At 43.0% G+C, this 132,260-nt stretch overlaps 8 protein-coding genes, 1 long non-coding RNA gene and 1 pseudogene across 15 annotated transcripts; 5 read left to right on the top strand and 5 right to left on the bottom strand.

Moving 5' to 3' along the window:
• Nucleotides 1-3,945: 3,945 nt before the first annotated feature.
• LOC115166919 (huntingtin-interacting protein K-like) lies at nucleotides 3,946-5,287 on the top strand. Its single transcript, XM_029720848.1, has 4 exons — nucleotides 3,946-4,145; nucleotides 4,516-4,571; nucleotides 4,665-4,716; nucleotides 4,970-5,287. The coding sequence occupies exons 1-4, from the start codon at nucleotides 3,984-3,986 to the stop codon at nucleotides 5,063-5,065; spliced, it is 366 nt and encodes a 121-aa protein (XP_029576708.1). The 5' UTR covers nucleotides 3,946-3,983; the 3' UTR covers nucleotides 5,066-5,287.
• A 4-nt stretch (nucleotides 5,288-5,291) lies between these two features.
• LOC115166918 (microfibrillar-associated protein 1) lies at nucleotides 5,292-9,610 on the bottom strand. The gene is made up of 8 exons (XM_029720846.1): nucleotides 9,432-9,610; nucleotides 8,860-9,076; nucleotides 8,426-8,570; nucleotides 8,039-8,232; nucleotides 7,420-7,689; nucleotides 6,600-6,759; nucleotides 6,237-6,326; nucleotides 5,292-5,838 (listed from the first exon to the last, which is right to left on the bottom strand). The coding sequence occupies exons 1-8, from the start codon at nucleotides 9,511-9,513 to the stop codon at nucleotides 5,659-5,661; spliced, it is 1,338 nt and encodes a 445-aa protein (XP_029576706.1). The 5' UTR covers nucleotides 9,514-9,610; the 3' UTR covers nucleotides 5,292-5,658.
• Nucleotides 9,611-29,123: 19,513 nt separating this feature from the next.
• Nucleotides 29,124-31,442, bottom strand: LOC115166916 (guanosine-3',5'-bis(diphosphate) 3'-pyrophosphohydrolase MESH1). Of its 2 annotated transcripts, none has more exons than XM_029720843.1 (4): nucleotides 31,211-31,442; nucleotides 31,030-31,085; nucleotides 30,459-30,699; nucleotides 29,124-30,213 (listed from the first exon to the last, which is right to left on the bottom strand). In XM_029720843.1, the coding sequence occupies exons 1-4, from the start codon at nucleotides 31,320-31,322 to the stop codon at nucleotides 30,083-30,085; spliced, it is 540 nt and encodes a 179-aa protein (XP_029576703.1). In that variant the 5' UTR covers nucleotides 31,323-31,442; the 3' UTR covers nucleotides 29,124-30,082. The 2 variants fall into 2 exon arrangements, with proteins under 2 accessions (XP_029576703.1, XP_029576702.1); XM_029720842.1 differs by having other exon boundaries at nucleotides 29,124-30,206; nucleotides 31,211-31,441.
• Nucleotides 31,443-49,741: 18,299 nt separating this feature from the next.
• LOC115167473 (lithostathine-1-beta-like) lies at nucleotides 49,742-50,065 on the top strand. The gene has a single exon (XM_029721906.1). The coding sequence runs from the start codon at nucleotides 49,742-49,744 to the stop codon at nucleotides 50,063-50,065; it is 324 nt and encodes a 107-aa protein (XP_029577766.1).
• A 20,154-nt stretch (nucleotides 50,066-70,219) lies between these two features.
• LOC115166915 (guanosine-3',5'-bis(diphosphate) 3'-pyrophosphohydrolase MESH1-like) lies at nucleotides 70,220-73,701 on the bottom strand. Its single transcript, XM_029720841.1, has 4 exons — nucleotides 73,512-73,701; nucleotides 72,769-72,824; nucleotides 72,311-72,551; nucleotides 70,220-71,301 (listed from the first exon to the last, which is right to left on the bottom strand). The coding sequence occupies exons 1-4, from the start codon at nucleotides 73,621-73,623 to the stop codon at nucleotides 71,171-71,173; spliced, it is 540 nt and encodes a 179-aa protein (XP_029576701.1). The 5' UTR covers nucleotides 73,624-73,701; the 3' UTR covers nucleotides 70,220-71,170.
• A 10,321-nt stretch (nucleotides 73,702-84,022) lies between these two features.
• LOC115166914 (uncharacterized) lies at nucleotides 84,023-85,232 on the bottom strand. The gene is made up of 2 exons (XR_003870387.1): nucleotides 85,012-85,232; nucleotides 84,023-84,920 (listed from the first exon to the last, which is right to left on the bottom strand). It is a non-coding gene; the product is annotated as an uncharacterized LOC115166914 (long non-coding RNA).
• Nucleotides 85,233-86,055: 823 nt separating this feature from the next.
• Nucleotides 86,056-96,570, top strand: LOC115166912 (vacuolar protein sorting-associated protein 33B). Of its 2 annotated transcripts, none has more exons than XM_029720834.1 (24): nucleotides 86,056-86,094; nucleotides 87,123-87,267; nucleotides 87,578-87,658; nucleotides 87,788-87,849; nucleotides 88,345-88,394; nucleotides 89,035-89,102; nucleotides 89,198-89,243; nucleotides 89,330-89,424; nucleotides 89,649-89,753; nucleotides 90,086-90,176; nucleotides 90,413-90,490; nucleotides 90,710-90,783; nucleotides 90,886-90,972; nucleotides 91,231-91,321; nucleotides 91,901-91,975; nucleotides 92,087-92,151; nucleotides 92,668-92,722; nucleotides 92,828-92,874; nucleotides 93,272-93,404; nucleotides 94,317-94,390; nucleotides 95,266-95,367; nucleotides 95,469-95,544; nucleotides 95,690-95,809; nucleotides 96,196-96,570. In XM_029720834.1, the coding sequence occupies exons 2-24, from the start codon at nucleotides 87,172-87,174 to the stop codon at nucleotides 96,273-96,275; spliced, it is 1,851 nt and encodes a 616-aa protein (XP_029576694.1). In that variant the 5' UTR covers nucleotides 86,056-86,094; nucleotides 87,123-87,171; the 3' UTR covers nucleotides 96,276-96,570. The 2 variants fall into 2 exon arrangements, with proteins under 2 accessions (XP_029576694.1, XP_029576693.1); XM_029720833.1 differs by having other exon boundaries at nucleotides 95,687-95,809.
• Nucleotides 96,571-96,698: 128 nt separating this feature from the next.
• LOC115166913 (protein regulator of cytokinesis 1-like) lies at nucleotides 96,699-112,466 on the top strand. 5 transcript variants are annotated; one of them, XM_029720837.1, is made up of 15 exons: nucleotides 96,700-96,946; nucleotides 97,505-97,637; nucleotides 100,639-100,761; nucleotides 102,172-102,405; nucleotides 102,889-103,059; nucleotides 103,418-103,567; nucleotides 104,013-104,160; nucleotides 104,404-104,540; nucleotides 108,505-108,600; nucleotides 108,776-108,922; nucleotides 109,181-109,291; nucleotides 109,542-109,655; nucleotides 110,917-111,028; nucleotides 111,237-111,277; nucleotides 111,905-112,466. In XM_029720837.1, exons 1-15 carry the CDS (start codon nucleotides 96,936-96,938, stop codon nucleotides 111,974-111,976), a joined length of 1,800 nt encoding a protein of 599 aa, XP_029576697.1. In that variant the 5' UTR covers nucleotides 96,700-96,935; the 3' UTR covers nucleotides 111,977-112,466. The 5 variants fall into 5 exon arrangements, with proteins under 5 accessions (XP_029576698.1, XP_029576697.1, XP_029576695.1 ...); XM_029720835.1 differs by having other exon boundaries at nucleotides 110,917-111,105; XM_029720838.1 differs by lacking the exon at nucleotides 109,542-109,655 and having other exon boundaries at nucleotides 96,699-96,946; nucleotides 110,917-111,105.
• A 5,394-nt stretch (nucleotides 112,467-117,860) lies between these two features.
• LOC115167471 (uncharacterized protein HI_0077-like) lies at nucleotides 117,861-126,750 on the top strand (annotated as a pseudogene).
• Nucleotides 126,751-126,853: 103 nt separating this feature from the next.
• Nucleotides 126,854-131,216, bottom strand: LOC115166911 (methionyl-tRNA formyltransferase, mitochondrial-like). The gene is made up of 9 exons (XM_029720832.1): nucleotides 130,575-131,216; nucleotides 130,181-130,378; nucleotides 129,711-129,833; nucleotides 128,826-128,928; nucleotides 128,505-128,580; nucleotides 128,251-128,342; nucleotides 127,955-128,033; nucleotides 127,678-127,751; nucleotides 126,854-127,474 (listed from the first exon to the last, which is right to left on the bottom strand). Exons 1-9 carry the CDS (start codon nucleotides 130,832-130,834, stop codon nucleotides 127,277-127,279), a joined length of 1,203 nt encoding a protein of 400 aa, XP_029576692.1. The 5' UTR covers nucleotides 130,835-131,216; the 3' UTR covers nucleotides 126,854-127,276.
• Between the last annotated feature and the right edge of the window lie 1,044 nt (nucleotides 131,217-132,260).

Below are 132,260 nucleotides of genomic sequence, written 5' to 3'. Positions count from 1 at the left end.
TGTTTCAATGATTTTTTTCCCATTTGTTGCATAATACGACCCGGGTTTTACTCTCGAGGGTCGGTCAGGGCGGCCCACCACTGTCGCCCTTGGTACTACCCAGCATTCCTGGGGGCCCTTTCACTGACAGATAATTGCTGTTGCCTCGTGGGAGAGGAGACACTGCCAAAGCGAGCAGACAAAAGCAAATTAGAGGAGCCAAAACGACGCTTGAGTGAAAGCATTCCATCTATGGTTTCAATAGGCCTTTTGGAAGAACGGTTGGATCAAGTCCAAGCACGTTTTCCAAGAAACACAGTTGACTGTAGTTTTTTTTGTGTGTAAAAAATAAAACATCTTATGATTCTTTAGAGCCCAGTTATTTAGAGATATGTCTGAAGTGTAAGAATGTATAAACATTGTAGTCTTACTGTCCATTGAGAGTGATGAGACACAGAACTAAAACGATGACCCAGAGAGAGTCAAGCCTCACATGTCAGTCAGAGGATTCCCATGCCAACCCATGGCAACACAATTTATCCATTCATCAACAGTGACATAACTGATTGAGTGTGCATAACAGTCCATTTTCCAGTTTACGTTCTCTGGATTACACAGAAACTGCCGATTACGGCAAACGTCCTACACGTAATCTACACCACAATCCCAAACATTTTTGAAAGGATGAAACATAATATTTCTGCTTCACAGGTTGGGGGATTGAAAACAGTATTTGATTGCCTTTTTTATGTGGCTCAGCAACCCATGAGTGCAAAGTTCAAACGAGCAGTTTAATGAATTGAGGATTTTTTAAATGAGACTTTCTATCAAAAATAATATACAGTATAGGCCTATGTGACATAAATTGTATAACAGTAAAATGGGCCATTTCACTCTAAAGAATCATATCAATATGATCACAGTGTACTGCCTGCCTGCCAGCCGGTATCTGTGGGTTGGTTGTTCAGTCTGTTTGTCAATCCATAGCATACTGTAACTGTATATGTCTAGGTCAACAGTAACTATTACAGATCAAGAAGTGGATCATAGTGAGGTGTTGATGAACTACTGAACATGGCCAGGAGCTAAATTGGGTGAGAAGGAAGGCAGTCAGTGGGACAAACTCCACCAGGCTGGGGAAGGGAAGGGGGGTGACACAATAAGACATTCTATTCATTCCATTGTGTTTACCAGGATGGTAATGTCTGAAACCCCATTCACTGTTTCTCAGGCTGGGAATGCGATCCATAAAAACTATAGAATTTGATAGAATTCATAAAGTATTCTTTGTTATTGAATTTTAGGTAGATAGTCTAATCTCATCCATTTTGAAGGCAGTCCCACCAGAGTTGGATTCAATTCCATTTAAATGAAATAAATTCAGGAAATAAACTTTAACTACATTGACTGAATTTAAATGGAATTGACCCCAACACCAGTCCCACCACTTGCAAAAGCCCAAGCTCACTCCCTGAATGCTTCGTTCTGAGTTCATCAGTCTCTCACCTGAGTACAGAGACAGAGACACAACATTACTTCCCAGACTGGTGCAGCAGGCACTGAGGTGGGCGAAGAAGCTCCAGGTCCACCGGATCTCTACGATCAATCATAAAGCAGGATGTAAGGGGTACCGGGACAGCAGTACAGAGTTAACAAGCCCGTAAACACTCAAGTTTAGGATGTGCATATCACCCTCCTGTTTTTCATCCCACACATCTCCCCCAACAGACAGGCATAGATGATCTACAAGGCAAACACCCTGAGAGGGAGAGCCAGTCAAAGAGATGTTGGCTTCAGATGTGATCAGGGAAGGTTTCTCTACTTTTTAGGCTTAAGCTGATTAAAATAAATTGGATTGATTGGTAAGTGTAGTGTAGTGTACAGGAGGCGGGAAAACTATTGTGGGGGGGATCAAGAGAGAAAAGTAGGAGGTTGGCCAGGTTGTTGGGACTCCGAGTATTAAAGTACTGTAAACCTCTTATGCAAGACAGAAATAGGCCTAGGTGTGCGGAGTACCCTTTAATCCAACCTCATGCAGTCTACACATCAACCTATCCAGTCAGAATATAATTTGGCATTTGGCCCATCTGGCCAAGTGACACTTGGAAGTTGGATATCACATTTTTTTTAAGAGAGTGAACTGGATCTTAAAGTAACTGTCCTGAGAAAATCTCACTTTTGAAAGTTAATACTTTGTTAACTCATACCCTAATAATGTTTTGACTCATCTTATACTCGTATTTGTGGCCAAAGCATAAATTGGAGAAAAAACACTTAAAAACCCCAATCTCAAACTTGTCTCTCAAACAGACCAATTAAAAAATGCTTGCTATTTCCTCATAGAGTGGGGTGGCAGGTAGCCTAGTGGTTAGAGTGTTGAACTAGTAACCGAAAGGTTGCAAGATCAAATCCCTGAGCTGACAGGGTAAAAATCTGTTGTTCTGCCCCTGAACAAGTTAACCCACTGTTCCTAGGCTGTCATTTAAAATAAGAATTTGTTCTTAACTAACTTGCCTAGTTAAATAAAGAGTATAATGTCATACAGCTGGCCAATCAGCAGTCTACTCTCATGAATATCTTTAATGACCGGTATACACCCATACCATTACGTTGTTGGGGTACACCCACACCATTACGTTGTTGTGGTACACCCACACCATTACGTTGTTGGGGTACACCCACACCATTACGTTGTTGTGGTACACCCACACCATTACGTTGTTGGGGTACACCCACACCATTACGTTGTTGGGGTACACCCACACCATTACGTTGTTGGGGTACACCCACACCATTACGTTGTTGGGGTACACCCACACCATTACGTTGTTGTGGTACACCCACACCATTACGTTGTTGTGGTACACCCACACCATTACGTTGTTGGGGTACACCCACACCATTACGTTGTTGGGGTACACCCACACCATTGCGTTGTTGTGGTACACCCACACCATTGCGTTGTTGTGGTACACCCACACCATTACGTTGTTGTGGTACACCCACACCATTACGTTGTTGTGGTACACCCACACCATTACGTTGTTGGGGTACACCCACACCATTACGTTGTTGGGGTACACCCACACCATTACGTTGTTGGGGTACACCCACACCATTACGTTGTTGGGGTACACCCACACCATTACGCTGTTGGGGTACACCCACACCATTACGTTGTTGTGGTACACCCACACCATTACGTTGTTGGGGTACACCCACACCATTACGCTGTTGGGGTACACCCACACCATTACGTTGTTGTGGTACACCCACACCATTACGTTGTTGTGGTACACCCACACCATTACGTTGTTGTGGTACACCCACACCATTCCAACACAGAAAAGCTGATTTTTTTACATACTTAATTACAATTTTGAGAAGGAAAACCATTTCCTCTTATTGTAATTAATTATCGGCCATATATCATAGAAATCTGGAAACTTACAAATTCGTAATTGCATGGCATTTCTTTTTTCCCAGGATATCACCTTGCACACTTTTCGGGGACCAGTTTTGGCTGGTGATGAATTACTGGCTGTATCACCAAGGATATCAAGAAATGTTTCTTGCATGGTAAATTAAATGTTTGCCTGGCATGCTAGAATATGCATAATTTGTAGTAATATTAGTATAATTACTATAAGATGATTTAGAATAAAGATTTAGTTAATCTAATTGTATATGAAGTTAACAAAATATACATGAAAACTGAATATCAATATAAAATATTTTAATTTTTGCTTACCAGCTGATAATGGATTGCGGTTTACCTATAGCGCTATCTGGTATCCTTGGGACGTCCCTACCCTATAACCCCAACTCTTACATAACCCTAACCTTAACCTTTTTGTAAACTGCAATGAGGGTATGAAAGTCCCAAGGACTTGGTTAGCGCTCACACTGGAAACAATGTGACATCGGTGCTTCTTAATTTGCCTTCCGATAGGTTAGTAAACGAATAACCACTCTCTTTTCGTTCCGGCTTTACAGGAGCAAACATGGCGGCAGAGGGAGATGTGGATTTGGACCTGGAAGCTGAGGAGAACTGCACTGGAAAACCAGCAGAAAAGCCTCGGAAACATGATAGTGGGGCTGCCGATTTGGAGAGAGTCACCGATTATGCCGAGGAGAAGGAAATATCAAGCTCCGATCTTGAAACGGTGAGGCTGGGCCAAGCACGCGAGTGACGATGGGTAGCTAGCTTATGCTAACAACGGGACTAACCGGCGTACAGTGAAGAGTGGAAACATATTTGCACAAACCATGTGTTGTGAAAATGTTACCGTAATCAACTCACAAACGCGTCATTTCACGTTGGCACGTGCTGTTTATCCAAGTCAGCCCTGAACAGAATAGGCGCTGTACATCCCAGGACAGGGTAGAGCTTCTGTCTATTCAGCAAACGTTAGCCTATGGCTGCTTGTATGTTTTTCTGCCTTGCATAATTCTCTTCAAACCTGTTTTGGGAGTTCTAGTTACTGACTCGTTAGTGCTGTCATACCAATATGATCCCTGCATGTCCTGTTTCAGGCTATGTCAGTGATTGGAGACAGGAGATCAAGAGAACAGAAAGCTAAACAAGATAGGTGAGTCACTTCCTTTGTCAGATTTTCATTCAACAACCATTGATCTGCCAATGAATGAGTACACTAATGACTTGTCTGGGGTTATGATTTCAGGGAAAAGGAACTGGCTAAAGTCACTATCAAGAAAGAGGATGTAGAACTCATTGTAAGTATCCCCCCAGACATGTTTCTTGTTTAAGTGTCAGGGTCACAACCCTCATCTAAAATTAAATGGTCTTTTGCATCACAAAAGCATTTAATCAAATGAGTCCTCTGGAACTCTAGTCATCCATATTCTACTAGGGGAGTTACTAGAAACTCTGCTTCAGAGATACATTCACAGACCGTCTGAAGTGTTCTATCAATACAACTACCCATTCTGATTATTCTAATGTCCTGCCTCAACTGGCTTTCCACAGATAGGCGAGATGGAGATCTCCCGAGGAGTGGCCGAGCGCAGTCTGAGAGAACACATGGGCAACGTGGTAGAGGCTCTGATTGACCTGTCAAACTGACCAGGAGCAACTGATCCTAGAGCAGCTTTATGCAGCAGCATTGGACACTGGACTGCTTCCTAGCCTGACCGTATTCACTGACTCCATTTCATAGCTCAAATCAGACATGTTGTCACTGAAATAAAATGTTGCATTTCTCTTTGTATATTCAACAATACTTCAAAATGGATTACTTTTGCAAGCACCTGTTATTGATTTATAATAAATGTGGAATGAAAAAAACCAATGGATGAAAATGTTATGTTTTAATCACGTACGCTTTGTATCCAAGTTAGAAGAAATTAACAGATGTCAGATCAATGGTGATAAAACAAAATAGCTGCACAACTTTGAAAATGTACAAAATTACATCAATATGCCTCCATGAAGCATCCACACATTATCAGGGCATAGCCCTAAACCCAGGGCCTTGCTCAAGGGGTTGGTGCATTCAGGATATTGCAGGTAAATGTATGGCCATAGAACATACTTCAGTGAAGTGTAGTTAATTTCCATCTGCAACATTCTAAAACGTTTCATCCCACTGAACACACCCCAAGCTTGTTAAACAGTCTTGACTATACTGAAGTCTCTCTCCCCCTCCAAACTTAGATTCAGGTCTTCCTCTTTTGCACTGTTGGCCGGTCAAACACGTCTCTCACTCCTGCAGCCTTCTGCTTAAAGAACTTGCTGTTCTGAGCGCTCTCCTGAGCCCAGGCTGAGTCAAACGATGTGGTGTCCTGGTCCACCAGGTGGGTGTACTTAGTGCGTCCGGAGCGACCAAAGTTCTTGACCTGGAATTAAATGAGGGGGTTGTTAAAGATGAACTATCTGGATGTTTATTTGCCAATTGTTGACATCACATTTTGGATTGATTGTTGGCTGTATGGCTCATATAATTGTATAATTTCTTGTCATGAAACCACACACATCCTTAATTTGAGGTAATGTCTGGATAATATCTGTCCATTTAGGAGAACATTGTCTCAAGAGCAGCTCCAGAACAAAACATTCTGTACAGCCACTATAATTGAAAGAAATTCATTTCAACAGGGGTTGCCAATACACTAGGTTCAAAAACAGTCTGAATTTTCTGTTTACATCGATAGTGTACATTTATAATAAACGGGGAATACATGTGCTACAAAAGTAGGATGTGTGCTACGTGATGTTTGAAAGAAGTCCAGCTGACCTGCATGACTTTGGGGAGGATGGTTTTGTTGAAGTGGTCCTCCAGAGTGGGGGCACTGAAGTCTCTCTTGAACACATTCTCCTCTTCGTCCTGGAAACAGATCACATTCAGCATTCAGCCAACATCAAAGACAAGACGAGCTATGAATATTCTATAACAGTGCACACACTGCTTATAAGAATCACTCAAACAACAATCTAACACACGTAGTGGTTAACAAACGTGGGACAGTTCACTCCTATACTTACACTTTCTCCTACAATTCTAACAATCCCTCATCAGCAACATATGGTGTGTTTCTAATAAGAATGCACTGTTCAATACAGTGCATTCTCTGAACCCCAGTGTCTACAGAAAACTCACCATGAAGAAGGCTCCTCTGTGGTAGTACTTCTGGAGGAACTTGTATTTGCCCTTTGAGGCCTTGTTTGTGATCTGTTTGCCATTATTCCGCAGCTCGGCCCTGCGCTCCTCCTCGGTGAGGCTGTGGAACCTCTCAATCTCAGACTTCTCTTTCTCCATTCTGGAAAATCCAACAAGGCAAGTGGGTTACATGGACAGCAAAGGCCCGGACTTCCCTGTAGCTCAGTTGGTAGAGCATGGTGTTTGTAACACCAGGGTTGTGGGTTCGATTCCCACGGGGGGCCAGCACAGAAAAAAAATGTATGAAATGTATGCATTCACTACTGTAAGTCGCTCTGGACAAGAGCGTCTGCTAAATGCCTAAAATGTAAAATGTAACATAACTAACTCTGGACCAGTAATTATTAACATGGTTCAAAACACTTAAAGTGTACAGATCATTCATACAGATAATCAAATAATATAAAACAAAGACACTAGTCTTTTTTACTTTGAGAGGGAACACCAGCTTTCAATGGTTAAGTGAATCAATGCACTATGTGAAGTATTTCTGATGTCTACTTCCATTGTCATCCAAGACCGTCTTAATATGTTCCTCTCTTATGCATTTGCCTGTAAATTGTTTTGAATGGTTTAAAGTGCTGCACAATTAAATGTACCACCGTGGGGCACTTTAGGGCACACTGTAGCAAAATGTTTCAAAATTGAAAACGAGTGATTCTTATAGGACAAGTTAAGATAGTACTTGCCCGTTTCAGATCTATATTCATTTAGTGCCTAGTGAACACCATGGTTCATGTTTAAGTCCGATTGTACTCACGCTTCACGGGCCTCCCGGTCCCTCTTGATGCGCTTTAGCTCCCGGACCTTCCACGCCTCGTACTCCTCCTCCTCATTCTCCCCGTCCGTGTCCAGGGAGTCGAGAGCGGCCAGAGTGCGGCGGTTCTCCTCAAACTCCTTCTTGGCCTCCTCCTCCACGATCTTCAGGGTGTAGCGCCGCCGCTCCTCCACCTGCTTCTTGGCCTCCGCCTCCAGCTCCCGCTGTTTGAGCTCGTCCGCCTCGCGCTCTGCCACTGTTACTCGGTCCTTCCTGATGAGACACACATCAAAATCCAATTTTCTCACTCGGGACACAAACGCTGCAACACAATCCATTTGTTGTGAACATACTCTGTTCATATGATAACAGGACAGCAGGTATACACAAACTGATGCATGCAGTAAAAAACAGCATAAGAGCTGATAAGTTTTGCACTGGCTTTTAAATTATTCCTTATTATTCATTATTCATCAGCCAATTTGGCCATTTTGAATTGTCTAATCCCAAGCCCACAATAAAAGTGTCCCTTAGAGAAATAAAGTTATTACATTCTATGAAATAAGTCATATTAAGCCCTGATAATGGTTCAGGAGTGATCTTGGATGGCAGGACTCCTTACTTGCGGATGAAGACTGGTTTTAGCCGCGGCTCGGCCTCGTCTTCACTGTCCGTGTACTCCTCGTACTCTGACTCCGACTCCTCCTTCTCCGCGCCCGAATTCCCTTCTTCCTCCACCTCCATGATCTCCGGCATGTCCTCGTTCTTCCGCTCCTGCGCTCGCTGGCGCATCATCGCTCGCCGCCTCTCGATTTCCTACACCCAAAACAAAGTCAATGTGTTACATACAGGGTATCTTGTATACCATTCCATGTTAAACACCTGGGACCGTATTCACAAAGCATCTCAGAGTATGAGTGCTGTTCTAAGATCAGTTTTGTCTTTTAAATCTTAATAAATAAAAGGGGTGCCTGATCCAGCTTTCCAAGAAGATCCTTGTGCCACTCACCTCATCATCCACTTCTTCCTCTTCCTCCTCCTCTTCGTCACTGCTCTCTTCGGGTGCTCTCTCCGGATGCCAGGTTCCCTCGTCGGAGTCTTCACTGCTCTCTGCAACCACCTCCGGCTCTGCGATCTGTCTGTGTCTTGCCAACCTGAGAGAGAGAAAGAAACATTTCCAATCATCACAGCACTCAACATCCAGTAGGGCTAATAGTTAGGCCTAAATGGTTTAGAGATCAAAGCCCAATAAAAATCAGTCAGTCATTCATAGTATTCAAATTCCTGATAACCCACAATATGTGCAGAATATTTTTAACAACCCCTCACCCAACTATGGGTGACCACTGACAAAAACAGTTCAGCTCATTGAAGCTGGGACCCATCACAACCAACACAGGATCCCACTGGTTTACAAGATGAACTGATGAGAATTATCTTCACCTCTCCTCCGCATCCTCAGAGACGCGGTTTAACAGACGCTTGAGACGCGGGTCAGACACCACCTCTTCCTCCATCTCCATCTCAGGCTCGGCATCCTTTGCCTTTTTTATAAACTGGAAGTCCTCCTCCTCCTCGTCAGAGGAGTCCATGGGAGCATAGTCGGGACGTTTACCCGACACATAGCGCTTCACCTTCACCTTCTCCATCGAAATCTCACCTGGGAAGGGGAGTAGGGGAGCACACTTGGTTACCATGAACTGTCCATTATCATAGATGGCTCTATTTACTCTGTTACATGTGGTGAGGTTAAGTTGTATATACTGTCGTTTTGGTTTTGTGATGGGTTGAAACATGAGTAAGGGCATGAATTGTGTTTTTATATCTACTGTAGCCGCAGACAAAACTTTTGTCCATACAATTAAGGAAATGCAGCGTGACATTAACTAGCTAAGTTATAAAAAATGGTGTACTTGGATGGCTAGATAGCTATCTATTGCTACCATGAAATCGGCTCTCACCTAGTCCAGGATAGCTTGCCCTAGCTAACGTTGGCTACAGGCTACAAAACTCACCTTTCTCATTTCGAATCGGCACAGCACCAGCCGTGGACTGGATCGGCGGTTGCTTCATGTTGAGGGCGTCCCGTCCAGACATGACTGCCCGATCAACAATATCAATATATAAACAAAAAATGAAATCAACTTCTAGATAGCAAAACAAACCCGTCGTTTATTTTCTCGACCACCACAGGAAATACTCTAACAGTACCGGAAATCATTCTTCTTCTTTGGGATTTGGTTGGCGGGTCGCATCCAACTTTTAAGGTGCATACACTGCCACCTACTTTACTGGAGTGTGAGGCCAGTCACGGCCTACCTATATTATATTACATTATATTCATTATTCCTGTTCCTCTAAGAAAGTGAAATAGAGCCCTAGACACCACTTTCCTCCGTCCACTACAGCAACCCAGCCAGCATCTAACCCTTTCACTCAATCTCTCCCTATCTACGTCATACAGTCCACAAAATAGAAACACCTGCACCACCGTTTCCTCCACTAAACACTCATCACACATACCTGTTTCATGTCTCTCTATCGTCCACAACGTGGCATTCAAACCCAAACTGTAATCTACTCCACACAACTTCCTCTGTCCTACATCCCATACTTCCCAGCAGCATACCACCCTGCATCCCACTACTGGCTTGCTTCTGAAGCTAAGCAGGGTTGGTCCTGGTCAGTCCCTGGATGGGAGACCAGATGCTGCTGGAAGTGGTGTTGGAGGGCCAGTAGGAGGCACTCTTTCCTCTGGTCTAAAAAATTAAAAATATCCCACTGCCCCAGGGCAGTGATTGGGGACTTTGCCCTGTGTAGGGTGCTGTCTTTCAGATGGGATGTTAAATGGGTGTCCAGACTCTCTGAGGTCATTAAAGATTCCATGTCACTTATTGTAGGGGTGTTAACCCTGGTGTCCTGGTTAAATTCCCAATCTGGCCCTCAAACCATCATGGTTGCCTAATAATCCCCAGTTTCCAATTGGCTCATTCATCCCTCTCCCCTGTAACTATTCTCCCAGGTCATTGCTGCAAATGAGAATGTGTTCTCAGTCAACTTACGTGGTAAAATAATGGATAAATAAATCTTCCTTTCCTGACCGGTGCATGCTGTAAAATTGTCTACTAGCATCACACTCCCTTTGCCAAAGATCAAGGACTTGACTTCCCTGCAGCCCAGTGGGACCTGAATATCTACCCCCTCTCTCCTCACAGCACTCTTAGCCACCACATCTGCCTTCTCATTACCCCTCCACACCCACATGGGTTGGAATGCAGCAAACGCTTACCACCATTCCCATCCTCTCCAATCCAATAACAGCACCATCATCTCCACAAACAAGCCTCCCCTATCCGACCTGCCCGTCTTCACACTACTCAAACTGCAGGCAGATCACCACAGAGTGTTTTCACCTCCTCCACCCATCTTAAACCTATAATCATGGCCATCAACTCGGCCGCATACACTGACACATAATCAGTTAAACACTTACATATTCTAACATTGAAATCTGGGATATACACCTCTGCCCCACCCTACCACTGACTGGATCATATGAACCATCTGTATATATCCTTAAAAAACAAATAAAACCAATTATCTATATATCTCTCCACACACCATCTCACATCCTCACCCCATTCTCTCCTACCCTCAATTATGTCCACATCTACTCTTGGTTTCGGAAAAAGCCACGGAGGAACGTTACCCGATGCAATTGCTATCCCTATCTCGCTCGCCCCCAGTCCATATTCTACCACCTTCTGCCTGATTGTCCACCCGTACGCCCTCTGCTTACCCAATCCTTGCTCCCAGCATTCCCCAGTTGTCGTGAACGCAGGATGTCCTTTCAACCTTGTCCAGTACGCAAGTTTGTCCCACCTTGTCAGGGTGGCAGGTAGTCTAGTGGTTAAAGCGTTGGGCCAATAACTGAAAGGTTGCTGGCTCGAATTCCCATGCTGACAAGGTAAAAATCTGTCGTTCTGCCCCTGAACAAGGCAGTTAACCCACTGTTCCCTGGTAGGCTGTCATTGTAAAATAAGAATTTGTTCTTAACTGACTTGCCTAGTTAAATAAAGGTTACATTAAAAAAATCCTCAGTGGCAGTTCCACACTATCCACCTGCAATGCCTCAAAAGGTGGTGTCCTGAAGGCACACACACACACACACACACAATCTTAGGACTTTTGACTGTATCCTATCCAGGCGTTGTAGTGCCGTTTTGGCTGCCGATCCATATACAAGGCACCCATAATCCAAAGATGACCTGATCAATGCCTGGTATATATACAACATGTGCAGCAAATATACATTGTCTATCTGACCCCCAATCATATCCTGCCGCTGCAATATGCTCATCATGTCTCTTCCACGAAAGACTCTCATCAAACCACATACCTAAATACTTAAACTCAGACACCCTACCTATACCCTGACTATAAAGCAGGACTTGGCCCCAGACATCCTAAACCCCCATGTTAGAGACCAATCTTCCAAAATTCCCACAGGTTCTTGCATCTTCCTCATCACATATTTCACATTCCCACCTCTCTTCCATACAGCCCCATCATCAGCATACAAGGCCACACACACTCCCTGTCCCACCTTCTTAAATATGTCATCTATCATCAGGATGACCGGAAATAGTTTTCTACCTGTGGAACATTTATGGTCACAATGGTTCCTTCTTCTTCTATGATATATTGACTTTGGCACAATTTAGTGTACATCTCACCACCTACTGTGTGGGATGGAAACAGGATTCCCAAAAAACAAAACAAACGACCAAACTACACCAAAAACATTATATATACAGTACCAGTCAAAAGTTCGAACACACCTACTCTTTATTTTTACTATTTTGTACATTGCAGAATAATAGTCAAGACATCAAAACTATGAAATAACACAAATGGAATCATCTAGTAACCAAAAAAGTGTTAAACAAATCAAAATATATGTTATATTTAAGATTCTTCAAAGTAGCCACCCTTTGCCTTGATGACAGCTTTACACACTCTTGGCATTCTTTCAATGTCTTCACTATTATTCTACAATGTAGAAAATAGTCAAAATAAAGAAAAACCCTTGAATGAGTAGGTGTGTCCAAACTTTAGTATATACAGTACCAGTCAAAACTAAATCAAATAACTTTTCTGTTAAAAAAAACAACACAGATCTGAGCCCTACATAGGCTCACGATGAGCCTGGAAGGGCGGGCCGTCTTCTGGCGCCAGTACGGCCTTGCAAGTATTCAGATGTAAAATCCTTAAGTCACAAACACTTTTCTTCTGCTGCCACAATAATGTCCAGTTTCTTTGACTTCTTTGAGACTTCAGCCATACAGTTTATAACTGTGGCAATGAATTCCACAAAATCCAAATTTTTAACACACAGGTTATCTTTTGACTGACAACAAACAATTACTACAGGCTGTGGTGCGTCCACTACCATATCTTCAACTCTTTGAATCGCCTCCGCATAGGAGATTCGATTGACCGCTCTAACTTTTGCCACCTCAATCTCCTTCACCCTTACATGGCACTCCAGGAACTCGGGATCATGATCCCCACCAGAATTGAAATACCGTCGTCCTTCTACACACCGCTCTTCAGTATATTATCCAAGATGGCGTAGCAGTCAGACGTCTTTGTCCTGTCGTGTCCCTTGTATATATCTTTTTACATCTTTTTCTTCGCATATCTTTTAAAAATATTTTCCTAAACCTCAACTTCTAAATACTCTCCTGCAACCCGCCTCACCCAATGTGGCGTGGATCTGTTTTTTCTAAAGTATTTCTATTTACTTTGGATCTGGAATCCCTCAACTGAAGCTAGCCAGCTAACTACCTACCAGCTATCAGTCAGCAAACCATTGCTAGCGGTCATCAGCTGACCTTTAGCTCGGAAAGCTCTCGCCAGTTCGAACAACGTGACTCAAACCAGAGCATAACGGACCTATTATTATTTATTTATTTTTCCCCCCATATCCCCGGATTCCTACCACAGACTCTGAACATTTTCATCTGGATCTTCGCAACTAGCTAACCGCAATCCCGGGTGACTACTCCTGGCTAGCATTTTCAACCCGTAGCAAGCACCAATTAGCCTGAAGCTAGCCCGGCCAGGGCTCCTGTGCTACCACCGAAGCCCACTCCTGGGCTACAATATCCGGACCCCTTCTACTGCTGGTATGGGGCACGGAACCTCGCCGATCCTCTACGACTGGAATACCGACATAATCTGCCCGAGGATTCCAACAGGCCCCTCAGGCGCAATGTCCGCTGAAGGCCCGGCCTATTAGCTTCCTAGAGCTACTTGGAACCCTACTAATTCCACGACTGGTCTATCGACGTCACCGCACGTAGAGGCAAAAACAGACTTACCCCATCGCAACGTCCCCCAAAGGATAACTTGCTAGCACCGGTCTGTTAACTGCTAACTGCTAGCCCCGGTCTGCCAACTGCTTGCTTGCTAACCCGGTTTGCTAAATGCTAGCTTGCCAGCCCCAGTCTGCTAACTGCTAGCTTGTGTAGCCCCGGCCTACTAACTGTTAGCTTGTTAGCATCGGCCTGCTAACTGTCTGAATCGCCGTGTCCCCAGTCAGCCCAACCACTCGCTGGACCCATATGTTCACTTGGCTACGCATGCCTCTCTCTAATACCAATATGGCTCAATCTCACACAAATGATCAATGAACCTACCAGGTACAACCCCAAATCTGTAAACACGAGCACCCTCATAGATGTCATCCTAATTAACTCGCCCTCCAAATACACCTCTGCTGTTTTCAATCAAGATCTCAGCGATCACTGCCTCATTGCCTGCATCCGTAATGGGTCTGCAACCAAACGACAACCCCTCATCACTGTCAAACGCTCCCTAAAACACTTCTGCGAGCAGGCCTTTGTAATCGACCTGGCCGGGGTATCCTGGAATGACATTGACCTCATCCCGTCAGTAGATGATGCCTGGCTATTCTTTAAAAGTGCCTTCCTCACCATCTTAAATATGCATGCCCCACTGAAAAAATGTACAACTAGGAATAGATATAGTCCTTGGTTCACTCCAGACCTGTCTGCCCTTGACCAGCACAAAAACATCCCGTGGCGTTCTGCATTAGCATCGAATAGCCCCCGTAATATGCAACTTTTCAGGGAAGTTAGGAACAAATATACACAGGCAGTTAGAAAAGCTAAGGCTAGCTTTTTCAAACAGAAATTTGCATCCTGTAGTACTAACTCAAAAAAGTTCTGGGACACTGTAAAGTCCATGGAGAATAAGAGCACCTCCTCCCAGCTGCCCACTGCTCTGAGGCTAGGAAACACTGTTACCACCGATAAATCCACTATAATTGAGAATTTCAATAAGCATTTCTCCACAGCAACCCGCCAATGCCCCCACCATTTCTCCTTCACCCAAATCCAGATAGTTGATGTTCTGAAAGAGCGGCAAAATCTGGACCCATACAAATCAGCCGGGCTAGACAATCTGGACCCTCTCTTTCTAAAATTATCTGCCGAAATTGTTGCAACCCTTATTACTAGCCTGTTCAACCTCTCTTTCGTATCATCTGAGATTCCCAAAGATTGGAAAGCTGCCGTGGTCATCCCCCTCTTCAAAGGGGGTGACACTCTAGACCCAAACTGCTACAGACCTATATCTATCCTACCCTGTCTTGTGGCCTCAAACTGCTCTTAAACGCAAGTAAAACTAAATGCATGCTATTCAATCGATCACTGCCCGCACCTGCCCGCCCGTACAGCATCACTACTCTGGACGGCTCTGACTTAGAATACGTAGACAACTCCAATCCAAAATTAAATCTAGAATCGGCTTCCTATATCGCAACAAAGCTGCCAAACATACCCTCGTAAAACTGACCATCCTACCGATCCTCGACTTCGGTGATGTCATCTATAAAATAGCCTCCAACACTCTACTCAACAAACTGGATGCAGTCTATCACAGTGCCATCCGTTTTGTCACCAAAGCCCCATACACTACCCACCATTGCGACCTGTACGCTCTTGTTGGTTGGCCCTCGCTTCATACTCATCGCCAAACCCACTGGCTACAGGTAATCTACAAGTCTCTGCTAGGTAAAGCTCCGCCTTATCTCAGCTCACTGGTCACCATAGCAGCACCCACTCGTAGCACGCGCTCCAGCAGGTATATCTCACTGGTCACCCCAAAGCCAATTCCTCCTTTGGTTGTCTTTCCTTCCAGTTCTCTGCTGCCAATGACTGGAACGAACTGCAAAAATCTCTGAAGCTGGAGACTCATACCTCCCTCACTAGTTTTAAGCACCAGCTGTCAGAGCAGGTCACAGATCACTGCACCTGTACATAGCCCATCTGTAAACAGCCCATCTTTCTACCTACCTCATCCCCATACTGTATTTATTTATTTGTCTTGCTCCTTTGCACCCCAGTATCTCTACTTGCACATTCATCTTCTGCACATCTACCATTCCAGTGTTTAATTGCTATATTGTAATTACTTCGCCACCATGGCCTATTTATTGCCTTAACTTACCTCATTTTCACTCATTGTATATAGACTTTTTGTTTTCTTTTGTTCTACTGTATTATTGACTGTATGTTTTGTTTATTCCATGTGTAACTCCGTGTTGTTGTATGTGTCGAATTGCTATGCTTTATCTTGGCCAGGTCGCAGTTGCAAATGAGAACTTGTTCTCAACTAGCCTACCTGGTTAAATAAAGGTGAAATATATATATATTTTTAAATACTCTGTCCGTCTGTACACACTTGAAACATGAAGGAGTTTGAGGATGAAAGCTCTTACAGAATATCTTACATAACCAAGCTTCACATGCGTAGGTACTGTAGGTTATTCAGAAATACAAAGTTATTCAGAAATACAATTCATCTCAAGGTCAATCTGATAGACTCCACTTTTCCCAGCGCATACTTCACAATTTTCAACACATCAAACAGGTCTCCCACATCTGCATCCTTACTCAACAAACGCATCCCAACAAGAAACTATTAATTATCGTTGATACATGTATCCTCCACTCTAATTGTAAAAATGCAGCTAGCAGGAGCCCGTCTGAGCGGTCAGCAGTGAATGCCCTTACCCGCTAGAACTTAATGCTGATAAAATTGGTTCTGATTCGCTACAGGCTGTCCGGCAAAAACAGCACGGATGCTTCTCAGTCCAGGAGGTTTATTCATCTTCATCACTACCACATACAGTTGAAGTCAGAAGTTTACATACACTTAGGTTGGAGACATTAAAACTCGTTTTTCAACCACTCCACAAATGTATTGTTAAATAGTTTTGGCAAGTCGGTAAGGACATCTACTTTGTGCATGACACAAGTCATTTTTCCAACAATTGTTTACAGATAGACTATTTCACTTATTTCACTTGTGATACCCACTGTATCACAATTCCAGTGGGTCAGAAGTTTACATACTCTAAGTTGACTGTGCCTCTAAACAGCTTGGAAAATTCCAGAAAATGATGTCACGGCTTTAGAAGCTTCTGAAAGGCTAATTGACATAATTTGAGTCAATTGGAGGTATGCCTGTGGATGTATTGCAAGGCCTACCTTTAAACTCTCTGCTTCTTTGCTTGACATCATGGGAAAATCAAAAGAAATCAGCCAAGACCTCAGAAATAAATTTGTCTGGTTCATCCTTGGGAGCAATTGCCAAATGCCTGAAAGTACCACATTCATCTGTACAAACAATAGTACGCAAGTATAAACACCATGGGACCACGCAGCCGTCATACCGCTCAGGAAGGAGACGCGTTCTGTCTCTTAGAGATGAACGTACTTTGGTGCGAAAAGTGCAAATCAATCCCAGAACAACAGCAAAGGGCATTGTGAAGATGCTGGAGGAAACAGGTACAAAAGTATCTATATCCACAGTAAAACAAGTCCTATATCGACATAACCTGAAAGGCCGCTCAGCAAGGAAGAAGCCACTGCTCCAAAACCTCCATAAAAAAGCCAGACAACGGTTTGCAACTGCACATGGGGACAAAGATCATACTTTTTGGAGAAATGTCCTCTGGTCTGATGAAACAAACATAACTGTTTGGCAATAATGACCATCGTTATTTTTGGAGGAAAAAGGGGGAAGCTTGCAAGCCGAAAAACACCATCCCAACCATGAAGCACGGGGGTGGCAGCATCATGTTGTGGGGGTGCTTTGCTGCAGGAGGGACTGGTGCACTTCACAAAATAGATGGCATCATGAGGCAGGAAAATGATGTGGATATATTGAAGCAACATCTCAAGACATCAGTCAGGAAGTTAAAGCTTGGTCGCAAATGGGTCTTCCAAATGGACAATGACCCCAAGCATACTTCCAAAGTTGTGGCAAAATGGCTTAAGGACAACAAAGTCAAGGTATTGGAGTGGCCATCACAAAGCCCTGACCTCAATCCTATAGAAAATTTGTGGACAGAACTGAAAAAGTGTGTGCGAGCAAGGAGGCCTACAAACCTGACTAAGTTACACCAGCTCTGTCAGGAGGAATGGGCCAAAATTCACCTAACTTATTGTGGGAAGCTTGTGGAAGGCTATCCGAAACGTTTGACCCAAGTTAAACAATTTAAAGGCAAAGCTACCAAACACTAATTGAGTGTATGTAAACTTCTGACCCACTGGGAATGTGATGAAAGAAATAAAAGCTGAAATAAATAATTCTCTCCGCTATTATTCTGACATTTCAAATTCTTAAAATAAAGTGGTGATCCTAACTAACCTAAGTCAGGGAATTTTTACTAGGATTAAATGTCAGGAATTGTGAAAAACTGAGTTTAAATGTATTTGGCTAAGGTGTATGTAAACTTCCGACTTCAACTGTATACTTTTAACACACACACTCTTCAGTTACTTAGAAATCTACTGGTGTTTTTCTTGGTTGCACTCACAATGTTCTTAAGAGTAAACTGTAAACTTGGTCACCGGTCAAACTTGTGTCTTCTTCTTGCGACGTCGACCAAACCCTAAGCTAGAATGGGCGGGTGCAGTGTCCACATCTGTGTCTAAGCCAACTGACTGGCCATAAACCGAAGGGCTGTGATTGACAGCTGAGATATCCACCCTTTTTGTTCTACTTTTTGACACTACTGTTGTCCATTCAGGACATTCATCTTCACCAACTTGGCTCAACACGCTGTTTGATTCAAGCATCCACTTTCGCCATCTCTCAATGGCCCACAATGGCTTTTACAGCTGCCCCTGGATTTCAGATGGAAATCCAAACAACTTGGAAAAGGTCGCAATGGGGGCTTAGTTCTTAAGCGCCTAGTCCTGTATGGAAGGACAGGCAGGGCAAAGGAGCAGAGCAGTGAAGGGACCTACTGTGCATTTGGCCGAACTAGAAGGGCAGCTTATTACTACTGTCACTTTAGAGGACCATGAGGGACTGTAGGGTGCCGACAAGGGGATTATGGACCGCCCAATGAAGAAGGTGCATGGAGACGCAGGGACAGTCCTGGGCCACACCCATGGAATACCACGGGTGTGGCAGAGGATCCTCTGACTCAGCTGTTGCAGGGCAGCTCGGGCCCATCTTTGAACGCTGAGTATGGTCTACTGCGGCGGAGGAATGTTGCACACTGGCCACAACTGTCGAGGATCATCAGGGATCTGGATGTAGGGGCCCCAGAGACGAGGTCAGGTGGTCTCCCACATTGGCAGGGCTTTGAGCTGTCCAAGGCAGGAGGCGAGCGGCCCCACAGCTTTAGAGACAGCAATCCCCCCGGGTCAGGGAACAGTGTGTCCCCCAAGTAATGGGGCTGAACCTATCAGTGCATGAAACTCAGGGTCTGACAGGGCAGGGGACTTTTAGTCTACTACTAAGACTGACGACTGCAAGCCAGTTATGGTGGGAGTCTGCAGAACTAGCTGAGCAGGGAACTTATAGCCTAGTGCTAGTTTAGGCGACTGGTTGCAGACTAAGGCTGGGGGCTGCGAACTGGCTAGAGGCAGGGACTGCACACTTAGTGGGGCAGAGAACCTATAGCCTGTCGGAGCAGTAGACTGAGGTCCGACTAGAGCTGGAGACAGCAAAACTAGAATGGCTGAAGGCTGGGAGCGCAGTGCTGATTAATTTGCACCTGAAAGGGAGAACGACTCTGAACCTGAGAGGGAGAAAAACTCTGGACCGGACAGGGAAACTGACTCTGGAACTGCCAGGGAAACTAACACTGGACCTGCCAGGGAAACTGACTCCGGACCTGCCATGGAAACTGTCTCTGGAACTGAGAGGGAAAATGACTCTGGGCCTGCCAGGAGAAATGACTGAAGGCTAGGAGAGCAATAGTGCTCAGGGCTTACTGGAAAGATTGGTACCTTTGAGCCTGGCGGGGAAGGAGCCTGATGACCCACCTGGGCTAGGGACTGAGGGCCGACTCATGCTGGAGACAGCAGACCTAGTGCAGCCGGAGACTGAGGACCTAGTGCTAGGGACTGAGGGCAGACGAGGGTTGAGAACCCAGCACAGATAACTTGTGGCTTAGCAGGGCAGGAGGCTCTAAGCCTGGTGGGCCAGGGTACGGCAGACTGAATATGTCTGGAGACAGCAAGCTAGTGCAGCAAACTCTGGGCCTAGTAGGCCCTAAACCAGGCGGGCTAGGCACCTGTCTCACAGCTAAGGCAGGGGGCTGTGATCTGAGCAGAGCAGAAGACTGCAGACCTGCAGACAGGCCAGCGACTGTGGGGCCTAGCTGGGTAGGATACCTAGGGCCTGGCAGAACAACAAACTTAGGGGCTACCAGTACAGGGAACTGTGGACCTAGAACAACAGAGGACTGGGGGACTAGCAGTATGATAGGAGTCCAGGAACCTAAGTCAGAACAGTGTGAACCTACAACCAGGGCCAGAGACTGAAGGCCAGGTACAGATAGAAACTGAAAGCCTACCAAGGAGGCAGGATAGACTGGACCAACCGGGAAGGTAGGGAACTCTAGACTTACTTGAGAGTCAGGATACCTACACCCTACCAGGGAGGCAGGCAACTGGACAAGTAGACCAGGGGGGACATCAGGGGTGACTTCGGCTAGGTCACCCGGGGTGATGTCTGGCAGGTCCCCTGAAGCGTTGCCTGGAGGTAGCAGGACCCTCTGGGCTGGAACTAGCACGGTGTTAGCAGGCGGGGCTGGAGAGGCCCCAACTTCCTGGCTGCACTTGACATCTGCAATAGCTGCAGGCTGTGGCTCCATCCTAGGAGTAGGTGAAAAATTCACAGCCTGCTTGGGCTCTGGGCCCGAAACAGGGAGGGGCTCCTGAGGGAGAGCAGGTGGAATCTTTGTGGCTGAAGGTTCCAGGGTAACAGACAGTTCAACCTCGGGCACCCCAGTGTCTGCCTCGACCAGCAAGGTGTCCCCACTGGGAAGAGAGGACAACTCCGCAACGGCAGCCAGAACAATGGCAGCCAGGATAGTAGAGGCGGTACCGGTGCTCCTGCGGCTGTGACTCAGGCCAGGCCAGAAGGGCCTAGAGTACGCCCTCCTGATCTCTTGCTGCTCATGACACAGGTACTCATATTCCCTCAGCAGCTCCCAACAGTGGTCATTCCCTGACCACTGAGGAGGCCTGGTCGACTGTAGGAAGAGAGGTACGTAAAGGCCTTGCAGCTCATCTTCCTCTGAGAAGCGACGGCTTTGTGTGTGTGTTGTGGGTGGTGACAGCAGCCCCAACGGCGTACTTTTGTATCTTCTTCTTGCGACATCAACCAAACACTAAGCTAGAATGGGCAGCTGCAGTGTCCACATGCGTGTCCAAACCCACTAATTATCCAAACCCGAAGTGTTGTGATTGACAGCTGAGATGGAGAGATATCCACCCTAAAGGGTGAGGAAAGTCACACACACAGGCATGATCTTTTTTACATCAATTTTAGACTATTTTCTTTTTGTTCTACTTTTCGACATTACTGTTGTTCAGTATCCATTCAGGATATTAATCTTCACTAACTTTGCTCAACGAGCTGCTTGAATCAAACTCAGCACCCACCTCCGCCATCTTTAGATCGCCACAATGGTTCCTACGTTGCTTCCAATAAAATAATAATCTCTTTACATCTTTGATTGGTTGACTTCTCATGTAAATTCATTTGAGGACAACTATCATTTGTATGGGATACAAACAAAAAATCTATTGCATTACTTTGAACAGTTACTGGTAATTGTAATGCAGTAATCCACCTGGTCCACTCGTTCAAAATGCATACAAAGGAATCCCAAAAGTTACCAATAAACTTCATCCAAACAAGTCAAACAACGTTTCTAATCAATCCTCAGGTACGCTAATATGTAAAGAAACGATAACATTTAAGATGGAGAGTAGTGTGTTCAATACTGGAGATAAATAACGAAGTGCCTGCCCTCATCCACGCGCCACAAGACTACAGTCAAAATGAGAGCCACCTTGAAAAACTACAAATTCTAGCTCATTTAAAAAAAAACAAGCCTGAAACCCTTTCTAAAGACTGTTGACATCTAGTGGAAGCCATAGGAACTGCAATCTGGGAGGATTTCCTTTGAATTTCCCATAGACAAGCATTTTCAATGAGTGGTGACCTCAACAACAAAGAAATTCCAGATGGATTTTCTTCAGGTTTTCGCCTGACATATCAGTTCTGTTATACTCACAGACATTATTTTAACAGTTTTATAAACTTCAGAGTGTTTTCTATCCAATACTACCATGCATATATCCTAGCTTCTGGGCCTGAGTAACAGGCAGTTTACTTTGGGCACGTCAGTCATCCGAACTTCCGAATACTGCCCCCTAGACCTAAGAAGTTAACATGTTGTTTTTGAATTACGATGTGAATCATGTGTTCGAAGGGGAAATTACCAGTTCCCTGGGGCCCTGGTCTTTGGGTAAATAAACAAATGTATTTTGTTCAGTCTGCATATAGAAGGAAAACATATATGTTAATGAGGGTTGACAGTTATTCCAAATGGATTGTGATATGTGTATTGCGGATTTCATTAAATGGATTGTGATATGTGTATTGCTGATTTTGTTTTTGTGTTTGTTTCGATACAAATTTCACCAGATTGGGTCTGCTGGAGTGTTGGGATTCCCCATGGGTTAGGGTGCTACCTCCCTGATCTGGTAACTCTTCCGAGAGGTCACCAGTAAAATAAGGGAGTATGAACTAAGTTGGAAAATGGTTTCAACAGTAACAGTATGCTGTTATGATCTTTGACATTTGTCGTAGAGATAATGTAATTAAGAAAATTGGGAATGTAATAATTTGTCATATAGTCAATGCTTGTCTGTATTTCATGAATCAGAAATGAATTGAACTAAACTGTTGTTCTGATCTGTCCTCTCTTGAGGTTATCATGGAAGGTGAACGTCAGATCGTGTCTTAATGCATGGTAGGAATAGTTTGACCACAAACAGTGAGTGTGAACCTCAAAACCCTTCCTAACCGGCTGAAGAAAGAGCAACAAAGGTGTTCAATGCGACAGTGACTTTTAACACTCCTATCTGAGTTTGAGTAATTAACCTGGGTACTGGCGGTAGGAGTGCGCCATGAGTCCTGAGACCGCGGCTGTGGAGTGAGCATGGAGAGAGATAACATTCAAACTTCTCTCATGCTCCTGGTGTACTGGTGGGAGAAATGGACCAGGCAGAATGGTGGTAGCGGCTCAGGTGAGAGACTTGTGTACGTGGGAAAAACTGATTACCTTATATTGAAATCGGGACATTACCAAGGGCCATCAAAGGTGACAGGCAAGAATTACATGTGCCGTTGGGAAGATGAACTGTAATGCTATCAGAAGAAGACACGCTAGAATGATAAGTGCCGGGAGAAGGGTGGGGTGGTCAACCGTGCCCGTAATTATTTAATTGGGGGGTGGTATTGAGGAAGGTCTACACACTGCAAACAATTTAGACTAAGATGCATTGCGATACTGATCTTTCATTACCATGCCACTCGAGACAGGAAAACAGGGACAAAGGGGGGTTGTAATGAGAAGAGTTATTACCAGCAATAAAAGGTCCCGTTTATAACTGTACATTCTAACCGGGATGATGTGTGCTAGGTTGAGAAGATGGAATTTGAGCTATAGACTCAAAGTAAAGCACTAAGGGCTATCACTCTAAATTTGGGTTGGATAATTTATAAAATGTTTTAGTTATGATTCGGATAGAGCGAGAGAGAGTTGCTCTCAAACAGTGAGGGGTGGGGGCACTGCTCAAATTTATTGGGCCTAGGGAGGCTCTAGAAACCTTATCTTTAAGTGTTCTCCGACAGGGAGGTTGTTGGAGAACTCACTAGATAATAGCTTGGGTCAACCATGAAGTTTTTTGTTTTACCATGTCATCAGATTTTTCGCATCAAGGGGGGTGTGAAATTATTAAAACATGTATTTTCTATTTTCCCTGTTTAAGTCAATATTTTTTAGGTTTCGTGGAACATAAGAGTGATCATTGTTCCAGAGGAGGGACTGAGGTATATTGACTAATTGATTTGAGAATGTTTTAGTATGTTTAGAACTTTAGAAGTGCATTAGGAGCAGTGACCGTTGTGTTATGGGTTAAATGTAATGATATATGTGCAAATGTATCTATAGCAGGAGGTGAGGTACACATAAGGCTGTTAAGTGGGATGGAATGTGACTGGGGTGGAGATCTGTGAGGGCTCATAAATGAAGGTTGTGGTTATAGTCGCCGGGAAGGATACCACTTAGTGGATATTGTTACAGGAGATAGCTTGTAGGAGAACGAGGACAGCTAACTGTGCACAATATAGGGACTATTATGAAGTTAAATTGAACGTTACACATACCCAGATCATGGTGAAAGTAGTAGAGATAGTGTTGGCATTTCAGACACTATTGTCAACTTTCAAGAAACCTGTGACTCAGAGTTTTGTTAGGTTGGATATTCTTCCAACGTCATTAATCTCTTTCCCATTTATAACAGCCAGCGAACACTTGGCAGATTCCATGAATTATCAAATCAAATGTATTTATATAGCCCTTCTTACATCAGCTGATATCTCAAAGTGCTGTACAGAAACCCAGCCTAAAACCCCAAACAGCAAGCAATGCAGGTGTAGAAGCACGGTGGCTAGGAAAAACTCCCTAGAAAGGCCAAAACCCAGGAAGAAACCTAGAGAGGAACCAGGCTATGAGGGGTGGCCAGTCCTCTTCTGGCTGTGCCGGGTGGAGATTATAACAGAACATGGGCAAGATGTTCAAATGTTCATAAATGACCAGCATGGTCAAATAATAATAATCACAGTTGTCGAGGGTGCAACAAGTCAGCACCTCAAGAGTAAATGTCAGTTGTCTTTTCATAGCCGATCATTGAGAGTATCTCTACCGCTCCTGCTGTCTCTAGAGAGTTGAAAACAGCAGGTCTGGGACAGATAGCACGTCTGGTGAACAGGTCAGGGTTCCATAGCCGCAGGCAGAACAGTTGAAACTGGAGCAGCAGCACGGCCAGGTGGACTGGAGACAGCAAGGAGTCATCATGCCAGGTAGTCCTGAGGCATGGTCCTAGGGCTCAGGTCCTCTGAGAGAGAGCGAGAAAGAAAGAAAGAAAGAAAGAAAGAGAGAAATAGAGAATTAGAGAGAGCATACTTAAATTCACACAGGACACCAGATAAGACAGGAGAAATACTCCAGATGAAACAGACTGACCCTAGCCCCCCGGCACATAAACTACTGCAGCATAAATAGTGGAGGCTGAGACGGGGGGGTCAGGAGACACTGTGGCCCCATCCGATGATACCCCCGGACAGGGCCAAACAGGCAGGATATAACCCCACCCACTTTGCCAAAGCACAGCCCCCACACCACTAGAGGGATAACTTCAACCACCAACTTACCATCCTGAGACAAAGCCGAGTATAGCCCACAAAGATCTCCGCCACGGCACAACCCAAGGGGGGGCGCCAACCCAGACAGGAAGACCACGTCAGTGACTCAACCCACTCAGGTGACGCACCCCTCCTAAGGACGGCATAGAAGAACACCAGTAAGCCAGTGACTCAGCCCCTGTAATTGGGTTAGAGGCAGAGAATCCCAGTGGAGAGAGGGGAACCGGCCAGGCAGAGACAGCAAGGGCGGTTCGTTGCTCCAGAGCCTTTCCGTTCACCTTCACACTCCTGGGCCAGACTATACTTAATCATAGGACCTACTGAAGAGATAAGTCTTCAGTAAAGACTTAAAGGTTGAGACCGAGTCTGCGTCTCTCACATGTGTAGGCAGACCATTCCATAAAAATTCTAGCTCTATAGGAGAAAGCCCTGCCTCCAGCTGTTTGCTTAGAAATTCTTTGGACAGTAAGGAGGCCTGCGTCTTGTGACCGTAGCGCACGTGTAGGTATGTACGGCAGGACCAAATCGGAAAGATAGGTAGGAGCATACCCATGTAATGCTTTGTAGGTTAGCAGTAAAACCTTGAAATCAGCCCTTGCCTTAACAGGAAGCCAGTGTAGGGAGGCTAGCACTGGAGTAATATGATAAAACAAAAATTGGTTCTAGTCAGGATTCTAGCAGCCATATTTCGCACTAACTGAAGTTTGTTTAGTGCTTTATCCGGGTAGCCGGAAAGTAGAGCATTGCAGTAGTCCAACCTAGAAGTAACAAAAGCATGGATTCATTTTTCTGCATCATTTGCGGACAGAAAGTTTCTGATTTTTGCAATGTTACGTAGATGGAAAAAAGCTGTCCTTGAAACAGTCTTGATATGTTCTTCAAAAGAGAGATCAGGGTCCAGAGTAACGCCGAGGTCCTTCACAGTTTTATTTGAGACGACTGTACAACCATCAAGATTAATTGTGAGATTCAACAGAAGATCTCTTTGTTTCTTGGGACCTAGAACAAGCATCTCTGTTTTGTCCGAGTTTAAAAGTAGAAAGTTTGCAGCCATCCACTTCCTTATGTCTGAAACACAGGCTTCTAGCGAGGGCAATTTTGGGTTTTCACCATGTTTCATTGAAATGTACAGCTGTGTATCATCCGCATAGCAGTGAAATTTAACATTATGTTTTCGAATGACATCCCCAAGAGGTAAAATATATAGTGAAAACAATAGTGGTCCTAAAATGGAACCTTGAGGAACACCGAAATTTACAGTTGATTTGTCAGAGGACAAACCATTCACAGAGACAAACTGATATCTTTCCGTCAGATAAGATCTAAACCAGGCCAGAACTTGTCCGTGTAGACCAATTTGGGTTTCCAATCTCTCCAAGAGAATGTGGTGATCGATGGTATCAAAAGCAGCATGAAGATCTAGGAGCACGAGGACAGATGCAGAGCCTCGGTCTGACGCTATTAAAAGGTAATTTACCACCTTCACAAATGCAGTCTCAGTGCTATGATGGGGTCGAAAACCAGACTGAAGCCTTTCGTATACATTGTTTGTCTTCAGGAAGGCAGTGAGTTGCTGTGCAACAGCTTTATTCTCAGTAGTTATTCTCACGGCAGGCACTGTAGGGACAGTAATTAAAGGCTATAGTAACAGCATGGAATTAGACTACGGTGGAAATGAGGGAGTTTGAGGTATGCGTCATGGGCAGTGTCAGTAGTAGTAGGGGTTACCTTAGTAGTATTGTTGGGATATCATTTTATGAGGACTCATGCCACATGGCTTGGTAGAGGGTAACTGGGAGACTGATGAAAGTACTAGGGGCTGTTATTCACATGTCACAAATGAGTGATCTGGCCATAAGGGGAGAGTCTATGTTGTCCTGTTGTCAGGAAATGACCCATGCGTTGCAGTGTGTATATTCCAAGGTGGAAGTGGCACATGAGTAGCAGGAGATAACCGAGGGCACTGGCTGAATTCTGGAGATTGAGTGTACATCAAGAGACACGTTGGTCTGGTCCACACACAAATACTATTTATAGCACCTGCAGCGGTAAAGATCGTCATGTCTCTCCTCGGTGGGTGCATAGTTCTCACGTGAAGTGAGGTCCAGCTGCATAATGGGTGAGCTTGAAGACACCATGACAGAGGAAGCGGAGCTAAAGAGAGAAAGAGTAGATTCCACTGTAGACATGCAGATGGGTTGGGTCTGGGAGCTACTTTAACCACCATAGTTGGGTTGGGTTAGTTGCTTTATTGGTTAATGCATCATATGAAAGGATAGATGTTGGGGTAATTGTACACTGGACAACATTCTGAAGGTATTGATGTGAAAGCATATACAGTGCTGAGTTACCTCAAGAGGATGTAGCGTTGATTAGGGATACGCACTTGCCTACCAGGTGACGTGCCTATCAGGTGGCAAGGGAGGAGATGGGGAACAAAGTAAAAATGACATGGCTTGGGAACACCTCTCGGAGCCTGTGGCCAGAAAGGGGAAGACTGGGTGAAAGCATGAGGAGGCTTTTTAGGGCTTTCATTTTTGCCAAACTCAGCAGAAAAGTATCCTGGAGGCATAGTCAGGCGAAGAGACAGTGGGAATTGTCATGTTACCAGACTTTGGCTTTTCATGCATATATAATTATGCATAGCTTACCACATTGTTAATACTGTTATGTTTTATTATCATTGTCCATCTATAAATAATTTCAAAGTTTATGTAATGTTGAACAGTATGGAGTTACATGTTCAAAACGGGGGACTGATGGATTCTGGGTTCTAACTCCTAAACAGGGTTAATTATCACGTATCCTATTGAAATATTGAGTGCTATGGTTTAGAGGGTTTACACCAGAAGTTAATGGTTATCTGTAGGAGGAAGGTATATGGTGGGTGCAATTAAGCTTGGAATGTACTGAGTGTAGGGAAAACAATCATATGTGGTAGGCATTGATAAGGGGAAAGTCATGGATTAGTGATGAAGGGGGTGGAGGTCAGGTCACGCTAAGGGAGAAGCAAAAGTGTACTGCCTGTATCACTTAGTTTCCTGCTTAGCAATGAAGATACATATTTAGTGAGGAGGAGACTCCACCCAAAGTGGGGTACATATACCACCACTATAGTAACCATGTCTTTGTCGATTCAGCTGTTCAATACTTTGGGAAGAATACACTTGGTTTAAGCTTTCATAGTGTCTGTTGAGTTCTTACTCTGATAGATTCTAATTAACAGAAAAGGTCATATACAGTAGCCTGAAACATTCAGATGAAGGATAGACCTACCTAGCTACAGATTGTTTTATTTCACCTTTATTTAACCAGGTAGGCAAGTTGAGAACAAGTTCTCATTTACAATTGCGACCTGGCCAAGATAAAGCAAAGCAGTTCGACACATACAACAACACAGTTACACATGGAGTAAAACAAAAAAATACAGTCAATAATACAGTAGAAAAATAAGTCTATGTACAATGTGAGCAAATGAGGTGAGATAAGGGAGGTAAAGGCAAAAAAAAGTCCATGGTGGCAAAGTAAATACAATATAGCAAGTAAAACACTGGAATGGTAGATTTGTAGTAGAAGAAAGTACAAAGTAGAAAGAGATAATGGGGCGCAAAGGAGCAAAATAAAAATAAATACAGTAGGGGAAGAGGTAATTGTTTGGGCTAAATTATAGATGGGCTATGTACAGGTGCAGTGATCTGTGAGCTGCTCTGACAGCTGGTGCTTAAAGCTAGTATTGTATACCAGATAATGTAATATAACCAAAGATTTTTGATATCCATTACTGGGCATTACAGGTTTGCCTATACAAAACATTGCCAAGTTAGTTGAAAAGTCCATGGCATTGGCGATACGATCTTTGTTCTCAATTCGGGAGAAATGTGTATCTTATCAAGTGTCTGTGTTCAGTTATAGGTGGCTCTCCAAAAACCACAGAATATTCAGAAAGACAGTAAAATCTACACTTTGCACCGAGTGAGGAGTTCCCTCGCCATTTTAGCTGCCAGACATCTTGTATTTCCCAACATCTTTGCAGGAACTAGTCATTTCTATGCGACGCGGCCACATATATATACACATGACAGCTGACAGCACATCACACAGTGTGACAAAAAATAAAAAAGATCCACACATGCAAGAGGCATTTCTCACTTGAAACAAAACGTGTATTTTACTCTTTCTAAATATATTCTGGTTTTTGGAGAAGCACCTGCAACTGGACACAGACATTTTAAGGTACACATGTCTTCCCGAATCAAGAACAAAGAAAGTAGAAGCAAGAACAGGTTAGTGGAAAAATTGCTTCGGACCCATTCTACTAGCAAAATTTATAATGGCTACTATGGAATAATTTACATATCACCATTTTAATGTATAGCTAATTTTATCCCTAAACCCCTACATTTATATACTTACAAAAATAACACACAAAACAAATCTATACAAAAATATATTTTAGTTCAGTGTGACATGACAGAGTAATTACAGGTTCTGCCTCACCATTAAATATTATTATTTAACAATTTTCACCATTACGAGTGCATAGCATTCCTTTGTTCAATACAGCTAGAACTCAAGGTGACATTGTTGGTTTTCTTATAGGAACACACAATGTATACAAATTACTGTGCTTAAAATTAAGAATCAAATCATCCATAAAAATAAATCCAAAGTGGGACTTTTTCCTTGTGAGAGCTAAGAGTATATAAAAGTATATTCCATGGAGAAGCTAACAAAGACAATTCGCTTAAAGTCTTACTCTTTACAAAAGTGTGCATCGAGAGTTGCTCTGTTGTGCCACCCTGTGTCAGAAGTAGAGGGGTGTCAAAGTTCAACCCCCCTCTGCTTGAAGAGCTCCTCTAGGTGTCTCTCCAGTGCTGGGTTGGTCCCCCTCAGTCCTCTCACTACCTGGGCTGACCACACAAAGTACTCCTGAACACGCTCTGCCGTCCAACCTGGCAACCACAACACAGAAAAAATATATGATATGGGATGGGGGTAAAGAGAGGGACAGTCAGACAACCGGAGAGGGAAGCAAGTGAAGAGAAGCAACGAGCCAGAGAGAGCCAGAGAGAGAGAGAAAAGAGTAGTATCCTGATAGGCTAGACAAACTGATACCCTATGACATTTGCCTAGTCAGTTGGTTGGATCAAGAGGCTGAATAAAGACAGACAGACAGAAAGCACGTTAGAGAGAGAAACAATCACCTGTTGGCGTGCAGCGGTTGATGTCCCTCAGGTTGTATAGTTTGTCAGCCAGTTTGACCAGTTTGGCCTGGTGGCTGGCATGAGGTGCATACTCCACCTGCTGACGCTTTGTCTCCTCCTTGGACAGTGCCTTGTCGTCTGTCACTTCCTGAACGATTCGAGCCACCGTTTGCCCAAAGACGGCCTGTAGCTCTCCTATGCTGGTGTCAGTGTCCTCCACTGTGTCATGGAGCAAAGCTGCCTGAGGACAGTTGGAAAATACAAAAATATCAGTGAAATACCAGTCATTCCTGTTAACAAACTCTGGCTAACACAAACTCAAGAAATGTTGAACGTTTTAATGAGCTTAACATTGTAATGATACATCAGTCAATGGGCAAAGTCATAAACCCCACCTGAATCTAAAATGTATCTTCTTCAAACCTTAACCAAACTGCTAACACTATGCCTAACACTTACCTGAAACACATTTTTATTTTAATTTTTTTTTATATGGACAGTTTTGACTTTGTGGCTGTGCGATTTTGTGAAAAGCATTATTTTGAGTCTGTCTGATACGCAAAACACTTACTTGCAAAACTTCAATGTCTGTGATCCCACCTTCATGGCTCAGGATCCTTGCCACTCCTGCAAAATTATAAACACGGCAAATGTAAATGCAGATATTCACGCAATGAAGTCCGAGTGGAGAGATAGTTATTGCTAAGGACCTATCTAGCTGGATAGCTGTTAGATTGTTGTCATAACTGTACCTATTGGGTGCGTGATATATGGAGTTTGTTCCGCGTCTTTACGTCGTTGATTGCGGTGCTTTTCAGCAGCGAAGTTGACAGTCTCCAACAAAATGACCGAATCTGAACTCATGCTGCAAAAGTAGTTATTGACACAATACAGACAGTATATTAACGTTTGATTACAGTTTATCAAACTCGCACATCTCAGTGATGTCAGCGTCGCTGCCTTCTCTGCCTTCTCTTTAAGGGCGCGTTCCTCCAGGGAGAGGCTATACCGACACGCCTGTTGTCCAAAATGACGACGTATATCGCCAGCCTGGTCTCATACACTAGACGTAACATAGCAAACGTAAATCTGGTACGCCATACTAGTATGACATGTTATGATTTGTATGACTACATAAGATAGACGGTTAATGTTAGCTAGCAGGTCCACCGAGGCCAAGGCTAGTGCCCTATAAAATCTGCAGTATGGAGAATTACGTCTTTTACTTTCAGTTTTGTACACCAGCTTCAAACAGCTGAAAATACAACATTTGTGGTTATGGAAAATATAGCGGTTTAGAGGGTACAATTACTCTCTACAATCTACTTGCTTGTTTTGTAAATTGAAATTAGGTGAACTATTAGAATTTTAGCAACCATGAAATGGAAGAGCATTTCTGCATAGTACATCTTTAAGTATCAAAAGTAAAAGTATAAATAATTTCATATTCCTTATATTAAGCAAACCAGAAGGCACGATTTTCGTGTTTTTTTATTTACGACTAGCTAGGGGAACACTCCAAGACTCATCATTTACAAACGAAGCATTTGAGTTTAGTGAGTCCGCCAGATCAGAAGCAGTACGGATGACCAGGGATGTTCTCTTGATAAGTGCATGAATTGGGCAATATCCTGCTAAGCATTTGAAATTTAACGAGTACTTTTGGGTGTCAGGGAAACTTTAGGGAGTAAAAAGTACATTCTATGTAGTGGAGCAAAAGTAAAAGTTGTCAAACATATAAATAGTAAAGTACAAATAACCCCAAAAACTACTTAAGTATTACTTTAAAGTATTTTTACTTAAGTAATTTACATCACATGTGCCCTACAAAAAAACTGCTAAACAACAGCCTCTAGATAGCTGCACACTAGAAAAATAAAAGGTAACTACACCCAAATTCTCAAACATTTCCCATACTTTAAAAGTGTTTTTAAAATGTTTGTTTATTTCACCTTAATTTAACCAGGTAAGCCAGTTGAGAACAAGTTCTCATTTACAACTGCGACCTGACCAAGATAAAGCAAAGCAGTTCGACACATACAACAACACAGTTACACATGGAGTAAAACAAAAAAAATACAGTCAATAATACAATAATACAAGCGTACAGTCAATAACACAACAGAAAAAAATAAAGTCTATATACAGTGTGTGCAAATGGCGTGAGAAGGTAAGGCAATATATAGGCCATAGTAGCGAAGTAATTACAATTTAGCAACTTAACACTGGAGAGAAAGATGAGCAGATGATGATGTGCAAGTACAAATACTGGTATCCAAAAGAGCAGAAAAGTAAATAAAAACGATATGGGGATGAGGTAGGTAGATTGGGTGGGCTATTGACAGATGGGCTATGTACAGCTGCAGCGATGGGTTAGCTGCTCAGATAGCTGATGTTTTAAAATATATATATATTTCACCTTTATTTAACCAGGTAGGCAAGTTGAGAACAAGTTCTCATTTACAATTGCGACCTGGCCAAGATAAAGCAAAGCAGTTCGACACATACAACAACACAGAGTTACACATTGAGTAAAACAAACATACAGTCAATAATACAGTAGAAAAATAAGTCTATGTACAATGTGAGCAAATGAGGTGAGATAAGGGAGGTAAAGGCAAAAAAGGCCATGGTGGCAAAGTAAATACTATATAGCAAGTAAAACACTGGAATGGTAGATTTGTAGTGAAAGAAAGTGCAAAGTAGAAATAGAAATAATGGGATACAAAGGAGCTAAATAAATAAATAAATACAGTAGGGGAAGAGGTAGTTGTTTAGGCTAAATTATAGATGGGCTATGTACAGGTGCAGTGATCTGTGAGCTGCTCTGACAGCTGGTGCTTAAAGCTAGTGAGGGAGATAAGTGTTTCCAGTTTCAGAGATTTTTGTAGTTTGTTCCAGTCATTGGCAGCAGAGAACTGGAAGGAGAGACGGCCAAAGGAGGAATTGGCTTTGGGGGTGACCAGAGAGATATACCTGCTGGAGCGCGTGCTACAGGTGGGTGCTGCTATGGTGACCAGTGAGCTGAGATAAGGGGGGAATTTACCTAGCAGGGTCTTGTAGATGACCTGGAGCCAGTGGGTTTGGCGACGAGTATGAAGTGAGGGCCAGCCAACGAGAGCGTACAGGTCGCAGTGGTGGGTAGTATATGGGGCTTTGGTGACAAAACGGATGGCACTGTGATAGACTGCATCCAGTTTATTGAGTAGGGTATTGGAGGCTATTTTGTAAATGACATTGCCGAAGTCGAGGATCGGTAGGATGGTCAGTTTTACGAGGGTATGTTTGGCAGCATGAGCGGAGGATGCTTTGTTGCGAAATAGGAAGCCGATTCTAGATTTCACTTTGGATTGGAGATGTTTGATGTGAGTCTGGAAGGAGAGTTTACAGTCTAACCAGACACCTAAGTATTTGTAGTTGTCCACAAATTCTAAGTCAGAACCGAGGATAGGAAACTCTGTCACCACCGATAAATCCAGATTGTCTAGCCCGGCTGATTTGTAGGGGTCCAGATTTTGCAGCTCTTTCAGAACATCAGCTGACTGGATTTGGGAAAAGGAGAAATGGGGAAGGCTTGGACGAGTAGCTGTGGGGGGTGCAGTGCTGTTGACCGGGGTAGGGGTAGCCAGGTGGAAAGCATGGCCAGCTGTAGAAAAATGCTTATTGAAATTCTCAATTATAGTGGATTTATCGGTGGTGACAGAGTTTCCTATCCTCAGTGCAGTGGGCAGCTGGGAGGAGGTGTTCTTATTCTCCATGGACTTTACAGTGTCCCAGAACTTTTTTGAGTTTGTGTTGCAGGAAGCAAATATCTGCTTGAAAAAGCTAGCCTTGGCTTTTCTAACTGCCTGTGTATATTGGTTTCTGACTTCCCTGAAAAGTTGCATATCACGGGGGCTGTTCGATGCTAATGCAGAACGCCACAGGATGTTTTTGTGTTGGTTAAGGGCAGTCAGGTCTGGAGAGAACCAAGGGCTATATCTGTTCCTGGTTCTAAATTTCTTGAATGGGGCATGCTTATTTAAGATGGTGAGGAAGGCATTTAAAACAATAACCAGGTATCCTCTACTGACGGGATGAGGTCAATATCCTTCCAGGATACCCGGGCCAGGTCGATTAGAAAGGCTTGCTCGCTGAAGTGTTTCAGGGAGCGTTTGACAGTGATGAGTGGAGGTCGTTTGACCGCTGACCCATTAGGGATGCAGGCAATGAGGCAGTGATCGCTGAGATCTTGGTTGTAAACAGCAGAGGTGTATTTAGAGGGCAAGTTGGTTAGGATGATATCTATGAGGGTGCCCGTGTTTACGGCTTTGGGGTTGTACCTGGTAGGTTCATTGATAATTTGTGAGATCGAGGGCATCAAGCTTAGATTGTTGGATGCCTGGGGTGTTAAGCATGTCCCAGTTTAGGTCACCTAGCAGCACAAGCTCTGAAGATAGATGGGGGGCAATCAGTTCACATATGGTGTCCAGAGCACAGCTAGGGGCAGAGGCTGGTCTATAGCAGGCGGCAACGGTGAGAGACTTGTTTTTAGAGAGGTGGATTTTTAAAAGTAGAAGTTCAAATTGTTTAGGTACAGACCTGAATAGTAGGACAAAACTCTGCAGGCTATCTCTGCAGTAGATTGCAACACCGCCCCCTTTGGCCATTATATCTTGTCTGAAAATGTTGTAGTTAGGGATGACGATTTCAAAGTTTTTGGTGGTCTTCCTAAGCCAGGATTCAGACACAGCTAGGACATCCGGGTTGGCAGAGTGTGCTAAAGCAGTGAATAAAACAAACTTAGGGAGGAGGCTTCTAATGTTAACATGCATGAAACCAAGGCTATTACAGTTACAGAAGTCATCAAAAGAGAGCGCCTGGGGAATAGGAGTGGAGCTAGGCATTGCAGGGCCTGGATTCACCTCTACATCACCAGAGTAACAGAGGAGGAGTAGGATAAGGGTAAGGCTAAAAGCTATGAGAATTGGTCGTCTATGACGTCCGGAATAGAGAGTAAAAGAGCAGGTTTCTGGGGGCGATAAAATAGCTTCAAGGTATAATGTACAGACAAAGGTATGGTAGGATGTGAATACAGTGGAGGTAAACTTAGGCATTAAGTGATGATGAGAGAGATATTGTCTCTAGAAACATCATTGTAACCAGGTGATGTCATAGCATGTGTGGATGGTGGAACTGAAAGGTTGGGTAAGGTATAATGAGCAGGGCTAGAGGCTCTACAGTGAAATAAGCCAATAAACACTAACCAGAACAGCAATGGACAAGGCATATTGACATTAACGAGAGGCACGCTTAGCCGAGTGATCATAAGGGTCCAGTGAGATTCAGACAGCTCGCCGGGCCATAGGTAGCAAGCTGGCAGAAGATGGAGGGAGCTCTGTTTTTAGCCACCTCGTGCATTTCCGTCTGTAGATTAGTGGGGTTCCGTGTGGTAGAGGGGACCAATCCAATTGGCAAAAAAGTTAAAGTTAGAGTGGCCCAAGAAAATTGTCCGATAGACCTATTCAGATAACAGCTGATAAGACAGCTAACGATTAGCGGGCCGCAGATGGGCGTTCAGGTTACGTCGCGACGGAGGGGCCAGTTGGATAACTCCCTCGGGCAGATAACGTCGGTAGTCCAGTCGTGAAGGCCCGGTGGGGCTCCGCATCGGCAGTAAAACAGGTCCGGATAGGTGATTGTAGCCCAGGAGTGTCTGATGGAACTCTTCAGCTGGCTAACTCCGGAATAATTGATGTTTGCTCTGGGACCGACATTAGCCAATAGTCACTCGGATAGCAGCTAGCTAGCTGCAAGTTCCAGGTGTAAATGTCCAGAGCTTGCAATAGAAATCCGGGGATATGGAGAGAAAAATAGGTTCGGTATGCTCTGGTCTGCTTCGTGTTGTGCAAAACTGCCGATAGCTATTTGAGCTAAGGGATAGCTGATGACCGCCAACCGTGGTTAGCTGAATACTAACGCTAGCTTCTGGCTAGCTTCTGTTGTGGATTTCAGATTTGAGGTGAATAATACTTTTTTTTTCATTGGTGAGGCGAGTTGCAGGAGAGTGCTTTGAAGTTTAGTTTTTAGAAAAAATATATATAAAAAGATATGTGAAGAAAATAAGTAAATATATATATACACGGGACATGACAAGACGAGGACGAAAGACGTCTGACTGCTATGCCATCTTGGAGAGATCAGATCAGTTTAAAGTTAGTGAGGGAAATATAAGTCTCCAGCTTCAGCGATTTTTGCAATTCGTTCCAGTCATTGGCAGCAGAGAACTGGAAGGAAAGGCGGCCAAAGAAGGTGTTGGCTTTGGGGATGACCAGTGAGATATACCTGCTGGAGCGCATCCTACGGGTGGGCGTTGTTATCGTGACCAGTGAGCTGAGATAAGGCGGAGCTTTACCTAGCATAGACTTATAGATGACCTGGAGCCAGTGGGTCTGGCGACAAATATGTAGCGAGGGCCAGCTGACTAGAGCATACAGGTCGGAGTGGTGGGTGGTATAAAGGGCTTTGTTGACAAAACAGATGGCACTGTGATAGACTGCATCCAGTTTGCTGAGTAGAGTATTGGAAGCTATTTTGTAAATGACATCGCCGAAGTCGAGGATCGGTAGGATGGTCAGTTTTACGAGAGTATGTTTGGCGGCATGAGTGAAGGGGGTCTATAACAGGTGGCAACAGTGAGAGACTTATTTCTGGAGAGATTAATTTTTAAAATTAGAAGCTCAAGCTGTTTGGGCATAGACCTGGAAAGTATGACAGAACTTTGCAGGCTATCTCTGGAGTAGATTGCACCTCCTCCCCCTTTGGCAGTTCTATCTTGACGGAAAAGGTTGTAGTTGGGTATGGAAATCTCATAATTTTTGGTGGCCTTCCTAAGCCAGGATTCAGACACGGCAAGGACATCAGGGTTGGTGGAGTGTGCTAAAGCAGTGAGTAAAACAAACTTAGGGAGGAGGCTTCTGATGTAAACATGCATGAAACCAAGGCTTTTTTGGTTACAGAAGTCAACAGATGAGAGTGCCTGGGGACACGCAGGGCCTGGGTTAACCTCCACATCACCCGAGGAACAGAGGAGGAGTAGGATGAGGGTACGGCTAAAGGGTATCAAAACTGGTCGTCCAGTGCGTTGGGGACAGAGAATAAAAGGAGCAGATTTCTGGCCGTGGTAGAATAGATTCAGTGATCTCTTGATCTGGTTTAGGCATTGTTGTGGACTTAACATCAAACTTAGTTGTTTTCTATTTTAAAAAAGTGTTATTTGTAGAGTGAAAATCAGAAAAAAACAGGGAACACGGAAACCTGGAAAAACAAAACAAAGAAAACATAATTTTGGAAAAAAACAACGGAATCTGGCTAAAAATGTAAACAGATTTTATAGGGCCCAACATGGCCTAGTGACTCACTGGACCCAGGCCGTGGAGTTGGAAGCACAAAACTATTTTGCCACACCAGGTAAACACTGGGAAAAATCCCAAATGGAAATTCAACATTGGTCTGGCCCCAAATCAGGGTAGGTCCACCAAGGCCATGGCCCAGTCTTGGAGGTGGAAACACGAAAGGTAGCATTTGTCGGCTTAACACTGGAGTCAAATGTGAAAATGAAAATGTGCCAATATGAGCCCCTAAACCCAACTTTGCAACACTTCATCACTTTAGTTAGCCCATTCATGTGGCAGTTGGGGCATAAGAACTGAGCAGTGTCAGGGTTAAATACCAGAACAGATATAGGTACTGGTTCAGGAAGGCACAGGTGATAGCTGGGAACTGTTTACCTGAATCACATTTCCTTATATTTGTTCTGGTATTTAACCCTGACGCTGCTCGCTCCTAATGTCCCACCTGCTAAACAGAGAATCTGTGAGGCTTCAAGGATGACTTTCTGGGACAATTCAAGGATAACTTTAGAAAAGGGTCAAGTCTGTTTGTATTGAGATCGGATGATTCATTTAGGAGAAATTTAGCAGAATGACGGCCAAGTTTAATCTTGCTCCATCTTCTCCCTCTGCCTTGCCACTGCACTTCCTCTCATCATCAAATTTGGTAGAATGGAAGCCCTTAGTGGACTTTTCAGGTTTTTCTCCAATCTAGGTTTCCCCTTTCACCTAAGGGGAAGTGGGACTCTTCAGGCTGCAATGGCTTACATGGCACCTTCCACTTAACACCTCACAAAGCAACTGTTCTGATTATGCAGAGGTTGTTGACACTTCTCTTTCTAAGTCCTAAGAATCACCCTGGGTAATGCAAACACAATTACCAAAAATATAACTAGTGCTTAAAAGAAAAACTGGAGTGCAGTGCTGCTGTGGAAAACCCCTAGGCCTAACAATAGTGAATTGCAAAGACACGTGTAGTGACATTGCATAAAAAACACATACCGTGTCTGAAATGCATTGTCACGGTGATGGAGGAGTCATTAGAATTCACATGATAATGCATGGTAAATACAGTGATGATAATGGCAGGAAATACTACACTATGATTTGTATCAGGAGTAGGCTGGCCAGCACGAAGGCCTACAGTATACACCCATGACCTGAAAGACTGCATTCTTGGCAGTTGAAACAAATCAGCCTATAAATATTTGCTCTCAAGTTTCAGTAAAGGGGTTGTGAAGGAGTGGCCTTGACTAGAGAGACATTCCTTTTAAAGTATTTATTCCAAGTATTTATAGAGCAAGTTGTGTTTGTGTAGGTCATTATTTAATCCAGTCATTTACCAGCCACTGGGCACACCAGGTAATTTCAACGTGGACAATTGGGTAATATTTGTTTGAGACATAGATCAATGAGATTACAAACTATATTCACCCAGTCAAAAAGACAGTCAACAGTTAGTTGAATATCCAACGTTTTATCACTATACTTTCAAACATCTAAAAGCACAACCAAATTCCACTAGAAAAACATTTTAGGGTTTAGTTTTCACCCAATTGTCTATCACTGCACTTTAAACCATTCAAAAGCACAGCAACATTCAAATGGGGAATACAATGTCAGATATTCTGTTTATTTATACAACAGATGAATGTGTTATCACTGTGATTTATCTAATAGCAGAACCACATTTATTTTACCAGGCAAGTCAGTTTAGAACAAATTCTTATTTACAATGATGGCCTACCCCTGCCAAACCCTAACCAGGATGATGCTAGGCCATTTGTGCACCGCCCTACGGGACTCCCAATCACGGCTGGTTGTGATACAGCCTGGAATTGAACCAGGGTCTGTAGTGACGCCTCTAGCACTGAGATGCAGTGCCTTAGACGGCTGCGCCACCCGGATTGCAGTTTAGATTACATTAAAAGTACATGGTGCAAGTGATCAATGCCGTTCGAGATTCTGCACAGATTATTACAGCAATCTCCACAGACCTGCAATGACCTATGCATGAACACTTTATATGATTACATAAGAAGAAATAGTTACATTAACCTCAAAATTTGGCCATGGATGTGTTACTCATTTTAAGGTTGAATGTTACATCAGTTTGTAAAATAGCCTTAATGATGGTGTTGGAGTTGTGCGCTGCCACTCAGTTGTGGGTAAACAGGGAGTACAGGAGGGGACTGAGAACGCACCCCTAAGAGGCCCCTGTGTTGAGGGTCAGCATGGCAGATGTGTTGTTGACTCATAGCTCAATAACCCAGCATCAATAACCCAACAACCCAACTAAGTGACCCAACTGGCTGTGTCAAAATAACATAACTTGTATTCTATCCAATACTTATCCAAATTGGATTGTTTTAACCCAGCATTCTTAGAGTGTAGCCAGGCAAGAATAGGCCTACCAGTCCCAGAGACCCCGTAATGCTGATTGTAACCCTAAACCCCTACATTCGTATAAAAAAAAATAGATGACACATACACACAATAAATCAATAAATAAAATGTATTTTTCATTCAGTGTGTCATTATAGAGTAGTTACCGGTTCCGCATCACCATTAAATGCATATTTATTTTTTAACAAGTAACCATTTTCATCTTTACAAATGCATGGCATTGCTTTATTCAATACAGTGAGATAACTCAAGGTGACATATTCATGGTTTGCCAGTTCTACAAACAAAATGTATACAAAGTACTGCTGAATAAAATCACTTACTAAAATAAATCTAATTAAGTGGGCCTTTTCCTTGTGAGAGTTAAGAGTATAGAAGTATATTCCATGGAGAAGCCATCTAACATAAATACAATACGCTCAAAGTCTTCAAATAGACTCTTTACAAAAGTGTGCGTCAACAGTTGCTCAGTTGTGTCAACCTGTGTTAAAAGAAGAGAGGTGTCAAACCTCTGTTGGAAGCGCTCATCTAGGTGTCCCTCTAGTGCTGGGTTGGTCCCCCTCAGTCCTCTCATCACCTGCACTGCCCACACAATGTACTCCTAAACACGCTCTGCCATCGAACCTGGCAACCACAACACGGAATAAATATAAGATATGGGGGGTAGGTAAAGATAGGGACAGTCAGACAACCAGAGAGGGAAGCAATCAAGTGAAGAGAAGCAAAGAGCCAGATAGAGAGAGAGATAAAGTAAGAGATGTCAGTTTATTGTGTAGTATGACATGCTATGCCATTTGACTGCAGTTCAGTTGGTTGGATCAAGATGGCTGAATAAAGACAGAGACAGACACATAAAGAGACAGACAGATGTAGAGAATGCGAGGGAGAGGGAGAGAAATAAGAGAGAGAGAGAGAGAGAGAGAGAGAGAGAGAAACAGTCAGGGTGTCTACCCATGTGACCAATGGCCCACCTCTTGGCTGCAGCCATCCTATTTCCCAAGTCAACATAGCCTTTGAATGACCAAAACATCACCCATAATATTATTTTGCTATTAAAAGGCTCAGAATTGAAGAAAATGTACCTTTTCTCTCATCTCCAAATATCAGGAAGCCTGAAAGAACAGGTTGAGTGGGCGGGGATCTTATATTCATGAGCAAATATGTTTGTAGAACTGGCAAATCATCAGTATGCTGAATTGAATGAAGCAATGCTATGCATCATTTGGTAATTGTAAAAATTGTAACTTTTTTCAGGTTTTTTTTCTCCAATGTGGATGCAGAACCTGAACTACTATATAACAACACACTGAACGAAAAATACATTTTATTAATTGATTTGTGTGTATGTGTCATATATTGTATATTGACCTGGCTCCAGGTCATCTACAAGACCCTGCTAGGTAAATTCCCCCCTTATCTCAGCTCACTGGTCACCATAGCAGCACCCACCTGTAGCACGCGCTCCAGCAGGTATATCTCTCTGGTCACCCCCAAAGCCAATTCCTCCTTTGGCTGTCTCTCCTTTCAGTTCTCTGCTGCCAATGACTGGAACGAACTACAAAAATCTCGGAACTGGAAACACTTATCTTCCTCACTAGCTTTAAGCACCAGCTGTCAGAGCAGCTCACAGATCACTGCACCTGTACATAGCCCATCTATAATTTAGCCTAAACAACTACCTCTTCCCCTACTGTATTTATTTATTTATTTTGCTCCTTTGCTCCCCATTATTTCTATTTCTACTTTGCACTTTCTTTCACTACAAATCTACCATTCCAGTGTTTTACTTGCTATATTGTATTTACTTTGCCACCATGGCCTTTATTGCCTTTACCTCCCTTATCTCACCTCATTTGCTCACATTGTATATAGATTTATTTTTCTACTGTATTATTGACTGTATGTTTGTTTTACTCCATGTGTAACTCTGTGTTGTTGTGTGTCGAACTGCTTTGCTTTATCTTGGCCAGGTCGCAATTGTAAATGAGAACTTGTTCTCAACTTGCCTACCTGGTTAAATAAAGGTGAAATAAAAAATAAAATAAATAAAAAATAAAAAATAGCGAACGACTGGGTTATTTGTAGCTCCAGAGCTAACAACTATTCAGAATGAGAATATAGTAAATGTACTGTTGATTAGACTATTGTTGCTATAGTAATTAATGGTATAATGGTTTATGATAACTACTGATATAGTTAATTCAAGGGTTTATCTATATCCAACCCTTAATGGTGCCCCTCAGATTTATTCGGATAGGATAACCCAATTAAGCAAATAAATCACATCAATGAATTATTACTTTCCAGTTGAAAGATGCCTAATGCCCTGATGAGAGGAAGAGTTGGGAAAAGTGATAAGCACACTAGGCTACATACAGTGATGCCCAAGACCAGCTTATCTTAAGTTGAGACAATATTATTTTCCCCTCCCCCAATACAATCTAGACTCCATTGTCCCCAAGTACACAGTTATTTTCTAAGAAGTAGATATGGAATTAGCCGATGCCAATGAGATACATGGACACTGAAAAAAAAAAAAAATATATATATAGCATGTACTGTATGTCAATAATTGTCAGTAATTGTTATATGGATGTGTGTGTGTGTGTGGGTGCGTGTGCATGTGTGTGTGTGTGTGTGTGTGTGTGTTTGTGTGGGTGAAAGGGTGAATGTGTGTGTATGCGCTTGGCTTGGGTGTGGTAAAGGAGGGAGAATTGGGAGGGGTGGTGGAGAGTGTGGTTGCTAATTTCTGTATTACCAAATGAGGAGAGACAAACTTCACACACACCAGTCAGAATTTATACTTAAACTACAATTTTAATTATAAGAGCTTTACATTAGCAGTTGACTTTCAACGATTCACCATTTCTAATGACCCGTTGAGAGTGTTGAACACAATGACTACTGAGATCTTTATAGCAAGATCCACCCCCTTTTGACATGACAAACCACAGATAGTTTGGAACGGTTCACAAAGAAAGACTGTTTACTTTAGAGAGGAGTATCCACAGCTAGATAACATTCGCTATAAATTATTGTTCAGTTTGATTCCTAATGACGAGGTTCTAATCTCGTCCCTGGTACTTCATAGAACAAAAACACCATTTCATCCAATGGCATATATCAATTGTCAACTCTAGATACTCCCATCTCAAGCAAACCCCCTCTTGACCCCACTCCTGGACAGGCTCACTGGGGGGAGTGAGCCTCTAGGCCATATACTATCACAGGATAAGTGCGAGATCTAAGAGACCATGGTCCCAGACACTGCCATAAACCTCCTCACAATAAAGAAAAGGAGGGAGTGACTTGCTCACAGACATTGTGGAGACAAGTCATTGGTTCCCCATTAATCACGCCATCCCTTCACATGGTTTAAGAATAGGTAAAGAGACATTCACATATGAAGACAATATTTCATTCTGTCCTTCTCTCTTGCTGATATTCTGCATAGCAAAAGAGACAAGTAAAAGACAAGTCTGACAAGTCTGACCTCTCCCTTCTCTGGGCCCCAAGTGACTGAGCCCCAGCTAAGGGAAACGTGCAACTGAAACATACCAGAGTCCAAAGGACACTTTCTAATGACAAGTATCTCACACAAGCATATTATACTAATAAAACATCTTCATTATCTATGTTACCCAACTAGTTCTGATTCATCCCCCACAAGAGCGATGGATTTGGTTTGGGAGAGAGAGAAGGAAGGACCTAATCATACAGGATAATAAAGGATAATAAATAAATAAAATATGAAACTTGCAAAAAGAGTTCTGGACCGATTAGGAAAGGATGTCGAATCCTTTTTATTCCTTGTCTGTCATAATAACTAAGATTCAATTGTGGTTATTGGTGAGAATGGAAGGGTGTTTTAACCAGGGGACTGGGATGGGGTGACTGGGAGGGCATCAGACACTTCTCTGAGGTGTACGTTGGGCATCCACTCATTTCAGTCTTTCGGTGGAGCTACTCTTCCCAAGTAGACCCCCACCAGCCACTATACTTTAATGTAATTTATAAGGTAACACAAACCGGCCACAGTACATAAGTGGCAGTCTTTCTCCAATGTATAGTACATATCAAACAGGGTTTATTAAAAATACACTAATAAACAAATACAAGAACATGTTTCAGTTTAATACAATACACTAATAACCAAGATATAGATTCATCAAAAATGTTGATGCCGAAAAGGCTTTCCACCGTCTCGAATGGACTTTTCTATTCAAAACTTTGGAAGCTTTGAACTTCCAGCTGAAATAATACATTTTCTAAAAATATTATATAAATGTCCTAAAGCAAAAATGTACACAATTAAAACATCATCTGATGAAATTGCTTTAGAAAGGGGCACAAGACAGGGATATCCCCTCTCCCCTTCCTGTTTGCACTGGCAATTGAACCTCTTGCAGAGTAATTAGAAAGGACACAAATGTAACAGGTATCAGTATTGGTAAACATTAATATAAACTAACTTATTTGCAGATGATCTCCTGAAATACAGTGCATTCAGAAAGTATTCAGACCCTTTGACTTTTTCTACATTTTGATAAGTTACAGCCTTATTCTAAAATGGATTAAATAGTTGTTTCCTTCCACATCAATCTACATACAATGCCCCATAATGACAAAGCAAAAACATGTTTTTAGAAATGTTAGACATTCCTTCTCATATTTATTGGTGCACCTAGCAACATAACAACAAAATAAATAGCAGAACATCTCTTTGAAAGAGCACAACTTCTCATTGATAACCTGTCATGTACCATGAAATGTGTCTGAAATAGGGAAAATATTTACTAAGTATTTACTTTGTTTAGAGTTACAAAAAAAGTAATCCAAAATGCGTTTGAAGGAAACATATCAAATTACAATTTATTTAAAGTGGGGTACAGAGGTAGGAGGAAGGTACAGAAGGAGGACGAGAGCAACAGAGGGGGAGGAAGGTACAGAAGGAGGGAGAGAGATACAGAGGGGGGAGGTAGGTAAAGAAGGAGGGATAGAGAGACAGAGGTAGGAGGAAGGTACAGAAGGAGGGATAGAGAGACAGAGGTAGGAGGAAGGTACAGGAGGAGGGATAGAGAGACAGAGGTAGGAAGAAGGTACAGAAGGAGATAGAGAGACAGAGGTAGGAGGAAGGTACAGAAGGAGGGATTGAGAGACAGAGGTAGGAGGAAGGTACAGGAGGAGGGATAGAGAGACAGAGGGGGAGGAAGGTACAGGAGGAGGGATAGAGAGACAGAGGTAGGAGGAAGGTAAAGAAGGAGGGATAGAGAGACAGAGGTAGGAGGAAGGTACAGGAGGAGGGATAGAGAGACAGAGGTAGGAGGAAGGTACAGAAGGAGGGATTGAGAGACAGAGGTAGGAGGAAGGTACAGAAGGAGGGATAGAGAGACAGAGGTAGGAGGAAGGTACAGAAGGAGGGAGAGAGATACAGAGGTAGGAGGAAGGTACAGGAGGAGGGATAGAGAGACAGAGGTAGGAGGAAGGTACAGGAGGAGGGATAGAGAGACAGAGGTAGGAGGATGGTACAGGAGGAGGATAGAGAGACAGAGGGGGGAGGAAGGTACAGAAGGAGGGATAGAGAGACAGAGGTAGGAGGAAGGTACAGGAGGAGGGATAGAGAGACAGAGGTAGGAGGAAGGTACAGGAGGAGGGATAGAGAGACAGAGGTAGGAGGAAGGTACAGGAGGAGGGATAGAGAGACAGAGGTAGGAGGAAGGTACAGGAGGAGGGAGAGAGATACAGAGGTAGGAGGAAGGTACAGGAGGAGGGATAGAGAGACAGAGGTAGGAGGAAGGTACAGGAGGAGGGATAGAGAGACAGAGGTAGGAGGAAGGTACAGGAGGAGGGATAGAGAGACAGAGGTAAGAGGAAGTTACAGGAGGAGGGAGAGAGATACAGAGGGGGGAGGTAGGTACAGAAGGGGGAGAAACAGACAGATGGTGAAATACTGTATATTAACTTAGCTAACTATATCTGGTACAATGTATCTGATTTCAGCTTCTGTGCAAATTTTGTAAATTATTTTATTAAAAAAATATACTGCTCAAAAAAATAAAGGGAACACTTAAACAACATAATGTAACTCCAAGTCAATCACACTTCTGTGAAATCAAACTGTCCACTTAGGAAGCAACACTGATTGACAATAAATTTCACATGCTGTTGTGCAAATGGAATAGACAACAGTTGGAAATTATAGGCAATTAGCAAGACACCCCCAATAAAGGAGTGGTTCGGCAGGTGGTGACCACAGACCACTTCTCAGTTCTTATGCTTCCTGGCTGATGTTTTGGTCACTTTTGAATGCTGGCGGTGCTTTCACTCTAGTGGTAGCATGAGACAGAGTCTACAACCCACACAAGTGGCTCAGGTAGTGCAGCTCATCCAGGATGGCACATCAATGCGAGCTGTGGCAAGAAGGTTTGCTGTGTCTGTCAGCGTAGCGTCCAGAGCATGGAGGCGCTACCAGGAGACAGGCCAGTACATCAGGAGACGTGGAGGAGGCCGTAGGAGGGCAACAACCCAGCAGCAGGACCGCTACCTCCACCTTTGTGCAAGGAGGAGCAGGAGGAGCACTGCCAGAGCCCTGCAAAATGACCTCCAGCAGGCCACAAATGTGCATGTGTCTGCTCAAACGGTCAGAAACAGACTCCATGAGGGTGGTATGAGGGCCCGACGTCCACAGGTGGGGGTTGTGCTTACAGCCCAACACCGTGCAGGACGTTTGGCATTTGCCAGAGAACACCAAGATTGGCAAATTCGCCACTGGCGCCATGTGCTCTTCACAGATGAAGCAGGTTCACACTGAGCACGTGACAGACGTGACAGAGTCTGGAGACGCCGTGGAGAACGTTCTGCTGCCTGCAACATCCTCCAGCATGACCGGTTTGGCGGTGGGTCAGTCATGTTGTGGGGTGGCATTTCTTTGGGGGGCCGCACAGCCCTCCATGTGCTCGCCAGAGGTAGCCTGACTGCCATTAGGTAACGAGATGAGATCCTCAGACCCCTTGTGAGACCATTTGCTGGTGCGGTTGGCCCTAGGTTCCTCCTAATGCAAGATAATGCTAGACCTCATGTGGCTGGAGTGTGTCAGCAGTTCCTGCAAGAGGAAGGCATTGATGCTATGGACTGGCCCGCCCGTTCCCCAGACCTGAATCCAATTGAGCACATCTGGGACATCATGTCTCGCTCCATCCACCAATGCCACGTTGCACCACAGACTGTCCAGGAGTTGGTGGATGCTTTAGTCCAGGTCTGGGAGGAGATCCCTCAGGAGACCATCCGCCACCTCATCAGGAGCATGCCCAGGCGTTGTAGGGAGGTCATTCAGGCACGTGGAGGCCACACACACTACTGAGCCTCATTTTGACTTGTTTTAAGGACATTACATCAAAGTTGGATCAGCCTGTAGTGTGGTTTTCCACTTTAATTTTGAGTGTGACTCCAAATCCAGACCTCCATGGGTTGATAAATTGGATTTCCATTGATTATTTTTGTGTGATTTTGTTGTCAGCACATTCAACTATGTAAAGAAAAAAGTTTTTAATAAGATTATTTCTTTCATTCAGATCTAGGATGTGTTGTTTAAGTGCTCCCTTTATTTTTTTGAGCAGTGTATATATGTTTCATCTGACAGTTGTGTCCAGTAGTAGTCATTGTAACGCCCACAAGCACTGTGGAATGTGGTCTGTGTAAAATAATGGGCTGGACCAAAGATGATATTCTTAACACTAAAACAAATTTGTACGTTATCCCCTAAACCGGGCATTCATCTACTAAATTCCATAGGTTGTAATTATAATTACACATTTACAAACAGTATATTTTACCTCCACCACGAACACCCATGTCATTCAAACAGTGCTCTTGAATATCAGCATAATGTAACGTTCGTCGCCTGGTGACGAGGAAGCGGACCAAAACGCAGCTGGGAGCGAACACATGTTTATTCTTTACACTGAATTAAACACGTACACAAAATCAAGAAAATGCCGATACGTTACTTGCTCAAAAACAAAGAGACAACACCCCACAAACAGCGTGGGGGAAAGAGGAACTTAAATGTGATCCCAATCAGAGACAACTAGCGACAGCTGTCTCTGATTGGGAATCGACAGAACCCAACATAGAAATCACCCACATAGATCTAACACAAGGCTATAACGCTAACATAGACAACAAACCAAGGAAAAATACCCAACATGACACACCCTGACCCAAAATACCCGAGTTCACCTGGTCAGGGCGTGACACATAAAGACAGATATAAAAACAAATGTAGTTAAAGATGCAGGAAATAAGTTATTTGGAGCGTTTTGCAGGTGCAGTGGACTTCTGATAGAACCTGTGAGAGGATATAGGTAACAGAAGGTAGGTGTAAAGTAATTCATAATATCCCAGCAACATTACTAATTCAAATATTTGACTAACTCCCACTACCACTAGTATTACTGCTACAAAGTAAGATATTTAGCCAGAAAGGACACCCAAATACAACCAAACAATATTTACAGTGTTCACACCCCTTTACAATTTCCAAATGTTGTTGTATTACAAAGTGGGATTAAATTGATTTTATTGTTATTTGTTTTTTTATCAACGACGTACACAAAATACAACGACGTACACAAAATACTCTGTAATGTCAAAGTGAAGAAAAATTCTAACATTTTCAAAAATGTATGAAAAATAAAACACTAATATATTGTATCTTGATTAGATACTGTAAGTTTTCAACCCCCTGAATCAATAGTGTTATTTTTATGTAGTGTGTGTAAAGGGCCCTTACTATATTGTCTTTCCCTGAATCCACTTTATTTACCTCCTCCTCATTAGAGGAGAAGATCCAAAGTCCCTCCGCTACAACAACAGGATGTGAGGAATCAGGAAGCCAATGAGGAAGAGCAATGGAGAGAACATAAGAGCAGTCTAATTGGTAGCCTGAGTGTAGCAGTGGTGTAATGACACTCTCTGATTGGTTGGATGGATGAAGGGGGCCAGTAGAGTAGCAGCAGGTTCATAATAGCAGTAGTAGCAGCAGGGTCAGCTCCACTCCACACTTACTGAGCACTGGGGCATCATGCAGAGGAAGAGCATTTTCACTGGGCTCCTCATCACTGCTCTGTGTGCAGTGGCCTCTGGTAAACTCAGAGAATATCACTATGTGCTGAATGGAAGACCTGGTCAGAGGCTCAGCAGTACTGCCGTGAGCACTACACTGGCCTGGCCTTCATCAGCAACCAGGAAGAACCAGGAAGAAGTAGATCCGCTCTCTCAGAGTGGGGATTGGGGTTGGATTGGTCTCCATAGAGACACTAATCATCCAACAGGATGGACATGGTCAGGAAAGGAGAACTCGGCATTTAGGATTTGGGCAGCAGATCAGCCAAATGATGGCCTCAATGATAACTGTGTCATTGCATGGCAAGACAAAGGGTATGATAAGGCTTGCAGTGAGAAAAAAATATATTCTGCTACAAGGAGAAGCTGATCCTAGTTCAGGAGATGAAGACGTGGGAGGAGGCTCTGGAGTACTGCAGGGATCACTACACCGACCTCCCCAGCCTGCTCTCTGAGACTGAACATCTCCAGGCCCAGAGCAAGATAGAGGCCGCCCAGACCGACCATGTGTGGACGGGTCTGATCTTCCTAGCCAGAGAATGGCTGTGGGTGAACGGGGACCACCTGGAGTACCAGGCCTGGTCCGGCGGGGAGCTGCCCCACTGCCCCGCCCAATACCTCCACTGTGGGACCCTGACCAGAGATGAAGAGCACTGGGGAACCAGGAACTGTGAGGAGAGGATGAACTTCCTCTGCTACAGAGCGTGAGCCACAGAGAAGAGAGATATTACTGTAGTAGATATGATCATCTATGTATGCGCTCTACTTATTACTAGTTAACGCTGTGATTGATTATTCACTCTATTTACTTGTTGGTGCATATAAACCTATTGGGTGTGTATTTTCTACAATAGTCTGCTATTATTGTACCTATAGATGCTGTGGTTATAATAGTGTGTGATCTGTGACTTTTGATTTACATTTAATTGAGTTGGGAATTAAAATTGTTTTTTTAAACATGTCATTCAATTTAGGTGGATAACAAGAAAAATAAACAAGAAATCACAAAATTCCTTCAGGTTAATGACTTTTTGCAAATCCAATCAGTTTTCCACTTTGATTAATCATGTTCTGAATGAAAAACATAGATTATTATATATATATTTTTATTACATGGAAACAACATTGAATCAACCAGTTTGTGTACAGTGGGATGTCACCGAGCTCACATTATGTTTCATAATTATATAACATGCTAAAACAGTAAAAATGCTAAGATGCTGCTGTATGCTAGATACTAGCATCTTGTTGGTACACTTAAACTCCATGTTAATTCCCCCTTCAGCTTGTAGGCCTAAGTCTGTGTATTATTACTATTAGCTCAGACAGTAACAGTAGATATGAACGTACAGTGAGGGAAGAAAGTGTTTGATCCCCTGCTGATCTTGTACGTTTGCCCACTGACAAAGAAATGATCAGTCTATAATTTTAATGGTAGGTTTATTTGAACAGTGAGAGAACCTTCAGCTCCCTCTAAAGATTTTCTATGGGATTGGTCGTGTGTTTTGGGTCATTGTCATGCTGGAATACCCATTCACGACCCATTTTCAATGCCCTGGCTGAGGGAAGGAGGTTCTCACCCAAGATTTGACGGTACATGGCCCCGTCCATCGTCCCTTTGATGCGGTGAAGTTGTCCTGTCCCCTTAGCAGAAAAACACCCACAAAGCATTATGTTTCCACCTCCATGTTTGACGGTGGGGATGGTGTTCTTGGGGTCATAGGCAGCATTCCTCCTCCTCCAAACACGGCGAGTTGAGTTGATGCCAAAGAGCTCCATTTTGGTCTCATCTGACCACAACACTTTCACCCAGTTGTCCTCTGAATCATTCAGATGTTCATTGGCAAACTTCAGACGGGCATGTATATGTGCTTTCTTGAGCAGGGGGACCTTGTGGGCGCTGCAGGATTTCAGTCCTTCACAGTGTAGTGTTACCAATTGTTTTCTTGGTGACTATGGTCCCAGCTGCCTTGAGATCATTGACAAGATCCTCCCGTGTAGTTCTGGGCTGATTCCTCACCGTTCTCATGATCATTGCAACTCCACGAGGTGAGATCTTGCATGGAGCCCCAGGCCGAAGGAGATTGACAGTTCTTTTGTGTTTCTTCCATTTGCGAATAATCGCACCAACTGTTGTCACCTTCTCACCAAGCTGCTTGGTGATGGTCTTGTAGCCCATTCCAGCCTTGTGTAGGTCTACAATCTTGTCCCTGACATCCTTGGAGAGCTCTTTGGTCTTGGCCATGGTGGAGAGTTTGGAATCTGATTGATTGATTGCTTCTGTAGACAGGTGTCTTTTATACAGGTAACAAGCTGAGATTAGGAGCACTCCCTTTAAGAGTGTGCTCCTAATCTCAGCTCGTTACCTGTATAAAAGACATCTGGGAGCCAGACATCTTTCTGATTGAGAGGGGGTCAAATACTTATTTCCCTCATTAAAATGCAAATCAATTTATAACATTTTTGACATGCGCTTTTCTGGATTTGTTGTTGTTGTTATTCTGTCTCTCACTGTTCAAATAAACCTACCATTAAAATTATAGACTGATCAATTCTTTGTCAGTGGGCAAACGTACAAAATCAGCAGGGGATCAAATACTTTTCCCTTCACTGTACATATCATTTATTGTATATCATGTCTTGAAACTGACTGTTAATATGAAATAAACAATTGACATAGACAATATTCCTTCTAATTTTTATTGGTGCACTGTGCACCTACAGTGCCTTCTGGAAGTATTCATAGCCCTTGACTTTTTCCAAATGTTGTTGTGTTGCAGCCTGAATTTAAAATTGATGAAGTTAAGATGTTTTGTCACCGGCCTACACACAATATAATTCCCAATAATGTCAAAGTGGAATGATGTTTTTTTTTTTACATTTTTACTAATTAATTAAAAATGAAAAGCTGAAATGTCTTGAGTCAATAAGTATACAACCCCTTTGTTATGGCAAGCCTAAATAAGTTCAGGAGTATATACACTACCATTCAAAAGTTTGGGGTCACTTAGAAATGTCCTTGTTTTTGAAAGAAAAGCACATTTTTTGTCCATTAAAATAACATCAAATTGGTCAGAAATAGAGTGTAGACATTGTTAATGTTGAAAATGACTACTGTAGCTGGAAACGGCTGATTTTTAATGGAATATCTACATGGGTGTACAGAGGCCCATTATCAGCAACCATCACTCCTGTGTTCCAATGACACGTTGTGTTAGCTAATCCAAGTTTATAATTTAAAAATGCTAATTGATCATTAGAAAACCCTTTTGCAATTATGTTAGCACAGCTGAAAACTGTTGTTCTGATTAAAGAAGCAATAAAACTGGCCTTCTTTAGTTGAGTATCTGAAGCATCGGCATTTGTGGGTTCGATTACAGGCTCAAATTGGCCAGAAACAAAGACCTTTCTTCTGAAACTCATCAGTCGATTCTTGTTCTGAGAAATTAAGGCTATTCCATGCGAGAAATTGCCAAGAAACTGAAGATCTCGTACAACGCTGTTTACTACTCCCTTCACAGAACAGTGCAAACTGGCTCTAACCAGAATAGAAAGAAGAGTGGGAGGCCCCGGTGCACAACTGAGCTAGAGGACAAGTACATTAGAGTGTCTAGTTTGAGAAACAGACACCTCACAAGTCCTCAACTGGCAGCTTCATTAAATAGTACCCACTAAACACCAGTCTCAACGTCAACAGTGAAGAGGCGACTCCGGGATGCTGGCCTTCTGTGCTTAACAAGTCACATAATAAGTTGCATGGACTCACTCTGTGTACAATAATAGTGTTTAACATGGTTATTGAATGACTATCTCAACTCTGTACCTCACACATACAATTATCTGTAAGGTCCCATCATGTTATGGGAATGCTTGTAATCGTTAAGGACTGGGGAGTGTTTCCAGGATAAAAAAAATTAACAGAATGCAGCTAACCACAGGCAAAATTCTAGAGGAAAAGCTGGTTCAATCTGCTTTCCACCAAACACTGGGAGATGAATTCACCTTTCAACAGGACAATAACCTAAAGCACAAAGCCAAATCTACACTGGAGTTGCTTACCAAGAAGACCTTCAGATCTACAGTTTTTACTTAAATCTAATTGAAAATCTATGTCAAGTCCTGAAAATGTTTGTCTAGCAATGATCAACAACCAATTTGAAAGAACTTAAAGAATTTTGAAAAGAATAATGGGCAAACGTTGCACAATCCACGTGTGGAAAGCTCTTAGATACTTACCCACAAAGACTCACAACTGTAATCGCTTCCAAAGGGGATTCTGACATGTACTGACTCATGTAAATTAGATATTTCTGTATTTCATTTTTAATAGATTTTTTAAAATGTATTCTAAAAACATAATTTCACAATGGGGTATTGTGTGTAGATGGGTGAGAAAAAATATATTTAAAACATTTTGAATTTAGGCTGTAATACAACAAAATGTAGAACAAGTCTAGGGGGATGAATACTTTCTGAAGGCACTATAGGTCCTTACCAGCTCCCTACTGTGAATCACAATGTTGGACAAAAGAAATCACACAATAAATTAAAATTGTTTCTTAAGGAATCTAGTGAAGTAAAAGTAGTCCAAAATATAAATTGTAAAGTACAGATGCCCCAAAAAACAACTTAAGTAGGGGCATGGACTCTACAAGGTGTCAAAAGCATTCCACATGGATGCTGGCCGATGTTGGCTCCAATACTTACCACAGTTGTGTCAAGTTGGCTGGATGTCCTTTGGGTGGTGGACAATGTTCCCTCTACAGGTGCGCAGCCACATACCTCAGGACTGCCGTGCAGAAGTAATGCCAGGCTGTGCAGAGACACAAGATTGAAAGTTCGCCACATTAGTTTGCACTATATACAGTGCCGATTTTAGCATATAAATCTTGGTGGGGCAAACGCAAAAAAAGAAAATGTTTGAGGCATGCCAGCAAAGCCACAACACTAAACAATACATTAATTGCACTATAACGGCGACAAGCGGTGCCCAAAAACGTTCAGAGCCTACATAAAGCTGTCCCAACAGCAGGGTCATTGGCCACAGAAATGACGTCAAATCACGTTATATGTACAGTAGCTTTGATTGGACTGATCATATCAACATCTTACTTTCACAATCTTAGCTAGCAGTCATCATCATGAATCAAGTAGACAATCTACTGGAAAATCCTTTTTAGTCCTTGTCATATGAAGAGAAATAATGAAGAGAAAATATAGATAAAACGTATCGGTGCTCATCGGCCATTGGACATAAACATTACACAACAAGTTGGAAATCAAGTTGCAATGCTTGCGGTTAGCCACTGTCACCGATTCCTTCCAAACAACTCATTGTTGAATTTGCGATTTCCAACTTGTTGTGTAATGTTTATGTCCAATGGCCGATGAGCACCGATATGTTTTATCTATATTTTCTCTTCATTATTTCTCTTCATATGACAAGGACTAAAAAGGATTTTCCAGTAGACTTGATTCATGATGATGACTGCTAGCTAAGATTTTATATTTTCTCTTCGTTATTTTGCAGTCGGAGGTTGAACAGTTGCCATACCCGGCAGTGATGCAACCAGTCAGGATTCTCTCGATGGTGCAGCTGTAGAACCTTTTGAGGATCTGAGGACCCATGTCAAATCTTTTCAGTCTCCTGAGGGGGAAAATGTTTTGTCGCGCTCTCTTCACGACTGTCTTGGTGTGCTTGGACAATGTTAGTTTGTTGGTGATGTGGACACCAAGGAACTTGAAGCTCTCAACCTGCTCCACTGCAGCCCCATTGATGGGAATGGGGGAGTGCTCAGCACTCTTTTTCCTGTAGTCCACAATCATCTCCTGTCTTGATCACTTTGAGGGAGACGTTGCTGTCCTGGCACCACATGGCCAGGTCTCTGACCTCCTCCCTATAGTCTGTCTCGTTGTTGTCGGTGATCAGGCCTACCACTGTTGTGCCACTGGCAAACTTAATGATGGCGTTGGAGTTGTGCCTGGCCGTACAGTTATGAGTGAACAGGGACTACAGAAGAGGACAGAGCACGCACCCCTTAGGGGCCCCAGTATTGAGGATCAGCGTGGTGGATGTGTTGTTACCTACCCTGACCACCTGGGGGCGGCCCGTCAGGAAGTCCAGGATCCAGTTGCAGAGGGAGGTGTTTAGTCCCAGGGTCCTTAGCTTATTGATGAGCTTTGAGGACACTATGGTGTTGAACGTAGTCAATGAATAGCATTCTCACATAGGTGCTCCTTTTGTCCAGGTGGGAAAGGGCAGTGTGGAGTGCAATAGAGAATGCATCATCAGTGGATCTGTTGGGGCGGTATGCAAATTGGAGTGGGTCGAGGTTTCTGGGAAAATGGTGTTGATGTGAGCCATGACCACCCTTTCAAAGCCCTTCATGGCTACGGACGTGAGTGCTACAGGTCACTAGTCATTTAGGCAGGTTACCTTAGTGTTCTTGGGCACAGGCACTATGGTGTGCTTAAAACATGTTGGTATTACAGACTCGGACAGAGAGAGGTTGAAAATGTCAGTGAAGACGCTTGCCAGTTGGTCAGCGCATGCTCGCAGTACACGTCCTGGTAATCTGTCTGGCCCCGCGGCCTTGTGAACGTTGACCTGTTTAAAGGTCTTACTCACATCGGCTGTGGAGAGCGTGATCACACAGTCGTCTGGAACAGCTGGTGCTCATATGCATGTTAGAGTGTTATTTGCCTCAAAGCGAGCTTAGAAGTAGTTTAGCTCGTCTGGTAGGCTCGTGTTACTGGGCTGTGCTTCCCTTTGTAGTCTGTAATGGTTTGCAAGCCCTGCCACATCCAACGAGCGTCAGAGCCGGTGTAGTACGATTCAATCTTATGTCTGTATTGACGCTTTGCCTGTTGATGGTTCATCGGAGGGCATAGCGGGATTTCTTATAAGCTTCCGGGTTAGAGTCCCGCTCCTTGAAAGCAGCAACTCTAGCCTTTAGCTCAGTGCGGATGTTGCCTGTAATCCATGGCGTCTGGTTGGGGTATGTATGTACTGTCTCTGTGGGGAAGACGTCATCAATGCACTCATTGATGAATCCAATGAATGATGTGGTGTACTCCTCAATACCATCAGAGGAATCCCGGAACATATTCCAGTCTGTGCTAGCAAAACAGTCCTGTAGCTTAGCATCTGCTTCATCTGACCACTTTTTTATTGATCTAGTCACTGGTGCTTCCTGCTTTAACTTTTGCTTGTAAGCAGGAATCAGAAGGGTAGAATTATGGTCAGATTTGCCAAATGGAGGGCGAGGGAGAGCTTTGTATGTATCTGTGTGTGGAGTAAAGGTGGTCCAGAGTGTCTTCCCCTCTGGTTGCACATTTAACATCCTGATTGAAATTTGGTAAAACGGACTTAAGTTTCCCTGCATTAAAGTTCCCGGCTACTAGGAACGCCTCCTCTGGGTGAGTGTTTTCTTGTTTGCTTATGGCAGAATACAGCTCATTCGATGCTGTCTTAGTGCCAGCGGTGTTGTATTTGAGACAGACTTGAACATGCAAATAAGCCAATAGGCAGAGGGGTAGCCTATATTGTCTAATTCTCTGTTTGGTACTAATAATGAATTGTATTTATAAAGTGGTTTCTTGCATCATACAACATAATACAATGCAATTTACAGTCACCGACTTGGCCCATGGTGTTACAGAGCAAGTAAAAAAGTATGAATTAATGTCAAGCCCTTCATAATGTAAAAACGTTTTTAAAAGTATCATGCAATGTAGGCCTGCATTGAACACCACATATAGGCTACTGTAGGCAATATCATAGAAATCAAATGCCATTTCCATGTGAAATGTGACGGAATTTGCTCCATTGGTTTTGTTGGTAGCCCTACATTATGCTCAAATACACTGCATTCAGAAAGTATTCAGACCCATTGACTTTTTCCACATTTTGTTACGTTACAGTTTTCCCCCCCTCATCAATCTACACACAATACCCCATAATGGCAAAGCAAAAACAAGTTTTTAGACATTTTAGCAAATTTATAATTTTTTACAAATTTAAATATCACATTTACATAAGAATTCAGACCCTTTACTCAGTACTTTGTTGAAGCACCATTGGCAGCGATTACAGGCTCGAGTGTTCTTGGGTATGACGCTATAAGCTTGGCACACCTGTATTTGGGGAGTTTCTCCCATTCTTCTCTGCAGATCCTCTCAAGCTCTGTCAGGTTGGATGGGGAGCGTCGCTGCACAGCTATTTATAGGTCTCTCCAGAGATGTTCGATTGGGTTCAAGTCCGGGCTCTCGCTGGGCCACTCCTGCACTGTCTTGGCTGTGTGCTTAGGGTCGTTGTCCTGTTGGAAGGTGAACCTTCGCCCCATTCTGAGGTCCTGAGCGCTCTGGAGCAAAGTTTTCATCAAGGGTCGCTTTCTGTACTTTGCTCCGTTCACCTTTCCCTCGATGCTGACTAGTCTCCCAGTCCCTGCCGCTGACAAACATCCCCACAGCATGATGCTGCCACCACCATGCTTCAACATAGGGATGGTGCCAGGTTTCCTACAGACGTGACGCTTGGCATTCAGTCCAAAGAGTTCAATTTTAGTTTCATCAGACCAGAGAATCTTGTTTCTCGTGGTCTGAGAGTCTTTGAGGTGTCTTTTGGTAAACCAAGCAGGTTGTCATGTGCCTTTTAATGAGGAGTGGCTTCCGTCTGGCCACTCTACCATAAATACCTGATTGGTGGAGTGCTGCAGAGATGGTTGTCCTTCTGGAAGGTTCTCTCATCTCTACAGAGGAACTCTGCAGCTCTGTCAGAGTGACCATCAGGTTCTTGGTCACCTCCCTGACCAAGGCCCTTCTCCCCCGATTGCTCAGTTTGGCCGGGCAGCCAGCTCTAGGAATAGTCTTGGTGGTTCCAAACTTCTTCCATTTAAGAATGATGGAGACCACTGTGTTCTTGGGGACCTTCAATGCTGCAGGAATGTTTTGATACCGTTCCCCAGATCTGTGCCTTGACCCAATCCTGTCTCGGAGCTCTACGGACAATTCTTTCGATCTCATGTCTTGGTTTTTACTCTGACATGCACTATCAACTGTGGGACCTTATATAGACAGGTGTGTGCCTTCCCAAATCATGTCCAATCAATTGAATTTACCACAGGTGGCCTCCAATCAAGTTGTAGAAATATCTCAAAGATGATCAATGGAATACTTATGTAAATCAGTTAGTTCTGTTTTTACATGTTTTATAAATTAGAAAAACCTGCTTTCGCATTGTCATTATGGGGTATTGAGTGTAGATTGATTAGGGGGAGTGTGGTGGCTAATTTCTGCATTACCAAATGAGAAGAGTAACAAACACACCAGTCCGAGTTAAACTACATCTTTAATACTTAAGATACTTTTGCAAAAGTACTTGACCCCCAATAATGCACTCTCTCGAATGAACCATTGAATGAGGTACTTACACAATGGCTACAGAGATCTTTTATAGCAACGATACACCCCCTTCAACGTACATTGACAAACCACAGATACTTAGTAACAGTTCACAAAGGTTAAGTTTTGTATGACAGATATCCATAAAACACAGCAGACAGTAACTGCTATGTCAACCTGGTTCATTAAATAGCCCAGTATCTGGTCTCCTTAGAACCGTCCCTCCCTGGTACGGTATAGAACAAAAACACAATTTCATCCAATGGCATATATCAATTGCCAACTCTAGATACTCCCATCTCAAGCAAACCCCCTCTTGACCCTACTCCTGGACAGGCTCACTGGGGGGAGTGAGCCTCTAGGCCATATATTATCACAGGATAAGTGCGAGATCTAAGAGAGGACATACAATGGTCAATTTACTGCCATAATCCTCCCCACAATATAGAAAAGGAGGGAGTGACTTGCTCACAGACATTGTGGAGACAAGTCATTTGTTCCCCATTAATCACACCATCCCTTCACATGGTTTAAGAATAAGTAAAGATACATTCACATATGAAGACAAATCTGACCTCTCCCCTCTCTGGGCCCCAAGTGACTGAGCCCCAGCTAAGGGAGACGTGCAACTGAAAAGACACCAGAGTCCAATGGACACTTTCTAATGACAAGTACCTCAAATAAGCATATTATACTAATAAGACATCTTAATTATCTATGTACCCAACTAATTCTGATTCGTCCACGACAGGAGAATTTTTTTTTGAATCGATTTAAATTAAGGCTGTAACGTAACAAAATGTGGAAAAAGTCAAGGGGTCTGAATACTTTCCGAACGCACTGTATATCCTCTCATAGGTTCTATCAGAAGTCCAGCACTGCACTTATTTCCTGCTTCTTTAACTACATTTGTTTTAGCCTTCATCCTGAAATTCAAGAGCACTGTTTGATTGACATGGGTGTTTGTGGTGGAGGGAAAAAATATACTGTTTGTAAATGTATAATTACAACCTATGGAATTTAGTAGATGAATGCCCGGTTTAGGAGATAACGTACAAATTTGGTTTCGTGTTAAGAATATCATCTTTGGTCCAGCCTGTTATTTTACACAGACCACATTCCACGGTGCTTGTGGTCGTTACAATGACTATTACTGGACACAACTGTCAGATGAAACCGATTCATTTACTATTATTATTATTATTACGTTTATTTGATGGCCCAGAGGCTGGAATCAGATATATTGTATCAGATATAGTTAGCTAAGTTAATTTGGAGTATATCAGTAGCCAAACTACAACAACAATAAAGCGATACACAAGGACACTTCCCAGACAACAAGTTTCCCAGATCACCGTCTGTCTCTCCGTCCCCCTCCTTCTGTACCTTCCTCCCCCCTCTGTCTCTCTCTCCCTCCTTCCGTATCTTCCTCCCCCCTCTCCCTCCCTCCCACCCTCCCTCCTTACCTTCCTCCCCCGTCTCTCTCTCCCTCCTTCCGTACCTTCCTCCCCCCTCTGTCTCTCTCTCCCTCCTTCCTCCCCCTTCTGTTTCTCTCTCCCTAAATCTGCACCTCCCCCTCTGTCCCCAACTTTGTGATTTGATTTGCAGTTATTGTCAATTCTATGTTTCTGTCATGTGTGTGCGTACTGGTAGCGAAGTCAGGTGCAGGAGAGCAGAGATTTGTGAACAGGCGCACACTTTATTGAGGCAAAAGTGCAAAACGCGCAAAACAGTCACAAGAATTATGTTTAACAATAAACATCTTCGTGAAATACCATGGAAAAAACAAACCAGGCTGGCGCGTCAACAAATAACACGTAACACAAACAATCTTTCACAAAGACATGATGGGGAACAGAGGAATAAATACATGTAGATTGAAAACCAGGTGTGCAGGGAACAAGACAAAACAAATGGATACATGAAAAATGGAGCGGCGATGGCTAGAAAGCCAGTGACGTCGTCCACCAAATGCCGCCCGAACAAGGAGAGGAGCTGACTTCGGCGGAAGTTGTGACTGTACCCCCCCCGACGCGCGGCTCCAGCGGTGCGTCGACACCGGCCTCGGGGACGACCCGGAGGGCGAGGCGCAGGGCGATCCGGTCGGCGACGGTGGAACTAACGCAGCAGTTCAGGGTCCAATACATCAGCCACCGGAACCCAGCACCTCTCCTCCGGACGTACCACTCCCACTCCACGAGGTACTGAAGGCCCCTCGCCCGATGCCTCGAATCCAGGATGAAACGGACGGAGTACGCCGGGGCCCCCTCGATGTCCAGAGGGAGCGGAGGAACCTCCCGCATCTCAGACTCCTGGAGCAGACCAGCCACCACCAGCCTGAGGAGAGACACATGGAACGAGGGGTTAATATGGTAATGGAGGGAAGCTGTAACCTATAACATACCCCGTTCACTCTCCTCAGGACTTTGAGTGGGCCCAGCTTCCGGCAGGGCAGGCGGAGAGCCAGACCCTGTCCCACTGCGGTGACGATCCGCGCTGGTCTTTTGGCGCAGCGCGGCCTGCTGGAGGTGACCATGGGCGGCTTCCCAGGTCTCCTCCGCGCGTCTGAAACAATCGTCCACCGCAGGAGCCTCGGTCTGACTCTGATGCCACAGTGCCAGAACCGGCTGGTACCCCAATACACACTGAAAGGGGGAGAGGTTAGTGGAGGAGTGGCGGAGCGATTTCTGCGCCATCTCTGCCCAGGGCACGAATGCCGCCCACTCCCCCAGCCGGTCCTGGCAATAGGACCACAGAAACCTGCCCACATCCTGGTTCACTCTCTCCACCTGCCCGTTACTCTCAGGGTGAAACCCAAGGTGAGGCTGATCGAGACCCCCAAAGGTTCCATGAACGCCCTCCAGACACTCGAAGTGAACTGGGGACCTCGATCAGACACTATATCCTCAGGCACCCCGTAGTGCCGGAAGACGTGTGTAAACAGGGCCTCCGCAGTTTGTAGGGCCGTAGGGAGACCAGGCAGAGGGAGGAGGCGACAGGACTTAGAGAAACGATCCACAACAACCAGGATCATGGTGTTTCCCTGTGAGGGAAGAAGATCCGTTAGAAAATCCACAGACAGGTGTGACCAAGGCCGTTGTGGAACGGGTAAGGGATGTAGCTTACCTTTGGGCAGGTGTCTATGAGCCTTACACTGGGTGCACACCGATCAGGAGGAAACATAAACCCTCACGTCCCGAGCCAAGGTGGGCCACCAGTACTTCCCAGTCAGACAGCGCACTGTCCGACCAATCCCCGGATGACCAGAGGAGGGTGATGTGTGGGCCCAATAGATCAACTGGTCACGGACAACAGACGGAACGTACTGACACCCGACGGGACACTGGAGTGGAGCGGGCTCTGTACGCAACGCCTGCTCAATGTCCGCATCCAGCTCCCACACGACCGGCACTACCAGGCAGGAGGCCGGGAGAATGGGAGTCTGATCCATGGGCCGCTCCTCTGTGTCATACAGCCGGGACAGTGCGTCTGCCTTCACATTCTGGGAACCTGGTCTGTAGGACAGGGTAAACACAAAGCGGGTAAAGAACATGGCCCACCTCGCCTGACGAGGATTCAGTCTCCTAGCTGTCCGGATGTACTCCAGGTTGCGGTGGTCAGTCCAGATGAGGAAAGGGTGTTTAGCCCCCTCAAGCCAATGTCTCCACGCCTTTAAAGCCTTAACCACAGCCAACAGCTCCCGGTCCCCCACATCATAGTTCCGCTCTGCCGGGCTGAGCTTCTTCGAGAAGAAAGCACAGGGGCGGAGCTTCGGTGGTGTGCCCGAGCGCTGAGAGAGCACAGCTTACGATCCCAGCCTCGGACGCGTCCACCTCCACTATGAATGCCAAAGAGGGATCCGGATGGGCCAGCACGGGAGCCGAGGTAAACAGAGCTCTTAGGTGCCCAAAAGCCCTGTCCGCCTCAACCGACCACTGCAGACGTACAGGACTCCCCTTCAGCAGTGAGGTAATGGGAGCAGCCACCTGGCCAAAACCACGGAAAATCTCCGGTAGTAATTGGCAAATCCTAAAAATCGCTGCACCTCCTTTACCGTGGTGGGAGTCGGCCAATTACGCACGGCTGCTATGCGGTCACTCTCCATCTCCACCCCTGATGTGGAAATGCGATACCCTAGGAATGAGACGGCCTGCTGGAAGAACAGGCATTTCTCAGCCTTGACATACAGGTCATGCTCCAACAGCCGTCCAAGTACCTTGCGCACTAAGGACACATGCTCGGCGCGTGTAGCGGAGTATATCAGAATGTCATCGATATACACCACTACACCCTGCCCATGCAGGTCCCTGAAAATCTCGTCTACGAAGGATTGGAAGACTGATGTAGCATTCATCAACCCGTATGGCATGACGAGGTACTCATAATGCCCTGAAGTGGTACTAAACGCTGTCTTCCACTCGTCTCCCTCCCAGATACGCACCAGATTGTACGCACTCCTGAGATCCAGTTTAGTGAAGAAGCGCACCCTGTGCATTGACTCAATCGCCGTGGCGATAAGAGGTAGCGGGTAACTGTACCTCACCGTGATTTGATTGAGACCTCTATAGTCAATGCACGGGCGCAGACCTCCATCCTTCTTCACAAAAAAGAAACTCGAGGAGGCGGGTGAAGTGGAGGACCGAATGTACCCCTGACGGAGGGATTCGGAGACATATGTCTCCATAGCCACCGTCTCCGCTTGTGACAGGGGATACACATTACTCCTGGGAAGTGCAGCGTCTACCAGTAGATTTATCACACAATCCCCCTGTCGATGGGGTGGTAATTGAGTCGCCTTCTTTTTACAGAAGGCGAGAGCCAAATTGGCATATTCTGGGGGAATGCGCACGGTGGAGACCTAGTCTGGACTCTCCACCGTGGTAGCACCAACGGAAACCCCAACACACCTCCCTGAGCGCTCTCGCGACCACCCAGTGAGAGCCCTCTGTTGCCAGGAAATGGTGGGGTTATGACGAGCCAACCAGGGAAGGCCTAGTACCACGGGAAACGCAGGAGAATCAATGAGAAAGAGACTGATTCTCTCCTTGTGACCCCCCTGCGTCTCCATGGCCAGGGAGATGGTGGCTTCCCTGATTAGCACAGACCCTAATGGTCGAATATCCAGAGCGTGAACCGGGAAAGGTCTATCTACAGGAATAATTGGGATCCCTAAACTAAGAGCTAACGCTCTGTCGATAAAATTCCCAGCTGCGCCTGAATCAATGAGCGCCTTATGCTGGGAATGTGGGGAGAACTCAGGGAAACAAAGAGGTACAAACAGGTGGACAACAGAGGACTGGATGAGAGTGGTGCAGACTCACCCGGGGTGACGCCAGAGTGCCCTGCCTGCTGCCTCGACTCCCAGAGGGACCAACCCGGCACCGACCGGCAGTGTGCCCTCTGCAGCCACAGATGGTGCATGTGAAGGCCCCACCTCCAGCCTCCCTACGAGCAGCCCCTCCCAACTCCATGGGCACCGGAGCGGGAGTGCTGGGAGATGGAACCGACAGAGCCCCCTCAGGACGTCCACGGATGACCAGCAGGTTATCCAACCGGATGGACAGATCCACCAGTTGGTCAAAGGTGATAGTGGCATCCCTGCAGGCCAACTCCTGTCGGACGTCCTCACACAGGCTGCATAGATAGTGGTCAATGAGGGCCCTGTCGTTACATCCTGCTCCGGTGGCCAAGGTCCGGAACTCCAGCGCGAAATCCTGTGCGCTCCTCGTCCCCTGCCTCAAATGGAAGAGTCATTCCCCCGCCGCTCTACCTTCGGGTGGATGGTCAAAGACGGCCCAGAAGCGGCGGGTGAACTCCTCGAAGTGGTCCAACGCCGCGTCTTCCTCTCCCCACACGGCGTTTGCCCACTCCAGAGCTCTCCCCAAGAGGCATGAGACGAGTCCGGATACTCTCTCCCTTCCTGAGGGAGCTGGGTGAACAGTGGCCAGGTATAGGTCCAGTTGTAAAAGGAACCCCTGGCATTGTGCGGCCGTCCCATCATACTCCCTGGGAAGGGAGAGAAGCATCCTACTGGAGCTGGATCCGGACGGGACAGGTAGAGGTAACCCCGGTTGCGCTGGTCGAGGCGCTGGAGAGACTTCCTGTCTCTCCCAGCGGTCCATCATGGCACCGAGATTATGTAGCATTGCCGCGTGTTCCTGGACGCGCTCCTCGACTCCTCTGACCGGGGTACCTGCTCCTGCTGACTCCATGGTAGGTGAACGATTCTGTCGTGTGTGCGTACTGGTAGCGAAGTCAGGTGCAGGAGAGCAGAGATTTGTGAACAGGCGCACACTTTATTGAGGCAAAAGTGCAAAACGCGCAAAAAAGTCACAAGAATTATGTTTAACAATAAACATCTTCGTGAAATACCACGATAAAACCAAACCAGTCTGGCGCGTCAACAAATAACACGTAACACAAACAATCTTTCACAAAGACATGATGGGGAACAGAGGAATAAATACATGTAGATTGATTGGGGAATGAAAACAAGGTGTGCAGGGAACAAGACAAAACAAATGGATACATGAAAATTGGAGCGGCGATGGCTAGAAAGCCAGTGACTTCGACCACCGAACGCCGCCCGAACAAGGAGAGGAGCCAACTTCGGCGGAAGTCGTGACAGTTTCCTTCAAGTGTATTTTGGATTACATCCTTTTGTAACCATAAACCATGTAAATACTTAATATTTTCACAATTTCAGATACATATTTCATGGTACATGACAGGTTATCAATGAGAAGTTGTGATCTTTCAATTAGTTGTTCTGCTATCTATTATTATTTCTAGGTGCACCAATAAAAATGAGAAGGAAGGTCTTTGTCTAAGTTAATTATTTATTTCATACCAACAGTTGGTTTCCTTACATGATATACAATACATGATATACAATACATGATTTACAATACATGATATACAATATATGATGTACAATACATGATATACAATATATGATGTACAATACATGATATACAATACATGATATACAATACATGATGTACAATACATGATGTGTACGTTCATATCTACTGTTACTGTTTTTCATTCTGATGAGGATGCATCAAAGCGGAAAACTGATTGGATTTGCAGTCATCAACCTGAAGGAATTCCGTGATTTCTTGTATATTTTTTTTACCCTTCCTAAATCGAATGACATGGTAAAAAAAAGAAGTTAATTACCAACTCAATTAAATGTTATCAAAACTAGACATTGAACTGACATCTGTGCCCAGTGTTCTGGTCTGTGTACACACAAAGCACCCACTATCATAACCACGGTATCTATAGGTACAAAAATAGTAGACTATTGTAGAAAACACACACCAAAAAAGATATGACTTATTGTCACATACACCAGATAGGTGCAGTGAAATGTGTTGTTTTACAGGGTCAGCCATAGTAGTATGGTGCCCCTGGAGTAAATTAGGGTTAAGTGCCTTGCTAAAGTGCACATCAACAGATTCTTCACCTTGTCGGCTCAGTTATTCCAACCAGCAATCTTTTGGTTACTGGCCCAACGCTCTAATCGCTAGGCTACCTGCCGCCCCGTGGGTTAAACCCAATAAGTTTATATGCACCAACAAGTAAATAGAGTGAATAATCAATCACAGCGTTAACTAGTAACAAGTAGAGAGCATTCATAGATGATCATATCTACTACAGTAATATCTCTCTCCACTGGGGCTCACGCTCTGTAGCAGAGGAAGTTCCTCCTCTCCTCACAGTTCCTGGTTCCCCAGTGCTCTTCATCTCTGGTCAGGGTCCCACAGTGGAGGTATTGGGCGGGGCAGTGGGGCAGCTCCCCGCCGGACCAGGCCTGGTACTCCAGGTGGTCCCCGTTCACCCACAGCCATTCTCTGGCTAGGAAGATCAGACCCGTCCACACATGGTCGGTCTGGGCGGCCTCTATCTTGCTCTGGGCCTGGAGATGTTCAGTCTCAGAGAGCAGGCTGGGGAGGTCGGTGTAGTGATCCCTGCAGTACTCCAGAGCCTCCTCCCACGTCTTCATCTCCTGAACTAGGATCAGCTTCTCCTTGTAGCATAAGAAGGGGAGTGTCCGGGAGCAAAGCGAATCCATCCATCTCATATCCCACTGTACCATGACACAGTCCTCAATGCCACCAGCATTGTTTGGTTCTCCTGACTTCCAAAACCTAAATGCTGAGTTCTCTCCTCCTGACCATGTCCATCCTGTAGGGTCGTTAGCATCTCTGTGCAAACCAATCCAGGTCCAATCACCCCTTGAAATGGAAAGGAGCTGATCTACTTCTTCCTGGTTGCTGATGAAGGCCAGGTCAGTGTAGTGCTCACGACAGTACTGCTGAGCCTCTGACCAGGTCTTCTCTTCAGACACATAGTGATATTCTCCGAGTTTACAAGAGGCCACCGCACACAGAGCAGTGATGAGGAGACCAGTGAAGCTACTCTTCGTCTGCATGATGCCCCAGTGCTCAGTAAGTGTGGAGCGGAGCTGACCCCACTGCTGCTGCTGCTATTATGACCCTGCTGCTACTCTGCTGGACCCCTCTCACGTGTCCGCACAACCCACCAATCAGAGTGCCTCCTTAATCTTGCCAACCAATCCATGGCTCTTCCTCATAGGTTTCCTGATTGGTCACATCCTCTTTCCTCGCCTTCTCTAAACGAATTGGAGGACAGCGTCAGAGGGGAGAGACTTTGAAAGTGGATGCGAGGATTCAGGGAAAGACAATATAGTAAGGGCCCTGTACACACATTGCCTAAAAAGGAACCCCGTAGTCAAATAACGCCTGCATCTTTTAAGCAAATTCTACCCAGGAGCTTCAGAAAATCTCACGGTCCAAAGAACACGAATAAACTTTAACCAAAGTTGACATGTAAATCCCTCCAACAGAGAATCAGTAGCAAGTTCAGAGAACTCAATATTCTTGACCATATTTGATCATACATGTTTAACCTCAATCAGGGCTGTAGTGGTGCCTGGAGAAGTGGGTATTCTCTCATTTTGCCAAACGGCTCATCCGGCGAAGGAAAGGCGCCCTGTGTGGAAAAATATATGAGAAACAGTGACCTAAAATTATAAATCCCATATCGGTCTTTCACAGTCAGACCAACCCAAGCTGTACTGTGCAAGTAAGCTAATAGTAGGCCTACTCTTTAAACAGATAAATGAGGCTGCCAACTGAGTCACAAATTCACAGGTTTCACATTTTTCCCCATTTTTTTTGAGGTTTTCGTTCTGTCACACATTATTTCTTACAGAAAACACCGTAATTGTATTATCTAAGTCCATAACAATGCTTAAACCAAATCAGGAGACCACTTTTGAGGTTTGAGTGTAGTTACCCTTTAATTCTAATGTGCAGGCACTTAGCACTGTTGATTGGTTAGAGGTGTTTCTGTAGATCATGAGATGGATTCGGCTATTTCAGCCACACCCGTTGCTGACAGGTGTATAAAATCAAGCACACAGCCATGCAATCTCCCTAGACAAACATTGTCAGTAGAATGGCCTTATTGAAGAGCTCAGTGACTTTCAACGTGGCACCATCATAGGATGCCATCTTTCCAACAAGTCAAATTTCTGCCCTGCTAGAGCTGCCCCGGTCAACTGTAAGTGCTGTTATTGTGAAGTGGAAATGTCTAAGAGCAACAACGGCTCAGCCGCGAAGTGGTAGGCTACACAAGCTCACAGAATAGGACCACCGAGTGCTGAAGCGTGTAACGCGTAAAAATCGTCTGTCCTCGGTTGCAACACTCACTGCCGAGTTCCAAATTGCCTCTGGAAGCAACGTCAGCACAAGAACTGTTTGTCGTGAGCTTCACCGAAAGGTTGTTGGATCGAATCCCTGAACTGACAAGGTAAAAATCTGTAGTTCTGCCCCTGAGCAAGGTAGATAACCCACTGTTCCCCAGGCACCGAAGATATGGATGTCAATTAAGGCAGCCTTCCGCACCTCTCTGATTCAGAGGGGTTGGGTTAAATGCGGAAGACACATTTCAGTTCAATGCATTCAGTTGTACACCTGACTAGGTATCCCCCTTTCCGTTCATGAAATGTGTTTCCATGGCCGGACAGCCGCACACAAGCCTAAGATCACCATACACAATGCCAAGCATCGGCTGGAGAGGTGTAAAGCTCGCCGCCATTGGACTCTGGAGCAGTGGAAATGCGTTCACCATCGGACAGTCCGACGAATGAATCTGCATTTGACAGATGCCAGGAGAACGCTACCTGCCCGAATGGATAGTGCTAACTGTAAAATTTGGTTGAGGAGGAATAATGGGGATGTTTTTCACGGTTCGGGCTAGGCCCCTTAGTTCCAGTGAAGGGAAATCTTAATGGTACAGCATACAATGAAATTCTATGTGTGCATTTTAGAATGGTGTTTTCCCGCAAATTGCATTTTGAAACATTCACATGTAGGCCTACCGCAGTTTGCACATCGCTGTGCCGAAAATGTGAAGAAATAATCTGTTCCATCAGCCCTATTAATTGATACGGCACATACCTCCACTACACTACTTTGATAAGTACCAGTGGGGATTAAGAAGTGAGCATATGCAATGACCACTGAAAAATAAGTGGGTATACGGCGTATACCTGAGTATATCCTACACTACATCACTGACCTCAATGTGGGTGTGGAATAGTAACGTGGAATATAGCATATGATTTCATCATAAACCATTTGTATGTATGATTAACTTGTCAAAATAGGACAAAAATTCAGATTGCTGTACTTGTTAAACATCTGGCTACAATAATACAACTGAAATAGAATGCCCTATGATAATATAGGTTACTTATTTGTGATTAACTTGTAGTTGAAGCCAACAGGGATACTTTTCAACAGTATTCTGTAATAACGACACTTTAACCCAGATGTACAACATGGGACTAGGATGCCGCATGCATATTTGTATCAACATAACGCCACCAAAAATATCGTTTTGAGCATACTACAAGAACATGGTACTTGCTTACTGAGCAGCAAGAACTGCCCCTCCCTCCTTCAGGCTATGCTCAAACCCTACACCCCAACCCAAGCACTCTGTTCTGCCACCTCTGGTCTCTTGGCCCTCCCACTCCTACAGGAGGACAGCTCCCGCTAAGGCCATTCCAAGCTCTTCTTTGTCCTAGCACCCCAACCAGCTTCCACCTGAAGCTAGGACAGCAGAGTCCCTGCCCATCTTCAGAAAAAAATCTAAAACCCTACCTCTTCAAATAGCATCTTAAATAATCCTACAGCAAACGACCCCCCCCCCCCCAAAAAAGGACTTTCATTAACTTACACTAGACTTTTCCCACCTTACTAGCTCTGACCTAGCTGATAGCTACTTTATCTATGAACAATGTACTTACTGTAACTGTGATTATGCAGTTCTCCCACCTAGCTACAGTATCTTAAGACAAATGCAATAACTAAGTCACTCTGGATAAGAGGGTCTGCTAAATGATTCAAATGTTTAAAAAAATGGTGTAATAACATTTTTATTGAGGGGGATAAATATTACATTTATTTTCACTACCCCATCTTTGATTGTCAGTATTAATGATACAAAAGGCCACTGATGCAATGTAGGTGATAAAACAAATCAGAATTCAGATGAATCCTGCAAACTATGATTTACAAAAGTAACTGTGCTGGAAATGTTTAACGTTTGTGCTTTTCCAAGAACTAATTTCTGTGTTCTATTCATATGCTTTTCTAATAACCGTTTTCTATGTTCATGCAAGTGACTGACTGAATCCTCACTATCAGTAGCTACAATTTGGCAGTACACCCAGACCTTTGTTTAGAGACAAAATATATGTTTCAAGGTCTCGGCTTAGAGAGAAGAAGCCTTGAGGTATTGGTCTGTCACATGTTATAAACCAGTATTGGTCGGTCACATGAATGATACAAAACGGTAATGATGAATTAATTATGCAAATATAACTTGTCTGTGTATAGCCATATATAAGACAACAGTTGGGACTGCCCCAGCAGAGCTCCTGATTGACATGTGTACTATAGTGCATTGAGTTGGTTGGAAACTCTCCAGCGCGCTGATAATAAAGGATGATTCATTTAAGATTGACTTAGTGTCCCTGGTGGTCATTTCCATGACATGGTGGTGAATTTCCACAACAACCTTTCGTCTTTACAAAATTACACATATCATTGCTTTATTCAATACAGCGAGAAAACTCAAGGTGACATTGATGGTTTGCCAGTTCTACAGACAATGTATGCAAATTACTGTAGAATGAATGAATAATAAATTACCCATAAAAATAAATCCTTATGAGTGCTAAGAGTTTATTCGATGGAGAAGGCTCCTAAATATGAAGACAATACACTCACATTTTTTCACATGAACTCTACAAAAGTGTGCATCAAGAGTTGCTCTGTTGTGCCACCCTGTGTCAGAAGTAGAGAGGTGTCAAAGCTCAACCCCCCTCTGCTTGAAGAGCTCCTCTAGGTGTCTCTCCAGTGCTGGGTTGGTCCCCCTCAGTCCTCTCACTACCTGGGCTGACCACACAAAGTACTCCTGAACACGCTCTGCCGACCAACCTGGCAACCACAACACAGATTTAAATATAAGATATGGGACGGGGGTAAAGAGAGGGACAGTCAGACAACCAGAGAGGGAAGCAAGTAAAGAGAAGAAACGAGCCAGAGAGAGAGTTAGAAAATAAAGATCAGTTTCCCCAGTTCAGAGAAATTAGTCATTGAATTTATTAGGTTTATGTCCCACCCTGCATCCTGATTTACCAGCTTCTAACCACTAGATGGTGCAGCTCTTGCTATTATATATTTTTTAAGAATCAGTCACTCACATTTGTGGCACAAATCCAATGCAAGTCAATGGTACCTATATTAGCATTTTCACACAGTAACAACATTGAGTTATATATATATATATTAGTGTATCTTTTTTTTTATAGATACTTTAAGATTTGGACATGACGTGTGAAAATGCTAATAAAAGATACCATTCCCATGCATTGGATGTGCCAAATGCTAAAAAGTTAGCATTTGAAATGGTGGATAACAAAACAAAACCAAAGCATGGATTGCTGTCATACCTTGTCCATCGACTGCTTAGTCATTTAAGTTAACTTCTGACAACATTTACCATCCCGCAGTAGCGGCCATGATTTAGCAGCGGATGCATATAGCAGACAAGCTAACATGTCATGTCTCAAAATCAATATCCATCTTACCTCTATATTGTTTTAAGTCCTGTGGATTCGGGAAGATAGATGACTAGTTCAACAGAAAAGTGAGCCTGTCAGGTAATTAACTCCCACACAGCTTCTAGCCTAGTTAACACAATGCTGTGCAATTTTCCTTATTTTGACCACTTTTTCTCTCTGGCCTCCATTGACTTAGTCACACAAATTTTGGCCATCCTACAAGAGTAAAAACTGCAATAACCTTTGAATGGTGAAATGGGGTTTATATGATAGTGAAATGGGGTTTGGACCATTGGTTCTCATAGGATAACCAACACAATTAACATATTTTACACAGAGGGTCCAAATATGCATTTTTGATTGGACACCCAACAATCAATCACCTGTTGGCGTGCAGCGGTTCAGGTCCCTCAGGTTGTATAGTTTGTCAGCCAGTTTGACCAGTTTGGCCTGCTGGCTGGCATGAGGTGCATGCTCCACCTGCTGACGTTTCCTCTCCTGCTTGGGTAGCGCCTTGTCATCTGTCACTTCCTGAACGATTCGAGCCACCGTTTGCCCAAAGATGGCCTGTAGCTCTCCTATGCTGGTGTCAGTGTCCTCCACTGTGTCATGGAGCAAAGCTGCCTGAGGACAGTTGGAAAACACATAAATATCAGTCATGACCTTCCTGTTAACACAAACTCATAACACAAATGTTGAATGTTAAGCTCATGAAAACATCGCCCATTGACTTATCTATCTATACTTAATAATATAATTTCATTACGATTTAAAATATTGACCTCCAGGAACAAGTATGCAAGAAAGTATTTTGAGTCTGTCTGAAACACAAAACACTTACTTGCAAAACTTCAATGTCTGTGATCCCACCTTCATGGCTCAGGATCCTTGCCACGCCTGCAAAATTATAAACACGGAAAATGTAAATGCAGATATTCACGCACTGAAGTCCGAGTAGTGAGAGAGTTATTTTTAAGGACCTCCCTCAATAATGGACTAGAGGCTAACGTTACTCCTTATTGTCCAAGGACCTTGCATGTTCAGAGGCAAATTGGCAGTTGCAGCCAAAACCGCCAAATACTCTAAACATGAATCAATTCTCAATTACAGTAAATTTCTAGAAACAAATGTTTATATCAACAATAATTTCCCAAATGCAAAACATACACTTACTGTACACTGTTTTAACAGGTTAACACATGCAGCTGACAGCATCTTTCAGTAACAGATGCAGACAGCTAATTAGCACACGAACGCCTCTGTCTTCAATAAACAAGCGCTGTACCATGGAGATAAGACTGTGTGGGAACACTTACCCTAAAAAGGTGTAGTACTTTTACCTTGTGTTAAATAATGAGACTGTCTAGCTAATAGGAAATATATGTTCCTTGTGTTTCCAAAACCGTACCGCAAAAGATGTGTTTTAACGTTCAGAACAAGCGTCGGGGCTCGTAACAAAACTTCCCCGGTCAGAAGATACTAGCTATCATCAATAGGCACTAATGGTAGCTAGTTAGGTCCTTAAGCCATTCATAGAAGCTAACTAGCTAGCATCTGTTAAGATTGTTTTTATAACAACTGTACCTATTGGGTGGTTGATATATGGCGTTTGTTCCGCGTCTTTACGTCGTTGATAGCGGTGCTTTTCAGCAGCGAAGTTGACAGTCTCCAACAGAACGACCGATTCTGAACTCATGCTGTAAAAGTAGTTACTAACACATTATTTCGGTCGCAGATCTCACCGGTCATTTGTGCGTCAGTGCCTTCTCTTTAAATGTCCGAAGTCAGACAGAGTCTCGCAACGTTACATCCGCTTCTACAGAAGCAAGGATAACATATCGCATTGGGATAAAATGTGTGCATCCTTGCGAAACAATATAAATACGAATGAGCCTTACCTTTATATATTTTGTGTTTTTTTTTAGCAGTATTCCTTTCTAGGGAGTTTTTGCTAGCCATCGTGCTTCTACACCTGCATTGGTTGCTGTTTGGGGTTTTAGGCTGGGTTTCTGAACAGCACTTTGAGATATCAGCTGATGTAAGAAGAGCTTTATAAATACATTTTATTTGATTTTATTCATAATAGAGCGTAAATCAATACTTAGTCCTAATGTCCATGTGTTCATTAGAGACAAGAACGTTTTTGCATAAAGTCCCCATTATGAGCAGGGGTTTGTTTGAATGTCATGATCAGGGGCTGGATTTGTCTAGGAAGCAGAGACTTGTGGACATGTGGATGAACGGGTAGGCTACCCCCAGTAGTACGTACCAGGCCTGGACCTGGGGAAAGCTTCCCCACTGCCCCGCCCACCACTTCCGCTGTGCGACCCTGATCAGAGAGGTAGAGCACTGGCGAACAAGGGACTGACAGGAGAGAAAGAACATTATCTGCTGCATAAAGTGATTTGTTAAGTCATCATGTGAGACCCAATCATTGGTCCAAATAAGGAAAAATCTATACCAAAATGTTGTAATGGGCTTATGATTAAAAAAATATTGTATTTTTTTTATTTGGGGGGGGGGATTATTGTCAGAAAGAAGTTACAAAAATGTAATAGTTTGCCCCAAAAAACTGATCAACTTGATCAGTATTTTGGCATCAAAAACATGTATTTTAGACATCTTTTTTTGTGTGTTTTCCTATGTAAGGAGGACATCTAAATTGTTTTTTGTATTATTTTGTTTGACCTTTCTGGCTACATTTGAAAAGATAACCAAATACTTCCTTTACCTACCCTGTCTTTCTAAGGTCTTCGAAAGCCAAGTTAACAAACAGATGACCATTTCGAATCCCACCGTACCTTCTCCGCTATGCAATCTGGTTTCAGAGCTGGTCACGGGTGCACCTCTGCCACGCTCAAGGTCCTAAACAATATCATAACCACCATCGATAAGAGACATTACTGTGCAGCCGTATTCATCGACCTGGCTAAGGCTTTCGACTCTGTCAATCACAACATTCTTATTGGCAGACTCAACAGCCTTGGTTTCTCAAATGATTGCCTCGCTTGGTTCTCCAACTACTTCTCTGATAGAGTTCAGTATGTCAAATCGGAGGGCCTGTTGTCCGGACCTCTGGCAGTCTCTATGGGGGTGCCACAGGGTTCAATTCTCGGGCCGACTCTCTTCTCTGTATACATCAATGATGTCGCTCTTGCTGCTGGTGATTCTTTGATCCACCTCTACGCAGACGACACCATTCTGTATACCTCTGGCCCTTCTTTGGACACTGTGTTAACTAACCTCCAGATGAGCTTCAATGCCATACAACTCTCCTTCCGTGGCCTCCAACTGCTCTTAAATGCAAGTAAAACTAAATGCATGCTCTTCAACTGATCGCTGCCCGCACCTGCCCGCCCGTCCAGCATCACTACTCTGGACGGTTCTGACTTAGAATATGTGGACAACTACAAATACCTAGGTGTCTGGTTAGACTGTAAACTCCTTTCAGACTCACATTAAACATCCCCAATCCAAAATTAAATCTAGAATTGGCTTCCTATTTCGCAACAAAGCATCCTTCACTCATGCTGCCAAACATACCCTCGTAAAACTGACCATCCTACCGATCCTCGACTTCGGAGATGTCATTTACAAAATAGCCTCCAACACCCTACTCAACAAATTGGATGCAGTCTACCACAGTGCCATCCGTTTTGTCACCTAAGCCCCATACACTACCCACCACTGCGACCTGTACGCTCTCGTTGGCTGGCCCTTGCTTCATACTCTTCGCCAAACCCACTTGCTCCAGGTCATCTACAAGTCTCTGCTAGGTAAAGCCCCGCCTTATCTCAGCTCACTGGTCACCATAGCAGCACCCACACGTAGCACGCGCTCCAGCAGGTATATCTCACTGGTCACCCCCAAAGCCAATTCTTCCTTCGGCCGCCTCTCCTTCCAGTTCTCTGCTGCCAATGACTGGAACGAACTGCAAATATCACTAATGCTGGAGACTCTTACCTCCCTCACTAGCTTTAAGCACCAGCTGTCAGAGCAGCTCACAGATCTCTGCACCTGTATATAGCTCATCTGTAAGTAGCCCATCCAATGTACCCCATCCCCATACTGTATTTATTTATTTATCTTGCTCCTTTGCACCCCAGTATCTCTACTTGCACATTCATCTTCTTCACATTCTACCATTCCAGTGTTTAATTGCTATATTGTAATTACTTCGCCACCATGGCCTATTTATTGCCTTACCTCTCTTATCCTACCTCATTTGCACATGCTGTATATAGATTTTTCTACTGTATTATTAATTGTATGTTTGTTTATTCCATGTGTAACTCTGTTGTTGTATGTGTCGAACTGCTTTGCTTTATCTTGGCCAGGTCGCAGTTGCAAATGAGAACTTGTTCTCAACTAGCCTACCTGGTTAAATAAAGGTGAAATAAATAAATAAAAAATAAACCATAAAATTATCAATGGCAGTTTGTAGCAGTAATACTAGTAGTAATAGGAGTTAGTCAAACATTTGAATCAGTAATGTTGCTCTAATATTACTGTTACCTATATCCTCTCACAGGTTCTATCAAAAGTCCAGCACTGCACCAGCAAAACACTCCAACACTGTTTTGCTAGCACAGACTGGAATATGTTCTGGGATTCATCCAATGGCATTGAGGAGTATACCACTTCAGTCATCGGCTTCATCAATAAGTGCATCGACGACGTCATCCCCACAGTGACCGTACGTACAGGGCCTTGAAAAAGTATTCATCCCCCTTGGCATTTTTCCTATTTTGTTGCATTACAACCTGAAATTTAAATTGATTTTTATTTGGATTTCATGTAACAGACATACACAAAATAGTCCAAATTGGTGAAGTGAAATAAAAAAAATAACTAAAAAAAATTATAAAAGGGAAAAGTGGTGCATGCATATATATTCACCCCCTTTGCTATGAAGCCCCTAAATAAGATCTGGTGCAAAAAATTACCTCCAGAAGTCACATAATTAGTTAAATAAAGTCCACCTGTGTGCAATCTAAGTGTCATATGATCTGTCATATGATCTCAGTATATATACACCTGTTCTGAAAGGCCCCAGAGTCTGCAACACCACTAAGCAAGGGGCACTACCAAGAAAGCGGCACCATGAAGACCAAGGAGCTCTCCAAACAGGTCAGGGACAAAGTTGTGGAGAAGTACAGATCAGGGTTAGGTTATAAAAAAATATCTGAAACTTTGAACATCCCACGGAGCACCATTAAATCCATTATAAAAAAATTGAAAGAATATGGCGCAACAGCAAACCTGCCAAGAGAGGGCCACCCACAAAAACTCATGGACCAGGCAAGGAGGGCATTAATCAGAGAGGCAACAAAGATATCAAAGATATCCCTGAAGGAGATGCAAAGCTCCACAGCTGAGATTGTAATATCTGCACATAGGACCACTTTAAGCTGTACACTCCACAGAGCTGGGATTTACGGGAAGAGTGGCCAGAAAAAAATGCCATTGCTTAAAGAAATAAATAAGCAAACACGTTTGGTGTTCGCCCGAAAGGCATGTGGGAGACTCACCAAACATATGGAAGAAGGTACTCTGGTCAGATGAGACTAAAATTGAGCTTTATGGCCATCAAGGAAAACGGTATGTCTGGCACAAACCCAACACTTCTCATCACCCCGAGAACACTATCCCCACATCGAAGCATTGTGGTGGCAGCATCATGCTGTGGGGATGTTTTTCCATTGGCAGGGACTGGGAAACTGGTCAGAATTGAAGGAATGATGGATGGCACTAAATACAGGAAAATGATTGAGGGAAACCTGTTTCAGTCTTCCAGAGATTTGAAACTGGGACAGAGGTTCACCTCCAACAGGACAATGACCCTAAGCATACTGCTAAAGTAACACTCGAGTGGTTTAAGGGGAAACATTTAAATGTCTTGGAATGGCCTAGTCAATGCCCAGACCTCAATCCAATTGAGAATCTGTGGTATGACTTAAAGATTGTTGTACACCAGCGGAACCCATCCAACTTGAAGGATCTGGAGCAGTTTTGCCTTGAAGAATGGGCAAAAGTCAATGTGGCTAGATGTGCCAAGTTTATAGAGACTTACCCCAAGAGACTTGCAGCTGTAAATGCTGCATAAGGTGGCTCTACAAAGTATTGACTTTGGAGGGGTAAATAGTTATGCACGCTCAAGTTTTCAATTTTTTTGTCTTATTTCTTGTTTGTTCCACAATAAAAAACATTTTGCATCTTCAAAGTGGTAGGCATGTTGTGTAAGTCAAATAATACAATCCCCCCAAAATTCCAGGTTGTAAGGCAACGAAATATGAAAAATGCCAAAGGGGTGAATACTTTCGCAAGCCACTGTACATATCCCAACCAGAAGCCATGGATTAGAGGCAACATCCGCATCGAGCTAAAGGCTAGAGTTGCCGCTTTCAAGGACCGGGACACCAATCCGGACGCCTATAAGAAATCCCGCTATGCCTTCAGACAAACCATCAAACAAGCAAAGTGTCAATACAGGATTAAGATTGAATCCCACTATACGGGCTCTGATGCTTGTCGGATGTGGCTTGGCTTGAAAACTATTACGGACTACAAAGGGAAACCTAGACTCGAGCTTCCCAGTGACGCGAGCCTACCAGACGAGCTAAATGCCTTTTATGCTCACTTCGAGGCAAGCAACACTGAAGCATGCATGAGAGCACCAGCTGTTCTGGATGACTGTGTGATAACGCTCTTGGTAGCCGATGTGAGCAAGACCTTTAAACAGGTCAACATTCTCAAAGCCGCAGAGCCAGATGGATTACCAGGACGTGTACTCAAAGCATGCGCAGGCCAACTGGCAAGTGTCTTCACTGACATTTTCAACCTCTCCCTGACTAAGTCTGTAATACCTACATGTTTCAAACAGACCACCATAGTCCCTGTGCCCTGTGTATATAGCCTCTACATTTCTCTCTCCCCTAGGGATGTGAGGATTCAGGGAAAGACAATATAGTAAGGGCCCTGTACACACACTACCTAAAAACGAACACCGCAGTCAAATAACTCCTGCATCTTCTAAGCAAACTGTACCCAGGAGCTTCGGAAAATGTCACGGTCCAAAGAACCAGAATAAACTTTAACCAAAGCTGACATGTAAATCCCTCCAACAGAGAATCAGTAGAGAGAGAGTTCATCTTATTCACACTCTTAGAAAAAAAGGTGCCATCAAGAACCTAAAACAGTTCTTTAGCTGTCCTCATAGGAGAACCCTTTGAAGAACCATTTTTGGTTCCAAGTATAACCCTTTTGGGTTCCATGTAGAACCCTTTCCACAGAGGGTTCTACATGGAACCCAAAAAGGTTCTACCTGGAGCCAAAAAAACGGTTCTCCTATTGGGACAGCCAAAGAACCCTTTGATTTTCAGTATTGATGATTCAAAAGGCAACTGATGCAATGTATGTGATACAAGATACATTTCTGAATTTAGATTGATCCTGCAAACTAATCGGACTTACAAATGTCCTCCAGCACTTAGCAGTTTTACTACTATATTACAAAAATATATAAAGAGCAGGACAATGATAGTAACAAGCTTACTAATACTAATTACATTGACTTGACCAGTAGTTTTAAGTAGACACACAGAGCACACGGTGTTAATAATATATATTGTACAGACTTTTAGTTAGTGTATTATATAGCCTCTTATTTAACCCTTATTTACCCAGGAAAGGCTCATTGAGATTTAAAATCTCTTTTTCAAGAGCGTCCTGGCCAAGATAGGCAGCACCAAGTCATTACAAAAATTACAGACAAACAACATGAAAAACTACAAGTAATCTAGTAAAAACCATAGAATTCACAAGAGTATAACAAAATCAAAACAGCAAATTAAAAACATTGACATGTCAGGGAATCAGTCTCAAGATCATTCATCAGTGATTTAAAAATACCAATCGGGACAAGTTCTTCCAGTTTAACAGTATTTTGTAAGGCGTTCCAAGACGATGGTGCAGAGTACATAAAAGCCCTTTTACCAAATTCAGTTCGGACATTTGGAACAGTTAGCAGGATAAAGTCCAGCGAACGAAGAGAGTACCCACCACATTTCTGAACAATAAAAATGCCCAAATAAAAAGGTAGTAAACCCAAAATGGCTTTGTAAATAAAAGTATACCAGTGACTGAGCCTACGAGTGACTAGAGAAGGCCAGCCAACCCTGGTATACAAAGTGCAGTGGTGCGTAAGGGTTTTGCAGTTTAAAATAAATCTCAAACTGCCATGGAAAAGGGTGTCAATTGATCTCAAACACTGAGCGGAAGCATTCATATATAAAATATCCCCATAGTCTAGTAAAGGCATAAATATAGCTGATACTAGCCTCCTTCTGGCTTCAAAAGAAAAACAGGCCTTATTCCTAAAATAAAATCCCAATTTCAGCTTCAATTTTCAAGCCTCTACATTTCTCTCTCCCCTAGGACTCACTCTGTATAGAAGAGGAAGTTCCTCCTCTCCTGACAGCCCTGAGTTCTGAGTTCTCTCCTCCTGACCATCTGCAGCCTGTTGGCTCATTAGTATCTATAGATTTCTCTGGTTGCTGATGAAGACCAGGTCAGTGTAATGCTCGCGGCAGTATAGCTGAGCCTCTGACCAGATTCATGGATGACTGACAGTAATCTCTTTGCAGACCAGAGACCACTGCACACAGATCAGTGATGAGGCGCTCAGGGAAACTGCTCATCCTTTTTATGATGCCCCAGTGCTTAGAGTGTGGAGTGGAGCCCACCCCGGGTTGTGACTAGATGGTATACAGCTACGGTCCCTGCTGCTGCTCTTATGACCACCAGGACCTTTCTTTAATCACGTGTACCCCAGCCATCAATCAGAGTGCTTCCTATATTCACCTGAACACACAGGCTACCAATTAGTAGGGATGGAGGAAAAAAGGTAGGTAGAGTATCACAATATTATTGTTGCTTCTTTTATATTGGCAGGTAGCCTAGTGGTTAGAGCGTTGGACTAGTAACCCGAAAGGTTGCAAGCTCGAATCCCCGAGCTGACAAGGTAAAGATCTGTCGTTTTGCCCCTGAACAAGGCAGTTAACCCACTGTTCCGAGGCCGTCATTGAAAATAAGAATTTGTTGTTAACTGACTTGCCTAGTTAAATAAAGGTTAAATAAAATATCGATACTGTAACTCCAAATATCGATTTTTATCGAATTATTTTATATTCTTGTTTGTTAAAGCTAGCTATTGTTAGTAAGGTTTACCTGCGCCAAAATGTAGCTATTTATCATCCTACAGCTAGTTGCCCATCTACTTTTGAAATGTTTTAAATGGTTAGCCAACATGTTTTAAGCACTTTCACATCCAAAACCTATTTTCTCACGGCTTTCTCTTGTCCAGCAGTGTGGTTGGAACGCCTAATGGCAATAAAATTGCAGTATCGAATCCGAAAACATATACAATTGTGATACGTATAGAATCACACCTGCATATCGTATTAGCACCTAAGTGCCATCATATATCGTATCGTGAGGTCTCTGGCAATTTCCAGCCCTACCAATTAGATGCCTAGTATGCTCTCACCTGTACACAAGTGGACCAGGACCACCTGTCAGAGCACTTTCCTAACTCAACATGTGCACACACATGATACCAACTACACACTCCTCTTACCTAAACAGGAAGACTGCAGTCAAATCACTTGTGTATCTTCTAAGTAAACTCTTCCCAAAAATATGGAAAATGTCAGATGGAGAAGGACAGTAACCAAAGCTTGCATGTAAATATTTATTTTGGCTTATCCAAGCTTTTGGCAGCTGCTGCTGACCCTTCAGCACACACTCTAACCTTCATTTCAGCTTAAAAATAGAAATAAACTCAGCAAAAAAAGAACTCAGCAAAAAAGCCCTTTTTCAGGACCTTGTCTTTCAAAGATAATTTGTAAAAATCCAAATAACTTCACAGATCTTCATTGTAAAGGGTTTAAACACTGTTTCCCATGCTTGTTCAATGAACCATAAACAATTTATGAACATGCACCTGTGGAACGGTCGTTAAGACACTAGCAGCTTACAGACGGTAGGCAATTAAGGTCACAGTTATGAAAACTTAGGACACTAAAGAGGCCTTTCTAATGACTGAAAAACACCAAAATAAAGATACCCTGCTCATCTGCGTGAATGTGTCTTAGGCATGCTGCAAGGAGGCATCAGGACTGCAGATGTGGCCAGGGCAATAAATTGCAATGTCCGTACTGTGAGACGCCTAAGACAGCGCCACAGGGAGACAGGACGGACAGCAGCTCCTCGCAGTGGCAGACCACGTGTAACAAGTCCTGCACATGATCGGTATATCCGAACATCACACCTGCGGGACAGGTACAGGATGGCAACAACAACGCCCCGAGATACACCAGGAACGCACAATCCCTCGATCAGTGCTCAGACTGTCCGCAATAGACTGAGAGAGGCTGGACTGAGGGCTTGTAGGCCTGTTGTAAGACAGGTCCTCACCAGACATCACCGGCAACAACGTCGCCTATGGGCACAAATCCACCGTCGCTGAACCAGACAGGACTGGCAAAAAGTGCTCTTCACTGACGAGTCGCGGTTTTGTCTCACCAGGGGTGATGGTCGGATTTGCGTTATCATCGAAGGAATGATCGTTACACTGAGGCCTGTACTCTGGAGCGGGATCGATTTGGAGGTGGAGGGTCCGTCATGGTCTGGGGCGGTGTGTCACAGCATCATCGGACTGAGCTTGTTGTCATTGCAGGCAATCTCAAAGCTGTGCGTTACTGGGAAGACATTCTCCTCCCTCATGTGGTACCCTTCCTGCAGGCTCATCCTGACATGACCCTCCAGAATGACAATGCCACCAGCCATACTGCTCATTCTGTGCATGATTGCCTGCAAGACAGGAATATCAGTGTTCTGCCATGGCCAGCGAAGAGCCCAGATCTCAATCCCATTGAGCACGTCTGGGACCTGTTGGATCGGAGGGTGAGGGCTAGGGCCATTCCCCCCGGAAATGTCCAGGAACTTGCAGGTGCCTTGGTGGAAGAGTGGGGTAACATCTCACAGCAAGAACTGGCAAATCTGGTGCAGTGTATGAGGAAGAGATGCACTGCAGTACTTAATGCAGCAGGTGGCCACACCAGATACTGACTGTTACTTTTGATTTTGACCCCCCCTATATTCAGGGACACATTATTACATTTCTGTTAGTCACATGTCTGTGGAACTTGTTCAGTTTATGTCTCAGTTGTTGAATCTTGTTATGTTCATACAAATATTTACACATGTTAAGTTTGCTGAAAATAAACGCAGTTGACAGTGAAAGGACGTTTATTTTTTTGCTGAGTTTAGCTAATTTCTTGCTCATCAATTTTGACATCGCCATTCGCGTTCTATGGTTTTCTAGAAACAAATATGTCTGCAGTGGTTTAAAAGTACCCAATTGTCATACTTGAGTGAAAGTAAAGATACCTTAAAAGAAAATGACTCAAGTAAAAGTGAAAGTCACCCAGCAAAATACTACTTGAATAAAAGTCTAAAAGTATTTGGTTTTAAATATACTTAGGAATCAAAATTAAAAGTATAAATAATTTCAAATTCCTTATATTAATCAACTTAGACGGCACAATGTTTAAAAAAAATGTTTTATACAGAAAGCCAGGGGCACACTTCAACACTCAGACATAACTTACAAACTAAGCATTTGTGTTTAGTGAGTCTGCCAGATCAGAGGCAGTAGGGATGACCATGGAGGTTCTCTTGATAAGTGTGTGAATTAAACAATTTTCCTGTCCTGCTAAGCATTCAAAATGTAACGAGTACTTTTGGGTGTCAGGGAAATGTAGTGGAGTAAAAGTTTTAAAAATATAAATAATAAAGTTAAGTACAGATACCCAAAAAACTACTTAAGTAGTACTTTAAAGTATTTTTACTTAAGTACTTTACACTACTGGACATACATAAGGTTTACATCCTACAAAAAAGGTCTGTGTGTAAATGAGTGTGACCACTTCGGATATGAATTGATGCTGGTCTTTCTATGCTGTATCTGTTACAAGCCTCAGAAAGGGTGTCTGAGTCGGCCTGCTGTAGATAAAGGAAAACGGACATTGAAGTTTGCCGAGCTGTGTGGCAGTTCTAGCGCTTTCTTTATTCCTTTCCCAAATATTCTCTTACATTTACATTTAAGTAATTTAGCAGACGCTCTTATCCAGAGCGACTTACAAATTGGTGCATTCACCTTATGATATCTCTTGTTCAATCATGTCCCAATTCAATTACATATTTCTCATTAAACTTCAATACATCAGGTAGAATAATTATTCACAGTAAACATCATAAAATTCATTCATTGACATTTGACCTGCTTTCTCTTCTGTGACGCTGTAAGAAGCTCTCTGTATAGAGGATAGTTATTTTCAAGCTTGTGTTGCTTTCTCAGGTGGGCTGGCAGACTTTTGACCACTGCATGACAGCCTGTCATGGGGAAAGGACTGGAGTGATAGTCGTTTTTAGCCTTGCTGCTGCTGCCACCATGTCTGCTTGGTGCTCTGAGGCTGAATGTGTTCACTGCAGACTGGGAAGCCTCTCTGCCCCATTTTTACATTTTAGTCATTTAGCAGACGCTCTTATCCAGAGCGACTTACAGTAGTGAATGCATACATTTCATGCATTTTTTTTTTTGTACTGTCCCCCCATGGGAATAGAATCCACAACCCTGGCGTTGCACGCACCATTCTGGCGTTGCAAACACCATGCTCTACCAACTGAGCCACAGGGAAGCCCCACTCATGAACCTGCTGCAGGTGACGAGGAAGGTGAATGACGGTGACCTGGCAGCCATCCACCAGACACCTCTTTCGTCCTCTCCTCTGTTTACTGTTCAGGTTGAATGAAGACTCTTCTGATGTTGACTGCATCTGTGGTGTGTTTTCATTTGTTATGGGGCTGTTGTTGTAGAAAGACACTTCAGAAGATGGAAAGACATCCGCTGGGATGTGTAAGTCCTCGCCTCTGCAAACATTTGAAGTTGTAATCTTGGAGAATTAAAGAGCGGAATAAAATGATTAACATTCACAATTACTGCTCTTTACATATACTGCACCTGTGTGTTTGTGGGCTCTCGTTGTCAGTCGAATCCTCAGAAGATGGAAAGACATCCATTGGAACAGGTAAGTCCTCTCCTCCGGAAACATTTGACATAAAAAACTGGCAATTACAGAGTAGAAGTAGTTAACATTTACAAAGACTGTTATTTACTTGCTACTGTCACTTTAATAATGTTTACATATCTTGCATTACTCATCCCATATGTATATACTGTACTTTTATACCATCTATTGCATTTTGCCTATGCCGCTCGGTCATTGCTCATCCATATATTTATATGTATATATTCTTATTCCATCCCTTTACTTAGATTTCTGTGTATTAGGTAGTGTTTGTGGAATTGTTAGATTACTAGTTAGATATTAGTGCAGTGCAATTGTGAAATCTTTAGTGCAGTGGAATCTCTGCCCCACTCATGGACCTGCCGCAGGTGACGAGGTAGGTGAATGACGGTGACTTGACAGCCATCCACCGGACACCTCTTTCGTCCTCTCCTTTGTGTTTTGGGTTTGTTTTCCTTTCTTTTGAGTCTTTGGTCCACACCTGTAAACATATTATTGACAACAAAGAAGAGAACATGGTTATGATGGAGACGGGTGATGATGTTGGAATTAAGATGAGGAAGGTTTGCTCTGCTAGGGACCTGGTGCATCTAAATGGTGAAAAGAGGATCTTCAGGATAAAGGAAAGAAACATGGTGAGTGCTGGATGCTGCCAACTTGGTATTTGCTTTCAAAAATCCAGTTTTCCACCACATTAGTACGAATGATTTTTATATAGCTACATCATTGATAGGTAATAGGGAGAGGCTATTGGATAGTTGGTTTCTTTGGGGTCTTTAGTCCGTTGATCTTGGTGGTTTTCAGCAGAAAATGTCACCGTCTCCAACAATATAACCGAATCTGAACTCATAGTAGCCAGTTGCATACATTAAACAGCAAAGTGAATTGACTAGGTACAGTGCTCCAAACAGTGTTTCTCTCCAGTCATGTCTTGAGATACGGTGCCCTCTATTTACTTGTTCGTAGTGAAACAAAGATTCGCAACATCCCATCCGCACATCCGGAAACAAATCAAGGTAATGTACCTAGCTAGCTAAAATTGATAGAGGATTTTTGTTTATTTTACATTTTTAAATCGTCTAGATCATCCAATAACCTATAGAGTAACGGTATATACATTTGGTTTTAATGACTGTCGTCGTCCTTATTGCCATATACAGTGAATCATGGTGTGACTACTAAATCAGCTGATAACTACAGTATGCTAACGTTAGCTCTCGAAAACCCTTCTCTGTATGTTGGTTTTCAGGGGTTCAGGTGTTACACCCGCATTTGTCTCAATGTAAACAAACATTCGACGCTCTGTTTTAACGTTTAGAAAAGTAAATAATAATCGTGTTCAAACCGGTTTTCGAAACGTATCTTTCATATCAGTGAGAAATAATTTTTCAAATAAAAATTATACACTATACTGTAGCTGGCCCGGTTCCACGATTAGCCAAAAGGGGGATTAGCCCCCTCAGTTGAAACTTGTGCCCCCTCAGTTTTTGTTGTAATGTCCCAATATAAAACTATTTTAAAAGTTATAACGATTGAGTGACAGGTTGGCACAAAATCTGTATCTCTGCTGCACTGTGTCAGCACAATGGACAGAGCCCACTGCTGTCTCTCTGTGTGTGTGTGTGTGTGTGTGTGTAGGGGCACCTGGTCTCAGATCATTTCTTATTATTTTGTATTTAAATCCGAGACATTCCATTTAGTATGATATGTTATATTTCGTATGGTATGCATTAATTTGTGGATGTCCATCAACCATTTCGTATGATATTTGACAAATTATAATTCATATTATATTTTATGAATTTGCAAAACGTACAATATATTACGAATTTGCAATATGTATAATATGTTACGAATTCTAGCTAGGTGGCTAACGTTAGCTAGCCCGTTGTCATTGTGAAGCAACCCACTCGGCAAAGAAGTCAATTCAATGTCTATTCCACGTTGGTTCAACTTAATTTAATTGAAATGACGTGGAAACAGTGTTAATTCAGCCAGAGTGTGCCCAGTGGGTAGCCCATCACAGCTGGTTTGTATTTTCCAGGGAGGTGAATGGTTGGGCAGGTGTGCTACTCTGTTCCACCTCAGGCCCCATGGCTCACAGTGTCAGGAGAGATGCCCCTGAGCTCCCTGACTTCTCTCTGCTCAAGAGGCTGGCCAGGGACCAGCTCATTTACCTACTGGAACAGGTAGGACTACTCCACTTATCAATTGTCTTGGTTCTCAGTATCCACAAGTACTCACACAAGTCATGGATCCTATTAAAGTTGTAAAGCCTGGGTCAGTTTCCCAGACAGTCCTGGTCCTGGACTAAAAATCTGTTTCAATTGAGATTCTATAGGCTTAATCTGTGTCTGGGAAACCATCCCTCTATGTTTCTATAATGTATATTAGTCTCTACTGCTGGGAGCAATCCTAAATTCCTCTTATGGGGATTGATTAGGTATATTCATCATTATCATCCTCATCATACTGCATTTTTACTCCCCTGGTTTAAAGCTACCTGGGAGGAAGGACCTGTTCATTGAGGCAGATTTGATGAGCCCCCTGGACCGCATTGCTAATGTCACAACACTAAAGGTACATGTCATTGTTGTTTCTGAATATTGCTGTATACCATATTGATTATGCCTCTCCTTACATATATCAGTTTACCAGGTTACAATGAGGTTCAGTTCTATACAATCTTTGTCACCCTTCTCCTTGTAGCAACATGATGTGGACAAGCTTTACAAAGTGGAATACAAACCCATTGTCAGCACCTCAGATCAGTAAGTATCAGTAAATCCTATTGTAGTTCCATAGATCTTCTTCTCTTTTATTGTCTTGGAGGAACAATTATCATCGCCATAACAATGTTGTAACACAGCCATAACAATGTTGTAACACCGCCATAACAATGTTGTAACACCGCCATAACAATGTTGTAACACAGCCATAACAATGTTGTAACACAGCCATAACAATGTTGTAACACAGCCATAACAATGTTGTAACACCGCCATAACAATGTTGTAACACAGCCATAACAATGTTGTAACACCGCCATAACAATGTTGTAACACCGCCATAACAATGTTGTAACACTGCCATAACAATGTTGTAACACAGCCATAACAATGTTGTAACACAGCCATAACAATGTTGTAACACCGCCATAACAATGTTGTAACACAGCCATAACAATGTTGTAACACAGCCATAATGTTGTAACACAGCCATAACAATGTGGTAACACCGCCATAACAATGTGCCTTCCTTGACAGACTATGCTTCCTGATCCGTCCAAGAATAAAAACTGTCAAGTGGATATGTGGTAAGTACAATGGTGGCACCCTGATATTGAAAATCAGCTGATTCATATTGTATTTCATTAAAGTGTAATTGTTAGGATGCCAAGGCAGTGAAAGATTAAGTTAGCAATGCTATTCCCTTCCTGAGAAATGAAGTACTGTCGTACCAGACTGTCGTACCAGACTGAAATGCCTTGTCTATTTTGGATCAGTGGTATTATCGACAGTGCTTCTGGAGTACATTGTGTTACTGTGCAAACAAAGGCTTCTGATTTCATGTCCTTGATCGGGAAGACAATGAGGGAAATCACTCTGCTATGAGTTTGACTTTATTTATTCTTGCTCACAGATAAAACTGAAGAAATGCAGAATTTACATGACTAATAATTGCAAAACACTCATTTAAATACATAATACATTACATAAATAGAATACAGAAAACTTTAAACATTACAGGACATTGTTTAGAATGGAAATTGACATTTTAAAATGTGATTGTAAAAAAAAAAAAATTGGGGGGGAAACCATTTAGGAGGTAGAGTTATTATACAGTCTGACAGCAGTGAATAGAGTGCCGTTTCGCAGGTGGTTCGTACGGGCAGTTATACAGGACAGTTCGTGGCTGTTTCTTATACCCACTGACAAAATGGTTTCCTTTTCCAGATGTGGTCAATGCAGACAAAGCATTTGGGAGATTCAGAAGATACAAGATCATATTTAGCCCTCAGAAGGTGATTATTAGGTACTTATTGTATACTCTCTGCAATAAAACAATTATATTTATTTTCTTTGCTCATTCTTCTCTCGCTTTCCGTGTCTCTTACAGTTTTATGCATGTGAGAACCTTTTGGAGGAACAGGGAATCTTTGGTGGTAGGTGTCTTTTGATATTTCATATTCATATTTTGGTATTCCAGATGTTTGAATGTTAACAGACACTTTTTCACTCCCTTGTGAAGATGTGACCACTGACGAGTGGTCATTCTACCTCCTGCCCCTGGATGATGACATCATTAGCTTGGAGCTTCCGGAATTCTTCAGAGACAACTTCCTGGTAATGATAGACAGTAGTGCTGACGGGAACTGTGTTTAGGAATATCAGTCCCACTTTATGATGCAAAAATGATGTATTTACATGTAGTTACATAAGCAGGTACAGTGTAATAACAAATGAGTAACACATTTTGACATATAACTAACAACCTAGTACTGGGACTAGTGTGGTTATATTCATAGTGCTCATTATTTTGCTAACAAGCATGACCTGTGTGTCCACAGGAGGGAGACCAGCGCTGGGTGAGAACAGCGGGTAGTGCCCTGCATCTCCTACACTCTGTCTACGGCCCCTTCTCTAAGGTGTATGGGATCGGACGATGCTCCAAGGTAAGATCAGCTCAACACTCTTTAATGTACTTTTGTATACCGCAATTCAGCGTTTAGCTGCCTTGTATACTGAATTAAAACAAAACTAAAATACATCTGGGATTATGATTCTAGATGGTACTGAATGAATGATTTACTATAGGTGCCAGTCTGTTTATGCTTCAGCCAACCAGTCTTTGTCTTGTTCATGAAGGTAGAGCTGTATGTTGTTGAATGCAGACACAGTCAGAAAGCAGCACCGGTACAGATGATTTAGATTTTCAAACACCATGATTTAGACGAGATTCATAGAGTAAGTGTTAACAGTATGTCTGTTCTCTTGCCCGGTTCAGATGGCGTATGAATCGTGGAGGGAGCAGGTGGAAGAGGGGGAACAGAGAGCGCGTCAAGCGGAGATTGGAAATGTGTTTCTCATTGACAGAGGTAGATCTTTCTTGAACTGTGAATCACGGCCCTTGTGACGTTTGTCTTTTTTGTTGCTCTCATTTTTTGACATTTTAAATATGCTATTGGATAATGGTGTTATTATTCATTCTCACAGACTAACGTATGAAAATGTGGATTTCGAATGGAATTCTCCTTTAAGTATAACAATAGGGGGATACGTGTCATAATAATAGTTGATATCATACTAATGTTCTTTCTCATTCTCTTTGCAGATGTGGACCTTGTGACTCCTCTGTGTTCCCAGGTTGTCTATGAAGGACTTGTGGATGATATTTTCAGAATTAAATGTGGTAAGCAATGATATTTGCTCTGATTACAGTCTCTACTTTGAAATAGCTATACTGCAAATAATGTGGTCTTTATATATTGTGTCCTAGTCAAGGGCCGCACACACACTGAAGCCTCTTATTGCTGTATACCATTACAGTTGCAATAAGATATTAATGCCATTTTATGCATTGTATGTCCATTGTCTGTATGGAATTATAATCCATCTCTTTGTCCTATAGGATGTGTGGAGTTTGGTCCAGATGTCACCTCCTCTGACAAGAGTATAAAAGTGATGCTAAACTCTCAAGATAAGGTTGGCCTTTTAGAAGTATAACATGGTTGAATTGATATCATTTCCCCTTCACTGGTTTAAAGATGACAGTCTCACTGGAATTTGTATGTGTTTCTCTCTCAGGTTTTTAACGAGATCAGGAACGAGCATTTCTCCCAGGTGTTTGGCTTCTTAAGTCAAAAGGCCCGAAACCTCCAGACTGCATATGATGTGAGTGTTTCATTCTGACCATATTTACGTCTCTATGGGCCTTTGTGCTTCCAATTTATTTGTTTGCCTTTATTTGCTAGGTATGGTAAGCTGATTGACAGCACATTTATAATTCACAACAATGCCCCCCTGGTGAAGTGTTGCCCTGCGTGGATGCATAATATTTGTCTTAAATATCCTCTTAGAGCTTTCTTTACATCAAAGAGTAGAAGTTCATGTTTGACGATTATTCATCGCTCTCCGTCTCTGTCATTACAGAAGCGTAGTGGAATGGACATTAAACAGATGAAGACGTTTGTGTCGGAGGAGCTGAAAGGGTTAAAACAGGAGCATCGGCTCCTCAGTCTGCGTGAGTATTGAGTCTCTACTTCCCCAGAGTCAGATGAATTGGTTGAGACCATTTTTATGTCTGTGTGCATTTTGAAGGAAGTTGTTAACTGGTGTTAGCGCAATTTATATTTAGTTTTTATTTAACTTGGCAAGTCAGTTAAGAACAAATTCTTATTTACAATGACGGGCTACACCGGCCAAACCCTCCCCTAACCCGGACGACGCTGGGCCAATTGTGTGCCGCTCTATGGGACTCCCGGTCATGGCTGATTGTGATACAGCCTGGGATTGAACCCGAGTCTGTAGGGACGCCTCTAGCACTGCGATGCAGTGCCTTAGACAGCTGCGCCACTCAGGATCCTATGAATGAATGGAAGTCTATGGTAACTGCTAGTATGCTATTAGATACCAAAGACTTTCAGTCATTGCGCTAACACTAATTAACATTGGCTCGCGAAACTACCTCTAACTTCCTTCATACTGGATGTAGAGACATACAAATGGTATCCATGAGTTCATCTGACTATGAGGAAGTAGTTAAAGGGCTTCATTGCAAAAATCCCAAAGTATCCATTTAAAAAGACATGTCTCTCTTCAGATATTGGTGCCAGTGAGTCGATGATGAAGAAGAAAACGAAGCAGGACTTCCAAGAGCTGTTGAAGACAGAGCACTGTAATATTACATTACATAGTCTATACTGTACTTTGAGACATATGTTTTTTCCCCATATGAATCCCATTTTCTGCATTGCATAATAACTGATACTTATTTCCCCAACAACAGCCTTACTGGAGGGGTTTGAAATCCGTGAATGTATTTCCTACATAGAGGAGCATATCAATAGGCAGGTGAGATTGTCTGGAAGATAATGGTGCCATAGAAATATAAGGAATAGAAAGTGCATCTCCATTCAAGTCAATGATGTCATAATGGGTGGACTGGCAGCCATTCTGAGTGTACCCATGACATTTACATTTAACATTTAAGTCATTTAGCAGACGCTCTTATCCAGAGCGACTTACAAATTGGTGCATTCACCTTATGATATCCAGTGGAACAACCACTTTACAATAGTGCATCTAAATCTTTTAAGGGGGGGGGGGGTTAGAAGTCATGAGTTTACCAGTCAAATTGCCAGAGTTAGAGCTTCCAAATCCGTTCTATTCATTATATTTCTATGAATGGTACGTGCATACAGGTAATCATAGTGCTAAATCGGCCCAATAAAATGTATATTGTAGGTTGTATTCATCAATCATCTTGGCACATAATTGTTCTCTCCAACCACATCAAACTGTAAACCTTGTTGCCAGGAACCACACTGGATGAATCTATCATCCTTATTGTGTTATCATCCACCTTAGGTCTCTATGGTGGAAAGTATGAGACTCCTTTGTCTGCTGTCTCTCACAGAAAACGGTGAGTCATCACAGAGATGTTTTTTAACCAAACACATGAAAATATAATTGATCTCATGATAAGATTCTTAGTCCTTTTAAATCAGCTGTATATATTTTCCTTCAGGCCTCCTTCCCAAAGATTATCGGTCATTAAAAGCCCAGTTTCTACAGGTGGGTCCTGCTATCATAGGTATTGTTTAAATGATATCTAGCACTGGTTGGGAAAAACTGGTTGCAATGATGTCAGGCTGACATCTTTTGTGCTGTCATGGTCATGTTGTGTACTGGTTGGAAAAAAATATGTTTTGATACAAATCTTTTTAGTGACCAGAAAAATATGACCTCTCCCAATCCCAGATATCTTGACGTTGTCAGGAAAAAAAGACGTCTATACAACCAACCATTTTACAACCATAAAATCCCAGGCCAAATTTTGCCCACTTGTGTGTTACACCGTCAGTGTAATGTGCATTTAGACTGGATTAATTCTGTATCTTTGTATTTCCATTTTTGTTTTGTTGGAGCCTTTTCCTTGTTATATAGTTCTCTGTCCTATTTCCTCTCTCAGAGTTATGGCATTGAACACCTACTGACGTTTTCCAACCTGAAGCAGCTAGGCCTGCTGGTGGAGCAGCAGCCTGGAGAGACCCTCACTGTCATGGAGAGCAGAGTGGGCAAACTGGTCAACGACAAAACCGCAGGTCAGATACAGGCTGGTCCCAATACCGTTACTGTATTTAATACAGGCTGGGTCCCAATACCGTTACTGTATTTAATATAGGCTGGGTCCCAATACGTTACTGTATTTAATATAGGCTGGGTCCCAATACCGTTACTATATTTAATACAGGCTGGTCCCAATACCGTTACTGTATTTAATACAGGCTGGGTCCCAATACCGTTACTGTATTTAATACAGGCTGGGTCCCAATACCGTTACTATATTTAATACATGCTGGGTCCCAATACCGTTACTATATTTAATACAGGCCGGGTCCCAATACCGTTACTGTATTTAATACAGGCTGGGTCCCAATACCGTTACTGTATTTAATACAGGCTGGGTCCCAATAGCGTTACTATATTTAATACAGGCTGGGTCCCAATACCGCTACTGTATTTAATACAGGCTGGGTCTCAATGCCGGTAATGTATTTATTACAAGCCGGGTTCCAATACCGGTACTGTATTTAACACAGGATGAATCCCAATACCATTACTGTATTTAATATAGGCTGAGTCCCAATACAGTTACTGTATTTAATATAGGTTGGGTCCCAATACCATTACTGTATATAACTGCTTTGTTTTTCTCCTCGTTTCCTTTCCTAAGTGACCACCACTAATTGATGAAATGTCTAAATAGGTTTCTCTATGTTACTTTAACCTGTCAAGTCATTGTAATAAGGAAAAGGGATACGGAAATGAAGCTAATTAAGAATAGTGAGAGACTGACTGATCTGAACCAATTGAGGGTCCAGTGATTTTAGTTTTTGAGACTACTACTACCCACAAAATATACATCATAGATACACTGTACTTTAGAGTCCTGACAATGACAAGATGCTCTGCAAAATATCAGCACTTGAACCTTTCAACATGTTCTATTTTAGGAAAGCTGACTGATGCCTTCTCCTCCCTGGCCAAGAAGAGCAATTTCCGTGCCTTGGGCAGGAGGCTCAATCTGGTATGTAGTCTTTTAATTTAATTAACAACCTAATTACCATATTAAAAACATAGCCATGTATTGAGTTACTTTAACTTCATGAAATTTCACTAAACATTTTAGGGCGGATTCATGTACACAGATTAAGCCTAATCCTGGATTCTCCATGAAACTTTGTTTTTAGTTCAGGACTAGGCTGGGAAAGGGCCAGGAAACTCGCCTTAAATCAGGGGTTCCCAAACGTTTTTGGCCGCGACCCTATTTTGACATAAATAAAATGTTGACCCCGCCATGTCAAAAAAACTGATGTAATCAACGGCAAATGTTTACTTTTTAAATTTTGGCTATGACAGTCTATTATAAATCAGTTTGACAGTACTTTTGTCAGTATTTCAATCTGAAGGAAATATGGTTTGAAGTGACTAAAATGTACCAGGAAAGGTATAAGTTCAGAAGATCATCAGGCAATAATGTTGTCTGATCTTCAGTTTGATTTAGTGCCTGGTCTTGTCCAGTCTGTTCTAATGAGCCCTGCGTGGCTTGTGGGCATTGTGGAGGGAAACAGAAGATACATACGTGTTCCTGAGAATCTTACAGTAATGGGGTCATAATATTTTGTATCTTGAACCATTTAAAAAATAGAGCCACATTTGTAGGAAGAAAACAGAAACCACTCTGTTTATTACAACTGTATCTAGTGGCTACCTGAGGTTACTGACGAAACCCTGGTTCTAAGAACCAAGAGCGATTTTCTTTATATATATTTTTTTCAACGTTTCTCTCGGGACCCCATTTTCAAATCACGACCCCTAGTTTGGGAAACACTGCCCTAAAATAACTCCATAACCAAACAGTATTGCAATGAAACCAGGTGTTCTTACTATATCTATATCAAGGTGCCCAAGTCGGATGAAGAATATGACCTCCGTGTCCCTCGAGACATGGCCTATATCTTCAGTGGAGCCTACATTCCTTTGAGCTGCAAACTTATCGAACAGGTAGGTGGACTCCGATATGAATGAACTCATGGATACTAAGACAGAAGTGTGTTACAATTAGTGATATAATAAAAAGTATTCCGCTTGTGCTACGTCTGCAGGTATTGGAGCGTGATGGCTGGACAGGGCTGGAGGAAGTCACCCGCATGCTCAACGGACATGAATTTGCAGTCACAGGTAAGACAAGTGGGCTTAACATTGACACTGAAATGTATGTAAAAGGCACTTTTGAATGGAAAGTCCATAGAGGAAAGGGGAACACTCAGAGCATTCCAGTTCTTTATTTTCTCTCGCTCTCTACCTCCCCCCTCTCTCTCAGCAGGGAGTAACGGATCAGACGCAAGGGTGAAGACTGATTCCCAGCGTATCATCCTAGTCATGTTCCTGGGTGGGTGCACCTTCTCAGAGATCTCAGCACTACGCTTCCTGGGCAGAGAGAAAGGTAAGGAAGGCTTTATATTGGGATTCTGGAGGGTGGTGGTACTAGAAATTTAACAGTGTGCGAATGTAGGGAACAGCAGAAGTCTTGAGAGGTGGGCCAGTAACCAGAGGGTTGCCGGTTCGAAACCCAATGCTGACAGGGAAAATGTAGAGGGTGTGAACATGTAAAAAGATATATTCATGCCCCTATTTCTACCTCTATTTCTCCTAGGTTATACATTTATTGTGGTGACTACATAGTTTACAATACATGTTTTTATAGGTCAAGCGGGTTCTCCATATTACTTTGTACCATTGAAAAAGAGACCTTGGCTCTCAATTGGGATTCTCTGTATAAATACAAGTTGGATAAAAGTGGATAATGTGTTCTCTCTATTATGTTTCTAGGTCTTAAATTCATTGTGGTGACCACAGCTATCACAAACAGTGCCAGACTTCTGGAGTCTATGTTGGACAACCATGCATGAGTCCTGGGGTCTTTCTATCATTGCCAATGGAAGCATCCAGCTTGTGGTCCAAGACATCATGGGGACACATACAGATTACTTTTTGGACAATTTGGGATCTACAATATGACAACAAGCTACTTGTTTGCACCTGTTATTCAGAGTCTTGTATTGGAAGCAGTCATTGTCTAGGCTAGATCTGGTTCAGAAAAAAATGATTGACGTTGGAAGATATTCCATCATAGTGCTATACCAACTGCAAAAGGTGTACAAAGAATGTTTTCTGTCCACAGTACAAAATAAATATTATGTTTTATTTGTTGTCTGTGATTTATAATAAATTATATTTATGAATCTTAGGACATCAAATACCTGTAGGTAAATAAACAATGACGTCTCTGAACAGTGACATTTGAAAGCATGTCTGTCACTTTACTGGTAATAACTGGTCGTTTTCTTAAGTCCACGCCCTTGCGCATGCGCATATGGTACCACCATGTCCAGACGATGACATAATGGTCATCTTCAACCAATGAGAAACAAGACCGCAATTTGATGCATATTTTTGAATCTGACAGAAACGTCTTGACACAGGCAAAGCTGAAGGACAGAGATCTGAGGATTTATGAGAAGTTTTGCTGCAAGCTACAACACAACTGACTTAATTACTGGGACTTCACGATGAGGAAGAGGTAAGTGAATTGTATTTGTAAAAAGTATTGCATTTGGCATGCAGAATTGCAATGTCAAGCTAGCTGTTAGCTAACTTAACAGCAGCAGTGTTTTGTGACTAACGTTATACCTAGCTACAACTAGTTACCTATCTAGAAATAAAACTGCAAGATTACTGAAGATTATGTGTTTGCTAGCTAAATCAACATTTTAGCAAACGTTAGATATCAATTTGCCAGGAATGACTAACGTTAGTCATTCAGACTCGGCTGCGAGCACGTTAGCTTACGTTACTGTCTGTAATACCACAGATATAACATTTGATTGTACTATACTGTAACGTTAACAGTTAACGACTGGGTGTGTCTGCAAAGCTGTATGAAGGATGGACTGCTGTGTGCTATCAATTCAAAGACTGATAAATTACAATAGCAGGACGACATTGACACTAACGTTACTGCTGCAGTGCTGCCCCTTGTCGTTGCAACTTGCAGCAGTCCAGCAAAATCAAGTAACTTTAACTAGTCATGCCAGTCCAAAAATTAAACCTTTTTATATATGTCCCCGGCCCATTCCAGTGAGGTGCTCGCAGCCGAGTCTGTGGCTTGCCTGAATAAAGCTCTCTGCCACCTGAAGGACATCTGGGAAGAGATAGGAATACCAGAAGACCAGAGACTACAGAGAACCAATGTGGTCAAGAATCACATCAAGGTGAGTCAGAACAAATTGACACTCAAGCATAGTGTAATTATTCTCCAAGAAACAACATTCTCAAAGCCGTGACACCTGTCTGTGCACCTGCTGTAGCTAGTTAACTAGCTAGCTCTAGTACAGTAGCTAGCTAACCTACTTTTGAGGGGTGTGTTGCTAGGGCATATGTGTGATGAAGCCTATCTATTTAGTCTGCTAAATGTGAGATTTCTAGATGTAGTTAATTCACAAGTATGTATTCCTTCCCAGGGAAGTTAGAAACCAATATACACAGGCAGTTAGAAAAGCCAAGGCTAGCTTTTTCAAGCAGAAATTTGCTTCCTGCAACACAAACTCAAAAAAGTTCTGGGACACTGTAAAGTCCATGGAGAATAAGAGCACCTCCTCCCAGCTGCCCACTGCACTGAAGATAGGAAACTCTGTCACCACTGATCAATCCACTATAATTGAGAATTTCAATAAGCATTTTTCTACGGCTGGCCATGCTTTCCACCTGGCTACCCCTACCCCGGTCAACAGCACTGCACCCCCCACAGCAACTCGCCTAAGCCTTCCCCATTTCTCCTTCTCCCAAATCCAGTCAGCTAATGTTCTGAAAGAGCTGCAAAATCTGGACCCCTACAAATCAGCCGGGCTAGACAATCTGGACCCTTTCTTTCTAAAATGATCTGCCGAAATTGTTGCAACCCCTATTACTAGCCTGTTCAAGCTCTCTTTCGTGTCGTCTGAGATTCCCAAAGATTGAAAGCAGCTGCGGTCATCCCCCTCTTCAAAGGGGGGGACACTTGACCCAAACTGCTACAGACATATCTATTCTACCCTGCCTTTCTAAGGTCTTCGAAAGTCAACAAACAGATTACCGACCATTTTGAATCCCACCACACCTTCTCCGCTATGTAATCTGGTTTCAGAGCTGGTCATGGGTGCACCTCAGCCACGCTCAAGGTCCTAAACGATATCTTAACTGCCATCGACAAGAAACAATACTGTGCAGCCATATTCATTGACCTGGCCAAGGCTTTCAACTCTGTCAATCACCACATCCTCATCAGCAGACTCAATAGTCTTGGTTTCTCAAATGATTGCCTCGCCTGGTTCACCAACTACTTCTCTGATAGAGTTCAGTGTGTCAAATCGGAGGGCCTGTTGTCCGGACCTCTGGCAGTCTCTATGGGGGTGCCACAGGGTTCAATTCTCGGGCCGACTCTCTTCTCTGTATACATCAATGATGTCGCTTTTGCTGCTGGTGAGTCTCTGATCCACCTCTACGCAGACGACACCATTCTGTATACTTCTGGCCCTTCTTTGGACACTGTGTTAACAACCCTCCAGATGAGCTTCAATGCCATACAACTCTCCTTCCGTGGCCTCCAACTGCTCTTAAATACAAGTTCTGACTTAGAATATGTGGACAACTACAAATACCTAGGTGTCTGGTTAGACTGTAAACTCTCCTTCCAGACTCACATCAAACATCTCCAATCCAAAGTTAAATCTTGAATTGGCTTCCTATTTCGCAACAAAGCATCCTTCACTCATGCTGCCAAACATGCCCTCGTAAAACTGACCATCCTACTGATCCTCGACTTCGGCGACGTCATTTACAAAATAGCCTCCAATACCCTACTCAATAAATTGGATGCAGTCTATCACAGTGCCATCTGTTTTGTCACCAAAGCCCCATATACTACCCACCACTGCGACCTGTACGCTCTCGTTGGCTGGCCCTCGCTTCATACTCGTCGCCAAACCCACTGGCTACAGGTCATCTACAAGACCCTGCTAGGTAAAGTCCCCCCTTATCTCAGCTTGCTGGTCACAATAGCAGCACCCACCTGTAGCACGCGCTCCAGCAGGTATATCTCACTGGTCACCCCCAAAGCCAATTCTTCCATCGGCCGCCTCTCCTTCCAGTTCTCTGCTGCCAATGACTGGAACGAACTGCAGAAATCTCTGAAACTGGAAACACTTATCTCCCTCACTAGCTTTAAGCACCAGCTGTCAGAGCAGCTCACAGATTACTGCACCTGTACATAGGCCATCTATAATTTAGCCCAAACAACTACCTCTTCCCCTACTGTTAAGATAATTACGTTCAATATTCATAAACTGAACTTCAATTAAAATACTCAGTCTGCAACTCAGAGTTCGTAAAGTTCTGGTTTAAATAAAAGAGACAGAATTCCCAGCTTACAATAGTCAAAAATGTTTATTCACGAGAACGCTCTGAAGTCCATTGTACAAAAATATCTATTATATACCAGGCTCCTTATTTACGCACACACATACACACGAACATTAAGGAGAGTTAGTTATCTTCTTCCCCAGAACTCTCAACACTGTAGATCATTATCCAGCCGACAGTTTCATTCCTCTGAGATTAGGGAACCCTCAGAGTTCAAGCTAGGGCAGGTCAACCACAGTTTAACGGTTCTTGGTGTTTACTTAAACACACACACCAACATTCCTCTCTTCCCCAGTCCAACCTAGTTAGATTTATGCTGAACATTTTAGTTACTCATTATACAGGCTACTTAAACCATATCAGTAATAATTAGGTTTCAGGGTAGAATTATTTAATCATTATCTTTAAACATAGAAGAATTTCTATCACCTACTGTATTTATTTATTTAGCTCCTTTGCACCCCATTATTTCTATTTCTACTTTGCACTTTCTTCCACTGCAAATCTACCATTCCAGTGTTTTACTTGCTATATTGTATTTACTTTGCCACCATGGCCTTTTTTCGCCTTTACCTCACTTATCTCACCTCATTTGCTCACATTGTATATAGACTTATTTTTCTACTGTATGTTTGTTTTACAACAACAGAGTTACACATGGAGTATGTGTCAAACTGCTTTGCTTTATCTTGGCCAGGTCGCAATTGTAAATGAGAACTTTTTCTCAACTTGCCTACCTGGTTAAATAAAAGTGAAATAAAAAATTAAATGAATAAATGTGTGGACTGACTAGTCATTTCTGCACATCTCTCACAGGGTTTGTTAGACATGATGATAACAGAGGAGGAGTCTCTTAGGACCAGACTGTTGAGCAGCATCGAAGCCTGTCGCGAACAACTGGATACGCTGTGCTTGGAACTGCAGCTACCCCCATTTGAGGTAAGCATCCTAACAGTTTCTAACAAGGTCTGCAAAGTTATACTACTATGCAAATTACATAACGCATAGAAATATAATAACTGGTGGATAGGAATTCAAATCAATGTCCCACTCGAATTGCCATGGTCTGATTGGCTTTGTCCTTTCCAGTAATTATATTTCTAGGATAAAGCATGTACGCTTACTATGATGATTTATGGATTTATTGCTTTCCGTTTCTTGAAGATGAGTGGATGGAGGAGAAAAAAATTGGGCTGTTATGGAAAAGAAGGGAATGAGGCCATTCCAGACTGTTTAGATAAGTCCATTTTCGAATTTGAACATTTCTTTGGATAAATATTCTGCCTGAGTCTTCCAGGGTTGGGCCAATTCAGGAAGTAAACTGATTTTCTTTTCAGTTTACTTCCTGAATACTCAAAATGTAAATGGCATTAACCCCAACCCTGGTGCCTTCCCTGGGTACAGATCTGGGATCAGTTTCCCCTCCTCAATCCTCACCTTAACCATTAGTGTGGAAAATGCAGTGTCTAGGGTAGAGGTCGACCGATTATGATTTTTCAACGCCGATATCGATTATTGGAGGACCCCAAAAAAGCTGACACCGATTAATCGGCTGATCATTTTTTTAAATTATTTTATTATTATTTTATTTATTTGTAATAATGACAATTACAACAATACTGAATGAACACTTATTTTAACTTAATATAATACATCAATAAAATCAATTTAGCCTCAAAAAAATTATGAAACATGTTCAATTTGGTTTAATTAAATAATGCAAAAACAAAGTGTTGGAGGAGAAAGTGAAAGTGCAATATGTGCCATGTAAAAAAAGCTAACATTTAAGTTCCTTGCTCAGAACATGAGAACATATGAAAGCTGGTGGTTCCTTTTAACATGAGTCTTCAATATTCCCAGGTAAGAAGTTTTAGGTTGTAGTTATTATAGCAATTATAGGACTATTTCTCTCTATACGATTTGTATTTCATATACCTTTGACTATTGGATGTTCTTATAGGCACTTTAGTATTGCCAGTGTAACAGTATAGCTTCCGTCCCTCTCCTCGCTCCTACCTGGGCCCCAACCAGGAACACATCGACAACAGCCACCCTCGAAGCAGCGTTACCCATGCAGAGCAAGGGGAACAACTACTCCAAGTCTCAGAGAGAGGGACGTTTGAAACGCTATTAGCGCGCACCCGGCTAACTAGCTAGCCATTTCACATCGGTTACACCAGCCTAATCTCGGGAGTTGATAGGCTTTTTTTTTTTAAATTGGCAAATCGGTGTCCAAAAATACCAATTGTTATGAATTCTTGAAATCGGCCCTAATTAATCAGCCATTCCGATTAATCGGTCGACCTCTGGTCTAGGGGCAACTTCACCCAATACCTTTTCTCTCATCAGGAGGAGCGGGGCGTCACCATGCTGCAGCAGGAGAAGGAGATCCGGACCCAGGTGGAGGTGTTGGTGAAGGAGCGGACCCAGAGGATGCAGCAGCTCAAGGCCTTGACGGAGCGCGACCAGGACCTGTGTGACACTCTGTGTTCGGACCCCTATGCCCTCGACCCTAACGCCGTGCCCTCCCTGGAGCAGCTGGACGGCTTCCGCCAGCACATCACCAGCCAGACCACAGAGAAGGTGGATAGGGATTTGTAATAAAAGCAGATCCTGGATTCACATACCAGTAGTATTTGTTAAAAAAAAAAAAATAGAATGTAGCTGCACTTGATTGGGACTATTCCATTAGTTGTATTGCGCAAAGGAGCAAACCCCATGTGATACATCACGCAGGCTCAATCAAATACTCAAAGGATTTGAAAGAAAACAACATGTTATTTGAACGTAGATGTGAATGATGGTGCGTACTTCAACCCTGCTCCTGGAGAGCTGCTGCTTGTTCTGCCATTTTGTTTCAGCCCGGCACTTATTTGCTGATTCAACTACTCTCTGTCTTTAATCTAGAGTCATGATTAGTTGAATTGGTTGTAGTAAAGCCAAAAAAGGTTGGCCATTGATTCTGCATCTCACCTAGAGAAAATAATATTGGGGGAAAACAGTGATGTAAACTAATATACACATTTGAGGAGATCCCTAACGGCGTGTCTCTCTGTCTGTGGCCAGGAGCGGCGGCACGCTGAATTTGTGGGCATCAAGAGGCAGATCATCCTGTGCATGGACGACCTGGACCAGCTGCCAGAGACCAGCTTCGAGAAGGACATCGTCTGCGAGGACCAGGAGGCCTTCTGCCTGTCCAAAGACAACATCGCTTCACTCAAACTCCTCCTCGGCCAAGTGAGAATGGAACTAATCCAATATGTTTGAGATGATAGTGAATGCTTTAGTTTGAGCGATACTTTGCAATGTCTGTGCAGAATGAACAAAGTTGATCTGTTCACCACCACAATACAGTAGAAAACCAGTCGACCTACACGCATTACATTTCTACATTACTGTATCGGTTCATTATCACTTCACTGTAGATCATGTAAATATCTTCATTTGCATTTTGTTGCTAATATCTGTCATTGGCCGTGTTCCAGGTCTTTATTGCAGTCGCGCCCCATGTAAAGACAATACAGACTTCCTGGAACGTGCCCATTTCCATAGTGCTCCTTTACTGACCGTCCCGTGTCTATGTTGTCCTGTCTAGCTAGAGGAGAGGAAGGCAGAGAACCAGGCGGTGTGTGAGGCTCACAGGGAGAAGATCCAGGAGCTGTGGGACAGACTGCAGGTGCCCCAGGAGGAGAGGGAGCTCTTCTCAGAGCACATGGTCGCCTCCAAGAAGAAGAACCTGGATGCTGTCAGTGAACACTCTTAGCATATGTCCCAAATGGCACCCTAATCCCTTTCTAGTGCACTTATTTTGACCAAAGCCCAATGAGCAAATGTTGACCATGCCCCTTACTTGCCTAAATATTCTGAAATAACAGTTTTTATTTATTTTTTAAAGATGTAAGCTTGAAATGACTTTAATTGACTCAACAACTTAAAACACATATCTAAGTTTAGCTTTCTTAATGAACCAGAAAGTCAATAGTTGTTTATGGTGTTTTTAAAAAAAAAGTTATCTAATTGATCCTGCTTTGTAGTATGTATACCCCTTTGGTTTGTTCCCTGGCTTGTCACCATTGTCTCCAGTAGTCTACCTGCATTCTAAAGCTGTTTCTAAACAAGGTCTGTCTATTAATCAAGAAAATGTTAGAATCAAAGAACCAAATTGTTCTCTCTTCTTTTTCGCACCTCAGTTAGAGGCAGAGGGCAGGCGACTGATGGAGCTCAAACGACTGAACATGCGAAACGTTACTGAAGCCATCCGCTCAGAGATCGCAGTGCTCTGGGAGAAATGCTTCTTCAGCAGTGATCAGCAACAGGCCTTTGTGCCCTATTTTAGCAGTAAGTTGGGTTTTAGGGTTTGGATTACAGGTAAAGCACAAGCTTTTGTAGACCAATCAATGAATGAAGACTCAGAGAAGTCTTTCTAGTGAACAATGTGTTTTATGATTGTTAACTTATTAATCACATACCCGGTGCATCACATACATTTAGTTTTCCCTTTTGAAAAGGCACTCTTTTTTTTTTCAATGTGACTTACTGGTTTTAATAATACATTTCATGATTTGTTTTTCCCTCCTTCAGATGATTTTACAGAGGAGCTGTTGGGGCTGCACGAAGCTGAGATCCTGAGGCTGAAGCAGCACTATGAAGAACACAAGGAGCTGTTTGAGGGGGTTCACCGCTGGGAGGAGAGCTGGAGACTCTTCCTGGAACTAGAGGTTAGCAGTGGAGAAGCACCGTGGAAACATTTTAGTCATTTAGCAGACGCTCTTATCCAGAGCGACTTGCAGTTAGTGCATTCATCTTAAAATAGCTAGGTGAGACAACCACATATCACAGTTGTAGTTCGTACATTTTTGTCAATAAAGACGTTATCATCAAAGTTGGTGCTAGTAGGAAAAGACAAGTGCAATCATCTTTTTATTAATAAATGGGCTTTAAAGGGATAGTTCACTTTAAGAAAACGTTTATTGCTTATTTTTGAATTACCTAGGCTGTTTCATCCAAACAATTTTGAAGTTAAATAACAACATTTTAATTTTGAATTATAAAAAAATATTTGTACAAATTACTTGATAATTTTTGGGGGAGCCTTACTGCTATTAGCCCATACAAACGCATTAAATAACAAATTCGCTACATAGAACAAGAGCTACTTCCCCCCAAAAAATCTGAAGTAGGTTGTTCTGAAGTGTAAGAGATATAAGAAAGGTCAGGAAACATTTGTTGTTATTATTATAATATATATTTTCTTCCGTGTGTGTAATATATATATATATAACTATAACTATGAAGTAACACATGGAATTGTGTGGTAACCAAAACAGTGTTAAACAAAAATATATTTGAGATTCTTCAAAGTAGCCACCCTTTGCCTTGATGACTGCTTTGCACACTCTTGGCATTCTCTCAACCATCTTCACGAGGAATGCTTTTCCAACAGTCTTGAAGGAGTTCCCAGATATGCTGAGCACATGTTGTCTGCTTTTCCTTCACTCTCCGGTCCAACTCATCCCAAACCATCTCAATTGGGTTGAGAACGGGTGATTGTGGAGGCCAGGTCATCTGATGCAGCACTGAATCACTCTCCTTGGTCAAATAGCCCTCACAATCTGGAGGTGTGTTGGGTCATTGTCCTGTTGAAAAACATGATATTCCCACTAAGCGTGTACCAGATGGGATGGCGTATCGCTGCAGAATGCTGTGGTAGCCATGATGGTTAAGTGTTCCTTGAATTCTAAATAAATTACTGACAACGTCACCAGCAAAGCACCATCACACCACCTCCTCCATGCTTCACGGTGGGAACCACACATGCGGAGATCATCCGTTCACCTACTCTGTGTCTCACAAAGACACGGCGGTTGGAACCAAAAATCTCAAATCTGGACTCATCAGACCAAAGGACAGAGTTCCACCGGTCTAATGTCCAACTGCTCGTGTTTCTTGGCCCAAGCAAGTCTCTTCTTGTTATCAGTGTCCTTTAGTAGTGGTTTCTTTGCAGCAATTTGGCCATGACGGCCTGATTCACGCAGTCTCCTGTGAACAGTTGATGTTGAGATGTGTCTGTTACTTGAACTCTATGAAGCATTTATTTGGGCTGCAATCTGAGGTGCAGTTAACTCCAATGAATTTAACTCTGGGTCTTCCTTCCCTGTGGAAGTCCTCATTAGAGCCAGTTTCATCATAGCGCTTGATGGTTGTTGCGACAGCACTTGAAGAAACTTTAAAAGTTATTGAAATTTTCCGCATTGACTGACCTTCAGGTCTTAAAGTAATGATGGACTGTTGTTTAACTTTGCTTATTTTAGCTATTGTTGCCATAATATGGACTTGGTCTTTTACCAAATAGGGCTATCCTGTGTATACCACCCTTACCTTGTCACAACACAACTGATTGGCTCAAATTTATGAACGTTTAACAAGTCACACCTGTTAATTGAAATGAATTCCAGGTGACTACCTCATGAAGCTGGTTGAGAGAATACCAAGAGTGTGCAAAGCTGTCATCAAGGCAAAGGGTGGCTACTTTGAAGAATCTCAAATGTAAAATACATTTAACACTTTTATTTATTTATTTTTTACTACATGATTCCATATGTGTTATTTCATAGTTTTGATAGCTTCACTATTATTCTACAATGTAGAAAATGGTAAAAATAAAGAAAAGAATGAGTAGGTGTGTCCAAACTTTTGACTGGTACTCTACTTTCATTAAAAAAAATTCAACCGGTACCAAGGGACATTCAGACGAGTCTTGTGAGGCCTGTGGGTGTCCTAGAGCAAAACAACCGACGTACTTGTTTTTGAGAATCTCACCTTTATACAGGGGTATTAGTGTGTAGCCCAAACTGTTCGGACGTTATAGACAGAAGTTGGCAGATCGTCTGTACCGACTTCAGACGAGTCCCAAGACGCTTGTGGGGGTCATGGAGCAAAATGTTTCCAAGAGGGGTCATGATAGTTTGTAGGCAAAAGATGATTTTGTGCAAAGGCCAATTTTCGATATGTCTCATGGTCTGACAAACACCGCTCTGTCACCTTTCACCCCAAATGCGGAAGTGTTACAGTGAGGGGGAAAAGTATTTGATCCCCTGCTGTATGTTTGCCCACTGACAAAGAAATGATCAGTCTATAATTTTAATGGTAGGTTTATTTGAACAGTGAGAGACAGAATAACAACAACAACAAATCCAGAAAACCGCATGTCAAATTGTATAAATTGATTTGCATTTTAATGAGGGAAATAAGTATTTGACCCCCTCTCAATCAGAAAGATTTCTGGCTCCCAGGTGTCTTTTTATACAGGTAACGAGCTGAGATTAGGAGCACACTCTTAAAGGGAGTGCTCCTAATCTCAGCTTGTTACCTGTATAAAAGACACCTGTCCACAGAAGCAATCAATCAATCAGATTCCAAACTCTCCACCATGGCCAAGACCAAAGAGCTCTCCAAGGATGTCAGGGACAAGATTGTAGACCTACACAAGGCTGGAATGGGCTACAAGACCATCGCCAAGCAGCTTGGTGAGAAGGTGACAACAGTTGGTGCGATTATTCGCAAATGGAAGAAACACAAAAGAACTGTCAATCTCCCTCGGCCTGGGGCTCCATGCAAGATCTCGCCTCGGAGTTGCAATGATCATGAGAACGGTGAGGAATCAGCCCAGAACTACACGGGAGGATCTTGTCAATGATCTCAAGGCAGCTGGGACCATAGTCACCAAGAAAACAATTGGTAACACACTACGCCGTGAAGGACTGAAATCCTGCAGTGCCTGCAAGGACCCCCTGCTCAAGAAAGCACATATACATGCCCGTCTGAAGTTTGCCAATGAACATCTGAATGATTCAGAGGACAACTGGGTGAAAGTGTTGTGGTCAGATGAGACCAAAGTGGAGCTCTTTGGCATCAACTCAACTCGTCGTGTTTGGAGGAGGAGGAATGCTGCCTATGACCCCAAGAACACCATCTCCACCGTCAAACATGGAGGTGGAAACCTTATGCTTTGGGGGTGTTTTTCTGCTAAGGGGACAGGACAGCTTCACCGCATCAAAGGGACGATGGACGGGGCCATGTACTGTCAAATCTTGGGTGAGAACCTCCTTCCCTCAGCCAGGGCATTGAAAATGGGTCGTGGATGGGTATTCCAGCATGACAATGACCCAAAACACACGGCCAAGGCAACAAAAGAGTGGCTCAAGAAGAAGCACATTAACGTCCTGGAGTGGCCTAGCCAGTCTAAAGACCTTAATCCCATAAAAAATCTGAGGAGGGAGCTGAAGGTTCGAGTTGCCAAACATCAGCCTCAAAACCTTAATGACTTGGAGAAGATCTGTAAAGAGGAGTGGGACAAAATCCCTCCTGAGATGTGTGCAAACCTGGTGGCCAACTACAAGAAACATCTGACCTCTGTGATTGCCAAAAAGGGTTATGCCACCAAGTACTAAGTCATGTTTTGCAGAGGGGTCAAATACTTATTTCCCTCATTAAAATGCAAATCAATTTCTAACGTGTTTTACATTCGTTTTTCTGGATTTTTTTGTTGTTATTCTGTCTCTCACTGTTCAAATCAACCTACCAGTAAAATTAGACTGATCATTTCTTTGTCAGTGGGCAAACGTACGCAGACATCGACCTTAGTGGGTTTTAACCCTTGGCATGACCTTTTTATCCCCACAGGAAAAAGCCACAGACCCCTCCAGGTTCACCAACAGAGGAGGGAATCTGCTCAAAGAGGAGAAACAGAAAGCAGAGCTCCACAAAAGCCTTCCCAGGGTAAATCCTTTTGAAAAAGACAGTCTGTATTGTTCCCTTGTTAGGGGGGTAGCTACTGTACATACAAACATGACAAGGCTCTGAGTTTTTTTTTTTTTACCAGCTGTACATAATGCTATATAAACACATACTATACTGTAAAACACTTGGCTATATGTTTGTTTTGTTTGTCCAGCTTGAGAAGAAGCTGAAGGCTCAGATTGATGTGTGGGAGCAGGATCAGGCCAGGGAGTTCCTGGTGAATGGACAGAAGTTCCTGCAGTTTGTAGAGGAGCAGTGGGAGCTGTACCGCATCAAGAAAGAGAATGAGAAACTGGAGAGGGTAAAGACATGGCAACTCATTTGAGGGCAGAATCCTAACTTGAGAGATACAGTATTGGTCCTCTTTCCTGGACCTAGATCAAACCTAGTCCTGGACTAAGAAGCATGACCAAAGTGTTTTTCAGTCCAGGATTAGGTTTCATTTGGATCTGGGAAACCGGACCTATCATCATTTGTTACACACTCAAGTTAGGGTTAGGTCTGTGTAGCTAAAAGCTTACTTTGTTACAATACTTTGATCTATATTTTATTGTAACAGCAACTGAAAAAGAGCAAGCAGATTGAGGTGGATATGCTGTATGGGACAGCTGTCCGGACGCCTACCAAAAGGAGATTCCTTGGCACAACTACCCCCAGCAAAACACGAAAGGTACCACTCCAGTAACTTTGCTGCTGCTCTTTCTAGCCTTCATACTCATGGAACAATTGCATGGCCCAATCTTAGCCTGGGTATCCAGTCTGTTTCTGGACTGCCTATGTTTTTATAACAAAGGTGGCTAAAGCAGAAACAAGACTGGACACCCAGGCTAACAATCACTGGCTTGTGTTTTAATGAGCTGCGCATTAATAACGTGAGCTTTTGGCATCACTAACTAACTCTGTCTGTGTGTTCTCTCCAGTTCAATGGCACCACCTCCAGCCTCTCTAGTGCCAACTCTAACAGCACCGTGCGCTCAGCCTATGGCGGAACTGTCTGCCACTCACCCTCCCGCCCCGCTCTGTCAGTCAACAAGGTCAATGCAGCATGTTTGCACAACAACTAACTACACTGAAAAAATATATAGAAATGCAACAATTTCAAAGATTTGACAGAGTTACAGTTCATATAAGGAAATCAGTCAATTGAAATAAATGAATTAGGCAGTAGTCTATGGATTTCACATGACTGGCGATACAGATATGCATCTGTTGGTCACAGACACCCTAGAAAAACACGCTGTTGTACACGTCGATCCAGAGCATCCCAAACTTGCTCAATGGGTGACATGTCTGGTAAATATGCAGTCCATGGAAGAACTGGGACATTTTCAGCTTTTATGAATTGTGTACCGATTCTTGCAACGTTATCTTGCTGAATGGCACAACAATCGTCACGGTATCTCTGCATTCAAATTGCCATCGATAAAATGCAATTGTGTTCATGGTCTGTAGCTTATGCCTGCCATTACCATAACCCCACCTCCACCATGGGGCACTCTGATCACAACATTGACATCAGAAATCCACTCACCCACACGACGCCATACACACACACACTGCCTGCCATCTACCCGGTACAGTTGAAACCAGGATTCATCCGTGAAGAGCACACTTCTCCAACGTGCCAGTGGCCATAGAATGTGAGCATTTGTCCAATGAAGTCAGTTTCGATGCTGAACTGCAGTCCGGTCAAGACCCTGTGAAAAATCTGGATGTGGAGGTCCTGGGCTGGCGTGGTTACACATGGTCTGCGGTTGTGAGGCCAGTTGGACATATTGCCAAATTCTCTAAACGACGTTGGAAGCAGCTAATGGTAGAGAAATTAACATTCAATTCTCTGGCAACAGCTCTGGTGGACATTCCTGCAGTCAGGGTGACTATTTCACGCTCCCTCAAAACATGAGACATCTGTGGCATTGTGTTGTGTGACAGTTTTTTGAGAGAAATAAGCTTTTTGTGCATATGGACAATTTCTGGGATCTTTTATTTCAGCTCATGAAACATGGGACCAAAACTTCACATGTTGCGTTTATATTTTTGTTCAGTATACTTAGACGCTATTGAATTACTTTTCTCAATTTAGACCAGTCATTTGGTATGGGTAACATTCTTTGGCCAAACCCTGACATTCACTCAAAGCAAACCATCTGTTGCGTTTTCTGTTCCCAAGCTTGGAATACAAACTGATGCTCTGTTTCACCATTGTTGAAGTGATGGGGAAATGGAATATATCAGTTTGGATTCCAGGCTTCTTTTTCTCCTCATCCATCTTTTCTCTGTGTTCTCCTCATCCAGGTCCCATCGGTACGGACCCCGGGTCGCAGTAAGACCCCTCTTGCGGGACTGCAGGAGCGCAACAAGGAGAACATGGGCCTGGTGACTGGACTTGGAGTCCCTCTTCAGAGCGGTGGGTTTAAAACCCTGGCTAGTCCGCAGCATAACTTCAGCATTAACTCTGTCGCCAGCACTTATTCCGAGTTTGCGGTAATTTGTGTTTTTTCTGTGTCTTATTTTCCACATTTTACTGATTCTATGCAGCAACACACGGTCTCGCCATGAGGGGGGGGGTTTGAGTGGATTATTGTGGCTAATTGATAAATGTATTCTGTTTTTAGACGGGCTTAATCAACACAGTAATCGAATCGGTTCAATCAAGGTTTGTTTGAATGTGTGAATTGCCTAAACTAAAACCATACACATCAAATAATTCTTCCTGTATCCAAATATATGCATGTCATTAACCACTAAGATACATTCTTAAAATACTTCATCCCTGATTATGTTCACAGATAACAGTAGTGTACCCTCTCTTGTTAGTGTGTCCTTCTAAACCCTCTGAGGGCTCTTAGGCTATGCTGTGTGTTGCTATTTACTGATGTAACCTTTTTTACAACCACACTCCTAATACCCTTCAGTCTTTCTCTGGCTGTCACTGTGGTTGTTTCTGCCTTTTTAAATGAAAATGTATTTGGGAAATGTGCAATTACCAGAATTGCATATTTTCGAGATTTGTGTTTATTTACTGTGAAATGAAAACTGAGGTAGTGTCCAATACTATTTGTCGCTACTCAATTTGTTACCACTGCACCTTGGTCATGTTCATTAGGATATGCTGTAGCAAAATATTTTTCAGGAAAATTTGCATTTTCTAATTTAGATCATACCTCTCCATTATACTCTGTTTTGTAAATATTTTTTAATGTTTCGTGCCAACTGAACACTAGCCTGTTAATGTTGGGTGGGAAGGGAATATCTATGCTTATCTCTGTACCTTTGTCCACAGCGAGACCTCTCCAAGGCCACTAACACCAAGAGCAAGCCAGACATACTGAACTCCACCATTGCTCACCTTTGACCCCGACACCAGATGACGCAGTTGGTTGAATGACATCCTGTGTTTGTGTCCCATCAAGTCCCCACCAGCTGTCATTTTAAAGTGGATCACTATACTTTTTTTTTTGTCTGCATTTCTAAGTAAATTTAAGGTAATAGTGTGTGTGTGTGTGTGTGTGTGTGTGTGTGTGTGTGTGTGTGTGTGTGTGTGTGTGTATGTTTGTTGTCGAAATAAAAAAACCTTAAAGGTCATGTTATGAAATGTAACAACCATTTTTTTTAAAGCTCTAAAATAGCACGGATGACTGTTCCTTGTATGTAAGATGGAGAAGACAGTATTGCCTGCAATCTCGTGCTCCAGATGGTTTTGGTGAAAGAGGCTTGGGGGTAGCCAGTGTTCTTTCTTTCCTTTAAGCCAGGCTTTCACTATCTTATTATACTCAGCATACTGATCATGAATATTTTGCACATGTTTTCTATTGTATATTAAATCATTTATTTTACACTCATGAGTTATGTGCCGTCATCTCTCTTTTTTTCCCGCAACTGTTGATTTTCTATGCATGTACAGTACCCGTCAAACGTTTTGACACGCCTACTCATTCAAAGGTTTTTCTTTATTTTTACTATTTTCTACATTGTATAATAAGTGAAGACATTAACTATGAAATAACACATGGAATCATGTAGTAATCAAAAAATTGTTAAACATATCAAAATATATTTTGGATTATTCAAAGTAGCCACCCTTTGCCTTGATGACAGATCTGCACACTCTTGGCATTCTCTCAACCAGCTTCACCTGGAATGCTTTTCCAACAATCTTGAAGGAGTTCCAACACACAGTACGCTGAGCACTTGTTTGCTGCTTTTCCTTCACCCTGCGGTCCAACTCATCCCAAACACCTCAATTGGGTTGAGGTTGGGTGATTGGAGACCAGGTCATCTGGGTTTGGCCGGAGTAGGCCGTCATTGAAAATAAGAATTTGTTCTTAACTGACTTGCCTTGTTAAATACAAAAAAAAGAAGAAATCTGATGCAGCACTCCATCACTCTCCTTCTTGGTCAAATAGGCCTTACACAGCATGGAGGTGTGTTGGATCATTGTCCTGTTGAAAAACAAATGATCGTCCCACTAAGCGCAAACCAGATGGGATGGTGTATTGCTGCAGAATGCTGTGGTAGTCATGCTGGTTAAGTGGGCCTTGAATTCTAAATAAATCACTGACAGTGTCACCAGCAAAGCACATCACACCACCTCCTCCATGCTTCACGGTGGGAACCACACATGCGGAGATCATCCGTTCACCTACACCTACTCGATTGGAACCAAAAATCTCAAATTTGGACTCATCAGATCAAAGGACACATTTCCACCGGTCTAATGTCCATTGCTTGTGTTTCCTGGCCCAAGCAAGTCTCTTCTTATTGGTGTCCTTTATTAGTGGTTTCTTTGCAGCAATTCGACCATGAAGGCCTGATTCACGCAGTCTCTGAACAGTTGATGTTTAGATGTGTCTGTTACTTGAACTTTGTGAAGCATTTATTTGAGCTGCAATTTCTGGGGCTAACTCTAATGAACTTATCCTCTGCAGCAGAGGTAACTCTGGGTCTTCCTTTCCTGTGGGGTCCTCATGAGTGCCAGTTTCATCATAGCGCTTGATGGTTTTTGAGACTCCACTTGAAGAAACTTTAAAAGTTCTTGACATTTTCCGGATTGATTGACCTTCATGTTTTAAAGTAATGATGGGCTGTTGTTTCACTTTGCTTATTTGAGCTGTTCTTGCCATAATATGGACTTGATCTTTTACCAAATAGGGTCATCTTCTGTATACCAACCCGACCATGCCACAACAGAACTGATTGGCTCAAACGCATTAAGAAGGAAAGAAATTCCACAAACTTTTAACAAGGCACACCTGTTAAATGAAATGAAATGAAGCTGTTGTTGTCATGTTGTGTTGCTACCATGCTGTGTTTTCATGTGTTGCTGCCATGCTATGTTGTCGTCTTTGGTCTCTCTTTATGTAGTGTTGTGATGTGTGTTTTGTCCTATATTTGTATTTAATTAAATTATATTTTTAATCCCAGCCCCCATCCACGCAGGAGGCCTTTTTCCTTTTGGCAGGCCGTCATTGTAAATAAGATTTTGTTTTTAACTGACTTGCCTAATTAAATAAAGTTTTAAAAGAAGAAAAAAATCTGGTTGAGAGAATGCCAATATTGTGCAAAGCTGTCATTAAGGCAAAGGGTGGCTACTTTGAAAAATCTAAAATATATTTTGATTTGTTTAACACTTTTTTGGTTACTACATGATTCCATAGAAAACCCCTTGAATGAGTAGGTGTGTCCAAACTTTTGACTGGTACTGTAGGTCACTATGTAGATACACTTACAATTCAGTTCAGTTTCAAACATTCACTGACTTGAATGCCTGCAGTCTGTATGTTCCTCCTGGCAATTTTGAGATACAATGTCGAACAGTAGATCATATCAATCATTTTGTTTTCTAGCACAAAGGCCGGCAGATGGCGATATTGAGTTTTATGTTTAAAAAAAAAAGTTTTTTCTTCTTTAATGTCCAAAGGCATTGTTTGCAGCTGGCTATAAACCTCTGGCCGGTTCATACATAAGAAATTCTCCATTCAGGCTGCAAAGGCGTCGATTTCCTCCTTAATTTGATTTAATGGTGAGAAGGTTTGATTTTTTAAATATATATATATATATATATTATATATATTTAAAAAATCAAACCTTCTCACCATTAAATCAAATTAAGGAGGAAATCGACGCCTTTGCAGCCTGAATGGAAAATGTTATATATGCGTGTTTCATAATATTCTTTATGAAACACCATTTTCCACCAACATGCTAGAGTGGCTAATGCTACTTCCTGACATTGCATCCCCTTTTTCAGCCAGCGGTAAACAACAGACTGCTGCAGCCTAAATGGCTAAAGGCGATATGCACATCTGGGACTAGCGTTCCTGGGTGTTATGCTGCGTTCATGTCATGTCGGAAACTCGGGATCTGTGACTTAAAATTAAAGTTATTTGCTTAAAGCTTCCTATTGGTTGATTATGTTACAAACCGAAGTGGGAAACTCAGGATCCGATTCTTCCGCCTAGGTTAGCAAGTGGAACATTTCAGAGTTTCCAACATCAGTGAACACTCATTAGCCACCCTAGCATGGTGGTTTAAAATTGTGTTTCATAAAGTACACATACTTTCCCTGTTTTTTTCCCCTGCGGCATTATCGCCAATAAATCAAGTTAAGGAGGAAATGGACACCCTTGCAGCGTGAATGGAGAATATTTTATGTACAAACCTGTCCATGGGGGATACAAGTGTATAGCTGGCTGCATCGTCATCTGCTGGCCTTGAGGTTAATTGTTGTCATTGTAATTTCGTTTATATATATATATATATATGTATATATATATATATACTGCTCAAAAAAATAAAGGGAACACTTAAACAACACATCCTAGATCTGAATGAAAGAAATAATCTTATTAAATACTTTTTTCTTTACATAGTTGAATGTGCTGACAACAAAATCACACAAAAATAGTCAATGGAAATCCAATTTATCAACCCACGGAGGTCTGGATTTGGAGTCACACTCAAAATTAAAGTGGAAAACCACACTACAGGCTGATCCAACTTTGATGTAATGTCCTTAAAACAAGTCAAAATGAGGCTCAGTAGTGTGTGTGGCCTCCACGTGCCTGTATGACCTCCCTACAACGCCTGGGCATGCTCCTGATGAGGTGGCGAATGGTCTCCTGAGGGACCTCCTCCCAGACCTGGACTAAAGCATCCGCCAACTCCTGGACAGTCTGTGGTGCAACGTGGCGTTGGTGGATGGAGCGAGACATGATGTCCCAGATGTGCTCAATTGGATTCAGGTCTTTGGAACGGGTGGGCCAGTCCATAGCATCAATGCCTTCCTCTTGCAGGAACTGCTGACACACTCCAGCCACATGAGGTCTAGCATTGTCTTGCATTAGGAGGAACCCAGGGCCAACCGCACCAGCATATGGTCTCACAAGGGGTCTGAGGATCTCATCTCGGTACCTAATGGCAGTCAGGCTACCTCTGGCGAGCCATGGAGGGCAGTGCGGCCCCCCAAAGAAATGCCACCCCACACCATGACTGACCCACCACCAAACCGGTCATGCTGGAGGATGTTGCAGGCAGCAGAACGTTCTCCACGGCGTCTCCAGACTCTGTCACGTCTGTCACATGCTCAGTGTGAACCTGCTTTCATCTGTGAAGAGCACAGGGCGCCAGTGGCGAATTTTCCAATCTTGGTGTTCTCTGGCAAATGGCAATTGTCCTGCACGGTGTTGGGCTGTAAGCACAACCCCCACCTGTGGACGTCGGGCCCTCTACCACCCTCATGGAGTCTGTTTCTGACCGTTTGAGCAGACACATGCACATTTGTGGCCTGCTGGAGGTCATTTTGCAGGGCTCTGGCAGTGCTTCTCCTGCTCCTCCTTGCACAAAGCCGGAGGTAGCGGTCCTGCTGCTGGGTTGTTACCCTCCTACGGCCTCCCCCACGTCTCCTGATGTACTGGCCTGTCTCCTGGTAGCGCCTCCATGCTCTGGACACTACGCTGACAGACACAGCAAACCTTCTTGCCACAGCTTGCATTGATGTGCCATCCTGGATGAGCTGCACTACCTGAGCCACTTGTGTGGGTTGTAGACTCCGTCTCATGCTACCACTAGACTGAAAGCACCGCCAGCATTCAAAAATGACCAAAACATCAGCCAGGAAGCATAGGAACTGAGAAATGGTCTGTGGTCCCCACCTGCAGAACCACTCCTTTATTGGGGGTGTCTTGCTAATTGCCTATAATTTCCACCTGTTGTCTATTCCATTTGCACAACAGAATGTGAAATGTATTGTCAATCAGTGTTGCTTCCTAAGTGGACAGTTTGATTTCACAGAAGTGTGATTGACTTGGAGTTACATTGTGTTGTTTAAGTGTTCCCTTTATTTTTTTGAGCAGTGTATATATATATATGTATATATATGTATATATATATATTTAATGTAATCAACCATATCAAAATGAGAAAATGACTGTTAATTGTAATTCTAAATCTAGTCTAATCAACAAATACATTTCTATGCATTCATTCTTTGTCTCAAGTGTTATCTTTTTGCATAGCCTGTCAAAGGTTTGTCTTGGATATGTTTTAGGTTGTTGTTATACCTTAGGGATTTTATGTCGGGCAGAATTCGTGGAGTACCAACATCCGGTTGAAACAATTTGATTTTGTAGTTCAGAAGAAAACAATTCTGCCACACATCGGCAGGGACGGCAGCAGTAACAAGCTAGTTATGCAAAACATTACTCTTACTACTATTTTCTGCATCGAATATTTTAAATGGATCACTTCGAGGAAGATTTAGTCGCTGCATTAAGAGAAATTGTCAAAGACGGAAACTGGCAATGTGTAGGAAAGAAGTGTGATTTTGACTCACCATGCACAAAGTAAACAGTCCAATTAGCTAGAATAGCAGCAGCTAGCTAGCTAACTGTTGATCTCCCCAATCTATATGATTTATACACATTAGCTGCCCTTGTCTATTCTGAAAAGATGGTCTAACTTGGTGCATGACTTCTCTACGTTTCCCCAAGGCTGTACTCTGAGGATGGTGAACACATTGTCCTGGTTCACACAGAAGATGACAGATTCTGGGCTATGGATTCATCCTGTCCCCAGGAAGGTATAAGTTAGCCTAATTGATGGCATGCAATTAATCACTCAGCACTATGCTATGGTAGCTTGCTGTTATGATGATTAATTCATAAACAACTACGTGGCTATAGGATAAACCAGAAGGATGAGAGTATGCTATAAGAAAGAAATGATCATGGTCACCATACTATGATGTCTTTCATCATTACAACCCCCGTCTTGGCGCAGGAGGCCCTCTTGACCTCGGTAACATTGAGGACCTGGGAGATGGGAAGAGGGTGCTGGTCTGTCCCTGGCATCACTTTGACTTCTGCCTGGAGACAGGTGCCTCTTCCATGGGACTACAGGTAGAGAGAGATGGTCTCCAACAGAGCCTATTTATTCCTAGTAGTCTAAATATAGGTTTCCTGTAACAGTGTGATAAAGGGAAGGTTGATATGTATTACCACCATCGGCTTCATAAAGAAGTCAATGTGGCATTTATGTGTGTGCTTGGGGGCGAGAGACAGGTTTTTCTGACAATTACATAAAGGAAAGTACTGTAGCCTGGGTGACAGTCTGTTTCTGCACTCTTGCCATCTCCTTATCATCTTGACGCACGTTAAAGATAGGGGGCGCTACAGCGAATTTTGAAAAAAAGACATGCCCATTTTAAACGGCCTCCTACTCAAACTCAGAAACTAGGATATGCATATAATTAGTAGATTTGGATAGAAAACACTCTAAAGTTTCTAAAACTGTTTGAATGGTGTCTGTGAGTATAACAGAACTCATATGGCAGTCAAAACCCCGAGACAGATTCCATGCAGGAAGTGGAAATCTGATTTGTGGACTCACCTTCAGCACTTTGTCTATAAAACACACCGTGAGTTAGGATTCATTGAGCACTTCCTAATGCTTCCACTAGATGTCAGCAGTCTTTACAAAGTGGTTTGAGTCTTCTATGGTACAAACTGACCGAAAGAGAGGCTTTGGAAGTTGGTCACAGGGGGAGGGCCATTACCACTATGATGCAGGCGCCCATGGCTACCCTCCCCTTTCGAAACGTTTAGTAAGACAATGCAATCGTCCCCCTTGAATATTATTGAAGCTCTGATTGAAAAAGGCTCTAAAGATTTATGTTATACAACGTTTGACATGTTTGAACAAACTTAAATATATATTTTTTGCACATTCGTGACGACAAGTCCCGCGCGCTACAGTACATTTTGAGTAGCCTTCGGAACGCGCTAACAAGAAGAAGCTATTGGGACAAATTATTAACTTTTTCGAACAAAACTACATTTGTTGTGGAACTGGGATTCCTGGAAGTGCCTTCTGATGAAGATAATCAAAGGTAAGGGAATATTTACAATAGTATACAATAGTATATTTGATATTGATAAAATATGACTTAAATGTAATATTAGATGGTTCCAAGATGGCGCTAACCTGTATCGCCTGGCCTATTTTTCTGAGCATAGCATCCCTTTTATTGCAAAGTGTGATTTCCCAGTAAAGTTATTTTTAAATCTGGCAATGCGGTTGCATTCACGAGATGTTAATCTATAATTCTTTGAATGACAATATTACATTTAAAAAATGTTTTCGAATAGTAATTTAGTAAATTGTAGCGCTGATTCACCGGATGCATTTGGGGGCGAAAATATTTTCTGAACGTCACGCGCTGATGTAAAATGCTGTTTTTATATATAAATATGAACTTTATCGAACAAAAGAATGCATGTATTGTGTAACATGATGTCCTAGGAGTGTTATCTGATGAAGATTGTCAAAGGTTAGTGCTTCATTTAGCTGTTTTTTGGTTATTTGTGATGCATGTCGTTGGTCGGAAAATGGCGGTGTGGCTATTTTGACGATGTACTCTCCTAACATAATGTAATGTTTTGCTTTAGCTGTAAAGCCTTTTTGAAATCGGACAACGTAGTTCGATTCAGGAGAAGTGTATCTATAAAACGGTGTAAAATAGTCCTATGTTTGAGAAAAAAAAATATTAGATTTGGTTATGGTTAGGTTATGAATATGGCGCTCTGATTTTTCGCTGGATGTTGATCCCGCATACGGGACCAGCGTTTCAAGAGGTTTTAAGGAATTGTCATGCCAAACTTGTTGGCTTGATGATGAGCAGGCAAGAACACACAGATCTGAGAGCAGGCTAGTAGCTAAGATATTTTGTTCTGGCAAAGCTTTGAATGATGTTAAGTACATTAATAAGAGATCTCTTTTTGTCTCAGGCAAGTTGTCAGCAGATGATGTCGAGCCATCACCCTCTGAGGACACACTGTGCTTCTGGGCCACAAAGATCCTCTGCACACCGGACCCCAAAGAGAAGGCAAGCCCCATTCACACTAACCACCACACAAAGTGTTAAACTGGGAGGGAATGGAGTGTTGGGTTGTGTTCATTAGGCACCAAATGAAGAAAAAACATGACTGAAACAGGCAGAGACTCCCTGGACTTTCCATGGCAAAACATACAAAAATAGTTTTTGGTCGCATACACAGATTTGAAGATGTTATCGCAGGTGCAGCAAAATGCTTTTATTTGACTATAGTGTAACATTGATGATTTGTTCAACCCTGCATATCTCACTGGCTCACTGACTTTGATCCAATCCCTGTAGGTAGCCATGACGCTGGAGGTCCAGGAGAGGTGGAACAGTGGGGAGATAACAGAGGTGGGTCAGGCTACACCACCTGTCCAGCCAAGCAGGAAGGAGAACCTGACCGTACTGCAGCCGGGCAAAATCAAGCGTGGCAAAGGTGGCACACAGGTCAGTGTTAAGAACACCCTCTAATCACTCAGACCAGACAGGTTGGCAGTATGAACTAACAAGTTCAGAATCTCTGAAATCCTAAAAAAACCGAGCCTAAAATCCCATTGAACTATAGAGGGATTATTGTCTTTAGCACTGTATGTAAATTCTAGTCCTGCATCCTAAATAACAGGCTCTCTTCTCACTATCTAGAACTGTCTGGTCAGCTTGCTGATGAACAGAATGGCTTTAGGAAAGCCAGAGCATGTATAGAGCACATCTATACTGTCTCTACAGTGGTCCGGGCTAGAATTCAAGAGAGAGAACCAACTTTTGCCTGTTTCATTGATTTTAGGAAGGCTTTTGATGCAGTAAATAGAGACCTAATTGCTTTTAGACTGGGGTAAATCCATTTGAATTCAATCACTTTTTGACAACACCCTTTATTCAGGAGCATGTTGTGTCTCAACCGCGGACACAACACAAAAACCTCAGATGATGTAAAGTAGGGTTTAAGCTACAACATATGCGAATATGAAAAGAATCAGAGTTTATGCGTTTTTACATAATTAACATTAAAGGTAATTTTTTTAATATATATTTTTTAAATTTAGTTTGACAACCCTATTTGTTGTGAGCTTTGAATTATATCAAACTCAACCGTTTATCTTTTCCAGTGATGATGACATGGATGTCTCATGGTATGGTGGGGTATGCAAAATGGGTCAACTTTGAGCACATCTTATCTCCTGAATGTTTTGGCATTCAGGTCCAAAAAGTAACTTTCTGACCACTTCTTCCATGAGCAAACATGTATGGAAAGTTTTGTTTAAATCAAAAGGGAAGCTGTCAAAAAGTGATTGAATTCATATGGATTTAACCACTAATTAAAATGGGAATTGATGGAAGATTCTCTGATGTTATCAAACCTCTTTATCTGGCTCCAGTTGCCTGTGTTCAGGTTAATGACCTGGTTTCCAAGCCCGTACTGTGTAAAGCAGGGAGACGTACTCTCACCCACTTTATTTACTCTATATGTTAATGATTTAGACCAAATGAAAAGGACCTTGGTTACTGTGCTTATTCTCAACTGTATCAATCCTGTGTGTGTCCAGTGATGGACTATGCTGCTGGGGTATGGGGATCCAAAGTACATACTAATTGTAACAATGTTCAAAACAGAGCAATCCGCTGCTTTCTTGGTGTGCATAAACTGACTCGAAACCTGGCCATCTGTGGAGATATGGGTTGCGAAGTTAGTTAAAAAGGTGACATGGTACGTCTATGGAACAGACTGATGAATATGCCAGAACGCAGAATCACAAAAAAAGGGTTTGACTGGGACCTAGATAATTACCTATTTTTGTGAAACTGATTTGCAGTACATATTCAGGAAGAAATTACCATGTGGTGTTAACCAAATCAAGGACAAGCTTTTTCTGATCCACAAGGAAAAATGGGCAGCTGATATATGGTTTAAACCTAAAAACTTAGAACATACTGTCATCAAAGAAAACTATATCCCTGAGCCATATGGCCTCCTGAACCTAACAAAAAGCCAAAGGTCAGTTTGTGCTCAACTCCCATCCGGCCCTCTCCCTCTGGCATAGAGAAGGGTAGATTTAACACAGTGCCTGAAGAGGGGATATTTTGCCTACTGTGTTGGGAAATGAAAAACGAAATCCATTTAGTGTTTTATAGCCCTTTGTATGACGATCTGAGACATGTTATTTTCTGTAAAAGTGTTTGGTTCTAACCCTGAAGTATTCTGGTTACGGGACAAGCAGGGGCTTGATTTTGTTTCAGGCAGAGTGTTTGAGATTGCTCAGTTTGTTTACACTGCCTGGAGAAGGAGAAATGTACTCTTTGTGTAGTGTACTGTTTGTGTAGTGTGGCTAGATGGTAGCTGTACTGTTTGTGTAGTGTGGCTAGATGGTAGCTGTACTGTTTGTGTAGTGTGGCTAGATGGTAGCTGTACTGTTTGTGTAGTGTGGCTAGATGGTAGCTGTACTGTTTGTGTAGTGGGGCTTGATGGTAGCTGAACTGTTTGTGTAGTGGGGCTTGATGGTAGCTGTACTGTTTGTGTAGTGGGGCTAGATGGTAGCTGTACTGTTTGTGTAGTGGGGCTAGATGGTAGCTGTACTGTTTGTGTAGTCTGGCTAGATGGTAGCTGTACTGTTTGTAATTTACTGTTTGTGTAGTCTGGCTAGATGGTAGCTGTACTGTTTGTAATTTACTGTTTGTGTAGTCTGGCTAGATGGTAGCTGTACTGTTTGTAATTTACTGTTTGTGTAGTGGGGCTAGATGGTAGCTGTACTGTTTGTAATTTACTGTTTGTGTAGTCTGGCTAGATGGTAGCTGTACTGTTTGTAATTTACTGTTTGTGTAGTCTGGCTAGATGGTAGCTGTACTGTTTGTAATTTACTGTTTGTGTAGTCTGGCTAGATGGTAGCTGTACTGTTTGTAATTTACTGTTTGTGCTGTGGGGCTAGATGGTAGCTGTACTGTTTGTAATTTACTGTTTGTGTAGTCTGGCTAGATGGTAGCTGTACTGTTTGTAATTTACTGTTTGTGTAGTCTGGCTAGATGGTAGCTGTACTGTTTGTGTAGTGGGGCTAGATGGTAGCTGTACTGTTTGTGTAGTGGGGCTAGATGGCAGCTGTACTGTGTGTAGTGGGGCTAGATGGTAGCTGTACTGTTTGTAATTTACTGTTTGTGTAGTCTGGCTAGATGGTAGCTGTACTGTTTGTAATTTACTGTTTGTGTAGTCTGGCTAGATGGTAGCTGTACTGTTTGTAATTTACTGTTTGTGCTGTGGGGCTAGATGGTAGCTGTACTGTTTGTAATTTACTGTTTGTGTAGTCTGGCTAGATGGTAGCTGTACTGTTTGTAATTTACTGTTTGTGTAGTCTGGCTAGATGGTAGCTGTACTGTTTAATTCATTGTTTGTGTAGTGGGGCTAGATGGCAGCTGTACTGTTTGTAATTTACTGTTTGTGTAGTCTGGCTAGATGGTAGCTGTACTGTTTGTAATTTACTGTTTGTGTAGTCTGGCTAGATGGTAGCTGTACTGTTTAATTCACTGTTTGTGTAGTGGGGCTAGATGGCAGCTGTACTGTTTGTGTACTGTTTGTGTAGTGGGGCTAGATGGCAGCTGTACTTGCCATGATTATTGTACAGTATATGCATATAATTTGTACAATCTTATTTTGTTTTGAGTACAAGGAAAATGGTACTGTGTTTAGTAGTGTCTTGTAAGCCCATGTGGGCTGGGCGCCAGCAGATACTTAAATAAATCACAATCAATCATGTAGCCTAACAAATAGAAGACCAGACATGACTGAATGACGATAGAGACAGGTAATGACTGAATGACGATAGAGACAGGTAATGGTACTGTTGAGAAAAAGGAGGGAACATATCCCATGCCAGTATTGAACTACACAACCCCTAGATTACCATGCTAACTACACACTGTCGCAATAAAATAATCTCTTCGGAAGTCAAATCAAAGTTTATTTGTCATTTCACAGGATACAACAGGTGTGAAACAGTACAGTGACATGCTTACTGCAAGCTCTTTCCCAACAATGCAGTATTCAATATATAGGTAAGAGAAATAATACGAAGGAAAAACTAGATTGTAAGCTCTATAGAGGATCAGTACCAGCACCATCATTTCAATGTGCAGGGATACTGGAGTAGTTGAGCGAGATGGGTCAGCAGGGGTAAAAGTGACTGTCAGCAGTATAAATAATAGAATACATAGTAGCAGCAGCGTAAATGGTGTGTGTGCATGTGTGATGTGTGTGGCATTAGCATTCGTTGTCATGGTATTAGCATTCATTGTCATGCCATTAGTACATTTAGTACGGACGAGGCTATAGAACTGCAACATTCCATGCTTCATCAATGATGATTGATATGAGCGTGTGTGTTTACTATGTGTCTGACCAGGCTAGCAGGATAGCCTTCCTCCACTCCCTGGCTAACATAGAGCAGTGGGCTATAGACCTGTCCTGGGATGTCATCGCTCGCTTCTCATCGGTCAGACTGGACACTGGAGAGCCCCTGCCAGTTCTTCAGCGACTTTGTCAAAGTGGCCGGAGACGAGGCCAAGGTCAGTGTCCTAACATATATTTAATTAATGTGGTCTGTTACGTGTTGTTTTAAGTATAGTTCACTTTCTGAAGTTTCAGCTTATTGTTTTAAAACAAGCTGAAACAAAAAAGTGGAATAATCCACATTATATGTCTGTACTTCAGATATTGATAGTCCAAGTATGTTTATATTTGTATAATACTGCAAGGCAGTGTTCCTCAAGGAGGATTAAAAGTGGTAGTACTGTATCAGTTGTGAGTAGTGGATGGACTGTTACCCTGGGAATACAATGAATTTCTACTGTTCCAACAGCATTATCACTTACTAGAGACGAGGATCACAGAACTCGACAGCTTCTTTGGCGCGTTACCTGTTCATAATGGTGGGTGGTTTGCTGGCTTCTCCAGACTAAGGCCGGGGTTCAATCCGATCTCTTTTGTAGACAATGCGTCTTTGGAAAGGCAATGTTCCCCATGTTCGTGGAGATCGAATTCACAGTAAACACTGCATATATCGGCTCAATCGGAAATGAACTTTTAAGTATCAAGCGTGCTATAATGCAGATTGGATTGAATCCTGGCCTAACTATTAATATCATCACAGTTGGTTTTCTGAAAAAATACATTACATTTTCAGTGCACCCAGTGTAAGTTGAGCTTCCTCAGCTCGTCTCTACAGGACTGTGGCAGTCAGCAACGGATACGTCCCACGACCTTCTGGCGAGGCTAGCCATTGTGCATATGGTACATGAAGCCAGGTACAGCATTCACCTGAATTACAACACCAACAGAATATGATGATGTTATCAGTGCAGTGGAAACATTATGGTCCCTATTACCTTGATACATCTTCTAATACACCCATGGGGTTCACATTATCTGAAAGGTTTGGATAGGTGTGAGAAATTTCACTCCTCCTTGGCCACAAATAACCACAGGGTGGCTAAAACAAAAACTTGGTGAAATTCTTGGCTTTTCTAATCGACTGGGCTCGGGGAAAGTACATCTACCTAACTCCCTCTCTCTCCTCCTGCAAGGGGCCTGGATGTGCACCCCCAGACCCTCTCCCGCTTCGCTGCCCAGGGGTCTGCAGCTCTGTGGAGGTGCTGGAGGTTATCTACCGGGATGAGATCACTCACGTGGCCGCCGGGCTCCGCTGGTTCACCTACATCTGTTCACAGGAAGAACGGGTATGGCTATAAGGCCATTATTTAACTACAGTTTAGTAGACTGAACAGTACATATAGTTGCCTCTTTATAATGCACATTGTTGAAATGTTTCAAATAAAATCACTGCCACATTACAATTGGGTTTATGGTAAATGTAGTAAATCACTGGCCTGGTAACACATCCACCATAGTTTCTGCAGCTGTGCCTCATCTAAAATTACATCCAAAAGCATAATACATTCTAGTAGCTAATATTCAGCTTTCCTGATGCTCTTTTTAGGATTGCTTATCTACTTTCCATGACTTGGTGAAGCAGCACTTCAAAGGTTACCTGAAGCCTCCTTTTAATACAGAGGGTAGGAAGACAGCAGGGATGACAGAGGAGGTATGATGACACCCTAAACACATTCACACTAGCTAACGGCAGCTGGCTTTATGACTTAAAGGAAACATGCAGTCTAAATCAGTGTTTCCCAACCCTCTCTTAACCACCAGACATTTTTGTTCTACCACTTCACTGATACATCGTTAACACTAATCACTAATGAACTAATTAGCCTACCAAGCACTTGATTAGTTGAATCAACAGGGCTAAAATAAAAGATGTAATCCTCCGAGGGGGTTGAACAACACTGGTCTAATTCACACCCACTTTATCAAGTTAAATGAATAAATACATTTCCTTCAATGTTTTGTTTAAAACTTAAGTCAGTGAAATGCTACAATTCTGAACTTTCTTTCTCTCTTCCATAGTGGTACGTGCCTCTTGTAAAGCCTCCCAGTTAACAGACAATGTCCCCCGAGACCAGCATGCTGTGACAAACACAATTGCTGCATCCCAGCGGGTGGGGGAAGCAGTTTCACACCAAATCTCATAACACCTGGATAAAGGTCCAACTGTTACTATTATAAAGGTTTAAACTCAAACATGTCAGTAGCCGTATCAATGTAGTATTGCAATCTAATATCTGAGCCCAATGTAGATGACGTGGCATTCGATCATTGGTTAATTTGTGCAGCGCGACTGCAATGTAGTCGGCCTGGAAGAGTACATCTCTAAAACAGACCCCACCATCTCTACAACTGTGATAAATATAACAAAGTCCAATGCATAATATGGCAATGATAATGTCATAGAGCAAATGACAAAGGCAACAGAACCTTGTAAATGTTTATTTATGCAAATACAACAAGTTATTTTGGTAGTCTAACAGGTTTGAGGGTTTTGCATTCAACAACATAAACTACTCACACACAACAGCCTCTCCATGATATCACTATTATTACATTCATGTGTTCCATAGGCTATCAGGAAATAGTTTCCAGTAGGTGTAAAACAAGAGAAAACCTTTGAAACAGAGCGTACTACCTGGACTTGAACAATAAGAAATGCTCATTTTTAGTTTCTGTTTCAAAAAGTTTTGCCACAGTGTTTCCTGCTGAACACTACTCGTGTGTGTACTCTTAAATATGTTGTCTTAAAACAGACAGTATAGATCCTTTATTTTTTACAGGAAATGTATCTAATCAAATTACATTAAAGTAGGTTGTTTTGTGTTTAATTACCACATCATGGTGTTTTAATGCACAACGTGTAGCTGTGTCAATGAGTTCTCCTCTCCAGCTGAATGTAATTCAGTTCTGTTACTGTGGAACAGGCACTCCTGCTTGGGGGGGCCAGATCTGTTCTGGAAGCTCTGATGGAGATATCCGTTGTAGAAGTCTGCTGCCGACAGTCTCTTCTTCAGCATCACTGCCTTGAATCCCACCCAGCCATCCTTGACCACCGAACACACAAAGTGTTTGTCAATTTTTTTTATGGGATCCATCAAGTTAATTATTTGTATTATGCCATGATACATCAGGAAGTGAATAATTTTTTATTAATATTAGACATATTTCAATAAGACAAAAATTGAAGTGTTTTGACATAATAGTAAACCATGGAAAGTATCAAGGATGAAAAGCCTGGCTCACGCACCTTACAACAGACAGCCAAGGTGTTGGATTCTTTCTGATAACTCATAGATCCTGGCACAGGGATCCTCCCTCGACCTGTCATTAAAACAATCACAACCTTTCTCAACCGAAAATATTCAAAACGGATGTTACCAGATATTGTCTTCGCAGCGTGTGGACTCAAGCACTACTGCTGCCGATCCAAACAGCTACTTACCACTAGCTGACTGAGTCAACCACCATCTACCACCAAGCAGTGTTGGAAACAATGAAGAGTCCTGATTAAAAGAGGAAATTACCTGATAGTGAAATGTTGCATTTGCCAGCAAAGTCCAGCAGCTTTATGGTCTTGCCCATCCAAATTGTTCTCAATGGGATCTAATGAGAGAGAAGAGGGCATTATTTTAACACTCCTGGACAATGTGTGTTTAGAGGCCGGTCACAGTAAATCAAGGTCATGTTGAGTATGCACAAAATTAGAAAATCATTTTGAAACAGATGCGGAACAGCCTGAAATCGCCCAATAAGACTGCTCACTTTAGTTTTACGTTTTCTAGTTTCGTGCCAACTGAACATGACTGGTCTGTCTTATTACCCGGGATGCGATGGCACGAAACAGGCGGTCGATCTGGACACAGGTCTGCTCCTCCCATACGATCCAGCTCATCGATGTGCTGATTTTAGGGGCTGTTGAGAAGAGTCAACTCTAAGCTGAGGCATGAATGGGTGCTTAGAAAGCACACACAGCTTTCACCCTCCTGTAAGTTGCAATTCTTGCTGATTGTTTATCATTCAAATTGTAATTACTACTAGCATCAAATGTCTGGTTCAGTAAATAAATGTTCTTACCTAAAGTGGCACCGTCTTGAGCTTGCTCCCTTCGGTTTGTGATTCTCTCTGGAAGGGTCCTTAATGTGTCAATCAACTGTTCAAGCAAAATAATAAAGGTCCCATAAAAGAGGGCTTACATTAACCATGACTGGTTTCTGACAAGCCTTTTCAAATGGATTGAGCTCTGTGGATGTACGTCCCAAATGAGTGAGCTCAAATCACACCCTATTCCCCATGTAGTGCACTACATTTGACCAACAGAGTCACATAAGACTCGAGCCACGTAGTACACTGGATGGGAATAGGGTGCTAGAACTACACAGTGTGAAGTGCACTCACCAGCTGGGCTCCCTTGGCGGCCAGAGTAGCTCCTAGCTGGTCAGCTGTGAAGTTGTCTGGGACCTGGTAGATCTCCTGGTGAAGAATGGGACCCACATCAAACCTATAACAGAGACCAGAGACACACTGATGTCTACTGGAACACAGAGACACACCGAGGTTTACTGGAACACAGAGACACACCGAGGTTTACTGGAACACAGAGACACACTGAGGTTTACTGGAACACAGAGACACACTGAGGTTTACTGGAACACAGAGACACACTGAGGTTTACTGGAACACAGAGACACCCTGCGGTTTACTGGAACACAGAGACACCCTGCGGTTTACTGGAACACAGAGACACCCTGCAGTGTACTGGAACACAGAGACACCCTGCGGTTTACTGGAACACAGAGACACACTGAGGTTTACTGGAACACAGAGACACACTGAGGTTTACTGGAACACAGAGATCAGAGACACACTGAGGTGCAAAGGAATAGCAGTATGCGCTTTGACAGTGAATACAGTAGTAGAGTACACTATTATATATAGGCCTATTGCAATCTGGTGGCCTCTGGAGACTTTATTGTCCAGTTTCCTGGACCCAGATAAAGCTGTCCTGTACAGAACTATAACACATGCTCAATGGGGAAAATCACCATTAAAAGGGCTTTTCAGTCCAGGATTAGGTTGGGAAACCATCCCTAAATATGCATTTGAACAAACAACCATCTGCTAATGTCATCCCTCACTTTTGCTTGTCGATAGTAGGTCCATGTTACTGGCAGATGACTGGTCCCTTTCATGACTTACCCTTCCTCCCTCAGCACCATGAGGAAAGGGAGAGAAGAAAGGAGGGAAGGGGACAGAAAGTAGCTCTGGGTCACGTTAGCCTACCTCTTTGGTCGTATCTGCATGATGCTGACCCCGGTGATAGTGTCTCCGTGTAGGATGGTGTGGAACACTGGGGCGGGGCCGCGCCATCTGGGGAGAAGGCTGGGGTGGACATTCAGGATCCCACTGGAATAGAGGCAACAGACACACATGCTGCAACTCTCACAATCAAACAGATTGGACACCGTCAGGGTTTGACTCTTGGGAGGTGTTCATAAGATTGACACTTCTTGGGGAGTCTGCTGCTTGTGTAGCTGATATGGAACATAATAGCTACCATGGAGCAAGTGATGTCGCCCGCCCTGAGATCTACAAGTACATTCTGGGTCAGTGGTAATGACAATGCTTCTTTTGGTGGCGAGTCAGAGTGTTGTGTGCAGGTCCCTGGTTTGCACCCAGCTCGGGGCACACAGGGACAGAAGCTATAATGTTACACTTGTATTGCATGAGTCACTTTCAGAGAAGTTACTCACCATGGAAACTGGTTGATAAGTCCTTCCCGAAGCAAGCAGCCAAATGACACCACCACCCCGACATCGAACCGCCCTTGAAGATCCCCGAGAGGCCAGACATGAACGGGCAGTTTGTTTTGATCAGCAAACTTCTTCACAGGGACGTCATTGGATAGTGTGACAACCTCAAGTGATTCCACAACTCGGTCATTGGAGTCCCTGCGACAAATAATGACAGCAAACAACTGACATTAGGCGACGAGAAGTTACTCTAGCCTGGTCTCAGATCTGTTCGTACTGTTGCTCCAACTCTTATGAGACAGCACAAACAGATATGGGACCAGGTTAAAGTTACTCACTGCAAAGACTCTCTCCTCTTTGCTCACTGGCATGTAAATTGTTGTGGGTGTCATACCTAGACGCAGAGAGCAGCTTGAGGGATTCAACAGCAAAATCATCTGTCCCAAAGAAAAGGACCCTCCAAGGTGGTTCTGTTGATAAGTAGTTCCTAGTGGCAAATAGGCGGGTCTTGCCAGGGACTTGTCCACAACGTCTATGTTTCTCCGGCGTTCTTTTGACCCACACGCCAACAGATGCATGCCTCTGGGTGCAATAATTGCAAAAGCCATGGAGTATTTTCAGACCCATTACTTTTGCCTTGACATTGTTCCACATCTTCTGTCATTGGTCGGGCGGGCATCTACCAATGCCACCAGTGTGTCAAAATTAGCTAGCAATGCTCGACTCCAATATGGCTAGTTTATTCGTCAAGACAAGCTCAACAAATTACACGAGGGCCCCTCTAGAATTAAGATTTATTCGTGTGACACGCTTACCTTTAGCGTTAATGAATATTGTCCAACATTTAGCTTGATTAATGTCAGCTATAACGTTAAGGTATTTCTACATACGGGCGCCGCCATGTTTTTTCTTGACATACACCATGTTTCCGGTTCTATTGAAAATAGTTCTCCCTTCGTTTGATCAGACACTTTTAGTTCCGACTAGACAGTGACGCCTTGATCACACCGATAGTTCACCTGCGCAAAATAGAACGCAGCATCATCTGGATATACGTGCAACATTCACCTTCTGCTAACATTTCTGTCAACTCGTCTAAGCATACAGTTTGACGCATACATTTTTTAAATCCTATGTTTAGCACCACATAGAACGCAATGCAACTGCCGTTGGAATGAATGTACTTCTGGGGTCCCGGAATGAATGCACTGTCAGTGTGATCGAGGCGTGAGTCCCTAAGAAGAGGCCTGTGCAGAGATGTATATTATGTGGTCAAACCTTCAAATCAAATCAAATCAAATTTATTTATATAGCCCTTCGTACATCAGCTGAAATCTCAAAGTGCTGTACAGAAACCCAGCCTAAAACCCCAAACAGCAAGCAATGCATGTGAAAGAAGCACGGTGGCTGGGAAAAACTCCCTAGGAAAAACTCCTGAGAAAGGCCAAAAACCTAGGAAGAAACCTAGAGAGGAACCAGGCTATGAGGGGTGGCCAGTCCTCTTCTGGCTGTGCCGGGTGGATATTATAACAGAACATGGTCAAGATGTTAAAATGTTCGTAAATGACCAGCATGGTCAAATAATAATAATCATAGTAATTGTCGAGGGTGCAACAAGCACGTCCGGTGAACAGGTCAGGGTTCCGTAGCCGCAGGCAGAACAGTTGAAACTGGAGCAGCAGCATGGCCAGGTGGACTGGGGACAGCAAGGAGTCATCATGCCAGGTAGTCCTGAGGCATGGTCCTAGGGCTCAGGTCCTCCGAGAGAAAGAAAGAAAGAGAGAAAGAGAGAATTAGAGAGAGCATATTTACATTCACACAGGACACCGGAAAAGACAAGAGAATACTCCAGATGTAACAGACTGACCCTAGCCCCCCGACACATAAACTACTGCAGCATAAATACTGGAGGCTGAGACAGGAGGGATCAGAAGACACTGTGGCCCCATCCGATGATACCCCCAGACAGGGCCAAACAGGCAGGATATAACCCCACCCACTTTGCCAAAGCACAGCCCCCACACCACTAGAGGGATATCTACAACCACCAACTTACCGTCCGAAGACAAGGCCGAGTATA

This window comes from Salmo trutta, chromosome 29 (assembly GCF_901001165.1).
Source record: "Salmo trutta chromosome 29, fSalTru1.1, whole genome shotgun sequence".
Taxonomy (NCBI): Eukaryota; Metazoa; Chordata; class Actinopteri; order Salmoniformes; family Salmonidae; genus Salmo; species Salmo trutta.
This window is presented reverse-complemented; position numbering and strand designations above follow the sequence as displayed.

Excerpts from the sequence above, each read along its gene's own strand:
- LOC115166919 (XM_029720848.1), top strand. The coding sequence starts at position 3,984 with ATGGCGGCAGAGGGAGATGTGGATTTGGACCTGGAAGCTGAGGAGAAC. Across the intron at positions 4,572-4,664 it reads CAGAAAGCTAAACAAGATAG|GGAAAAGGAACTGGCTAAAG; the intron begins GTGAGTCACTTC and ends TTATGATTTCAG. Across the intron at positions 4,717-4,969 it reads AAGAGGATGTAGAACTCATT|ATAGGCGAGATGGAGATCTC; the intron begins GTAAGTATCCCC and ends GGCTTTCCACAG.
- LOC115166918 (XM_029720846.1), bottom strand. The coding sequence starts at position 9,513 with ATGTCTGGACGGGACGCCCTCAACATGAAGCAACCGCCGATCCAGTCC. Across the intron at positions 9,077-9,431 it reads GCCGATTCGAAATGAGAAAG|GTGAGATTTCGATGGAGAAG; the intron begins GTGAGTTTTGTA and ends TCCCCTTCCCAG. Across the intron at positions 6,760-7,419 it reads GACCGGGAGGCCCGTGAAGC|AATGGAGAAAGAGAAGTCTG; the intron begins GTGAGTACAATC and ends TGGATTTTCCAG.
- LOC115166916 (XM_029720843.1), bottom strand. The coding sequence starts at position 31,322 with ATGAGTTCAGATTCGGTCATTTTGTTGGAGACTGTCAACTTCGCTGCT. Across the intron at positions 31,086-31,210 it reads ATATATCACGCACCCAATAG|GAGTGGCAAGGATCCTGAGC; the intron begins GTACAGTTATGA and ends ATAATTTTGCAG. Across the intron at positions 30,214-30,458 it reads CAACCGCTGCACGCCAACAG|TTGCCAGGTTGGACGGCAGA; the intron begins GTGATTGTTTCT and ends TCTGTGTTGTGG.
- LOC115167473 (XM_029721906.1), top strand. The coding sequence starts at position 49,742 with ATGAAGACGTGGGAGGAGGCTCTGGAGTACTGCAGGGATCACTACACC.
- LOC115166915 (XM_029720841.1), bottom strand. The coding sequence starts at position 73,623 with ATGAGTTCAGAATCGGTCGTTCTGTTGGAGACTGTCAACTTCGCTGCT. Across the intron at positions 72,825-73,511 it reads ATATATCAACCACCCAATAG|GCGTGGCAAGGATCCTGAGC; the intron begins GTACAGTTGTTA and ends ATAATTTTGCAG. Across the intron at positions 72,552-72,768 it reads CAGACATTGAAGTTTTGCAA|GCAGCTTTGCTCCATGACAC; the intron begins GTAAGTGTTTTG and ends AACTGTCCTCAG.
- LOC115166912 (XM_029720833.1), top strand. The coding sequence starts at position 87,172 with ATGGCTCACAGTGTCAGGAGAGATGCCCCTGAGCTCCCTGACTTCTCT. Across the intron at positions 87,850-88,344 it reads ATTGTCAGCACCTCAGATCA|ACTATGCTTCCTGATCCGTC; the intron begins GTAAGTATCAGT and ends CTTCCTTGACAG. Across the intron at positions 90,177-90,412 it reads TGTGTTTCTCATTGACAGAG|ATGTGGACCTTGTGACTCCT; the intron begins GTAGATCTTTCT and ends TTCTCTTTGCAG.
- LOC115166913 (XM_029720835.1), top strand. Across the intron at positions 104,161-104,403 it reads CTTTGTGCCCTATTTTAGCA|ATGATTTTACAGAGGAGCTG; the intron begins GTAAGTTGGGTT and ends TCCCTCCTTCAG. Across the intron at positions 109,292-109,541 it reads CCCCCAGCAAAACACGAAAG|TTCAATGGCACCACCTCCAG; the intron begins GTACCACTCCAG and ends TGTTCTCTCCAG.
- LOC115166911 (XM_029720832.1), bottom strand. The coding sequence starts at position 130,834 with ATGTGGAACAATGTCAAGGCAAAAGTAATGGGTCTGAAAATACTCCAT. Across the intron at positions 130,379-130,574 it reads AAGCTGCTCTCTGCGTCTAG|GGACTCCAATGACCGAGTTG; the intron begins GTATGACACCCA and ends TATTTGTCGCAG. Across the intron at positions 128,034-128,250 it reads TTCGTGCCATCGCATCCCGG|ATCCCATTGAGAACAATTTG; the intron begins GTAATAAGACAG and ends CTCTCTCATTAG.